Here is a 144179-nt window from a genome sequence, read left to right as displayed (position 1 = left end):
GCTGTGCTGAAAAATAATGTGTCATCTACGTGTGTGTATGTGGTAAAAGTTCTGGCCTTTAATTTACCAAGACGACTTGGAAAAGTTTGTGCACGGGGTATTTATAGAAAATGAAAACATGGAAACCGATCTGCTTCCTGGAAATTGTCCTCGGAGGTGTTTTCTCCATCTGTTAAACCACACCCTTGGCCTCTTCCCACGCGTTCCAAGAGACCCCATTGGGACACGGGCACTGCCGTCCCACACTTCAGGATCTTTCGGGATCTGGAGCCTTTGGGATCTGCGGGCTCAAAGGGACGGGAGCCGTTCTCCAGAGAGCCCCATCTCAGTGTGTCCGCAGCGGCGCCCAGGCCAGCCTGCTGTCACCGGCAGCACTCGGCTCCTACGGGGAGCGCCGGGCTGGCTCCCACCGGGCTGGCTCCCACCGGGCTGGTTCCCACCGGCCCAGGCAGTGCGGCCTGGGGGCTGCCAGGCCCCGGGGACCCTGCCAGGACACGGGAATCCCTACCAGGCCCCGGACCCCTGCCAGGGTGCGAGTGGATCCCTGCCAGGACACAGGGACCCCTGCCAGGCGCCGGGACAATCCATGCCAGGCCCCGGGACAATCCGTGCCAGTCCCCGGCGGGTCCCGGGCAGGCCCCGGGACAATCCGTGCCAGTCCCCGGCGGGTCCCGGGACAATCCGTGCCCGGCCCCGGCGGGTCCCAGGACAATCCGTGCCAGGTCCCGGGCAGGCCCCGGGCCGGTCCCGATTTCGGGAACCTCCCAGGCAAAAGGGCGGGGCCCCGGGCGGAGCTCGGCGCGGGAAGGTGACGTCACCCGCCCCGCCAGAAGCCGGCGGAGCGTTCCGCGGCACACGTGTTCCTGGTGGGCGCTTTAACTCCGAGCGAGGCACTCTATTGGCCACCGAGGTGATTGACAGATCGGCAGCCAACCAGATACCGCCATTCTCCCCGCTTAGCCAATGAGAGGCAGGGGGCGGGCGGTGGCGCCAAGCGTGGGGCTCAGTTGAATGTGCGGGGCCGGCGGCTGCGGGAGGTGCGTGTGGGACGGGCGGGGGGCGCAGCCCTGGCTCCCCCCGGGGCGGCGGCGGCTCCTCCGCGGGTCCCCCTGCCCGCACGGAGCTGCGGGAGGGGCGGGGAGGCTCGGCCCGGCCCGGCCCAGCCCGGCCACATGCGCGGGGGTGGCTGAGGGGGCTGCGGCGAACCCGGGAGTGTGCTGGGATGTGAACCGGGGTGTGCTGGGATGTGAACACGGGGTGTGCTGGGATGTGAACACGGAGTGTGCTGGGATGTGAACCGGGGTGTGTTGGATGTGAACCGGGGTGTGCTGGGATGTGAACACGGGGTGTGCTGGGATGTGAACACGGGATGTGCTGGGATGTGAACACGGGGTGTGCTGGGATGTGAACACGGAGTGTGCTGGGATGTGAACACGGGGTGTGCTGGGATGTGAACACGGGGTGTGCTGGGATGTGAACACGGGATGTGCTGGGATGTGAACACGGGGTGTGTTGGATGTGAACCGGGGTGTGCTGGGATGTGAACACGGAGTGTGCTGGGATGTGAACACGGGGTGTGCTGGGGAGCGAATCCAGGTTGGGAAGCGCAGCCGGGGTCCTGTGCAGGGGAGCCGGGAGCGGGGGCTGGCCGTGGGCTGGTGCCCTCCTGGCTGTGCCTCACACGTGCCGGGCCTGGCTCCGCTGTCACGGCCGTGCCAAACCCTTCCTTTGGCGGCTTCTGGTCTATTGGGAACATCCCGACGTGGGCTTGTGGGTTGTTTTATATTTCAGCGTGTGTTTCAAGGTAAATGTTTGTGACTGAGCCCACGTTTGCCTGTACAGTGAAAGTAACGCTGAAAGTGACAGTGTTGGGGCAGCTGGGTAAAGCCACTTAAATCAGCTGTTCTGGCAAAGAAGCAGTACAGAGTTACAACCAGACCTGCTTTCAGAACCAGGTGCAGTGTTGTCTGCAACTCCTGTTCATGTTCACCCTTATTTCAGTCTAAAATTAAAGATAAAGCTAGTGAGACAATTCTTTAAGCATAGTTTTACCCCATTAACCTAAGTGAAAACAGAAAAGCTTGCAGTTTAACCAGAACTAGTGGTTTAAAACTATTTAGTAATCAAATAGCCTTACTTTTTGCTTGTGAGTGCACACATGTGCATTTTAATGAGATGCCTAACACGTGAATGTAGTCATGTGAATGTATTTGAGATGATGGGGTGTTACCTGAGGTAGACAGCTGATCAAACAGTTCAGTGTGGTGTGTTCTAACCTGCAGAAAGCACAGCCTACGTTATGGGGAATTCCTACCAGGAACAGCACTGAGGCATTTTCCACAACAGGGCCTCAGAGGACAAAAGGTGTGGGGATTCCTGCAGGGGATTGGCATTTGAGTTTTACACTACCTTAACTACAATGTATTCCTAAAAGAAACACGAAAATTCTCCAAAATGAATCAAATTTCAGTGCAGACATACATTTCATAGTTAGGTAGTCACAAATAATTACCATACCAGTGTAGTTATAGTATAACTGTCTGTATACGAGACTGATATTTAATATTAAAAAAAAAGTTCTAACTGCAGTTTGGTGGTCTCTGTTACAGAACAGCATTTTAGAATGCCAAAAATGATTGTGGAAAAAAAAGAAAAGAAGGCAGAAAAAAGAAAAAAGATGAAGCAACATGTGGCCCAAAAGGACGAGCTGGAATTGAAAACCAAACCGAAGAAGAAGAAGCAAAAGCTGCAGGTTTGGCTCTTTAATTCAACACAAAATGGATTTGTTGTTGCTGTAGATTCTGTTCTCAACATGAGTTGGATTCAGTTGCAGTGATTCCTTGCATGCAGTATACCTAGAGTGAAAGCTAAAAGGAAAAGATAAATTGAGCAGGATCTGGGTGCATTCATAGCAGGCAGAGAAGTGAGAAGTGATCTCTGTTTGTTTTGGGTGTTTCTGAAAAACAGAGAATGGGTGTGGGTGAAAGGTGAACCAAGTGAGGAGCTGTCATATGGCAATCTCAGTGGAGCTTCAGTCTTCATGTGATCCTGAGTGCCTGGGAAAACATGAAAGATGTTTTCTTGGAAGTTCTCCTGGTTATTGGACAGAATGTCAAGTGGCCAGAAGGTGTCAGCAGTCTCTTTGTATTCCTGAATGTTTTATGAATTATTTTATGAGAATAAAATTAGCAATCTCAATATGTTACTTAAGTAGGAACTTGGAGTTGGAAGATTTCTGGAAGTTGGAAGATTTTTTTTTTTTTGTGGTGGAAATTACTCATAATTCAAAGACAATTCAGTTCTGATATTTTTAATGGTTACTGTGGAATGAGGATCAAAGAACTGTAAAGCAATTTAAGCAGAAGAGAGGGAAAGCAGGTTTTTTCCCTCAGGAATCCTTGAGGATCACGTCAAGAAGCCATGGTCTTAATTCCCTTATGTTTCCTGGCCTAACATAAAATATAAGTGAAAGCTGCTTGTTACTTCCTTTATCATGACATGTATAGTTCAATGGAGCTCATACAACTAAAAATTAGTACTAATTTTGTTATTAGACTTTATTTCAGCTCATTGGCAAGAACATATTTGAAGAACTTTTGCATTCATAAGTGTCTCTAGGTATTGCATTTAGAGTTTGGGAAGCTTAATATAAAAAAGCCAACCTATTGGCAGAAGCTATTCAGAGGTCTGTACAATTTTGCAGTTTTGAACTCAGCAGAAATGTTCCTAAGTAAGAAAAGACTGCATCTTTGTCAAAGCAAAAATAGGAAATTTTGTCCTTAATGCTTCATAAGGGGGGATGTTTCTCTTTTCCTTTATATTACAGACTGTGGATTTGCTGTGCTATAATTAAATTCGAGTGAAAATAATTTTCCAGGACAAAACAGGACAAAATTGAAATGTCAAAATGAAAATCTTATTGTCTGTGATGAATTTAATGTCTACAATGTAATGTAAAACTGCCAAACAATCAAGGTGGGCTTCACGCTCCTGACTAGTGGGGCCTTTCTGGACCATCTGATGTCCAATGTTCAGTTCCTAGAACACCCAGATGAGTTTTGAGGGCTGTGCAGACTGTAGGACTGTGAAAGAAAGAGCAAAGAGTAATAGAAAGAAGAATCCTTAATGCTGTTAGGGAACACCACTAAGCACAACGGTTCTTGGAATCATAAAAGTTGATGCCAGTGGGTGGCTTGAACATGCATCTAGTGAGTTTTAGGGAATGCCATAAAAGGTCTGTGACAAGCCATTTCTTGGCATCAGCTTTATAAACTGTAACTGTTGATAGAGGAAAGTCTTAAGTTAATAGACTTCTTTTTTTAAAATTTATTTTTGAAATAACTGTTAAGAATGAAAAACATGAGGCAGATCTTAAACAATTTCACTTCAGAAGTGGTTAAAGAAAGTTAATTGCTTGGCAGTTTGATTGTTGCTCAGTGTAAGTACTCTCAGTTTTGTGTGAAATGCTTTGTTAAGGCACACTGGCATTTATGCCTTAAAGTGCTTTTGGTCATCAAGTCTTGTCAGCAAGGAAAGTGTAACAGAGAACAAGGAAAAACTGCTCTGTGGGAACAGGAAGGTCAGGAGGAACTCTGGGGCTGTGCTCAGTCAGAGCACAGTAAGAAATTTCCATGTAAGAAATTTGGAACAAAAGTTGGGCAATTGCTGAGAAGGTTTTTTATGCACCTTTACTTTATCAATTTGATTTCTGTTATTTTAAAATAAGCTGGAATTCTGCTGGATCTACAGCAATTCCTGAATCATGGAGCCTTAGCTTCTGATGAGCTGTGATTGGCTTTTAATGCAGTAACTGAATTAAAGGAAACTTTTCCTGGCATTCTGAAAGTAAGGATGGGTAGGCTCCAGTTTTTCCTAAGGTGTTTCCTGTGTGGTAGAAAGAGTTTTTGGTGGGACAGAGGTTTCACTGGTTCATTGAGTCACATTCTTGTGATTTAGGTTGTGGGTTTTTTTAGTGGTGGTTTTTTTTTTTTTTTTTTTTTTTTTTTTTCCCTCTCTCTTTTTTTCTCAATTCTAGTACAGCAAATTTAATTTCCAAAGTGGAAAATACAAATGTCTAATTGATTTTGTTATAGAGCTGGAGGCAGGTTGAGATGTGTTTTCAAGGACTGGATTTAGTGTACACTGATTGTTCCTTCAAGAAATTTATTTCAAAAATTCTTGCCAGCCTTGGACTAAGGCATTTTTCCTTGGAACAGCTTGACCTTTCAGAGTAATCTTGATGTTTTATTGATTTTCATCTACTCAATTTCTTCTGTTTACACTAAATAGTAATAAGCAATTCAAGACCAATATGAATGTTTTTGTGAGTGATCTTAGAACCACAGAGCTCTAAATAAGACATCTCCAGCGGAGCTGAGTTTTAAAGTTTTAAATAAGTTTAAAAACTTAATTCAGCCTTTCAGGGTTTTCTGACTGATTCTCCTAATGTTACTGTTCTGTTTACCTACTTGAAATAATCACACATATTAAACATATTTTTTTAATCACTAGACATTAGTTTTACATTTTTTATAATGACTTTAATAGTTTGCTAACATATTTATATGTTGAATGTTTAAGTTTTTCCTTTCAAACTCTAACATGGGTACGAAGAAAAGAGATTTAAAATGTGCCATCTAGACTGGTGGTTTGAAGCTGACTATTGGCTTCTTAGGTAACAACTGCCTGCTGAATCTTTCCTGACAAGTTAGTTTTGTTTCAGTTCTCTAAAAAAAAAAAAAAAAAAATTTGCAGTATTGTTAACGTGTCATCTTGAAATAACAGAACCCTTAGAAGTGTTTCTTTGCAATTACCCCTGGTTTGCTTCTGACTGTGGATTTCTCCAGCTTTCAAACCTTCAGCTGCCTCAAAGCTTTCTGGAACAGCAGTGCTGCCAGCTGCAGCTCTGTAGGTAGGGGACAACATGTGGTTGCTTTGTTTCCCAGGGCTGTTTGAGTTCTGCTCAGAACGACCTTATTGTGTCAAAGGATCTTGTCATTTACGGGCAGAACTCGTTGCTGCAGTGCTGTTTGCAGAGCTGCTGGCTTTCTGCAGAACAGTAGGAAATTCTTTCAGAACAGAACATCTATTAGGCAAGATGCAAAATTCATAATCCATAGAAAACAATATTAATTTCCTGTTCCTTCCCAATTTAGTCTAGTGAGCATCGTAACTTCAAGGAAAATTACAATGACTAAGGGAAGATCAATCTTTATAAATCAAATCTCCTTGTTCATGGTTGAAGGGTACTTTAGGTAATGCTCACACAGCCAGTGGGTGTTTCCTTGTACTTCCTTGTTATCTCCAGCATTGCAACTGGTTGGAGGAGGAGGAATCAACATTTTCCTCAGCTAAAGGCAGGATCAGTGGGAAAGGAATTTAATTTCTGAGATTCCATACAGATACTACAAACAATGGCAAATAAACAAGTAGCTCATTATGTTTCTTTCATCAAAGTGTGCAGGTGCCCAAACAGTAAGATCTGTTTACTAAATGGAAAAAGGCAAAATTTGTACAGAAAGGGTTTTTCTGTTTGGCTTTTTGGAGGTTATCATAAAGAGCAATATAGAATTCTTAAGCTGCAAAGCAAACCACACACACACACAAAAAAAAAGATTTTTTAAAATCACTGTTTGGTTGTAGCAGTGGAAAACCCCATTAAAATTATGTTTAAGCTGTGGAGATAAACATTTTGGGCATGAGCTCAGTGGAATAACTGGGAATGCTACTTTGATATGATCTCTAATACTGCTTGTAATCAGGTAACTGGGGTAGTAATTGGAATGTTTAATGAATGCAAACCAGACATTGGTGCAAACTGATCCAGCAGATACTGTAAAGCTATCATCAGACAGTGTATTTATTTGTTTGACAACCCACTAATTCATCCCAAAGCCTGTTCTTGAAATAATGAGTTGTGGATGATTTGCAAACAAACTCAGTAATCCTTTATTGTTCCCTTAATTTATTTTTATAATTAATGGGAAGCTAATCTTGTAACCATCAAAATAACTTGGTTTATATTTTCCCATCCATGAATGTTAACAACTTAGTGTGATGTTGCAGGATTTGCTTCTGATTACCAGGCTACCAATGTTAACTGAATTTTATATACATTAAAAGTATATTTTGGAATCTGTTTGCATTGCAATTCCACTGTCCATTTTTCCTGCACTTGTTTGGTTTTGCTTAATCCTCTGTTGTAAGCATTAGTGTTATCTGAGGTTATTGATTTTTGTTCAAGGAATATATAAAAATCTTAAATATTAAAAGAAAAAGAAGGATATAAATTCCAAAAAGTTAATTTTATTTAGCATAACATCCTAAAATAAGAAACTTGTCTCCTACTGGGTTTTTTGGACCAATTTTAAAGTACCTTTAATATGCAAATAGAGTTTTGCCCATGTTATGAAGAGAAGATGACATAATCTTTCATCTTCCCCCATCCCTCCATCTCCCCCTGTGCCTTGATGGAAAGATACATCAGCAGAAAGCAGTTTCCCAGAGATAAAGGGAGAATGGGAGCTGTTCCTCAAAATGGCCAAGTTAAATGTCAGGATGGATATTATTGTGCTGGGTTTTGTCAGTCTATAATTAAAATGTTGGGCCTGTTTCTCTTTGCTTTGGGCTACCTTTCAGTTGAATGTTTATTTTTGGGCTCTTTGTTTGGGGTTTTTTTACTTGCACAAAGAGAGAAGTTTGCTGGCCCACTGGCTCTCAGTGCCTCTCTGTCTGGTGGCCTTCTGATAGTTACAGGAAATAATTACAAAGCTCTAAATCCATGTGGCAGTTATGGCTTACTGTGTGACATCTTGCTTGGTTTATCTGCTTTCTTATCTATGCAATATTTCTCAAATTAGGAAAATTAAAAAAAAACAACCAACCACAAAACAACAAACTTTGAGGGCAGCTGGTTATGGGACTGAAACATTTGTTTCCTGCTAACACTTCTTCATCAGAATATTGATAGAGTTGCTTCAGATTATTTTATTAAATTAACCATACATTTATTTATTTAAAAAAGGGGGTAAATTTAATTGTGACACCCATGTAGTGTTTATAGAGAATAGTAGGCCTTTTGTAAACAGACATGTCTAAGAAGGTACAGAATCGTGTCTAAAATATGGATATGCATGGATTAGGCTGAATAATTTTACATTCCTTTGAAAATTATTTTTGTAATGGTACGAATAGATTTCCCAGGAAAGAGTATTCACAGCTGGGAAAACAGTTGCTACTTTGAAGATGGTTTTCCCAGGCGAAAGGCTCACGTCTCCAACTGTGTTTGGTATAAACAATATGTGGTGTATTTCTTATTTGTGTTTAAAGGAATTGTGCATTCTTCATTACGTATTAGCCAACAAGAGTTTCATGCTAATTCTTGGTATTTGCCTTAATCTGTATCCATTCAAAGTTAATTCCCTACTTTTATTAATAAAGCCAGGGTATTAAATTGATGGGGAGTTTGGTGGTGAAACAGAACTGTCCCTTCTTTGCTGTGAAGAGGGGAAATTCTTCCTTCTCTGCTCAAAGCACGTACTTGTTGTTTTCTCTCAGCCCTCATTCTCTGCTTGCTGGTGAGACCTTCCTTGATGGCTCCTGTTGGATTTCCAGTATAAATCCTTGCTTTCCTGCCTTAACTGCAAATACCTTAACAAAATTGAAATTCAGGACAGGATTCCCACTTGTGGGTTGAATTTCTTGAGTGTTCAGTTGTTGAAGGAGCAAAGGCAAGGTGTGCTTGACTGTGTCACCCAGCTCCAGTCCAGTGAGAACAGTTTTTTACCCTTTTTCAACGATAATTTTATTCTGGTTCTGGACTTCTCACAGAGAGAAGCATCATCAATGAGAATTGCTGGAAAAGGCCCAAATTGTTGAATATAGAAAACTTGGCACAAAACCTCAAAATACGTGTAACTTAAGTTAAAAAGAAGTCCCGTTAACGTGTTTGAATTTGCAAAATGCATTCACTTGGCAAGAAATTAACTTGTAAGCTTGACAGGATGTTTGCTGCATTCTGATACAGGATAAAGAACAGAGAAATGGGCATTCAAAGGCAATTACTCTTCACAGGGCTTGAAACTTGCAAGTGTGTATAGCATAATGTATTAATGCAGGCCTGATTCTTGTGGGTTTGTTACTTTCTCTTTATTGCTCCTGCTACTGTTTTGTTAATGTTAATTGGCTCAAAAAAACCTAAAATGGCACAGATTTGGATATTTAAATTATGCTTATTCTAAAAAGCAGCTCTGTCCTTGATGAAATGCTGCTGCTTGTTTAAACAATGTGGGAGTCTGATATAATGATTTTTATAAAATATGACTTTTTGTGTTTTGATGAAATAGATTCAAAAATTAAAAAAAACCCCAATGTGTTGGTGCAGATAAAAGGGGGATGATGGCTGCTTCTGTAGTATGAATGAGAAATTAGAAGTTTTCTCATTCAAAATGCCTTCTGTGTTTAGATGCAATATTGTGAACTACATGGAAGATCAGTGTATATTTATGTACGTTAATAAATTACAGCATAGATAAAATGGCTCTTGGGTATTAGATCAAAGCCACACAGATTAATAAATACTTGGAAAATGCTTGTCTGTTACATCCAACAAGTAATTAGAACAGAAAATTAATCTTTTGACTTTTAGAACCTGCCTGAAATATCGAGGGTACAAGCATGAAGGTATTTGACAGGGGAACCAGACTCTGTCTTTGAATGCATTTACCTATTTCTAATTGAATCCCACAGGAGTTCTGTAGGACATCAAACGGAAGATCATCAACCAGTGTTTTATTAAATTTCTCAGCATTATCTTAATAATTTGCATCTGTAAACCAGGCTATTGCAAATAGCATATGCATAAGGGCAGACAGCTCTTCCTACCATCTCGGAGTTTGAAAGATGTCAAAGCTGTTCAGAGAATGTACTGAGGGCTTAGAGCTGCATTGCTTAAAAAGGAGCAGAGTGGTTAGGTAAGGAGAAGAGAAAATCTAAAGTATCTGTGGAAAATACATGGTTTTAGTTACTGTCATTCCATCCTACCTTTATGCTGTGGACTGAATCCTAAAGGGGAGTTATTAATCCTTACCCACTCATAAAATCATGAATTGGTTACAGAACTGTTGTACTGAACTTTAATACAGAGGTCATTAAAATTGGTCATGGGCTTTTTGTGAGCTTAGGAGCCTTCATGCACCTCACTGGCTAATTTTTTTTTTCAAATTATCTTTGTAATAGATAAGCTTTTCTATTTTATTATAGAAGTCCCATCTTTCATGACTTTCAAGCCTGTACTCCAAAGACATCTTTTAATAAACTTGTGAACTTGGGTTTTTTAAATGGTAAAATTTACCATCCTTTGCTTAAACTATGGTTGTCTTCTTTACATTTGTCTAGATTAAGTCATGATTGAGTTTGAGTTTGGAATAGGAGCTGCCAACTGTCCTGATCCAGTAGGTTTTGGAATAAAATCTCTGGCCAAGATCCAAAAAGTCTCGTTCAGTAAGAGTCAAGAAGAGCAGAAATCAGCAGGGTCAGGGGCAGTTTTCCATGGGTCCTCATGGACCCCTTGTTTTGGGCTGAGGATACTCAATGGATGTTTGGGTTCTGTGTCAGCTCCAGCAGCACCTCTGCCAGCAAGGCTGGGCTTCTGATCCCACAACACTCTGACAGTGTCACCCATCAGCAGGCAGCTTTCATTAGCATAAGAAAATAACATGTCATGTTTCTCACTCTCCTAGAGAATGAGCTTGTAGTATCAGAAGTAATTATTCTGACTTAATATCTTTGGAAGCCAAGCAAGTTTATAAGTGAAGTTCCCCCATACATCACTGTGTCTTCTTCCCACCTTGACACTCAAGGTGTTGTCAGGTGGATATTTGGAATACTATCAGTTGTTTAAGTGAGCTGTTTGCTTGGTTTCTTTCTCAGTTTGCTGTGTGCACTTCACTCTGGAGCACAACAGTTAAACGGTTTCTGTAGTCAGGTACAGGCTATTTCTCTTTTGTAGTTCTGAATGGAGAGAGAATGAAAGGAAGAAAATCTTATTTGCCATTATATTACTGTTTCTATTGAGGGAATGCCTGGGAAAGGAAATATTTCTGCTGCTGAGGCAGAAAACAAATCTATCTCCAGCACTATTAGGCAATTCTGCCACTGAGCTCTTTCTGTAAAAATCGCCTTAACTCCAATTCCAAGGATAATTTAACAATATCCTAGTAATTTTTCTATTTCTCTACTATGTCTTTTTTTTCTCCCCACAGTTTTTTAAACCTTTTCAGTGATTTTGCTTGCAAGTCAAGTGAACTGGGACTTTTAAGCAAAGCTGCTACTTTGGAAAGTCTTACCCTGCTGCATTAAATATTTATTTTGAGAAGGTAGGGTTTTACTTTTGGGTAATGAACAGCTCAGTAGTTTAATTTAGAACTTTGAAACGTCTGTATATGCCTGTAGCAGACTGTTTGAACACTGTGAGAAAACAGGTTGGAAACTTGAAAATGGTTTTTATCATGGGGGTTGAACAGTTTCAAAAGCCATTCTAAACACGCTGGTGATTGTGTGAGACTCGGACAATCATCTTTATATTTTGTACTGGCATTTAGTGGACTTATGTCAAATAAATGAAGTAGCATGTAAGAAAGGGAATTGAAAGTAGAGCTGATCCTGCACAGTCTGCAGTCCTGAGAGGGCATTGCTCCTGTGTTGGCACCTTGGATCAATATGCAGCTGTTTATTCTTAGCTCCTGCCTGTGTCCATGCTGCTGTGTGATGGAATGGAAGCCTAAAAGAAAGCCCAAACCCAAGGGTTAAAAGTTTATTGTAATAAAAGTCACTGTGGAATAAATAGTTTGGACAATACTGTTGAAGAAAGGACACCTAAATTATAAATATGAATGGAAGGCGTTCAGGTTTTCATATCTGGTGTCTTTCTTTGAAACACAACACAGGGCATGTACCACAACCTCCCTGACAGCAGAGCTAAGGGTATAGGGGAAAGGTGTTCTGTGTGCTTGTCTTAGGAGTGTCTTGTTCCCCATCCCATGTTGTTCCAGTTTTACCATAAAAAAAGAACAAATAAACAATTAATTTGGCCCTGTGCTCTTCTGTGATGAAAACTGTAAAGTGTTTGTCTGATGATCTCAATGGGTAAGGTAAGACTTAGGGTCTTAGGGAAGGATAGAGACTGTCCCTTAAATTCAAATCAAGCCCTTATCTTCGTTGTTTTCAATCAAAATCAAATTAATTCATTGGTTCACCTTCATAAGTAGCTATTAAAATTCAAACCTACTTCTTCATACACTCACTTGTTTTTAGTTATGCAGAAACAAGTTCCAATGGAATTAATGATAATCAGGGTTGAACTTGACATGCTTTTACTTACGGTAAACCATCAGTTTAACACATTTTTTATGTGACAATCCTAACCATTTAAAATTGTCCAGACAACCTTTTCCCTTTTGCAATCTTAATAAACAGCTGAGAGAATACAGCAAAATCCTTACACGGGAAAAAAATCAGTTATACTCTAACACAACTTGATGGCTGGAAAAAAGATTAGAGCCTGCACTGTAACAGGCAGTGATTTTTGTTTGAAACACAGATACTTAGTCTGAAATTTTACAGGCATTTTCTTGTAAAACTTTGTGCTCAATTTTTTTTCAAGTTTTTGAAGGGAGGGGTGACTTTTCTTGCATCTTGCCCATAATATGTCAGAGCCTCGCACAGAATCTGGGATCGCCTGACTCATTGATTCAAATTCCCTGTCACATGCCCTCCCATCCTGTAATGCTCTTCATAAATGAATCAAGCTTTATCTTTAGACTGACCAACTTTGCATTTTTGAGAGGTGGATGTTGTGTCTGCACAGTTGGTATTTAGTGTATCTCCCAAAACTGTCAAAAGAATGCAAAGTTACAGCATCTCTTTAACATGTTAAAGAGGTCTCACATAATTCTTTTTCTCATATCTTTTTACACAGCTAAGGGAAGCTTTCAGTTGCATCAGGTCCAGATTGGTGCTAGTTTGTGCTGTTTGCATTTACTTTGTTTCTAGATATTCAGTTATACCCTGTGCATTCAAGGCAGTCTTGCGCTAAAGTATTATTTTCAAAAGCAGTTAACGGTTTCAGGGATTTTTTGATTATTTCCTCTCTCCTCTTTTCTGTGAGCTTTTCCTAATACTAGACTTTTCATGTCTGGAAACTTTATATAGACTATTACAGCAAAGATTGTAAGCAACTGTGATAAACAGGTTTTTAAATCTCATAGTTGTCATCAGTCCAGTGTTTTAGAAAGGCATATGGAATCTTTTCTTTCAACTCAGCAACGAAACAATTTGTGAGAGACCAGAGATAAAAAGTGAAGGAGTTGTATAAAAATTCTTGCTCTCATTCCCTTTTCCCTCTACACTCTAGAAAAGATTTCATTTACTGGTGATTATGTTCTTTGAAATAAAAACAAAATTATATGTTGAGCTGAGATCCTTTTGGTCCATGGATAAGCCACAGTCGTGAGTTATTGCGAGATGATGGCTTGCAGAAAGCATGTTGTGTACATAAACATGTGGAAGTTGTATGACATTTCTGTAAATATTACTTTGTACAGAGTTACTGTTTAAAAAAAAAAGCTTTGGGAATAAATGTGCAGTTTTTTCAGCTGGGACAGTGCTTTGCATTTAAAGTAAGAAGTATGTTTAAATTTAGTAATTTCAGGCACAGTTCATAAGCCTGTCCCAAAATATCAGCAGTAGGGAACTCATCAGGTATTTTAGGTTTGTAATTTGGTTTTAAACATATAATAGGTTGTTTCAGGTTGAATAAATATTGTTTTCTTAATGCTATAGTAATCTGGTCTTTCCTAGATTTCACTGTATAGTACTCAATATGATCACTTAGAAACAAACTACTTTGGAGGATGCATGGAGCAGGCATTTGCTATTGCTGTTTGTTTATTATTATAAGCTTCTGCACAAAGACTTTCTTGATTTGTGTTCTGCAGGGGTAGCAGAAAGGCTTCTACCATAGACTTGATCAAAAATGTGGTCCCTGTATTGGAAGGAGGGAGGAGGGGAAAGGATCTCATTCCTAAAAAAACAGAATAAGCAACAACTATGATTGGGAAAGTGTATTCCTGTAACCCCAAATAAGTTCTTTATTCATGGCAAGTGTCAGGATTGCACAAACCTAATAAATCTGTAAGCTCAAGATGTGTCTGTCTTCTCAGAATTGCATTGCCAAAACAATTATCCCTTCCTTAAGCTGGGAGTTGTCTGAAATAGCCACCTTTAATGGTGTGATTAATGTCTATTGGCAGTCCATAGGACCTGAGTAATTGTGGCTAAAAATACTGAGGAAAAAGGGCTGTGTGTGATGCAGCACAGTGGTGGGAGATAACTTGCTGAGTGTTTTTTAGCAACTCATGCTATGCTTGCATGTTTCTTGAGAGGAGATCTCTTTGGTGTTCTGCAGGGAGGATGCGACTAAACACATTTTTCCTTAGACTGTGATTAGCAATCACTTTTGCAAATAATCTGCAGTTGTCTCAGACTCCACAGTGCTGTTCCTGTTGGAGCTGCAGGAATATCCTGCTATCTATTTCAAATTCAGCCATCATCGTCTTGTGGCCTTTCTGTTTATAGGTCAAGTCTTTTGTGGCCAAAACTTCCACTAAGAAACTCAAGATATTTCATGAGAAATATGAGTGGAATCATCATTTTCACTGTTTTCTTTATTGCTTTAGTAGCTTTAGTCATTGTTTTAAAGGTCTACATTTAAAAATCCTTTAAAATCTGTTATTGTGCTAATTAATTAATATATGACATTTGAAAACAGGACAGAACATCTTATTCTGCTGAGTTCTGGTGCTTCAGTCAATAAGCACAGAAGTGAAATGAGTTTGTTCACTTGAGAGAGGCAGCAAGTGATGTTGTAATGATCTTGCACACTAATTTCTACGAACTTTGTATCTTCCTCTGAACAAGCCCAGGAGTAACCTGTGCTAAGCATCAATCAGATTTACAACCCAATTATTTGCTAGAAGAAAAGAAACACTGTTGTTTTCCAGTAAGTGGTGCTATCATTTGTTTGCTTAGTATAATTAATCTTCAAATGATCAAAGCATCTAAAATACATCTTACAGTCTTGAAAGGCTGGGGGTTTCTGGAGGTGGGATGGGTGTGCATGAAGTTCAGATCTGATAATCATTAATCATACTCTCCAATACATATGGTCTTCCTTCCTAAAACTGGAAGTTTCTGTCACTTTCCTAAGCAATATCTACAATATTTTTTGCAGAAAGTGACACTTCCTTAAAAATCACAGCATTTTGTTCTGGAATGTGAAGAGATTTTGTGCAATGTGCACTCAAATCTGAAAGCAGGTGTGAATGCACACGATGTTGGTGCACTGGCATTTTTGACAAAAAGGCCAATTATGTTTTTTCTGAGAGAGATCATCAGGGTCAATTCTTAAAAGACAGAATGAAGCACTACATTTTGCTTCTGTGAAGTTCTTTGAGATGAGCACTATAGTTACAGATGATTTTGGTTTTGATCAAGTACTGATGTAAACAGTAGATTACATTTAGGAGACAAAAACTCATCACTGTGCTTGATTATATTAAGATTAAAAACTTAATCATGGAAGACATGCTAGAATACAGTGACGATAGTACCATGTAGTTCTTGTAAGCAAAGTCATTCATCTTAACATGTTTGGGTGAAAAAAAATCAATGTTTTCTGCATCTCCACATCAATATGTTATAATGATTTTTCCTCACTGTTATGGCAGCTTCATTATTTCAGTGGAAGTACCTTATATACACCAGCAAAGTATCATCTCTGATAATCAGATTACATCTAGAGTCTTCCTAAGTTGATAAAATTTTCTCTTATATTGTCATTCATATATGTATAATACAAAATAAAGCTTCTTCAGTGCTCAGCTTTTAATAATCTTGTTCATAATTAAATATAAATCTAACTAAAACATATTCTTCTACATTAAAGTCTTGTCATAAAACCATTTCGAATATAAACCTTCAATACTCAATAGAGTGATACAATATATATACACACACACAAATGCACTTTTTTGCTGTTAGTAGCAAGCATTTTGTTCACTATTTGCACAACTTCACAGTCATACGTTTCATACAATGACACTAAATCAGACTTCTGATTGCTCATTACTGTCAGGAATGACAGACGTTAAGGCAGCCTGACAGAAGCGATGCAATGTTGACATTTTTGTTTTCTGTTCAATGTACAGCCGCAGTTTGTCTCTGAAGGTTTCCCCCAGAAAGCTGTAAATTAAGGGGTTCAAGCAGCTATTAGAAAAAGCTGCTAGGTTCACAATATGTCCTGTTAAAGGATAATCATGCCTGAAGGATGGGCTGTTTGAAGAGACGGGCTCGCTTTTCCTCTGGAGAAGTTGGACGCTAATGAAGACGTTTTCAGGGAGCCAGCAGATAAAGAAAACCAGGACAACAACAAAAATCATGCGCAGAGCCTTCTGTCGCCGCAGACGGAGACTCCTGTGCTTGTGTGCTTTTATAAGGACTCGAACAATTAATGAGTAACAAAGCCCGATGATCACAAAGGGGATAATAAACCCCAGGGTTATCTCTAGCCACTGGATTTCTTTTACATCTGCAAAACAAAAATAGACCTCTCCGGTGTGTTGTAAGTGCACGGCTGTAAATGGGACTAGAGCTGCCGAAATGGATGCCATCCATATGAGCCCACAGCTCAGTCTAGCGTGCTGCATAGTGCGAAATAGGTTGGACCTCATTACTTTGGCCAGGGCTAGGTATCTGTCAAAACTCATCCATGTCAGAAAGAAAATGCTGCTATACATGTTGATCTGAAGGAACAAAGACATAAAGGTACAAATGATGGTGATATCGTAATATTTCTCGTCAAGATTAAACACCTCAATGAGAGAATCAGCCACTAGAATGAGATCAGCCACTGCCAGGTTTATGAAGTAAAGGTCTGGGATTGTCATTTTTTCCCGAAAGCTAATGTTGACAACCAGTATCAGAATGTTTCCCACAAAACCGATAGGAAAAAGGAATATTGTGTAAAGACATGATAAGAAAAGGCCAATAACATATTGTTGGTGTTCTGATTTATCAGCTAATCTAGAGGATATGCTGTCGTTACACAAATGGGATCCATTCAGGTTAAAAGTTGTGCTGTTACATATAACAGGTGATACTGAGGCGGAATAAGTTTCCATGGTTAAAATGTCTGCAAAAAAAGATATTAGTGCTCACAGTTTGGTGGCAATACCAAAAAAATCAGATTTTTGGCTGGTTTCAACTGAATTCCTAGTAAGCATTTTTGATTGGAATTGAAAAAGATACAGACTTTTGTATAGGCAATTAAAGTGCTTTAAAAGTCAGATTACTTAGACTTAAAACTGACTGAAATATAATACTACAAATAGTGACTGTCTTAATTTGTTTTACAGGATACTATATACATTTTAAATGAGAGAATTTGCAGTTCCTGTATGCCTTAAGATCATGGAGGAATCTCTTTACCATGGTGGTACTTTGGTCTCTTTAATGAAAGCTTTTCAGCAGCAGAGTTCCTTCATGCAAGTTGGAAGGCAGTGGAATTTTAGCTCCATTTGTTTTCTTTTAATAATCAATGAACATCCTTGGACCTGCAATTTGCAAATGGAAAACGATTAATCTCATATTCCAGCACTGTTCCATGTGCCATTAGCTTCTGCTAACTTAAATCACAGCCGAGGTTGTAGGAAACATCATGTTCTAATATAAATGCAAAGGTTCACTTAAAAGAATTAAAATTTGTTCTAGATCAAAATACATGATGAGGGCAGGTCTGTTAAAATTGTGGGTGCCCGTCAGGGGTTCAGTATTAAAAAATGAAGAAATACAGAGAAATCAAATGAGTGACTTTAACCTAATAAAGAAAAACTCTATTTTTAATATATAGATATATATATTTATTTTGTCAGCTTGTAAGGCTAATAAATTGCAGAGTCCATGGCTGAGAAGGCAACACAGATGAAAAGCAGTTGGTTCCTGCTGCTTTCAGTGGGAGGGAAAGGCAAATTTTAGAAATTAAGGTAATACAAGCAGCATATTGATTTACACCAACATTATTATACTCAATTTGTTTTCTGTTGTGATTTATTATGTTTCACTGACTTCCGGGTAGTAATGGAAAATAACCAGTTATCGGATTTGTTTACTCCTAATTGTTGAATGTTATGCACTTGAAGCATTGCTAGAAGTTTATTTAAAAAAAAGAAAGAGCCAAACAAAAGACACCCCAAACAAATCAAACAGCAAGAAAATTGTAAACCAGGCTATTTTGTGCTAAGTTTTAAGTATTTTTAACTGCTTTAACCTGCATCTTACTATCAAGCCATTAATTTTTATTTGCATGAAAATATATTTTAAAAATTGTTTGCTAATAAAATTCATGCGTATTTCCACATTTTAATGACTTCAATCCTGCCACTATGCAGTCTGGGGGAGGAAAGAGCAGATCACTAGTGGAGTAGGAGTGTTAGAGTAGTTTTAGTCAGAAATACAGCTCTGAGTTTGCTTAAATGTATTCAAGTCATCAGAAATAGGTACAGATACTTAAATAAAGATAGGGGTTCCAGAGCCTTGATTTCTTACTGAAACAGGCATAAGTTCCCAGTACCTGTTGCTGTGTTTTGAGTAATTTAAATCTTCATGCTAAAATATCCATATGAAATGATGCTCATTAGAAGGTTCAGTGTTTGTTTCAAGCAGCTATGAAGTCAGACATAAACTGTTGTCTTTATGTAACAGCCTTTTATTTGTGAACAAGGCAGTAAAACAGATTTAAATACAATGAAAGATAAGTTAACAACCTGAGCAATTGATTTTAAAAGGTCCATCTGTGGTCAGATTTTAATTAGATCCGAAAGGCTGCCAAAAGCCAAGCAATTAAAAGCATTACAAGTAACTATGTACTGTGAAACACTTTATTTTACCTGAATCCCATTTCTCCCGAGCTGGTTTTCCTGCAGACAGCAGCAGGCTGCTCCTTGCTGGGCGCACACGTAATGGATGTGCCAACTTCCACTGTCCTCTCGGTAAAAACTTGCTTTTAGGTGTGCAGAGCTGCAGTGGGTGCCACCTGTTGATGATTCAGCAGTAAAAACAAAAATCATATAAAAGTCTTATTCTGCTTTAAAACTTATTAAATAAAGGAGAGTTTACAAGAGCAAAATGCAGATCTTGCTGCACGTCCTTGGCAATAAAACAAGCTTTATAGATTCCCAGGGTTGTTCTAATTTGTGTGCAGTTGAAGTGCTGCTGAACAGCCTTATAAGGCTAGAATTAACCCTGTTTCTGCTGGTTTCTTTTTTACTAGAACTACTCAAATGTCTTTCTCTTGTATTTGTCAGTTTTATTCTGCCTAATGTTCATTGCACCCTCGTTTCTGCCTCTGGTGTTTTTTTAAGTTTTATAGTCCGTTCAAATCTAGAGCTCAGCTGAACAATAATTAAGAGATTTATTTGCAAATCATAAGGAAGCATATTTTACTATATATATAGATAGATATAAAGCAATTATTACTGTTATTTGTGCTATTTTTTAAAAGCCTCTGAGCAGTCTAAAGGGAAATATTTGATTGAAGACATCAAGCATCTTAGAATGGTCATTTGCTAAACAGAGAAGAGAAATTTCAGTTTTCCTACCTTCAAGTCGATCCCATTTTGCCTGTTTGTATTTAAATTTTCAGGTATATGTTGTCATTCTCTTACTCCTTAGAATTGCTCAGCTCAAAATCACATGGAGGAAATAAACTTACCCTACAGAGAATGAAGAGCCTCAGTTTTGCATTAACCACCAGTGTTGCAGGTGGAGTTTTGCATTTCATCTGCAGGGGGTAAAAAAGCCTACTTGACGTTTCCAGTAACACCACCTACTGGTGGCCTGTGTTCTTAGAAAGGGAAAGAAGTCAAAGCTTCCTCATAAAAGAGCAATATTTTATTTGTGGCAGTTGCTTTCTGTGATTATGTTGATCTGACACCTGAGCGTTAAATGCCGCGAGTGGCTTTGCTGTGCACGGACGCAGCATTCTGCTGCTGCTGGGATGAGATGAATGGGATCTCAGCATTTAGGACTTCAGGAAGACAGTGTGACAGTTTCAGAAGTGTGGAGTAAGCAATTAACATGTGGTTATAATGGATATATGACACCAATTGCATTGGTCACATATCTTTAGATTACAAAGCACCTCTCTGTAGGAAAGTGAAGCAGAGGTTCTTTACGTGAGTGGTTTTGGGAGCAGAAGCCCTTTGCCTTCATTGAGGCAAATACATTATTTGCTGGTTTTTGTTTTGCAACACACTGTGTTTTTCTGCACACTGTGCATAGGAATAGTGGATTTTGGCAGAGTTATTAAAGAAGATTTTAAAGATGTTCTTGCATGATGACTCTTTGTAAATAGTTTTGGAATCAGTTATTATTTAGATCAAAAGAATGTTTGTGCAGATTGGTGCTGGTAAAATGTTTTTGAACAGAAGATTTCCACTGTGTGTGGAACGGAGTGTTTTAATACAGGGTGATGAGGACAGAGCCTAGTGTTCTGCTTTGAGACATGTACAAATATGATTGCATTGTAGGACTGGAATATTGTAAATGTTAGAAAAATCTTGTGATACCAGCTTTGAAGGTCTTAATTTTTTGCTGTCATAAAAGAACAGGATTAAAAAGAGTCTTTATTGTTGTTTGTTGGTCATGTGGTTTTGCTGTATTTAATTCTGTCCTTCAGAGCTTCCACTGATCTTGCAAGGGCCTGAAGGATTTTTTACATTTCTTCATGTGTAACGTTCACTTCTGGGTGTCAGTTGTTTATTATTATGGGGGCCTGGATTTGATAATCAGCTGGTCTGTCTGTCCTTGCTTGTCTAGGTGTGAATATCAGCTAATTTACTGTTAAAATGTATAATTCTGAATGATAATTTTGTTGTTGAAATTCACGGTAAGAAATACGTCACTTTGCCGTACTTCCAGAGTTGTAAGGAAATTCTCTTTCAAACAACCCACGACGTAGCTGTTTTCTGTGCTAGAAGAACTGTGAAGCGTAAGAGGTCATATTTAGTATCATAGTAATTTTGTATATTATTGTGTTGTAGTTAATGAGTTGTGTATTTCTCTAAATATTTTATGAGATGATCGTGCAAATCCTCTGAATCCTGTTTCCTAAAACAGATCACAGCACTTTCAGGCCCTTGTTTATGCAGTCAAATTATTATTACTGATTAATCTATCTTAATCTCACTGTTTGACATTTCCATATTCCATAAAATACTTCAAAGTAATTTTAGCAGCTGCTGAACGTTGTACTTTTGTTCTTTCCCTGTCACTATTCCACAGGACTTTACTGTGACTGCCTTAATGATCCATGGTCACAGTTGTGAGAGTGTTGAGTCTTCAAGCTCCATCTGTCTTACCTTACTGTGATTGTTGCTGACAAAATTTGTGAGAGCAACTGGTGCAGTAGCATTTGTATAATGTCAGACCTCAGTAATGCAGCATTTGGAATTTTCCTGGTTTATTTTTATGTAGCAGTCAATGTGTAAAGCTCTGTAAATATCTCAGTAAACATGTCTAACACCAGAGAGTCTTTCAGAAGCACTGCTGCAGTTGTGATGTACTTCAGTGCACCAAGAGGCTGAATCTGGGGTATAATAGAAGATATTCTGTGTAATTTAGCAGACTTCAACATATGTGCCTGTTATTGTGCTGCTAAAAGGTGGCAGCTGAGGGGAAGGAAAGTGGGAGGTGTGAGTATGGGAGAGAGCAGCATTGAGGGGTCTGATGAATCACAGCTCTTGTGGCAGCACTCTGTGGCAGCCTCTCCAGCTGGATAAGCCCTCTAAGATGCAAGAGACTCTTGGATTCTGTCACAGGTGTGGAAGTGTTTTGGGTATGAAGCTGTTGAGTCCTGAAGAAATTAGATCAGGGCAAGGGCACAGAAAGCTGAAAAGAGTAAGGTATAGCATGGAAGGGGAAAGAAGCATAAATTAAAATGGTATTGGATTGCTGGCACTGTAATATAACCATTTGCAAAAGAAATAAGATTTGTGTAAGAATCTCTACTAGAACTATCTCTAGAGGAAATACAGGTGCTGTGGTGCTGTTCACAAGGTTTTCTAGGTAGACTGATGTCCAAACTCTCACCTTTTTCAACCACTGAATGAAATCAGATTCCATTACCCTGCTCTAGAGCACCCTCATACTTTATCTTGTCAAGCCTCAGTAGCAAATAGTCTTTCTTATAAATAATCAAACTTAGTTTGAGCTGGAATTAATTGTTTCTGTGCCTTCAGAAAATGTTGGATGGAGTGTATTTTGTGTATTTAGGCTTTGCAGTTGCCAATAATTCTGAGAATGCATTTTTCTTACTAAAAATAATTTTTTAAAGTTCAGCCTTTTCCTTTTGCAGGGACAACACCCATTCAAACCAATTCAAACTATTCTGGTAAAATATTTTTATTTTTCTTAAAGCATATATTGCAAACCTCCTAAGGGATAATCTAAAAATTCCACTAAATGGGTCCACAAAATGTTGTCTAGTGAAAGATCACAGAATCCTAGAATGGCTTGGGTTGGAAGGGATCTTAAAGACCATCTAGATCCAAGTTCTTTGCCATGACACCTTCCACTAAACCAGGGTGCTCAAAGCCCCATCATAGGACTTCAGGCTCTGTTCAAATGCTATTTAAAAAGATTTTTGCAAAACATCAATGATTTTTATTTTAGTGGCTGAGTCTGGCAGTCCTTTGCTGGGCACTTTGTACCATGGAAGTGAAATGCATTCTTTCATTCTCTCTAGTGAATGAAACTAGTGAATTTATTTGTTGTGCAACATATATAGTGGACACTATAGAGTACTTACTTTGGCTGGATTGCTTGAGTTTTCACCCTGCCCCAAATCTTCTTCACCTACCTCAAAATCAAAATAAATAATACTAGTGCCCTTTCAGCATCTGTAAGTTTAATATTAGAATGTAAGTAAGGGCAGGCTTAGAAATATGTGTAGGGATGTAGCAGCTCGTGTGCACATCCAGTCTCCAGCTCAAATGTTGTTTGCAGTGGGATCAGATCAAGTTTGAGCCAGCTGGTTCAGTAATGATGAGTTCTGAGTTTTTTTCAAAAACATGTTACCAACTCAGAAATTCAAGCTTTAATTTCAGCAGCCTGATCATTTCTCTTCTACTGAACAAAGTGGTTTTTACAAATGAAGACCAAAGTCGTGGAAAGATACAAATATTACCAAGACAGAAGTAAAATATTCTCCTTTGAACTTTCCAGTATATCTCTTCAGTTAATTTTGACAGCCTGCCTATAAAAATATATGCTGTATTTCTTCTGGAACATACTGTTCACAACTGGGTAAAGCCTGGGAGAAATGAGGGTTCAACCAAGCTGCTGCTTACACAAGAGGAAAAAATCTCAGAGCATGGAGATTTTATTTTGTTCTTAAAAATATTCTTTGAATTATTAATTATTTAAAAAATATTACTTTTAATCTTAGCTAAAGCTGTTCTTTTCTCCCTTATATCAGACTATATTAGAAGGATTTTGGGAAACTGCTTGTGTTCCTTCCCTGTTGCACATAAGGGTGTTTGCTCTCATATTCTAGCTGGATGAAAGTAGATTTTCTCTAGGACCACATATTCGTTGCCCTAAACTTTAATGTAAGCTCTTACTTTATCAAGAATAATTGTATGAAAACATTTCTGTATTGCTAAAATTTATACTCATAACTATTTGAGTTACTGTTTTGCATTTTTCAACCTCTTCCCTCCTGTTTACCTTTGCTTTCTCATATTCAGTTGCAAAGTCTTTCCATTGTACAGAGAGATTTCTTCATGGCAATGTAACTAGCCATCCAGAAAACACTCAGGTTTTTTTCCACATGGCCAGGGAGGAGATCAGAGTACAAGTACTCACATCTCACAGATGGCAGCCAGGAGCTTTCCCCAGGAGTGCTCACAGACTCACACACAGTTGTTCATTCTGCCAAGGTGTGCTCACTCTCAGATCCTACATCTCACAGTAGGTCCCTACAGGTTTTTTTGTCTGTGACACTTGGGCATGGCTCTGCTCTAGCTGTGTACCCTGCTGAGGGCATCATGAAGCACCTTCGTGCCCTGCTCAACCCTGTGGCTCCTCCCAGGTGTGTTACTGGCATTCACTCACCATCAGACCACTTTCTAGGCCCCAGCCAACTTTTACTGACTTGATTTTCTTTTAGGCACCTTTCAAAGTAACTCAGAAACAACACAGTATTTATTCTTTCATCCTTAAATATAAAATATATGGAAGCTGTAAATTAAGTAGAATCATTCACGCATAATTCCCATACTACAAAATATCTTCCTTATCCACAGTGCAGCTGAAACTCTGACTTTCTGAGCTGGGATAAACAGCTTGCATCCTCTGACATATTCTTTCACTCAGTCTGTCAGCTTTTTCACTGATGTACAGCTCTTACAACTCATCTCTTCAGACTTCTTTCTACATGGCTGATCTTTGGTCTGTGTTGTTTAATCTCCCTCTTCTCAGGTGCAAAACAAAATCTCTGATGCCATCTGAGAATTCCTTTCACAAGTATGAAATTGGCTCTTGTGTTCAAAGAGATGATTCTTATCTGCCTACTTCCTTTCTGACCACGTTCTATAATGATCTGTTTATATGTAGAGTTTTTTAATTATCCATCTGTTCATGCTGGCAGCAGAACAAAACTGAACAGGAGAACAGGCTGACACAATGTAATGCAGATATCTTACCAGCTGATTTTTACATCTTGTGGAAATGTTGGTCCTTACAGTCATATTGGGATTACATATTGCCCTTTATTTGCATGTGATACAGTCATGGTCCATACCTGTCAGGATTTGGATGTCCAAGACTAGATCCATATCTCTAGATACTTGATGAGTATATATTCTGCATGATTATTGTTCTTCCATTTCTTGGCTGTTGTCTTGTGGAAGATGTTCATCTTGATCAATCAGTTCCTGCTGTTCTCTCTTAGGCAGCCCATGCTGATTTACATCAGCTCCCCACACATATCTGGAAGACCCCATCAGGAAGATCTTTCAAAGGATATAACTGCAAAAAGCCCCTCTCAGTTCCCTTAGCACCTGGGTTTCATACAAAGGCACAGATTTAAGCACCAAAATAGCTTTTCTCAGAACTCTTCAAGCACAGCGCTGTGTTTTTGTAACTTTGCCATCTGAGTCTACGTCATTATCCAAGTTTTAGTACAATTCTGTCTTTTCCTGTTTCCGTTCTCTCCACCTTTGTCAGAGGAGAAGATGAAGCTGAAGCCAAATGCCTAAGGTGGGTCCTGGCCAGATTTGGTGGCAGTAATAGTGTGCTCAAAGCAAGCATTTACGGCTTTGCACCTACATCTCAGCCTGCATCAGCTACTGATCCTGCATGGCTTCATCCAAACTCCTGCACCACAGCTGTTTTATTCCAATTCAGATTTTTTCCTCTTTTTGCACCATTTACTCATTAACTCTCATCTAAATGTACAATGCTTGTCTCTAGCAGAGCCTTGATTCCAGTTAGGAACTGGGGCTTGGGTTTTGTTTGCCTTCATAAAAATACACCCCAGTTCTGCTGTTCTGGGCTGACTTTTCTCTGTTTTTCAGTTAGTGTATTACTGAAAATGTGGCTCTTCCAATGACTTCATACTCTGAATGAACTCATCAGGAATGGCTTAAGTTAATCATTGCTCTAAGTCTAAATGCAAAGTGGAAGCTGAGAGTACATTAACAAAAAGCTTTCATTCTTGCACAAAGTTTTAATTAGCCATCCTATTGATCTTTCCAGTTCAGTGCCTCACAAAGGACCCAAAGCTTTCTTTTATGGACCCGTGTTTCCATTAATTTGATTTCTTTCTTTTTTTTTTTTTTTTTTTTTTTTTTTTGGCATAGGAGTTCAGACAAAAACTTCACTTCTGCTGCCACTGGAATTTATATACCAGTTATATACCAATGATATAGAAATAAGTAGTTTGAAGGGTAAGAAGTCAAAGGAGGAAGCACACCTGAGAAAATGACTGTAGATTTTGACCTTTGTTCAAAGTTGCTTTCTGCCATAGTTTTGTTTGCAGCTCAGCTAGGGCATTGATATTATTGCAGAAGCACAGTGCTATAGCAACAGTACTCATCTTTCTACTTGACTTTGAAGCAATGCTTGCAGAAAAATAGATGATTTAAATATATATCTATATATGAAAAAAAACCCAAACAGCCCCAGACCCTGGAAGTTTTCTTACAGATTTCACTGTAAGTACTAGAACTGGTCATCTTTTTTCTTCTAGTACTGCTAGCTGTACGATAAGCCAAGTTTGGGTTCTAAAGAAGGAACAATTGCCCTTTTTTTGAAGAAGTAAAAAACCAAACCAAAACCCACAAGCTAAAAAGTGCAGTGGATTGACAGTTGTTAAGAAGAGCAAGTATTACTGAGACCCACTTTGGTGGGTCATGGCTGTTTCTGGTATTTCAAGGTGGTTGTTGGCACGGGTTTCCCTTCGGCACTCCTGTGTGACTTGAAGTAATTCATCCCTGAACGGTTTATAAAAACAAAGTATAACTACCAAACTAGCACAGCTCTCACAGAACAACACTATTTCTGCAATGTTCATCACAAGCTCGTTCTTTGTAGTTCCAACGCTCCTCTGTAGTTTCAGTGCTGTCCTGAAGAGAATCATGACGTTGTAAAACAGGCGGCAGATAAACATTGTCACGCTGATCGCGTACACGGCGGGGTAAGCGCGGACGTGCTGCTGCGCGGCTGGACCTCCAGCAGGTGCTTCCTTAGCCCACAGAACAGTAAAACAGAGGATCTGGAGTAAGGATGGGATTGCAAACCCAAAGGTGAATTTAACAATCTCGTATTCAGGCCATGCAAATAGCGGATCCAGCTGGCAGTGTGCTTCCAGGTGATAATTATCAGTGCCAACCAGCACTGCCTCCGTCAGGGACAAACAGAAGGTGTATGTGAATACAAGCCCAACACACAAAATGGGTCTTTGGGTGGCTCTGCAGAGAGCAGTCTGTGGTGTGAGAAGTGTCAAAATTAAAACATACTGAGAATTGAAATAACCAAAGTTGAAAAAAAATGACAGTACGCTACAGGCAAGATGGGTTGCTGTTAAATAGTCAGGTCTAGTGATGACAGTAAAGGATAAAAAAATCATTATGATATTGCTGATGGTGAAGTGTAGAAGAAGTAAGTCCAAGCTTGCTCTTTTGTTCTGCACATGATTCTTTATGAAAATGATCAAAATACATATGCCAGCTATTAATCCTGTGGGTACAAAAAAGGCAATGTAACAGTGCATAAGTCTGGATATGATGTTTTGAGAAGCTATGATGGCTTCAATTTCTTCTGGGGAGGTGAAAGGCTGGCTCTTGCTTGGGTAGCTGATCCATGTCATGTTGTGAGAAGTCATCCTTCTTTCCACACCGTGCTTATTTCCTGTTCAATGGTGTTTGAAACTGAACTGGAAAAGGAATGTGAAACAAGTTTTAAAGTACAGTTTTAATGCCTGTTTTTGCATTGAATGTATTATGTGCAGTCAGGCATACGAACCATTTGTTCAGAATAAATGCAGTAATTTCTTGGTGGATTTTACACTCCTGTGTTATTACCCGAGTTAGCTTGAAATTATTTTTAGCCAGAGAAATCTGCCTTTTTATTTTTGATGTGGTTTCTGCTCTTACCACTCCTCCCTTTCCCTCACTTGCTGCAGCTCAGCTTTGTGGACAGCCAGGATCCAGCACACTCATGTTGCCTGTGGAATATTGGCTGTCCAGCGGGTGAGGAAGGAGCTGGCTCTGTTTAGGTGGAGCTGCTTTTCCTCCCCATCTTGCCAAAGAAGGCCGAGGCGGTTTGCAGGGCAATCCAGTGGGTGGGCAGCAGCTCCAGCCACAAAAAAGCTCCACTGTCCTGTCACAAGGGTGGGAATTTTATATCATTTGAGCCCAGCTGCAGTCTCACACCACATACTGAGGAAAATGCAAAGATAATCACAATATGAGGCATGAGCTGCATTCCTTTCTTTGTTTTAGTTTTGCTTCCTTTCTGTTCTGAAAAAAAGCCTTTCATAGCTGCAGTCTGTACTGAGGAGCTCGTATAAAATTAATGAGAGTGTTTAAGAATTGGTATGAACAAACTGCTTTTATACCAAAACATCTTTATACATTAATAATGCTGTGATTTCTTAGATGTAGCTGTTGCATAAAACAGCAAAAAATAATGCATTTCTGTATGCTCAACCTTGAGAAAATGATTACTGGTGCATTATATACCTGTTGATAAAGTTTTAGCAAGGACCATTTATTACAGCTGCATTATAAATTCCTGGAAATAGGGAATTTTGAGAGTAATATGGTTAGGCTGTTAGCTGTAATGACTCTGTGATATGTTGATACAATGATTTTGTTACTGTATAACAGTACAGTAAAGGAGGCTCCTTTTCTTTTAAGCCAAAAAGCTTTTATGAGAACATAATATGTACTCGTGAAAAACTGTAATGGGTATGGATATATGCATTTTCCAGACCACCTAAAATCACAATTAGCTCAACTTCTAGGATGAAATTTCTGTGCACCTTGTACTGATTGATACAGAAAATAGCATACCTTTTTTGGTTGCAAAGATTAAATATATTTAAACATGAGATAATGAACCCACTATTCCTAATTAATTTGGAACGTCTGATTAAAGATGTTCCTCAGCACTGGAAAAAGATAAACAACTAGGCATTTTTATTGTGTAGAGTATTTTCTGGGAAAAAACATCTTTTTTTATTCACAAAGATTACAATTTTGTGTTAGACTTTGGTGTTTTTACTTTGTTCTGTTTTACCTAAAGCTGGTCTGAGCAAGCAGGCAAAAACAGGACCATGGAGTTCTCCCTGCAGAAGTTTCTATAAGTCACAGTGGCAAGAAACTGCATACTTAGTTGTACATAATGCCTTTTCCATAAGGGGATTTAGTGATGTTAACTCTTAAAATGAAAGTAATGTTAAATTGGTAAAAATTCAGAGAGATGCATTAATGTTTTTAAGCAGTGCTCATTATAGATAAATCAGTGTCTTAATACTGTTTGACAGTTAATTTATGGTTGTTACCTCTGACACTACTTCACATTTCTGATGTTTCTAATCTCTCCTCAAAATTGGAATTCTAATACTGGTTTTAATTAGAAAAGTTGACTTATCAAAGTGGCTTTGATTAAATGTGTATGTAATCTTATATAATTATAATTTCATTTATAGAAAAGCATGGAGTTATGTTTTGATTCAGCAGTGTTCTTTGTCCCTTTTTAAAGACAGACTTTCTTGCTTTGTAGAAAAGGTTATTTTCTGAGAGATTCCACTACAGGAAGGACTGATGCACCCAGGGAAGATGTTTTTTGTTACAGGTGGTCTTGCAGGAGGGAAGGGTTGGCTGGTCAGACTCTGTTCCAGCTTCTGAGCTGGGGTGCACCACGTAACAAAGAACTGATGGGCAAAACAGGCACAAGTCTCTGAGGCAAGCTAAGAGTCAATATAGTTTTGAAGCTTAAAAATAGTTTATTAGATATGAGCAATTCTTGTGTGTGAAACTTTAACTTCTACAATTCATTTCTTCTTAAATACTTGGGAGGAGTCTCAAGAATGAAGGAAACTCTAAGTCAAATTTTGATCTTTTGCTAGGAGGGACATTTGAAGCTTAATCTGGTAAAGGATTGTGAGCACTTGAGCATCTGAGAAAGTCTGTTATCATCCCACAATGTAGAATCAAGGTTAGGAAATATTTACATTTACAGCTGTTCCACCAGAGCCTCCAGTGTTAACCTGCAAATTCCACCAGGCCTTTTGCAGGGCTGAATGGAAAAATTCGGATCTGGTACTGTGAGCATCTCCATTATCTTCTCAACAACTTCTATGGGCCAACTAACTGTGCTCACTGTCCTTGCAGAGAACCTCAGAATAATTTAGCAACATTCAACTTTTCTGGTAACATCATTGCAAAGGAAACAAAGGATGTAGTTTGGGGTTTTACAGGAAATCATATGGCCTTATATCAAATTACAGGAAAAAAAGGATGCCAAAACTTGAATGAATTTGCTCAGGACCTGGCCTTGGTACTGATACTGAGCTCAATTATGACCACAGCAATGTATTTTTAATTTTATTTAAATACTGTTCGGGCATTTAAAACAAAGTAAGGGTTAATGCAGCATATTCCAGTAACTGCAGCTTACTGTGCAGGCAAGTGCAGCATCTTGGTTTCTCTTCCTGTACCCACCTGCTTGCACGTTGTGGTGTCTTACTGACAGCCCAGCACAGTGTTAAGCAGAGGCCAAGGATGTGTTTTGCTCTCATTTGATGTCAGAACGGATGCCTGAAACAGTTTCAGTTGCAACCACATGAACATTATTGTTAAATAACTAACACTGATGCTTCCTCTCCATCTAAATATTATTATCCTCACCTAAGTGTATGTCTTTTAAATTGCTTCATCTGAGGAAGGATTTAAACTGAACAAAAGGAATGCATTCAGCCTAGAATTAACATGCTCACTTTGGGGAAAAAATAGTGCAACTATATATTTATCATTATAATCAGTGTAAGTATTAGAATTCTGAGCTAAGGAAAAATTTTTAGGTGTGCTGTTTTAAAGGGAATCACCTTAGGATTCCCACACAAACAAAATTTTACCAAAAGAGCAAGCTGTTTGCAGCTTTGCTGTGGCTAGTTAGTGTGAGTATAATTCTTGTTTGAATTCAATAAAGTGTTTACTACAGAAGAAGAAATATCTCCTAGCAGTTTGTAGCCAATTATGAAATATTTTTAGTTTGGCAAATAAGATTAAAGTCAATGCTGTAGTTATTAACTTTTCCCCTTAAATTATTCCTAGAAGCTTAAAATAATGATAATGTCGGGGACTCATTTCATATTTGGTTCTGGTGTCTCACTATTAAAAAGAGCAAATGGCAGTTTGGAGCTCAGATTGTGGCAGGAAAGGCTCGTGTGCAGGGGGTACAAGCAGCCATGGCCAGTTCTTCCTTCAAGCTGAAACACACCTGCATTCTCTCTGAAAGGGTCACCCCCACCTGTACATTTCTGACTTCTGACAATCTGATTTTTTTTTTTCTTTTTAATATTTTGTCTCTTCATAATGATTTCAGTGAAATTTGAGGATACATAGCACTTTCCAAGATGTGTTGTTCACCCCCTCATGAAGTGGCTGCATTAGGGTTTTCAAGCTGGGCTCCACCAGAACAGCCTGGCTCCATTGCAGCTCCTGCAGCTGATGGATTGGGAACAGCCCCAGATGCCACAGCCTCTCTTGCTTTTGGGGTTTGTTTGTTTGTTTACATCACTATGATTAGCTTTAGAGATTCCTGTGACTGTAAGGTGCTCATCTGTCATGTAAAGCAGCTCTTAGAAATTATCTTTCCACTTTTAAAACATTCCCAAAGCATTATGTTCATGCTTAGAATAAGAATGGGATGAAGGAGCTCACTGCTTCTGCTGCAGTAGTATTAATGTTTGTAAAGTTTTTCAGACTACTGGTAGTACTAATGTAATTTAATTTAAAATAAAAACATATGTTCCATGGGAGCAGCAGAGGGTGGCTTATTTCTCACATGATGTTTTATTATTTCAGAATATTCATTCAGCTGGCCACATTTTTTTTTTTTTTTTTTTTTTTTTTTTTTTTTTTCTTCAAAATACTTAGGGTTTCCATCATAAAGAAAAATAGGGAATTTATTATGTCATTTTCCTCTGCTGTGAGAAGATCTCGTATTCCCTCAGTTCTTGTCTGGTTGTTGGATTTACTGCAGGGACATTCTCTTTTTTTTTTTTTTTTTCTTTTTTTTTTTTTTCAAAATGCACGTAATGTTTATGCTCTGCTGTGGTGTGGGTGGAGGGGGTGACAACAGCAGCAAACAAGTCCTCTACTCTTTTAGTGGAATCTGTCAGCTTACAGTGCAAACACCTCAAGACCTGAATTATTTTCTTTTCTCTTACAACATGCTATGACATAAACTGACTTTTTTATTTCCATTTAGTCACGGTAACTATGGCAGAAGCCAGGTCTATTCCTGTTTGTTTTATGATTAGTTACTGAGGGACATTCGCAATATGCTGCTTGGTTTATCTTTGTGTTGTCATGCTCCAGTATTTTGTCCCTTTATCTCAGGTCCCCCTTACTTTAATTTGCCATCAGTCACATCACAAATCCCTCCTAAACTTCATGTGGCCTTACTTTTTTCCCTCTTTTTTTTTTTCCCTCTTTCTATCCCTGTTTCTTCCCTATAATTCAGCAGTTAAAGCAAATATGTTTGATTTTCACTTTCTGAAGCACATTCCCCTTCACTTCCAACACAGTGAGCGCAGTGTTCAAAAAGCAGTTTAAAAATAGCAAGTCGTGAAAGGACTTTCAGTGCTGAGTCCCTAAGATTCCACTGGGTTTGGATTCCCCATCCTCATTTTAATGTTTAACTTCTGCAGAAGGGTAGGTTTCAAGGAGACTTGTGTTTATTTAAAGTCTAGAAGGAAGAGCTCCTAAACCAGGGGAGTTTCTCCCTGGCAGCCAGAACTCTTCCTCTATAAAAGGTTTGGTAGGGCAGTCTTTCTGCATTCTGTCACCAGCTTTTAGAAGGAAAATACTCTTACATCCAGTCATAAAGCAATACACATAACATTGCTTGTGAAGCCCTGCTCTTGGGAGGGATGTCGTGCAGTGACCTCAGATAACACGTGATCTGGGGGGCGAAGATGTCCTTTCTGTTCACACCGTGTCTGACAAGTTCAAAGATGGGGGCAGCTTGCGGTATATGAGACTAAAATGTGAACTACTATATTCATCTTTCTTGTAAGATCTCAATTCCTACTCTTAGGCAAGTATTTGAAGTCGTAAAGACTTCAGAAATCCTACCCTTAACTTGTGAGAAAGTAGCAGTTCCTGAGAAACCGAAAGCTTTTGTTTTTACTTTTCTAGAATATAAAGGAATTAACAGTGACTTAAACATAATCCCCGAACTGTTTCCTGTCCTATACAATGCCTGTGCTGGGTTAAGATTATCTGACAATGTCCATCCTTTAAAGGACTGGTTTTAGGCAATGGTTGGAGTCGTTTGTCCACACCACTGAACAGTATTTCATCATCCACCTCCCATTGGTTCAACAAGACTGAAGTACTTACTGGAAAACAGTCTTCACATTTTCTCTACTTAATGCTCAGTTTTATCACAAATTTCAGCTTCATTTATACATTTCTGCTTTCTGAGGACCTTTCCCAGATACAGTATTTTACTTCGTGTAGTTCAAATGTTGCTGAAAAAGGGAAAACTAAAAACTTTCAATTACAACCTTAGCTTCACTATTTGAGCCTCTTGAATAAAACATTGCATATTCAAAGTAATATAAAGCACTTACCTTTTTAAGGAATTGTTCCACAGAAACAACAGGCTGAGCCTTTCACTGAGAAATGGCAGATGAAATACAATTATTGTTTGGAGCTTATAGTCCTTTCTATTTCTGTAGAAAGCAGAGTGTGTATATTACAATAACTTCTTCAGCTGCTGTGCACTGCGATGGAGAATCGAGGCGCTTGCTGACTAAAAAACATGCAGTTCTGTAAGGGAAACAGGAACTTGGCTGAAGTCATTCAAACTATACACGTTGCATGTTTAGCAAACCTATGGTTTCATCATGTGACTTTAAAGTTCAGATTCTCCTCTGCAATGAGATATTTTAGAACAGAAAAGTAGTGTTTGTCCTTGCCATTTCTAAGTATGTGAGGCCATCCAGTGGATTTTTTTTTCCCTGTTCATGAAGTAATCCTATGCTCACTGGCCAGCCTTTGCAATTGCATTTTTTCCCAGTGTGCTGTGTGAAGTGCTAGAGGTCTAGAAAAGGAAAAGCCTGTGGAACAAATACCACACCACGCCCTTTGCTTAATACAACAAAAGCTCCACACAAAGCAGGGCATGTCAAACCATTAAGATCCTTGCTTAAAAATAGGTGCTTTTCTATTTTTCCAAGGGTCCTGGCTCTTGGAATACTCCTGTTACTGTACACATGCAATAAATTATTTTTCCAGACCATGAGGTGCTAAAAAACAAGACTTGGAGTATGAAGGATGTTTTGGGTCTGGCTCAGCATCAGTCAGTGACTATGTTGAATAGTGTTCTTAAAACCTCAGATATAAATAAGCAAGAAAGGGTTGGCTCATGATTTTTTTTTTTAGTGCAGCTCATCTGGCTGGGATGTGTCAGTAGCATCATGTTTTCTTATACCAGCTCATGGGGAAGGGCATTTCTGTTGTAATCTTTCAGTAACCTGTAGTGGTTTTTGTGGGTTGACAGGGTAGTTTGGGACCAATGTATCAGCACTCTGTTTTCATGGCTTCCACTTGTTGCACTTTAACAAGGCCCACTGAAAAACACATGTAAACTGCCAAAACACTTCAAAGAAGTGAAATGAGACAAATGTGCATGAGTCTAAATTTCAAAATCCGAGTTGTGGATTACCTGGAGAAGATACTTTAGCACTTGGTCTACATTTTCATCTGAAGGTTAGCACTACTGCTCCAAATACTTCCTTGAGATTCGAGGTAGACTGGATGGAGGGTCTTGGCTTGCAGCAGTAGCTCAGAAACATTTCAGTTTTCAGGTTGAGGGTTCACATTCTTTGTGAGGTAACTGTCCTCTCGAGCAGTTCTTCAGTAGTTCAGGGGCTCTGTGAAATGTGATTTCCAATGAGCTTTAGTTAGAATACTGTAATTCACACAGAGCCTTTGGTTTTGATCATCATATGTAGCAGTTTGTTGGACCGGGTAGGTTGTTTATTGTTTCCCTTTTATTTACAGTAGTTCCTCCCAAATTGTAACAGAAAACCTTGGGCAAAGTGGCAATGCAGTGCAGGTGTTTTGTATGTAGCATTTCCCTGTGAGCTGTACCCTAATGCAGGCTCATTCTGTTGACATTAAATTCTTAATAGTTAAGAATGGTAAAGAAAAATTACACATTGTTGTTACATGCAAATCAGGTGATTCTTTTTTTTTTGTTGTTGGTTTTTCAGTAAAGATGCAAATTTCAAGTGTCACCTTATTCTTTCTAGGACTGAGGGCTGTGCAGAGAGCACACCAAACTATGGAGGTACAGTGAAGTGAATGTTTTGGAAATTACAGAAAAATTTCAGGAAGGTTTTGGTCATCAACTTAACTTTTTAGCTTCCAGAATGGATCACTTGTTCACTCAAGGCAATGCTGAACAGTTGCAACATGGTTTTGTTGCTGTATTTTCCACTGAAGTGCTTCGAATAGACCCATTATTGATAACCCTGGGCCCTGCTGGGGCTGGGCTGGGGGGGAACTAAAATTATTTCTTGGCTGAGGGCCAGGAGCAAACTGCTGGAGGTTTATATCTTTTTGAATTTGCCTTGGGTGGGTGTGCATAAGGATATCTGGCTGTGCCCTTGGTGTGTTTGTTAGTAAAAGAGAGGCAAATCAATGACTGCACCAATTTAAGGAATATTCAAAGCACTCTTGACAAAGGTTTCAGTGACTGTGAGTTAATGAGCAGTCGGTGAGCAAGGAGTAACTCCGGTGCAGATAGATAAACCCTGACACAGCAGTGCTGAGGCCACATTTCCTGTTACTCAGTAACCTCGGCTCTGACAATGCATGGGCTGGGTGAGCAGAGCTCCGAGGGAACTTCGCCACTAATGACAAAATTGTATAAATAGAACCAGGAAAGTAAAAAGAGAGAAGCTATTTCTTACACCACCCATCTTGAAAAAGTAATCAAAGAGAAAGCTCCCATCTTTAAAATGCATTCACCTTTACAGACATTAGTTCATGCTTTGTCTGAAACCTGTATTAAACTTCATTATTCAGTGGTATTTAGGGAGCAAGAACGTGTTTCCTACTTGGAACCAGGTGCATGTAGCACAACACAATTTCAGAACTGTATACAGCTTGAGAGACTCACACGTCAGAAAGCATCACATTTTACAGGTGGAGAAACTTGGCTACTGAGAAATTTATTCTTCCAAGATGATGGAATAAATTGAAAGCCAGAGGAGAAATAGGGGTTAGAAAATAAAAGTTTCCTGATGATATTCTTTATTCTGTTTAGACTTTGCTGATTCCCATCTCGATAGCTGCAATTCTGTCTCATCTACAGAAACAAAAGAATCTTTGAGGTATGTTAAGAGCTCCCAGTGGAGTTTCAGCAGCAGCTTGCTGTGCTGTTACTGTCACAGTTAATGTGTTAGTAAAAGAAAAGCAAAATATTGCTGTTTTGTGACCAGCTGCATCTTTCCTTAGAAAAAAAACCAGTAAACCAGTTTGTTTAATTTGCTTAAATGGTCACAGGGTACAAGTCATATGAGAATAGTGGCAAGCAGACTAGTCACTTGTATAGCTCAGACTAGCTCAGTTGTATAAAGGTTTCATAAAGCTCCAGAAAATGGTTAAGTGATTGTGTTTGAGATGATGTCATAATTATTTTTATTAGTGATTTCTGGATTCATTATTTTTTTGGTGAAATTTCTTAGCATGTATTACTTTACTTGCTGTCAGTGGAAAAGGTTGATGTGTGATAATGATATTCTGGATAGGATGGAGGCAAGAAAGGTGAAATTACAGAAGTGAAATAGTTGTGAGATGCTGTGGCAATATTTAGGGATTGCCTGATAGCATGTACAGCCACTAACCACCTATAGTGTGCTGTGGTGGGCAAAACTCAGGTCTATTTTTGAACAGAACTTCTGTTCATATGGCAAAATAAGTATCTCCAGTACTGAGTGACAGATGTTGCTATAAAGAAAGCAGATGTGAATGCCTTTTTTTTTTTTTTTACCAACACCAATAATTTCTCTTAATTGACCCATACTGCTGATGTGTTTAGCAGAGCACACATCCCTTACAGTAGGCATTATTTGAAATAAAGGCTCTTTCTCTCATATCTCTGTGTGCCAGATGAGAGAAACTTCTCCATCTTGTCTAACAAATACAGTTCAGTGCTTCTGGCTTGTGGGATGCTGCAGCCCTGGAGATTTCAGTCTTTTTATTCTCTGGCTTCAGGCAGATCCATCCTGGGAAGTATTGTGGAGATGGTTGATCCTGTCTTGCTCATCTTCCTTCTGACCAATCCTGATCAGCTGTTCAGCAAAGAGCTGCAACGCTCAGCTGAGCATTAGAGCTCGTGTTTGCTGGGTGCTGCATCAAACAGCCACAGAGTGATTGCAGATCCTGGGGACCAGAGGCTGCAGCAGCCTGCAGTTAGTCCAAGGACTGGACTGGATTCTCTGGGGCAGTGATTATTGTTTGGGAGCTAATCCTGCATGAGGAGCCCAAAGTTTATTGTCAGACCGCACTGTTGCCTTCTTCTCTTGGTTAACGTATCTTTTCTTGCCTTTTGGATGTAACGTTATTAAGAAAACCATCCCTTTGTAGAATGATAGGATTGTTTTGGAATATTAAATGACTGTTACTGCCTATACCCCAGTGTATTCTGATGAAAAGCAGTTGCTTTGTTACTGGCATTTTGAATCGTGCAATACACTGCAGTTTTGTTTGAAGATGTTTTTCATCAACTGCCATGTATTTCCACTGTAATTTTTGCTCTATTGTTGTTGTGTAAGAAAAAAAATATCTTGAGTGTGGGATATAAGACACTGTGTTAGTCAAAGATTGCTTTGACTCTATTCATCTTAGCATAAATATTGGAAGCTTTTCTTTGTGGCATTTTAAGACATTAAAATCACTTATATTAATGCAATGCCTCAAAATTCCTGGGGGGAAAAAACCTCTAACAGAGGAATATCTGTTCTAAGGCTTTTGCTACATTGATGCACACTTACCAGTCACACTATAAAACTGTTCTTGTGAAAGGCCTTGCTGTTAATTTTATATATGTTTAGTCTTACTTGACTGCAAGCAAATTTGTGTCCTTGATTAAAACATTGTAGAACATTAGGCCTTTGACATTAAAAAGACACCCCTCCTCCAAAAATCCCAAACCCACCAAACCCCAAAATATGAGGCAAGTTCTACAGAGAACCAAGAATTGCTAGTTAGAAGAAAGTTAAAGGAATTTTGTTTATGGGTTCATTTTAGAACAAAAAGACCTCACATGGCTTTATTGTATTATATTCCCTGCATGTTTGGTTTAGGAAGGGATTTTTTAAATGTGGGTTTTAAAATGGAATTCAGATGCTTATGCTTATTTATAAGGTACATGGAGTTATGTGAATTTGTAAAATTTGGTGGGTTTTACTCTCTCTGCTTGGATGAGGTTAAAAAGCTCAGGCTGGTGCTGTTTATCCATAAGCACTGGTTATTAATGATTATCTGCATCTCAGAGGCTGGTTGTAAATCAACATTTCTGCCTTTTTTCCTAGAACAGCCATGCTCAGTGCTGTGTGATTGCTGCCTTCACATCTCAGGGTTCCTTGCCTGTGGTTCACTATTAGTGGTTTTATTACTGGCTTATTTGAGCACTGTTTGTAATGTAAGTTGTTTTATAAACAGTATTTTTTTATTATTGCTATACAGTAATGTTTCTATCAATCACAAAATAAATTCCTCAATACAGGTAAATCATTTTGTAACTCAGCTACAAGAGCTCAAAAATTGCCTGTATTTCACAATAATATTCTACTAAAGAGTGGAAAAAAACTTTTCCTAATAGTAAGTTTCAATAAGAGAGATGGTCTCTGCTTAGCACTGCAGGTGCTAAAATGGTTATTTAATTGCACATAGGCTGGACCTGAAAAATATCAGACTTCTCTCTAAATTAAGTAAGAAGTCTATTTCATTGTGAACTAGTGAAACCAAACTTAATTAGAAAGAATTACAATACTCTGGAGCTGAATGGGAATGGCACTTCCTTTGGTCTTTGAGCATCTTGTCAACCACAATGACTAACAACAGATGTTTCATGAAACAGTACAAGGAACATGTGCTCTTTAATAAATACTACTTCTTTGAGAATAGTCAGACCTAGTAGCCTGGTTAAATATCCTTCCGTTAGGTTCAAAACCAAAATTAACCATAGTTGAGATTTGTTTCTTGCAAAAGAATTCTCTCTTACCTGCCTTTCCCTCACAGCAGCAGTTGGTTGTCCAAGTTGAGGTTAATTTTGTTTCCTCTAAATACTTGTAGCAGTGCCCTCACTGCCTGCAGGCAGGACCAGCTGTACAAATCTGTGTTTAACCAGAAACTGCGACTGATTTTTCTTCTCTCTTAAGATTAATTTAAATCTAACTAATTTTACTGATCTTACTGCTTTTGGGAACTACTGCAAGAACATTCTGCCAGTGACCACCAGATGGAGTTTCTAAAACAGCTTTGATAAACCAATACCAGAATTCATTTCAAAATGACATTTTAAAGGTTTTGGAGATAAGAAACAGTACAGAAATTCTACTGATTTCAAGATAAATTTTACCTTAGATTTGCAAATTTGGGGGGACTAAAATTAGGCTTTTCAATTCAGTTTGTAATCAGTAATTGTTCTGGGTTTGCATGGCAAGGTTTGGATGGCAGAGCCAGGGAGGGGCTACAGGGGTGGCCTCTGGGAGAAGCTGCCAGAAACTTCTCCATGTCCAACAGATCCAATTCCAGCAGACCCCAAGGTGGACCTGCCACTGGCCAAGCCTGTCAGTACCAGTGGCAGCACCTCTGGGATAATGAATTTAAGAAAAGGGGGAAAATTGTGCAAGTACTTTTTAAACTGGATAAAATGGATTCACTTCTGGTTATAAATCATGCTTTAAAGAACTGTTGATAGAGAGGGTTTTTATATGTTTTTATACTTAATTCATAAATACTCTGATGAGAATCCTGTGTTTTAAAATCTTTTACTGCCATGATTTGTAATAATACAGAAAACCTGTCTGCTGCAGACTGTGAATATTTTTGACAATTCTTGCGGATGTAATTAAAAGTGCCCATTCCTTTGAAGGAAGGAATATAAGGAAATCACATGGAATTTCAAGGTAAGGGAAGGACTTGGTGGGAAGAAAGTGGGATGACAAAGGAGATAATAGATCTCTGCTCTCCTGATGGAAAAAGAATGTAGTCAGCATATGTCAAAGTGTTTTGATATATAACGGAAAACTTAAGGAATTTAACAGAGGAAACATTTCACACTTCAGATTTGTTGCCATGGCAGTCTGCACAGCTGGGTTTGTACCATTTGATTGCTTTCACTTGGAAAACGTATTGCAGAAGATACTCAAGAAATACACAAGTTTTTGCTTATTAAGAGACTACAGAAATTAATTTAGGAGCAGATGTTTGGGATTCATCAGTGCGTTGAGCACTTCACAGCTGCAGAAACTTAGGCAAGAATCAATTCCTCTCTGAGTCCTCAGCAAACGGTGGAACTGAGAGTGGCACTTGGGCGGGTTCTGCTTTTCTTGGGTTTTACCAGTCCTGTGCTGCTGCAGTGAAGCTCACGAGGTCTCCAGCCTAGACACTGGGCTGCTTTCATTTTTATTAAGCAGTGATGCACATACCCACAGCTCAAAAACCATTTGATTGAATCTTAGTTTTAAACAAGCTAAAAAAAAATTGTGTAGATGTAATTAAACTTCCTTCTGAGGTTTGTGGTAGCAGTGTCATATTTTCTTCATGATCTTGGGGCATATTCTTCTATTATATAGTAGTTGAGTGAGTATTTTCTGTGAGTGCTCCAAAATGTGGTTGACTTCTGTGACATCTCTGTATTGACAGATAATGGCAGATTCAGGTGCCATGTCAGCCTGGTTTGTACTGGTGTAAACATCTTGACTTTGCTGTACCTGATCAACCCTTTTTATTTGCATTTATGTAGTTGTTCACTCTTCAAAAACCTGTGAGCTTGTGAACTTGCTGCTTATTAACTAACTCTGTTCTCACTGAAGATCCTTCAGTCTGTGTTGTGTGTGAGGAGTTTTACTAATCCAGCTGAGAAACAGCCTTTTTTGTTGGTTGTATCCAAAAGCTCTGTGGAATGAAGGATCAGAAAATCACTGCTCTGTACTTGTTCAGAGATGCTGGCTCTCCTGTTTAAGAAAAGACCCTTTAAAGCACTGTGTGGAAGTAAGGGCATCCTGTCAGATACTAGGCTTTGATTAAATGGTGGACTATTGCAACTTCCACTCTGACAGTTGCCATTTTCATTTATTTCTGACTAAGACTTAAAGCATACAAGTGCCTTGGACTGAAGTTTTTTTAAAAGAGTTTACCAATAATAATTTTAAATAGAGTTTGCTGTTACTACTGTCTTCCTGTGCTTCACAGAACACTAAAAGGGAACAAGTGAATAATTTTGAAAGCACAGCCAAGAAAATATCTTCATATATGTAGGGTAAACAAACTGATCAATGGGGAGTAATCTTTTGGCTTTGTGCAGTGGTTACTGCAATGAATGTGTTACAAGGTACCTTAGATTCTTAAAAGCTGTGTTTTCTTTGGAATGCCAGAGGTGTGGGTTATTTTATTATGTTGTTCTGAGAACCAAGAGAATTTCTGCAGGAAGCTGATTGTGGCAGCACAAAGGAAAGGAAGTTGTCAGGATGTGGCCAATGTTTGCATTGATCTCCAGGTGCACTGTTACTCTGCCTCATTAATTGCAGGATTCTTTATTCTGAAAAAAGTCAGGCAGGGTATGTGCCTTTTAGCTTTCATTCCCAGCCAACTTCATGCTGATGAAAAATGAGATTTTAATAATGTCAAATTAAGGCCTGGAAATTTGACATCAGAGTCGTGCAATTTGTTATGTTTTCATTCAGTGAAGCCACATAGGTTTAACTTTGTCTACCAACATGTTTTTATCAAGAAAGCAAATAAAAAATCACACATTTTATTGATCATGTACACTTGAACACTTTTTATTGAGAATGTATTATGAGTCAATACTTCCTTTATGAAACTTTCCAGAAAGTCCATTTCTGTAGTATTTTGACATGCTATTGGAGTCCACATCTCTTCATTGTAATAGAACCAGGAATTTTCTAGTGGCTGATCACCTTCTTTCATTAACTGAAATTAAATCTTCAGAGACCAACAAGATTTGATTCTGAGATGTAAAGTTTTGAAACTGGGACCTCTACTAAGTTGGTCAACAAGGACCTGTCTTGAGCTAGCTGTGTTAATAACTCAGAAGCAGAGCATGACATTTTTTGTTAGTTCATTGATTTGACTTAATTAGCAGTTCAGCAAGAGGGCTGTAAGCCATAAATCAATTCAAATATTAAGTTTAATTTTGTGAGAAAATAACACTGTTAATAATGGCACTTAACTAGTGCTTACTTTCTAGTACACATTATATACATACAGAAGCATACAGTACACTTTCCTGTTCAGAGGTTTACATTTAAATGATACACTTTTAGAAATAATTTAATAAACTCTTTGCAGATTCTTTTTACATCAGTAGGCTGATTTTTATCTTGCATATATACAGTATTTTTATTCATATCTATTTAAATGTGTAATAGATAAGCCCCTATTTACAGTCACCAGAAACCTTCAGTTATTTGAAATGGAAAGGCCCCATTCTTGAGAACTTTGTGTTTTAAGAGTTTGTCCATAAAAGTTCTTCCTAATTTATGATACCTTGTATTTCCTTAAGTATTTTACTGCAGTTGCTCCTCTACTGCTCTTTCTATAAATACTGCAAAGCTCTCTCTTTTTGGGATGCTGCTTTTTAAGAGATACCAGGCGAGGGTGCTGCAATTAAGTTCAGAATTCCCTTAGGAGAACAGCAGCCAGGCAGATCCACGGCACAGTTTCTTTGAGACAACTAATAAATCAAATTACCTTTTCTAAGAGGTTGAGTGGATAGCAGTCTTGTTCATTAAATTATCCAAGTTGTTGTATCTATGATTGCCATCACATTTAGTGTTTATCAAGGATACTGACAAACATCCGTAGCTCTGTTGCAGTAAAAAAGATTAGGAAAAAAACAGATTGGATACCCCATGGGTAAGTTCCATAAAAACCTGTCTTTCTACATCTCTTTAATAGCAGCTTCCATTTGACTACATAAATTTGTAATGTTGAATCACTGAGTAAGATTTGGATCATCATAAAGGAGTCAGTGTGATGAAGTAAACATGAGTATTGAATGGTACCAGGTGTGCAAGACAAGCAGGGATGGGAGAGAAATTAAAGTTAAATAAATTGTGCAGAGAAGTGAAAAATGATAAAGAGAAATGATACAAGGGCCATGATCTGAAACTGAGAAACATGGAGAGAAAGGAACAGAAATAAAGGCAACAGTTCTTTTAGAGACAGAAAATAAGATGTCTTGAGAGAAGGAGGAAATAGAAGTAAGGATGCAACACAGAAGTTGAAATTGCACTTAAAGTTGCCTGCTCAGCCACACTGTTCTGGCAGCGTCCCAGTTCTGAAAGCCTCTATTCACACCAGATAAGCCAGTTCCTCCCTGCTGGAACTCCTCCTGCATAATGGCACGGAATTTCTTTAACAGATTTTACGTGAGAGATTTCGTGTGGTGCATTAAGAAACCTAATGTTCCTCAGGTGGGAAGGAGTCTGTTTGCTTGACATCTGTAAGGAAAGATTTTGTTCTTAAACACTTCTGTGTGGAAGTGAGCTTGAGTGCTCAAGATGTGTAGAAATTCATGGAAAATCTCTCAAGGTGGGCAAAACCAAGAAAGCAGCCACTATCACATATGTCAGCACAGGGACACTGAATGAGTGAGCTGCACACAGTGATAAGGAACAGCTTCAGTTCTTAACATGGTTTTCGTCAACAGGCTAAAACTGAAAACACCACAGAAATAGATTATTTACTCTGTAGGCTTTAAGGGTTAAAAATATTCAGTAAAATATGAAAAGCTCTTTAAAAAGTAAAGATTAATGGAAAGTCTTCCACCAGGACGTTGCTAACTTAGAGATGCTTGTATATAAAGAAGATAAGTGAAGATGACTATGGGAAGAAATTCCTTGATGGGAAAAGATCTGAAAGGTCTGTCCCTCACCTGCTTTTCACATGTAACTTCAGTATGTGTCTCTGCTGACAGACTAGGGCCAGTTATCAGACAAGATTGTGCTCTAAGCAATGGGAAAGGTTCAGTTCTGATCTTGCTCCATGTTTTTTTCTACACCAGAAGCTTGAAAAGTCACATTTTTTAAATGATGTCATGTGGAATTTGAGTTGTGCTGTAACAGATTAAGCAATAAAATGATGCTGTAGCATGTATTAAGTGACAAAAATGTCTCGTGGCCGCACACCAGTGGGAGAGTATCAGCTTCACTTGCACCCCCCTTCTGTCCCCTCCTATCATTAATGCAACAGCAGCACAAGAACAGGTATTTTTTGGGTCAGTGCTTTGTAGCTTGTTTTTATAATTGTTTATGTGCTTCCTGCAGCATGTCTGTGTTTCTCACGTATTTCATATAATCAGTAAAATCTGGCGATCTCGATTGGATTTCTTCCAATCTACTGTGAAACTAAACTTTACTGTGTATCCAGGAATCTCAGTGGAAAGCTTTTTTGAGAGGTCAGCAAAGAGCTGATGCTGACTGGGATTCCTATATTGAAGAATTTTATATGGCTTCCAAACCTCCAGTGATGTCCTAGATCAACGAGAGTTTAATTTATTTGTTGCAAACATATCCCTTGAAAATACAAAATGTTAATCATAAACATATTTATTTTTTAAGATAATTACTCTTGTTACATGAACATATGTGGACCGTAACACTTAGCCAGACAATCTTTACTAGTTAAATTCTGATTTAACTTTGTAAACCACTGTGTCCTTCATTTTAGTATGTGGAACAAACATCTCTTGAGTTCCGTCAGAATTAGTTAATAAATATTTCTGAATTCCTGAAATGTTTTAGGATACAAACAAAGCACTGGAAAATTAAAACATATTTTTGTTATTTGTTGTAGCTAAAAGAAAAATCAGTTTACCACAAACATTAAAACAGGTTAGTTTGTGTGAGAAAATAATTTCTGAAAAAGGTAAATTAGGCTTCTTTTAGAGGGGAATCAGTGATGGAGAAAGAAATTAAATAATTTAATTTATAATTAACATTTACTATTTGGACATGTATAATTGGGTAATATGATCTTCAGTAAAGATCAACTATATAATCTTCATTGAAAAAATGCTATTTACTTCATCAAGGATAGCACTATCACTTCTTTGTACAGAAAACAAGGTAATACCTTTTCCTATACAAGATACAAGGTGCTGTGTCTTCAGTCAAGACTTCAATTAACTGCTTAGTGATTTCTTCAGACAGGAAGATCAGAGCCATGAAACCAGAGTTCATCCTTTGTCAGCAGTTCAGTGCACTGAAGGTATCAGATGTCACAGGTAATGCAGCACGCAGGCCAGAGCCTCACACCACTTCAGCCAACAACTACTGGAAAATTAAAACTGTTGCATTCAGCTGCAATGGAAGGCCCTTCCAGCCTCTTGGCTGGGACTCTCCAATGTCTCTGAGTGCCAGCACAGCAGTGTCACAGTCCCAGCACTGAGCACCCAGTGCTGCAGTCACAGAGCACCAGGGGTTGTGTCACACCTATGTCATGACCTGCTGTACCACTGTGCGCTCGTGAGAACACCGCTGGTTCCCACAGTGTATCTTTTTAAGCAAACGCCGTAATTTGTTGGGAAAGTTTTTGTTAATGTATCTGTAGAGCAGAGGCATGACAAAGCTGCTGGAGAAAGCCAGGAATTTTGACAAAATCGTGGCAAAGTGTAATATCTGAATGGAATTTACATCTGGAATTCTTCCTCGTAGGTTAATAAACGTGCTTACCAAGAGAATAACGTAATAGGGTGTCCACAGGGTGAACTGTGTGCAGACTGTGGCAATCAGAAGCCTGTGCACTGATGGATCCAAGCGCCCAGTGTCCTGATCCAGTGGCGTGGCCTCCTTGCGTATCCGCAGGATCAGCGTCAGCGCGTAGAGAACAGCGATGGCGGGAACGACGTACCCGATAAACACCATGATGGCATCTGCTGCTTCCTGGTTCTGCATCTTGGAACACTCGATTATTTTGGTGGACACGTGGTTGCAGACGTAGAACAGGAGAGATGAAAAGCTTGTGAGCATGGCCCCACCCCAGATGAAGCCGCAGACGTGTTTGGTGTTGTACACACTGGACATGTAAGTCCTGGGCAGGGCACGTTCGATGTAGTAGTCCAGACTGAGCAGTGTGGTAGAGTACATGGTAACTAACGATGAGACGTTGAATAAAATAAGGAAGGTGATATAAACTTCATTGTTGGAATTCCAGATGGCCCATTTTGTATTGGCAAGACCCAGCAGGTACATTGGTGCCAGAGTGTTGATGATGAGGCCGGCAATGGCAATGTTGACAAAGTAAACATCTGGCATAGTCATAGTAGCTTTGTTGTAGAGGTTAACTAGGACCAGCAGGCCATTGTAGCAAAGGCCAATTGGGAAACATACAATGAGGTAGAGAAGGGAAAAGATGGAAAGCACAAGGTCGAAGTCATGGCAGAGATGCTGGTCCTCACTGTTCTCGGTACTGTTGATTAAGGCTTCACAGCTCCACATAGTGATTTTAGCTTTTGTGTCTTCTTTGCTGGTTACCAGCTTTTCTGTAGAGAGAGAAATAGTGAAAGCATTGTTAAAACATTACGTCAGAAATGAAATGGAAAGTACTGTGAAGAAAACACTTTGAATTTAAGATTATATGCATCACATAACCGATGTTGTTAGTCTAGAAGAAAGTAAACTTATTAAAATTTCATTAGACTTGATACATGTTCTGCAGTTTTGATTTAAATGAAACTAATGGCAGATTAGTTGATACAGGACACTCAACAGAAGTAAACTGTAAACCATCATTAAGCACTGATGTATATATGAATACTAATGCAGTTTTTGGAAAATTGTCAAACAGTACCTTGTATATAGCTAAAAATGCATAAGGGCAACTATTGAAGAGTGGAAGGATATAAACTGAATATGATGGAAAACAGAGATCTCCTAACATCTTAAATAAGCTTTACCTTAAAAAAAAAGTTTCTTAGGAGGCACATCCAAGGCACTATGGTGGATATGTACCGGATCACTGATAAATTTGACAAAGACTAGAGGATACTGGGAGATGAGGTGTAAGGGGGGTGTTGGTTTAGTTGTGGTTTTTTGGTGTTTTTTTTTTTTTTTTTTTAATAGGTCAGTTTGTATTCAGACTTCCAACCTTATAACCATTTAGTTTCAAAAAAAAACAATGGACCTCTGTAGTCCAGGGAACCTAATATCAGGGCAGCCTGACTTTCCAAAAAGGCAAGAATCAGCTATCATTTCCTCTCAAAATAGCTCGAATTCTTTAAAAAGTATGCTACTATCAGCAGTTGTGGCCCAGCCATCTTCGCTTTATCGTCAGTAGAGATAGCATTTTAACTGAAACCAAGTGAACTTCAAAGCAGTCATGCAAAGCCACTATCCAAAATGCAGGAACGAGAAATAATCTCTGAAGTACAACTCAAAACAGGCACAGCCTTAAAATCATGGCTGTTATTCATGGCAGCCCATTTCAGGGGCAGTGTAGAGCTGGGGCAGCGGGTGATTTCCCATGTCACGTACTCTGCCTGTCACACACTCCCGTGGTTTTGTGTGCTCCTCTGTCAGCACCTATAGCAAAGTATAAGTACAAGTACCTGGATTCTTTCCAGAGGGGAGAGCAAGATTTAATCAATCCACAATAAACATTGTGCAATGAAAATGAATGCTACTAGACAACATGCTGTACTCCATGAACCAGATGGCTAAATTATACTGTGTGGGGTCTGTGAGCATACAGGTACGTGACTGCATCTCCCTGGTGCTAATCCTTTGACTCTTCAGCCACAGTACAGAATTTGTCCCAAAACGGTGTGAACTTCCATGTTTTATTTCCCACTGTAGTTGTTTTATGTGCATTTTTCTTCTAAATAACATAAGGCTAAAACTCAGGCTAAAAATACAGTAATTTTAGCTGGGCAAGCAAGTTTTTATTCCACTTTCCCATGTTGGATTTCCTCAGAGAAGTGCCTTCTGTGGCAGCATCAGAAGTTCTATTGTTTTCAAAGGTGGTTTTCACCTTTGTGGGAAAACTTGACTTTTTTTTTTTTTGATTTATTTTCTCACATCAATTCTTCAGCTAGACTGTTGTGTTGAGTGGACCATATCATATCTTTATATTGTCTCTCTATCTTCATTCTATTTTTGAGCACTGAGAACAACCCCATTTATTTTCAGGAAGCATCTGCTGGTTTAGGTTTTTCAGAAAGAAAAAGAAAAGCTGTTTTTTTCGCAGTTGAAGGGAACCAAAACTACATCTCATTGAACTGTTATGACTCGATTCAAGCCAAGCAGCAGACTGGAACTAGATATTGCAAATATATGCATTCTGGTGAGTGCAAAGGTGACTAAGCACAGGCATGGGTACAATCACGTAATTCCATTATGTAGGTTTATCCTTAAGCATGTAGCTTTGATTACTCCAGACTGAATTACATCAGCCACTGAATAACTTGCCTGTATATTGTCTCAGAAGATCAACAGTCTTTGCTACCAGGCTTTGTATTTTACAGAGCAGGGGGATGTCTGGTTTCACAAGTGGTTTTAGTCATTACCCTTATTCTTTCTTTATGCCCTCCTCTAAGCGTGGTTAAACACGACAATTCTGTTTTAATGATAGAAATGGCAGGCGATTCATTCTGTTAAATACTAATTTTAGGAAAGTGACAATATTTACCTCTGAAACGAGCAAAAACAAACGCCAAAATTAAAACACTTTCTCGGAAAACCTTCTTGATGACTTTCAAGTTCCCAGGTGAGGTATTTCTGCGGCTGAAGGCGAAATCCCCCGTGCTGAAGGCTCGCTTAGCAGCGAACCTGCACTGAACCTGCTGGCTGTGCAGGCCCCGCTCAGCACTTCTGCCCGGCCGTGCCTTCTGTCGCTGCCGGGGCGGCTCTGCCGTGCCCGGGTCACTCCTCGCAGTGCCCGCGCAGCAGCGCGGCTCGCTGGCTCCCCGCTCACCCACCTCTGCAGCCCCAGGTCGCCTCCGCTGCGTAAGTGCAGGCTGCAGCAGCCTCTTGTTTACGGTGCCCCGGATCCTCCGCTCTCAGCCCGGGATCGCGCCGGACGCGCAGCCCCCGCGGGGCAGCGGCACCGCGCGTCCCGCCCGCCGCGCTCCGCAGCCGCTCACCTTCAATCGCCGTGTGCCGCTGCCCCGAGCCGCCCTCCCGAGGCACCGAGCCGGCCTCCCGAGGCACCGAGCCGCCCTCCCGAGGCACCGAGCCGGCCTCCAGGCCCCGGCGCGGCTCTGCCGGGGATCATGGTGCCGGCCCGGCACGGCGCTGGGAGCCGCTGCCTGCGCTGCACTTGTTTTGCCTCTCTAAGTTACTCACAAGTTTCTGCTTGGCTTGGCAGGCGCCTGGCCCCTCCCTTCCCCTGTTTACAGCCAGTTTCAAGAAGTGAGAGGTTGTGCTCGGAGCTGTTGGATCCAGCTCGCTTTGTATATAGCTATATAGTGCCTGGGTTTTGGATTTACTGCTTAAAATCCACGGGCGTGCAGGTTTGTTACGGTTTTGTCATCGGTGCTGGGGTTCTGCAGAGCCCGTGCCATTCCCTGCAAGTGTAGTCAACAGCTTTCACTCAAGAGCATGGATTTTATTTCTAACTCGGGATGAGAATATGTAGCTTTGAGGTTTCATTTTCATAGGCCATATATCCTGAATAATCAGTATTTAAAAATTCCCGTACTACAAAGTGCACAGGTGCTTGTGGTGCTGGCAAACATAAACCAGCTTGTAAAACAAGGTAGGAAGGAAAGTTTCTAAGTGTTTACTTTGAATTTGGAGATTGTTTTGGTGTTGTGAAAAGGTGTTACAACATAACACTCATTTTGTAATGGAGTTATGAGTTCCATTCTGCTTCCTTTTAGAAAAAGTTGATTAATCTCAAGGATATTTGCATATTACTTACAGTTAAAGGATGTGAATGTTTGTGTTTTCCACAACTTTAAAATGGATCACTTCTTGAAAGAGCTTTTGAACTGCAGATTGATCATTTATCCCATAATGAATTTTTTCCTGTGGTTGGTCTGTTGTTTATATGGAAACTCCTCAGACTAATGAAAAGAGACTACCTTTGAAGTATGTTTCCAACTGATATCACCAACCAAAACAGCTGCCTTTTTCAAAATAATTTGTCTTATATTTAGAAATTCTGAAGCTTTATTCCATAGCAAATAAACACCAATGTAGCATCCCTTATTGGAAAAATAAGCAGCTGTTAGTGAAATAAATACTGGAAAAACACTAAACCCGCGATCAGCACAGTTGTTTAGAGCATGATGCCCAGCGCTGTGGGGTTGATCTCCACATGGGCCATTTGCTGAACACTTGGACTAGATCCTTGTGGGTCCCTTCCAGCTCTGAGTATTCTGTGATATCTAAAAATGGTCATCCTGTTTGTCTTGAGTTTCTCTGTCTGACCACAGTTTGTATTTAAAGGTTCATTACGAATATTGTAAAACCGCTGCAGCTCCCAAAAGCAGAAAATTCCCCCGTTCCTGTTTGATTGATAGTCCACAGACAGAATTGTGTATGTGCTGTGGATAACTCCATGTTACAAACTGTGGCATCACATTTTTGTGCTTCAGAACTTTAGAAGGACTTTGATCATCCTAAGTTCACCAAGGAAACAACAAAATAGGGAAGGTATTCATGTAGAAGCACTTTTAGAGTGCTCATACTTGGCCAAAAGCCAATTTCCTTACACTCCATTAAAGCTGAAGGTGGTTTTATTTAGATAACAATGTCCATTAAGTACTTAAGAAAAAACTTCTTGCAATGCAGCACAAAAAGTTGAGAGCACTTGGTGGCAAATATTATTTTAGAAAAGATCCATAAAACAAACTTAAAATAATGAGGAAAAAAAATGAAGTTCTGCTCAGTTGTATTACAGAGGCCATAGCTGCAGTCAGGCTTTTTCAGACATTTTCATTTATAATGCAGCACTAAGTTGCAGAGCAGGTTGGGTAAGAGTTTGAAGCATGACCATTCCATGGTCGGATTATTTTATTTGACTTAAAAAACCTACCCTTCATCCAGCTGCAGCACTGTCTCTTTTCTCTGCAGATTTTTCTCTTTATACAACACATGGTTTGTCTACTTGCTCTATTATCGTGTATCTGTGACGTAGCTCTTACCTGGCTTATCTGACTTCTGAGTGTGTTTTCACAAGCTGTGGTATCATTATAAACTAACAGCTAGTAAAGTACGTAGCTAATAAAGCTGTTGCCAACAAGGTAAGTCTCTAAACATGCCAAACACATGTACCTTTGTCACGTCCTCTTGAGTTCCCACAGGATCTCAATCCTACAGACTGAAACCCGGTGCTGCCTAGGGGAAGGCTGGGTCCTACACAGAGCTTTGCTGGGCAGCACAGATTTGCTTCAGATCTAGACTGAGCAAACTAAAAATCATGGCCAGAAGTGCTGTATGAATGTATGAACCATGACTTTGTAGATTGTCAGCCCCTCATCAGGGTTTGAAAGATGCTTTTTGAAAGGGACATGCTGAATATTACTTATGGATTAATTCTTAAAACTTTAAATAATGGATGATCAATATTTTTGGAAAATTAGAAACCTACAATTAGTTCTACATCAAGGGGAACACGCTGAATTCTCAAGTGCTGGAGAGTGAAGTGTCACATTGCTGTTCCCTCTCACTCTGGGTAACATGACATTTCTTTAGGCTTACTAGCTTATATACATACCGTAGGGATTAGCAAATGATTTCTAGGCTGGATATAGAGAAAAGTAAAACTAGCTCAGGTTAGATGTGAGGGGGGGAAATGCAGCAGTGCAAGCAAGTAGGAATATACTTTCTCATGCAGTTGCTGACTTGCTGCTGTTTATAATGTAATGATACAGCTCAGATAAAATGCTTTTCACATGAGTGGAGAAGAAAATCCTGCTTGATACTGGGGGCTGGGCTGAAAAACAAGCCCCTTCCAACCTATCATTTATGTCTTTGTGGTGCAACCATTGACCAGTTTGGCAGCCAGCGGAAGTTCATAATTGATACTGGTTCTATTTATAATGTGGTTAATTCAGTGCAATGTAAGGTGAAAGAAGGCACGAGCAAACAGGGATAATTGATTCAAAGTAGCATTGAATATAATAAGCCTGTGTTGGATATTTTAAAGAGTACAAATCAAAAAGCAAAAGTGGGTCAGTTGAAAGAGAGGGGAACAAGGGGTTTGCCACTCATGGCAAGTCAGCTCATGGAAGAGCAGTCACCCAACTTTCTGGTCCTGCTGATTTCACCCCTCATTAGGCTCAGGTTTTGGTTTTCTAAACCCTTTCCTTTTGCTGCATAACTTGCTTTAATAGCAGCATAGCAATAATTAATAATTAAAATAAACCCAAGATTTTTCACTTATATAACCCAACTCTTGCCTACTCCCACTTGATTCTGCACAATTTGATTGCTGTGAACCCATTTCCAGCTCTATAGGTAATTAATTGCCTTCCCTTAGACCAATGCCTTTCCTTTAACATTCCTTCTGTTCATGCATAAATTCTTATGTACATTTCCTGATTCTTAAAATACCCCTTGAGTTTCCTATCTGCATGGCCAAAATTTTCCTCTTTACCTCTCCCTGATGACTCCCTTACAATTAACACTGCACCTCCCATCATTATTTGCTCATATGACACACACAGTATCATATCCAACTTATGACAGGGCTTCCAAGCAGGACACACTTTCACTTCTACTTTGTGACTTTCCTGTGGGGTATCTCAGGCTGTTCTTTTGGTATTTTGAATCAGCAATAAAGATTGCATTCTCAAGAACTGTAAGGGTGCATTTCCGTTTCATGTGGCACGAGTACAGAGATACCCGCGTTCCTGAGATTGGTCTTTGCATTTTGCTTTGGTTGCCTTTTGAGGTTGCTCACTCTGTTTTTCCAGAAATTCTGAATATATGTTGTCTTCAGAGCTCCTTCCTGTGGGTGGGTGACCTTTGTTATTGTTCCACAGATGTTGGCAATCTCTGTCTCATTTTTTTATCCTCTCATTCTGTAAGTACCATCTTCGTGGTAAATCGTTTGCATAGCAGCTACCTGGTGATTCAGATCCCACTTGTGCCATGATAATCTGCTTGCTGCCCTGGCCTCTTGGCAACCTGCTAAATAGATGATTTTTTCCCCTCCTGTTTTGACCTTTTGTTGTTGTTATTTATAATTGTTATTATTAAATGTATAAATATGTAAAATTATTAATGTAATATAATTATTAACAGTGTCAGGTGCACATTTTGTTTCTGTTTAGATTGTTCAGCTTTTTGGGAATCTGAGTTCATATAAGGCCATGTCAAATGTAAGTCTATAAATTGCTGCCACGGGTCACTAAGCATCAAGAAATGAGTTCAGATGGGCTTTTTGTTTGGTACAAGGGGCAAGAATGGATTTTAGGGTATGGAAACTTTTTTTTTTTAAGGATGTGCATATTCTCTAATAGGTTAGAACTGCAGAACATTCTTCTGTTTTTAGAGTTCATAGAAGGTTGCTCAGAACAATGTGTGTATCCATCAGAAAAGAGCGAATGAATAATTGTATTTGCTTTAGTTTCTCATTTTCCCTCTCAATTTCTAAGCAGCTTAAAGCTTATGAGAACAGATAATATACTCCAATAAAGGAAGACAAAATAGATCAGCTACTCTGGAAACCACAATCAAAACTGCTAAATGGTGTGTTTAGGAGCCCTTTAGATCTATCTGTTGGAGAGTGGCAGTGTTCTGGAAGGTTGTAATAACCAACTACCATGGGGTAGAAGTTCTGAGGAGAGGAGATCGCCCAGCACTGCAGCCCCTAAAGATATGAGTGGAAGGAGTGCCTTGCTCAGATACAGATGCTATCTGCCAGGCACATCTGCCACTCCAGAGAAATCCTGCCTTTTTGTGCTGTTCATTTCTTTGCAGTGGAGCCTCTGTGGGAGCTGGGTTGCCAGTGGCTGTGCCCTCCTGGCAGCTGCTGGGGAACGGCATGGGTTAACTGCATAAACTCAGCCTTGTTTTGTTAAGTTCTCCCTGCCCCAGCATTGGATGAGTGGCACTGATGTGCTGCTCCACCCCTTCCTGACTTAGCTTTATCACTGAATTCTCTAAGAGCTTCTATATGGAAAACATGACATACTGTTTCTTTTTAAATGTTTCTGTGCAGCGAGAAAGAATTTGCTATAGAGTGAACAGTGCAGCTTTTAATACTTAAAGATTTCATCACTGCAAAAAGTGAAATACCATACTTTTGGGCAGTTCTAAAGGTGAGATTCCATCAGGCAGAATGAATATACACAGTGATTACCTGTATTCATCTATCTACAGGCCTTAGCTGCCAGGGATCCTGACATGAGATACAATTTGGAGATGCTCAAATATCCACTAGATAATACTTTTTAAAAAGATGAAGCTATATGCAAAACAAAACCTGAGTAATTTTCCTAGTATTCCTATTCACTTCCAGGAACTTGTGGCGTATTAAATAACAGGAATAATTAGAATGAATGCAGTATTAGAAAATCAGCTTACGTAAGGTGCTTCCAGTTCTGGATTTTATTAAGTTGACCAGTTGGAATACAAGAAGTGACAGCTTTTAAGCATCAGCAGAGTAGATGGCGCCATTCAGAGTGCTGAACAGCCAGTTAGCACTGCTGCAGCCCTGCTCCATGTTTTCAGAGCACTGATTTTGATGTAGCTATCCCACTTTAAAACAAAGTAGCAGCAACCTTAAATAACATTCAGCATCAAGATGACTGAAAGTTGTTATGTATATGTATTAATTCTTTTAACTGCTTCACTGAAAACAAACTTTTAAAAAAATTAAACCTTCATGCGAATTTTCAGTGTGCTTGTAACTGGTGAGCCACAGAAACCAGCAGAATTAATTAAAAAATACAGAAAATTTCAGTTTCTGGGAAAGCACACAAGCAAATAATTTCCTTCAGTTTAAAACTGAATCTAAGTTGCAGATTCTTTTCGTATGAAGTACTACAACTCAGTGTATTTAACAAGGGTTACAGACACCTGCAGAAGGCATCTTTACTGTTGTGATGATGTTCAGAGCAGCTGGGACTTAGTAGACACTTTATCCCAGTGTTTTTAAGGAAAATATTTCATTCATTTATTCTGACTTCAGGAACTTAATAGACTAAGTGGGTGATTTCTTTAATAAATTTTTCATAACTTGCAGTCATCAATGTTTAAATATAAGGAGTTTTGCCCCAGTACCTACAGCCACTTAAACTGTAGAGCAACAGGTCAGTTAAGACTGGGTTTGGGGAAAAAATTTATGAAACTTACTGGTTCCTGTTTTTTATGTAAAGATCATCATATCGTAGAAACTTCTGCCGAGGCCTTTTTAATATTTGAGATAATATCAAAGACAGTTTTATGGTAAAATTCTTTGTTTAGGTAATGTCTTTAATAAGTGCAAACAGGTCATTTGTACCTTACAAGATAGCAGGTGCCTGAATCTCTGCATTTCCAGCATTTTGGAATTGCCCAGGTTCCAGGTTTGTACTTCTGGTTCATGTAAAGCAGCATCACTCCAGTAAAGAGACAGATTCCCGCCAATCAAAATTAATGCATATTATGGCAATTCTGGGCTTTGCTGAGTGAATTTATTCCAGGAAGAGAGTGTCGAAGGTGCACGGACTGTGCTGGAATTACTCTGTAAATGAGCTGGCCAGGTGAGCTGGCAGGGTGGCAACAGCAGCTCTTATCTTCCCCCGCTGTTTGTCAGCTTCACCCATGCTCAGGGCTTGTGGCAGGGGACTCTGCTGAAATTTGGCAGTACAGAAACATTCCCCAGAGATCTTTTGGTGCCAGTTGCAGAGACTGGCAGGAGGCACAGATGGTACTTTTCCTGGAAACTATAAAATAATGCTGTTTCCTATTAGAAACACTGGTGGAAGGTGACTCGGTGACTTAATCAAGCAGACCATCATGTTGGCTGGGGAGGAAACTCTTGTGGAACAGACCCTGACCGCAGGGACCAGGTTTCCAGTAAAAGCAGAAATACTGCCATACTTCTTTATCAGATAGCATATAGAAGAATTACAAAAACTGGTTTGAGTTTGAAGGGAAAAATCAGCCCTCAGCAGAGTTGTACTAAGGCTGAAATGACTTCAAAATTTGTCACATCCGCTGGAGATAAACTTATCTTTCTGTTAATTGCTGGCAAGTCTGAGACATCTTGTTCCTGACACTCCTGTGGCTTTTAATTTTCACTGCTTGGTGAAGGAAATAGCATTTTCTAGCTGCCTCCTGGATGAACTTGCATAATTACTGATTACATCTTATTCCATTTATAATGTCTGAATAAATTATTTTAAATTTACATTCTAGGGGATCTAGTATAATATTAATGCTGATCTAAGGTTGGTTATTATTAGATGGTAAGATTTAGAATTAGAATTTTCATTTACCAGGGGCTTGAGGCATCTTTCTGGCGTGATTAAGTTCTGATTTGTCCATCTATTGCTTGCCATGTGCCACTCCCCACTCCACTTTATCAGCGACAGGGAGTTCTTATCCCTTAGTCATCAAAATATTCTACCAATAAACTTAATTTCTTCTAAGACTCCCCACTACAGCTATATGTGTATATCAAACTTAAAAACTTAGCACGTTCTGTTCTGGGATGCTGACAAAGAGTTTGACAGGTTTAAGTATTTGATGATTTCATCTGAGTCCTTGGCCATCCTTCCACAGACCTGTGGGTGGGGATACTTTCTTAGGTACTCTTAATGGGTATTGTTCCTCTTTGAGACTGGACAATGTTTCCAAGAGGAAAAAAAAAACAACAAAAAACAACCAAAAACAAAACAAAACAAAACCAAAAAAAACCCCAAAGTAATTTTGTGGGAAGAAATGTGTAAAGGAGTATGAGACCTCTTTAAACCTAAAGCCTCCCATTACAAAAACATCTGTGAAGTCACACCTGGAGTCTACTACCAGTAGCCACCTGCTGCCCACACTGCATCCATTCCATGGTATTTTGGAAAGCCATGGTTAGGATTTGTACAAATTCCTGGAACTACAGCCACGTTAATGACATGGAAATAAGTACTAGTGCTCACTAACTGTAGCGTATCCTTTCACATGCCATACAACAATTAACTAAAAATTTGAACAGACTTTTTGTAGAGAATTCTTACTATCCTTCAGAGGTAAGATCCTGGTTTTAGTAAGTCCTGCCTGCTTCAGGAAGCAAAAACGGCTTCTGTAGCACCTTTGTTACTGCAGGAGCCCTGATACGCTGGGTTTGCATGGCAAGTTTTTGGGAAGGTGTTCAGTTTTGTTTCTCATTACCCTACTCTAATTTGATGGTTAATGAATTAATTTTTCTGTAAGTTGAGTCTGTTTTGTTCAGGATGGTAATGGGTGAGTGATCTCTCCCTCTCCTTCTCTCAACCCACAAGCCTTGAGTTCTATTTTCTGTCCCTGTCCAGCCATGGAGGGGAGTGAGAGAGTGGCTTTGGTGGGTACCTGGTGCCCAGCTGAGGTCAGCCCACCACAAAAATAAATGTATAATCTGCTTCCTCCTGTGCTAATGGGTGGAAGCCTGAGGAGTAATTAGTTTGTCAGAGAGCCAGTTTCTTACTAATGATTGATAAATGGTTGTTTTGACAAGGGCCCACACAGGCACTGGGTGCTGAGAACAGTAAAGCAGAGTTTGTAGGGAGGGCACTGGAGCCTGCTGGTCTGTCTTCACCTAAATGAGCTGTACTTGTTGTGGCTGTTGTGGAAAATATGCAGAATATTCTGATAACCTCTTATCTGATGTTCAGATCCTGCATGGAGGAGTTCAGACTAATCAGTCTGATGTGCAAATCACAAACATTGATGTTTACATGAATCACTTTGACCAGACATTTGATTAACTTTGTTGCATCACTTCAGAATCAGTCTGACTTGTGTACAGATCCATGGAATTCTGAGCAAATCAAACCTGTGCCAGATGTGATGCTGGCATGACAAATAGGGTGCTGCCTTTTATGCTGCTTTAGCATTTCTATGAGAACAAAGTTAAATTCAGCTGACAGAGCCCTAAGGGAAAGTAGGTGTTCTGCTACATACAGTAGAAAACAGATTTGCAAAAATCACAGTGATTAGTGTAGTTAAAAACGCTTATGGAGGCTAAAAGGACAGCAGTCATTCTGCTTATTCAAAGCTTCTGCTGAAAGCAGTTAGGAAATTTTTGGTGCTTTGAAGTTTGCCTTTGGCTTACCTTCTCTTATAAATGAAAATGCAACTTAATTGTGATTAATTAGTTACCACTATGTCTATCTGCTTTGCAGTAATATTTCACAGTATGGTTTGCTGCATGTTTTTATTCATACGATATTACTATTGTATGAATAAAAGATTCATAAGGATCTTACTTTCACTGAGAACTTTTTTTCTCTCTTAAAGACTAACTGGATTAACTTTTGATCAATTCCTCTGCTATACTTCACTAATACTTCTAGATTTAATATACAGAAACATATAGATCTTGTATATTCGGAGCAATAAATAAAAAAAAAAAAAGAAAGCACATAATTATTGCCTAAAGAAACAGTGAGAAATCCAGCTTAATGTGCATGAAAATTGATATGCACAAGAAAAGCTACTAAAACTTTGTTTTGGCCAACCAGATAAAAGTGGGAGCGTGACAACTTCCAACAGTGATGTTTTCCCTAAAGAACTGTTATCTAAAACCCAAACATTGTTTTCTGATGACGGCACTATTCATTTCTACTGATGCAAGGCTTAGATGCATTTATGTAAATTCTTTCTAGGCTCTTAAAAACCAAAAGCAATCTAAAAGGAGAACTGCTTAAAATCTCACCTGGGAGGCACTGCCTTGCTGTCCCTTGCTGGCTGGCAGAAACATTTTGCCCCTCAAGGCAGGCCCTTTTGTGAGTGAGCTCAGCAGAGAGCGCAGTGTCTCATTTCTGTGGCAGAGTGAGCCCTGGAGAGCTGCTGTGGCACTGGACACTGTGGGCACATGTGACTGCCCTGCACATACGTGCTCATAATCCCCTAAGCTGCAGCCACACGCTCTCATTGGAGCTCTGGCAAAGCCAGGGCCTGATCCTGCCCTGCTGTGTACCCTGCCCCTGGTTGTGAAAGGGTTTGGAGAGGTCTTTTTTTGGAAAGGACAGAGGGAAAGGACACGCTGCGGTTCGGGGAACAGTTCAGCCTTTGGTGTCGTTACGTAACGGGAGACAAACAGCGGCTGCATCAAACCCAGAGAGCTTTGGTACAGGAAAAATTTGACCATCAGAGCAGCTACTCTGTGCACATTAAGAGTCATGGCCAGAACGAGCCAAGCTGACAGAAATACTGTGTTAGTGAGATGTGATTTTCTTTAGAGCTGCTCATCGCAGCTGTGTATGCTGGGAGTCATATCCCCCACCTCAGAAACACAATGCTGTTTACCAAAACCCTGCAACATCCACTTGGCCTCTGGAGATTTAGACAGTAACCAACATTAGACCTGAAAAAGAGCCAATGTGAGCTTTAAAAAATACTGTAAACCTCAGAATTCTTTTATGCGTTCAGAAGAAACATTTTAATTATGGGGGGGGGAATCATGTAAGGAAAATGGTGCTGCTCTATCATCTGACTTTAATGAGGTGGTAGGTAAATGCAAATTCTTTGCATTTGAATAAAAAGCCTATAACATCATGATTTTATCTGTTTAGCTTGAATACAAATAGTCCTTAAATAATTTGCCTTTTTAAACTGTGATGAAGAAATAATTTATGTGTTTTCCTTCCTCCCCAAAGCAGTAAAGTTTAATACATGATTTTACTTACCAGCCATAAAGGAGTTGACCCATAAAATGAATGAAGAACTTGTCTTTCATGTTAGCATGTGAATCTTCTTTGGTGTACGTAATATAAATGTGTTTTGTTATTTTATAACATTAGTTGCTTATTTTAATTTTGTAGTTTCTTAGAAGCTAAAACTTCACAACAGGACTCTGAGATAGGCACTAAGGTTAACACCTGAGAACTTTTTGAGTGTTGGTATTCATGATCTAAGTATTTGCTTAGTTCAGTTACTTTTTGTTCCCTTTGGCTAAGCTTCTATTGTTTATATTAAAGTTAACCCCCCCCCCAAGTCTCTATTTACAATGTCTATTACACAGCAGCTCTGCTTGTAGGTCCCTTGTAAGTATTTTCCATTAGATTTTCTATTGTTGGAGATTGGTCAAATTGTTAAATAAACAAGCACTTCTTTAATCTCTGAAGTAATATTTCTTTGAGGAGACAGTGTGGGCCAGCCCAGGATTATGACTTTTCCTTTTTTATGGTTTGTAATATTTCATACTTATCACTTATTTGGTTAAGCCATTATGTATGGTTTGTATTTTGAAACATGGAGAAGAAAACCCAAACTGTATTTTGATTTATATTTCATAATACCAGTGACAGTTGGGCATAGAACTGAAAGGGAAGTGTGCTTTCCTTTTGAAATTCAGACCTCATAAACTTTAGTGTATCAGCTTTTTGCAGGAAAAAAATGCAGAGATTGGGAGATGGAATAGCACTGCTTTGGTCTCCAGGGAGAGCAGGAGGTAATAACATGGCTCCTTCGAGTCTGCTGCTCTCCTGGTTTTATAGAGGCAACTGCTTGCTCTCACAGGCCCCGCCAGTCCATCACTTTTCTCAGGCTGCAGTGCCCACAACCTAATACTTTTTCCATTTTCCTGGATGGATTTGTCCAGCAGACTTTTTGCAAGGTTTGTTTGAGTGTAGAGATATGGAATCCCTGACACAATTATGCTGTGTAACTACAGCTTGTAGTAACAAGTGGCAGTTATCACCTGGAGTTACCTGGGAAACTTGTGGGGCAGAGGAGACTGTTGTGCTTTGACCATAAAGCACATTTCAACAATATCCATACTTATAGAACTTTCCCAGATATTTCTTGTGTTTTCTGGCCTCCCCAGAGCAGTGAAGTTTTAAGATACGCTTCTACTTATCAGCCATAAAGGAGATCAAGCCTAAAATGAATGTAAATCTGTAGGCAGATCTATGGATGGGGTTTTGTGCTGAGACTTGGTCCTGGCCACACAGCTGCAAGGGGACGGAGGGAAATGTTGAGGTTTATTTCAGTGGCTTATTTTTTAACTCTGCCTCATTGCGAAATCAGCAAGCACAAACCTCAGTGAAGGCTGAGCCTCTTCTGTGACCTGCCAGGTAAATTAGCCCAGACCTAAAAAACACCTTTAAGCACAAGCCAGATATTTCTGCTGTGCACATGAGAGAGGTTCAGCTGAACAGGTGTCTGGTGTGAGCATGAAACACACAGAGAGAACATAATGCAGGTTTTTTTTTTTGTTACCACTAAGCAGCAGGGATCACAGAAGCCTTGGAGGCCTCCTCGCGAGATTTCAGATGCAGTGTACTGTTCAATGCTTTTGGGTTGATTCATACACTGAATTAAATGTGGCAGTTCCCTGTCCATCTTACCCCAATTATGTCTCTCATAGCTGATGGTTCTATAAAGTTAATGCACAGCCCTGAAGTTCATAATTACAGGTAACTTTGTTAATATGCAAATGGGATATGAACAGTGCAGGTTTTTGTTTACAGAATAATCTGTAGTGATTCAGATGTTTAAGTCATTATATGCTTAAGGTGCTGATGTCCCTAACATGCTCCTACATCTAACTGATAGACAATTCTAGTAGTAGTTTTTACTTACACAAGCTAAATAAGACCAAAACAAAGTTCTGTTCAATTTTGTTTGACATTATAATGACTTTTCGAAGTTCACCTTCCAGGAGTGCTCTGTGCAGTAACTTAGGCAGAGTCAGTGATTCAGGTGAATTAAACAAATCACAAGGTTAAAGTAAAAGTAGTTATTGAGGACTGTGGTTGCCAGAGTATTATTTTTATGAGCTGAAGTGGTTTCATTGAAGCATTACTACAATATTAGTGAATTAGTGGGTGTGTTTCAGCCCTTCATACCCATGTGCAGAGTGTCTATAAAGAGTGGTTATTCCTATAAAGGATTATCACATCTATTCCTCAGTATACTTTTATCTTAAGCTGGTACCTTCAAAGGAATGCAAGCAGTTGGTGGTTCATGATAGAGAGACTCTGGGCAAAGATCTCCTGGTTCACTGCACAGAATGAAGCCAATCCCCACTGACATTCCTTCTCTATTCAGTATTACTGTTTTAAGTGTAAAGCAAGGTGTAGTATTAATGGGATTCATTCAAGACTGTTTATTTCTGTTTCATCTTAGTGTGAATATTCAGCAAGTTCATATTTGGTCATAACAAGTCTGAAAATGCTTTGGTAATTACATAAAAAAATGAAAGTGAATGTGCAAATCAGCTGAGGTAAGCAAGACATATTTGCACATTTTAGATTAGCTGCTTTAGCACTGCCTTTTATATGGGCACAGCTTTGAGTCCCTTTCATTTTTCATCTGCTACAGTATTTCAGGTTGCATAAACTTTGATGGAAAACTTTAAAAAGGCGACCACAACTGTACCAGTGCTGCAACCCCATTAATCATACATTCATTCCTCAGAACCAGCGTCTCTGGTTTGAGGAATTCACCCAGCTCTCCCTGAGGGCCGTTCCAGATGAGCTCTGGTGAAACCGGCTGTGGAAGCTGGATGTGTCACAGCCCTGGCACAGCCTCTTTTCTGCTGAGGGCCACCAGAAAGTGAGTGGCACCTGCTTGGTGTCCAGGTGGGACAAGAGAGGAGCTCATTCTGAGGGGCACTCAGTGCACTGAGCAGCTGAGGCAGCTCAGGGTTGCTCTCCTTGTGCCAGCTCCATCATTACAGGAGTGGGAACCTCCTCCTTCACAGATTCTTCCTCTGCTGACGTGACCCGGGATCCTCATGTGAAAATCCCTCAGACCTGTTAACTCTTCTAATTCATAGAAGCTCCACTAAGTATTCCAAGCTTGTGGTTCATGTCAGTAGCATGCCTTTTACTTTATTTTGAAAAGACCATAATTCTGTTTCAAAAACATGGGTCTGTGTACAAAACCTAATAATTGCATATCAGTAAGAGTGGGCAAGGCAGGAATATTTGTCTTTTCTAGTCAGCAGGTTTTTTAACTTGAGTTCCTTTATATTTGACCCTGATTGGTGTGGCCAAACTGCTGAAACTCCGCTAGGTCACTGCTTGGGAAGATATATTAGAGATGTTCTTTGGTGTGCCTGTATGCATCTTTTGTCTCTGCATACTTTGGCTAATTTTATTAGCTACTGTTTGAAAATGTCATTAGACATCAGATCAGTTTATTTAGCTATTGTGGGCTAATCCAAACATACAGGATATAACACACAGCTCCTGACCTTTTCCTGTTACCACGCTTGCAGCAGCTCTTTCCTTTGCAGACCTCAGGTGGGAGGGAGGGAGGAAAGGGCTTTAACCCTCTGGGTGTGTTTTGTGAAGCTTACAGGACAGGCTGAAGGCACTACAGCTCACTTTGCAGCACAGGAGAAACCGGAGAAAGCACAAGGAAAGGAAAAAGTCCAAGGTATTACTCTCTTCCTTAATAAATTCTTGGCTGCAGTCTCCCCACCCTTCAACCCTTTAAAGAAGTTGTAAAGCACCAAGTTTGCAAGCTCCAGACTGTGGTAGTGAGTAGGATTTCACAGTCAGCTGACCATGAAGTGCTACCAGCTTCTAAAATCTGCTTGACTGCACATTACTTCTCGAAGCCTTCCAGATTTTGGAAAAAATTGCTGCACAAAAATCTTTGAAGATGAGGTTGAAGATTGAGGAGTTAAAACATCATTTCCTCTAGCTGTTCATTTTACTATTGCCACTTTTGATCTATGCTCATGTGAAAAAACAATTTATGAATAAATCTCTACCACAAGAGTTATTTTGATAACATAACTCTCTTGTTCATGGCAAATTTTAAAGGGAAGAAAAAAATAGAGGAAGAATACAATGAAAACGTTGACCTTAATGAATGAAAATTGGACTCTTTGTACTAGGAGAAAATTAGATAATTATGGCTATAAAATCCCATGCTCAAAGAATGAAAATAAACAACATACACAGTGTGTGGAAATGGGAGTGAGCCATTATGGTAAGACAGATTCACTGAGATCTTTTCTCTGTAGTAATTCTTAAAAATGTGGGATTTTTTTTTTTTAAATTAAGGACTAAAACCATCCTGGAGAATGTTCCTGGAGTTCAGCAGCAGTGCAAGAGATTGGTTTACAAACATTTCACACCAGGAAAATATTTGGAAATCAGTAATGTGGTGTTTGGCCACTACAATTATAAGCAGCAATAGATGCAATTTTTGTTGCATTAGAGCCATCTGGCAGGTTAGTGGTTCATTTATCTGTTACCAAAAATTTCCTAGCCAGGAAATCTACTTTGCAAAAATTCCATATTTTAGGCTGAGTCTTCTTTTGATGGGAAAAAAATGATTAAAAAATAGCACGTCAAAACAAAGGGTTGAATCATCAGTTAAATACAGCACAGTAACACTGCAAAATGTGACTCTGTTTCTGGATTTTAGAATGAATTTTCCTTTAAGCAGTAGCTAAATGGTTTCCTTAGATTGTTTGTGTGTTGCACAAACCAGATCAGATCAGTCTTAAAGTTCATAATTTTCCCCAGAGTGTCTGAAATCCTACTACAAAGAGTCCTTTCGTCTTAAGAGTCTGACACCAAGTAGAAATAAAAGGCTGAAATAATAACACCACTAACTTGGTTTAATTAATTGTCTGTTTCTGTACTTAAGCTTGAAGAGTGGAAAGTGTTGCTTTAAAGGCTACCTACAAAACTGGTGAATGAGCAGCCACTCAGGGTGCCACTTCAAAAGGAAACACCCAAAAGAGCAACAGAAGGGAAGCTGCTTTTGAATTCTCTCAGTTCCTCCTGGCAGCCCAGGGCTTGCAAAGGAAAACAACCCTGAAATGGTTATTTTCTTTTGTGTTAGTTACATAACCAGCTCCCAGCAAATAAAGCTGGAGGTGGAGCAGCCATACAAAGCCCCACTTGTAACCTGTGCCTGCCATAGCTGCACAAAAGAATCTCACCTGAATTTAGGCATTTTTCCTTCCTGGCTAAGGGAGATTCCTTACACTGTCTGCAGCTAACTTGATAAAATTCAGGAGCCCTGTGTAACTCTTGGTTGCACTAGTGGATATTTTGTAATTTGAGGCTTCATGGTTAGTCTAGATTTGTACCTTATTGCTGAAGCAGTCAAACAAATCTTGGTTTCTACCATTTTTTATTTTTCAGATTTCTCTGTATGCAATATTGTAATAAAGTAAAGAAGCAGGGGAAGGTGACTGCAAAAGGGAAAACTGGTTTATACAAGAGTGCTCAGTCTTCCCTTTGGGATCTAAAAATCCTGCTTTCATGTTAACCATCCTGTACCACCTTTAAACTTTGCCTTTGCAGCCATGCTGTGGCTTCCATAAAGCAGCATTTGGGATGTAGGCTGGTCCTTCCCTGCTGCAGATGACAGCCCTGGCTGGTCAGCAGCCTTTGTTCTGGTCTTTGTGCCCTCTGCTTGTCCTGTACCCCCCTGACTGTCATCTGGTGGATCCTGGCTCTGCCTCCCTCGCTGTTTCCTTCCCACAGCTCTGTAATGGCCTGCTCTTGAGTTTGGGACTTCAGTTTGTGATTTACTAATTATAAAATCCCAGGATTACAGGTGTGCTGCTTTACTGTCCTCAGGTGTCAGCTATAACACTGCTGCTAAGATGCCCTAGTGCCCTCATTCTTAAAGGGTGATTAGGAGACCAGTCTGAGAATAGCTGTAACTGATGAAAGGATCGAGAGAATTTATACATTTGGCAGTTCTAACCATTTTTTACACTTGCTTTATAGACCTGGAAAGGAGGGACTTGCAATAAATATGAAATTCCAAAAATGTCAACTGTGCCCAACTTCTACAAACTTTATTATCATTACCTCTGTAAGAATTAAAAGTCAGTTCATGTACTCCAGAGCAGCAAATATTGTCAGACAATGTGTAATGGAAATTTCTGAGAGCCAATATTTAACATCTTGAAATGAGAAACATCCAGGATAACTTTTGAAATCGCTTGAATTCACTATATATTACAACAAAATATGAAGGTAAATATTAAGGTATTTTCATCAGATGGCTTTAAATTAATCTTTGGATTTCCTTTAAAAAAAAGAAATGAAGAATCCTTGAGTAATGGAGAAACAGGGTGCCCCTCATATTGCTCTCACTCTGAAGTATGATGTAGAGAAAAATTACTTGGAAGTAGTTCCATTTCCGTGTTTAAACTCTTGTTCTTTGAGTCCAGAATTATCTGGTGTAGGCCTTGATACTCTGGGTAGTTAGATGCATAAACAGAGGCACAGCAAAACCCCACTGAAATTAATACATCTTGTGTGGCCCGGGGCTCTGTCTCAGGGGGCTGTTTGCTGGGGGTTTGTTTATTTTTTAACTGGTCTAAAATGTTTCCCAAGTATGTGACATTCCATAAATGACAGATCAGTAGCAGCAAACTTCAAACCCTCTTACAAAGTAGCTTTTCTTGGCTTTGTTTAGGAAAGTCTCTTTGATTCTGCTTGTACTTAATGTGCTGCTGGGTAACTGTGGAACATGCATCTTCTTAAACCAAATTCAGAGAGTACCATGAACTGACACCTGCTTAAGTCTTTAATTAAAAGTGGTTTAATCTCCAACAATCTCTATGTACATAAGCAGAAAATATCTGTGTTTCATGTGTACTTTGAACTGCCATTCATTTAGAAATCAAAGATTTGTAAATGAAACACAGTATGCCAGACATGATGATGTTTGACTGGAATCTCTCCTTGTTGGCATAGCCTGGATTTCCTGGTGCTGTCAGCCCCCGGGAATACATTCTTATTAAAAATTACGGAGAGAGGGAAAAATATAGAAGGAAGTCTTAAAAAAGTGTGTGTATCAACTATATAAAAAATAAATTTAGAGTAGGCAAACACATAGTGGGACCTGTAGTGGAGAGTTGCCAGTGGGATCAGACTTTTGTAGCTGGGTATCTTGCAGGTAAGTATGTTGGAGGAGCCATTTCTACACCAACTCTAGGTTTTGGGGTGACAGATTTTTTTTTTAACAATAGCCTCTAAAAGAGTGGTTGCCCACGGAGCTGCATGCATGTAATGGGTTTATGACTGGCCTTCAGTGAAGAATTTAAACTTGTCTTGCTGTAGCTGATATCTTATTCAATATATCTGTTTTTATACACAGTCTCTAAGATTAGTGTGGTTGAGTATATTGAAAGTAATAAAAAACAGACACAGAAAAATTGTTGCATGTTTAAAGAAAAAAATCATAAAATGAAAGAGGAAGTGCATCATTTATTATAACACCATGTAGACTAATGAAAAACATACTGCAGGCTGGAAATTTGTTAAGAGCTGAACTCAAAAAGTTTCCACTCCCAAAAAATGCCTTGGGGCCTCCAGCTGTAAGCCTGTGGCTAAAGAGGCCCTATGGTAAACTGACATAAAAAATAATACTCCATAAACAGTCAGCTCCTGTTTCACAATAGCTGGAAAGATATTTTTAAGAAGTATTACTATTGATGCTGACTGTACTTTATCAAAGTAAAGAGAGGCAGTGCATTTAACTAGAACGTTAAATTGGGAGTTGAACACTGGGCACCAAAATGTTTATTGTACATAGGAGAATATGAAAATATGAGGTGACCTGCTGAGAGTAACAGAACAGCAGCTGGTACTGGCAGAGCTGGAATTAACATTAAATAATTCCTGGCTTCTCATCCTTTGCTCATTAGACTGGGCTGTACAAGTCCCCTGTTCCTCTCCACGCTGAGCAGGTGCCTCCCCTCGTATCCAAGCACGTTCTTTTGTTGTGTGCAAATCCCCCTTCAGAGTACTGGTGTTTGCACCAGCAGTGCTCACATGAATGGAATCAACTGTCCTCTTAAAGAAGCCAAGGTGAAGTTTTTGGTCTGTCCTTTAAATCTAAACAGATTAAGTTTAGATTAGAAGTCTTTCCTAAAGGTGCATCTTCCCTGCTGAGCCAACCGGGGCTTGGCTTTGCCTTTGCCTTTCCCCTTCTCCCTGCTGAGCCCTTGTTAATGACACTCATTCCCATGGGCCGTGGGCTTCCAAGGCGAGCTGAACTGTCAGGATGCTCTCCCAGGAAGGCATTGCAGCCTCCATTCCTTCTTCACATGGCTTGGGAAGCAGTTTGCAGAAGCAATGCCAATTAAACCTTCTGATGTGTCTCCAGAGGTTTCCCTGCCTGGCAAAGAGCCCTGGAGTGTGTGAGAGATGATGGGACACTTCCACACAGTCCAGATTTCACAGACTTAGAAAGATGTAGTAAATTGAATGTAACTTTATGAGACTGTTTAGGTGATCTTTGAGAAGGACAATCTGAGAGTTGATATCATTTATCTTAGCTACATCTTCAGTCACGACTTGGAAATCCAGTACCTTTTTACAGAAGTAAATAGCAGGTCTAGAAATCCCAGTTTTGGTAAATATTTTCAAGTTTTATATTGATGAAATAAGCATGCACAATGATAAACACACTGCATTGCTACAGCTCTACTTACCCGAGGTGCAGCCCAGGAGAATGTCAGTCTGAGATGGAGCCACTGGGAGGAGAAAAGGAAAAAAAAAAAAAAAAAAAAAAAGAAAAGGTGAAACCGTTACTTCTAGGAAATGAAAACAAAATTTAATCAAATCTGGTAAATACAGATAACTTCCAATTTTTTGTCTTGCATCTCCCTATACCATCTCTGTGTAGCATCTATAATACCCAGTGTTTTCATCCAGTGATTAGAAAATCTGTACCATAATTGTTCATGGTGTTTGATGCTGTAATGCCTCACAGTGGGGCTGATGGTTTTATTTACACTTGTGAGGTGAATTGAAGATTTTTAATAAAAGCTGTAGATTGATCTAAAAATAGAACCATAACTTTGTTCTCCTCATTAAAAATGCCATGCTTGGTGGATTAAAACTGACATGTAACAGTCCTGATATGAAATATTTGTTCTGTAATATGAAACCACGATAAATGTCACATTGGTTTGTTACTGTTACAAGTGGTGGGTTTGGCACACAGTGTCACCTTAATTTTACTGAGTATATATTTGCTCCTTTGCATGCTATGGGGAAAAAATATAGAGAATTACATTTTATTTCATTATAAGAAGTGTAATATATTTGTCCAGTCAAAATTTGTAACCACAATTTGAGTATCGCTTTAGGTAAGATGCAACTTATCTAAAGGAGATGAAAAAGTAAGTAAAGCACTAATTTCCATATGTGTTGCAGTGGGAAAAAATATAAACAGGCACACGTAAGGAATTGAAGAGATTTGAGCTGAGATTAATGATTGAACAGTAATACTTGTAGAGAAAGGCAAACTTTAATGAGAGTAGATGAGTTTTCCCCTAAAAAGAAAGATTAACTTGTTCAAGGGTACTTAATTATGACTGAATTTTGAGGTAAGTAGAATACTTAATCTGGGAAAAATGTTTTAAGATAGCTGCCTGTACCACTTCAGCCACTTCATTCTTTTTTGTATTGAAGTTGTATTGAGAGATGCAGAGCTGGTCTGTAAAAGATCTGATCTCATTCTTATGCACTTTTTGTCTACTATTAGCACCAGTTATGGTTTTTACTACCACATTTTGCAGTCAGGGCTCCCTAGCTCCCCTGCTCTCCTTGGCCTCTCTCTGCCCTCTGTTTGACATCTTGTGGTTGGCATTTAAGGGCCCAAAAAAAACAAACAGTGCAACCAGTATTTTGCTTGCAATTTTAGTTTCATAGTTTGATGGAGAATAGTAAATAGAAGGACAAACTGTTACTATTTTTATGTGGTCTTGCTCTTAAGAGAAAGAGATTTCCCATGTGCCACACAGGTGGAAATGCCCAGCACCAACTCTGGTGGCTGTAAAACCCTGCAGTAGTAGCTGGCTCATCACAGTCTCTGGCTGGCCTCATTTCTCAAGAACAAAAATAAATCAGCCACAAATCCATGCAAAGAAGGAGCAGCTGTTCCGTTCATACTTCCATGCAAATTCAAGTCACATTCAGGGAAGTAGTGGGACAGCTGCCCCGTGCTTCGGAGCAGAAACATTGTGGAGAGCTTCTCCTGGTGCCTGTCACTGCTGAAGTCCCACCTGGACACAGCTGTGACACATCTGGAGCTCTGGGAGCTCCAGCTGTGTAAGGACAGGCTGCAGGAGGTGGCTCTCCCTGAGTAATGCAGTCCTCCAGTGCTTCAGTTGTGTCCTGTGGCCGCATCTCCAGGTGGGTACGGGGATCACTGGGATTAGACACGTGAACTGTTGAGTTCAGCTGGCAAAGCTGCACGAGTTTCTTTATATGCATAGCAAGGTGCAGTGCTGAGATCTGCATTCCAAGGACCACTGCTGTGTGCTCATGGAGCTCTTCGGGCTGGGTTGGAGAAAGGTTCTGTGGTCACCCAGCAGTCTCCAAAGAGCAGCTTTGCTACTGCTGACCTGCTGCAGCTTCCCAAGGATAACGTGGGACTGACTCACTGCTTTCCTCCCTCATTACTCAGTAGCCCTCCTGCATTGATTCTTTTGCTTTCTGATCCTTGCTGTTGAAGTACAATTTCTTTTATGTAGTAAACAATGTTTCAGGATTGATTAAATCACAACATGAATCATAATGGAAATCCTCAGCTATACACAGGGCTCTTCACATCTATAAGTCTGTGGAGATGAATAACAAGTTCTGTAGGGACAGCCTTAAAGTGGGTTTGCAGTTTTGCTGGGAGCTGAACTCACTGGTTTTTGTTTTAATGTAGTCAAGTTGAGTGGACTAAAATGCTGGTTAATCAGTTTGAAATGAAATTGTGGCATGGGCAGAATGAGCATAGTTATTTCTAGATAGCTTAAAGAATGGAGTATGATTTCAAAGGTCGTGTGTAATTATACTTTTATTCATGAGGCCTGTGATTTATATTCTAATGAATATAATTCATGTATTGTATTAATCATACAGAATTCTGAATCAGAACATAAAATTTTGCAGCGCTATAATTAAGAAAAATGAAAGTGATAAGGAGTAGCAGCTATGTAGCTAATGAGGGAGTTAATTTCAACGTGTGTTTTAGGCCATTAAGTACTACAAAGCAAGAAGTGCTGCTTTGCCAGCACAAACCAAAGGAAGGCAGTTCAGTACCACTCCCTTCCCCAGCCGGCATCGCTGGGAATACCGGAGAGCTCCGGCTGGAGTTCCGGCAGTAGCTTGCACAAGAAATGTGCAAGAAAATGTAAATCACTGGTGCAGAATATTGTTTAGTAAAGAAAACATTTTGTATTCTGCATTTGGACATGAATTTTTCTCTATGCAAATGTTTTTATCCTTTCAGGTTGAACTAAGTTTTACAAAGTTATAAAGCCAAGAGCTCAGGTGTTTTTTTCTGTGTATCAGGACTCTCCAGAGGCTGGGATCTGCAGGCCATCCAGGACATCCTTGTTCATGCTGTGCTTTGCTTTTTGGTTTTTTTTAAGAAGTCTGAAGCATTTTCCTTGTGTGGTTTTGCAACCCCTTTTTTTTTTTTTTTTTCCCCAAACAGCAGGAGTCCTATCACTAGATCAAATTTGGAATTCACTGCTTCCAACAATTGTCTAATGGATCCACATGTTTACACAGCATGACACTGGCATCCAGATAGTGTCAATCAGTACTACTGTTTCATGCTTCCTCCCTGCTTAAAAAAAAAAAAAAAAAAAAAAAAAGAAAAAAGGGAAAAGTACAGACACTTTTTTTCCCGGTACTCAGGGGAGCAGTGAATGTTTCAGTCACCAGTATTCTCTCACAAAATTTTGGAAAATACTTTTTCCATCTGCTCTAACTGAAAATGCCAACTCTCAGGTATTTTATCAGTACATATTGTATCAATAATAGATCTTAAAATCACAGAATCCCAGAACTGCCTGGGTTTTAAGAGACCTTAAAGATCATTTACTTCAGCCCCACTGCTGTGGACACACCAGAGCAGGTTGCTCAGAGCTCCATCACACCTGGCCTTACTTCCAGGGATGAATGCTACGAAACAGGAGACTGGAAAATAACATTTCCAGAACCCAATCCTTTCTTCCTTCCTGAGACTCCCTGCTGAATGAAAACTTGATTATCTTGTTGTGCTGTGCCCCTAACTTGCAGCACCCACACCACTGCCTCGATGAAGCTCCAGCTGCTTCTCCCTGCCACTGATGTGTCCCTGTGCTGATGTGGGCATTTGTGTGGCCTTATGGTGAATCAAAGGATCTTTCTGAAAACCAGAGTAGCCAGGGGCAGCCTCAGGCACTTGGCATTTGTGTAGCACAGGAGGACCTTTTGTAATTTACTTGCTCGTGTGTTTTGCCAAGTGTTTGATTCCTGTTCCCCGTTATTGGATGTAAATAAATCAGTAGCAATTACTTGGCAACAACCTTCCACGGTCATTTGCTCTGAAGAAACAGTCCCTGGTAGCATTAAGTGAAGGAAGGGGGGTTTGGCTGGGACACCAGAACCTTTCTTTTTTTTAATGTTCTCATGGGATCTTTCACTTCCACACAAGCAACTGCCTGAACTGGCCAAGTGGTCTTGATTTAATGTTCTTTATGAACATGACTTGTCGCAGCTGCAGGATGTCATAACCTCTATTTCCTTAGCTTAGATTTGAAATCTGGAGCCATATGATTCAGATGAACCACAACTGCCCTTGCTTAATTTAACTTGATGTATTTGTTTTGAAAATACCGTTGTTCACTCCAAGTTTTAGCTGCTAAACGAATTAAGCTGATCTGCACTGGTAAATGGGGAATACTGACCAGCTTCATTGAAAGCTCCAGTAATCTTTTAACTTACCAGTGCTAATGAAAATAATTCATTAGTGTAAACTTAAAAAATCAAAACTTGTTTTAAATACAATAATTAGAGATTGTCCCTGAGATGAATGTAGCTCTGATGCAAAAAAAACCCCAAATTCTTACAGAAATAATTGTATGTTGTACAGTATTTCAGGGAAGTACAGTGAGCTCACCAAAATCTATTGCTGCAGACAGGATTCAGAGTACAAGATGATGAGCAGACTGGGTTGGCTTTGCCTCCAAAATTTGATTTTACAGAGCTCCTGTTCTTGTGCAGCTTAGAAACTTTTGCATTTGAAGTAAAGCCAACTGGAATTGTAAAGATACTTATCTTATTCTCTGGCCCCATTCAAATCACCAGAAAATATTAAGGCTGACAAGCCTAACTTCATATGCTTCTCAATTAATATTTTTATGTTAGATTATAGTACACACAGATTTGCACAAGTGCCAGGTTTGAAGTCACTCAGCTGGTTTCCAAGTGGCAGATGCTGCCTTCACTACTGTATGTCTGCTCTCCACAATAGTAAATATTAGTGTCCAGAGTTTAGTGTCTTTCTTTGTAACTTGTTGCGTTAGAGAAATCTTAATTTAGTCCATTTTAATATGAGACTAAACTTTTCAGTTCTAGGTTCACACGTACAGTGTGTGTCGGCTCCCTGTAACTCTTTGTTATTTTTGGCATTTTGTCTTCTGTTGAAATTTATGTCCTTTTTGGTTTTTTTGTTGTTTTGTAAAGTATGTTTTTAAAGTCACTCATCTAGAGTAAGCAGGCAGAATAAAAGCAGTGCCACGTCCTTTCTAAAGATACTTGACTGTGTGCTTTAGATGTGTAAAATGAAAAAAAAAAAAGAGAAACAGTCTTTGCCATGGCTGTAGTCTGTTAAACAGGAAAAAAACACCAAATATTCCCCATCATTTGCAAACCTACCCTTTTATTGAAGAGACTGAGACACAGCAAAAGTGGAAAATCACCCAAGAGGGTTTGCTTGTGCACACAGTCACTGAAGGTCAGTCTCAATTGCTAATATGTCCTATGAGATTTTTCTTACTGCTTCTTATATAAATGAAGATTAATTTACAGGCTCTAATTAGTAGAAAATCTTTTTACGATGAAGTTTATAAATGCCATAATCTAATTATATTCTTAACTTCCACTTTCTACAACTGCTTGTTTGTAGTGGTATTTTGTAAATTTTCTTATTTAATTATTCATAGATGCTCAGAGAGACTAAACAAAGTTTGAGAGCTGGGATGCTTTCCCAAATGTAGTTTAGAGCTGTTGGCCAGTCAGTGAACTGCTTGTGCAGTCTGAAATAGAAGTAGCCCCAGCAGCACCTGCTGGAACAGCATCTGCAGGATGCTAAGTTTGGCAAATCAACACCTGTGTGTTGGTAACGTGCAGGTGGATCAGTGTGAGGGCACCCGCAGAGTTGCTTCTAATTGTCAGGTGTGTCTTGTGGAGTGGAAAAGCGCAGAGGAAATTGTATTCAAATACTGAAAATTACCTTACAATTAATATGCAGTTTTACTTGATGGATTTTGGGCAATTCTGCTTCCTGCCAACCTGTGTGGACTGAGTGAGGTTTCTTTTCCTCCTCCTATTTCCTCTCCCTCCCAGGGTATTGCAACAAACTGGTTCTGAGTTTAGTGTAAGGCAGTGGAGCCATTCTGGATTTAAAAGCTGGTGTTGGTGTCTGGAGGCAGTGCTATGGCTCGGGACTTGGCTGAATTCCTTAGCACTGGTTCCATGACCAGCTGGAGCAGTTTCTTGCACTTCACCATCCTTTCTTTTTTTGACATGGTCATTGAAAGTTATTTATGCACGCTAAGATTTAACCCATCCCATATCAGACTATGCAATGTCACAGCCTTATAGGCTGACCTGACTTTATTTATATTCACACACACATAGAGCTGACATTTCACACGTATCTCTGTCAGAGCTGCAGAGCTGATGGCTAAAGAGCACTTTCTGTAACCTGCTGACAGCTGGATGGCACCGTGTGTGGCCAGGCAGCTCCCAGGGGGGGATGTGTTTGCCCCTGGCTCGCTCGGCGAGTTGAGCACGGGCTCTTTCCTGCCAGCAGCCGTGTGAATGTGACCACCTCCAGACACTGGGATGCCTGCACTGCCTCTGGTGCTGGTACCTGCCTGATGGCACGTGGGTATCTCTCAGCTAACCTGCTGCTGGGACACAGAGCTGCCTTCCAGTCTGTTGTCAGTAACAGAGGTTACTGATTTGAAGGTGTGCACCTTCCACCAGAGGGGAAGGATTGCGGAAGGGAGTTTGAGGACAGGATGGTGAGTGGTGTGGTACTCAAGCAGGGAGAAGCTGGGGGTGGGCTGAGAATGTTGTTGAGACAGAAAAGAAGAATGGGATTTTGCAAGAAGGAGGAAGTGGTTTGGTTGATTTGCCACATCACAGTTCTCAGTGGCCCACCCATTTGTTTTGACATAAATACCTACTCTGGAGCTATGTCGAGGCATGAAGACGACACGTACCCTCACACTTGTGATCTTCAGGGTTTTTTACTGCTCTTTGAAGAGTGAGCTTGATGTTTTAATGTTTTGTTTGGAGACTCAAGCATTTAGATTTGTAATTCTGCCCTTCAAGCCATTTCCCTGATCTACCTTGCAGAGTAAACATTCTTTTGTTCTGTTTCCCAGACTTCCTTTTCCTTGTCTTTGCTGTTGGCTTAATTTTGAGATATGATATTCAAGTCAGAGGTGTCTCCTTAGGAGCAAAAAAAAACCCCAACAGCTAAGGGTTTTAGCGAGCTAACTATTTTCTCTGTTTAGAAGCAGCAGCTTACTTTCCAGTATTCTGGAAGTCCTCAAACACAGATCCTGCCAAAGGCACTGACTTGAACAGCAGCAGTGCTTAGAAGAACATGCTCAGGTTTTCTGGCAGCTCTTACAAGCCACTTAGAATAAACAGGCACATTGCTTGCAGCGAGTGCCCCATAGTTTGGAAAGCACTGCTGAAGGCAAATTTGTGAAGAATTTCTTCTTGTGGTTATAGTTCTCCATTTTCATGTCTTCTACAGTGGGTCCAGTTTCCTCAGGGTTTGATATCTAGGATCTTAATATCAAATCTGGAATTAATACAGCTGTATTTGGAGACTAATACATTTGCAGGGTTCATAGCAATAATTCAGTGTGTGGCACAGTGGGGAACTCAGTGTATTTTAAACATTCTCCCCCTGTGCTTGTACAGATTTTTATAGTTGAATTGAGAATTTATAACATGCTGGGTCTCATATTCCAGGTCTGTTTGTTTCTAAATCTATACACAGAACATGGACTAGGTCATAAATTTTTGCAGATGAAATGAAGGCTGATTAGAATTTTAATATTAAGGAAGGAAATGGCCTTGGGTAGTGCACTACAGAGCAGAACAGGCCTTCTGTTAATACACAAGAGTATTACTGTTTTCTTGAACTTTGCCTTCCAATCCAATTACAACTTGTGCCTAGAAATCATAACTCTGGTGCCTTCCAGTTGATAATGTTGAATGTTATCCTTGTCCAAGCTTATATAATTTCCAGTAGTAAAAACAATCTTGATTATAAAACTGCTAGATAATATACTCTTAAAACTGAGTTATGGGCAATAGTACATGGTCTTTGTTGATAAACAAAGCAGTCATGATGGTATATCAAATTGACCCAGTTCTGTCTCATTTTAAATTAAATGAAATCAAGAGTTTTTTCTTGGGACATGCAATTCCTGTGATGACATATTGTGTAACTTATACTTCGTGATAAGAATGGAGACAGAGCTTTCAGTGTAAATGATTTTTTTTTTTTCTGAATCAAGCAAAATAACGGGAATCTCTGTGTTGGCTTTCATTTTAAGCACTTCTGTGATAGCATCATGCTCACAGTATGAAATGAGCTCATCCAAGGAGTACTTCCAGCCAGTTCCCTTATCAGCGTAAGCCATCGTAGCTCAGAACGTGTCCTCCTGTATCCTCCTCCCCTGCCCTCACTGGTAACTGGCTTGGACCAGATGCTGCACAATTCCCTGGATCTGTATTTACCATCCCTTGGCTGCACAATTCCCTGGATCTGTATTTACCATCCCTTGGCTGCACACATCTTTGTTGCACATTTACAGCACAAAATATTATTACTGAAGTGTGGAATCACATTCTGGTATTACTTCATGAAAATCGATTCTGATTCCTCGCTACTTGAGAGCATGTTATTAGCATAGTACAACTAATCATTTTCTTACAAAAGAATGACAGTTGTATCCTTGTTTAGATGCTGCCTGTGTATTTATAGGATATAAATATATGTAGCCAAATGTGGTGGCTAAACTTGGCTGCTTCTCCTGCTGCTTTCTGTGGTTTTGCTTCATTGTCCAGAACAAGCGACAACATTTTCAACTCTCTTGCACCCATCACCAGGTTTTGTGAGACGTCCACTCTTGGCAGAAAAAGATCAATGCAGATTTGTTTATTTGGGCCTTTAAATTATATAGCAGACTTTTATCATTTATTATCTATCTCTAAGAAGTTTTGTTTATCGTTCTCACACCATTAAAACATCACATTAGTGGAACAGTCTGAAACATATTTATCCCACTCTAAAATCTCAAGGGGCTGTGCACAGGCTGTTATGCAAGTAGGTTTATTTTAGATTTCTTCCCTTTTTTCTTTAATCACTTGTGTAATGTGTTTGAAATGTATGTCTGATGTTGATTCCTTTTTGTGTTCCACTGGGGGCATTTGATTTTAGAGCTAAAAGGATTGAATACTAAATGTTCTTTTTGCATGGGTACATAAAGAGGGTAGTTTCTTCTTTCAGTCAGAGAAAGGCATTCCTAGGATTTAAAGCCTGATAAAGTAATAAAAAATACAGCAAATCCAAAAAGGCTAAAATACTAATGTATTTTTATAATTTGGGGGTTTTTATATAGAGGTAAATCAGAGCAGAAAGAACAAACTATATGAGAGATACCGTTCCAAATGAAGAAATTAGAATTATTACATTGTGCCATCCACATTGTAAGAACAGTATGGATGAAGTCTGACTTCTTTAGTGATTTTTTCCCCCTGTATTAGCCCACAAGTCTTTCAGTAAACAGAAATATACAGGTTTGTGATGACTTGGTATAATGAATCTGATGCTTAGAAAGAGAGTTGTATTCAAAGATTTTTGTTTCCCCCTTGTTTCTTAAAGTAGAAAAATGCTAATGCTTCCTTTCTTTTCTGAACTTCCAGACTGGAACCGAATTTGATAATACTGTTCCCAGGGTAAAGTACCCTTCACAGATCTTTGTAGAGTTATGAATACTTTTGTTTGATTTCTTGCAGTTTTTGGGCACAGCACAGTAAGTTTAGTGTTGGTATCTGCATTAGACTTGGCATTTCAGAAACATTCCAGTTTAAAGGTTCTGTTGTGATTCACTGCTGAAGGTGCAGTGAGTTGGCAGCTCTGGAGAGACTAGTTTCTTTCTGGTACCATGTTATCTTTGATCAGGAAACCATTTGAACTGAGATGCCTTCAGAAAATAACATGAGAAAATATGGAAGTCCAGACCTTACCAGACAGTTTTGCTGCAAGGGAGGATCCAGTTGTGGTTTTGCCTACAAACACTTTTTATTTGTTGAGTTACAGTTCTTAATTACTCAAAATTTTGAGGGATTTTGTGTCAGCCATGTGAGCCGTGTGAGCATTCCAAACTGAATTAGCATTATGAGCTTTCCATGTATTCTCAGTTCTTCCCCCTCCTCAATTCACCTCACTCAAAAGCTGAGGAGAAGGGAATGTGACTGAAGGTCACTTTCTTCAGTAGGCCAAAATGCAAAGCTTAAGCCAGTGATCCAGCAGGCATCTTACACTAGAAGCTCCTCAAATGATCCAGGCATCATACAAAATTCTGGCATCAAACCAGGCAGTTGGTGACACCCAGTGCTCCAAAACCGACCACTACTGCTTGTAGTGACAGACACGGGCAAGCAAAGTGCTCCATCATGTGCCACGAGCAGTGTTTCTGTCCCTAACCCTGGAGATCTTCCCACCCAAAGTGGTACCTGCCCTGCTCAATGTGGTCTTTAAATAACCAACCAACTGCAGAAGAAAGTGGTCACACGTGTGTGTAGCCCAGAGTGTCCCCATGAGCACTGAGAGAATTTTGCAGCTTTGTTAGACATGTCTCCACCTAAGAGTTTCCAGAAGAACTGGTGGGAGTGCAGCTACCACCTTCACCCATCATTCTTCCTGAAGGATGATGCTATTATATCTAAAGCTTGTTCAGGCAAAGACATCTTAATCTTATTGTAATAGGTTCTAATTATTCACTTCTGCAAGATCCCTGCCTGGGAGTCACCACAAGCCAGATACTCTGTGAACGATTAGCCCAAGAAGTTCTTAATTACTCTGGAGTCACTCCAGCTCTTTAAAATGTATTGCCTGTACTGATACCATAAATCCATTTTCCTCTCCGCTTGCTGTGGAGCCCTTTGTACCCTGGGTTCTGTGTTAATGATGGCCCAGAAGTGCTGCTGTGGCTTATCCCTCATGCTGCTGGTTGTCATCTACAGCTGAGCACGTGCCATGGGGACACGGCTACAAAAGACACTGATAACCCAGCAGGTCAGGTATTATATGGCCTAGTTTTTAAAATTCTGATTATCACTCTGGAGAAAGAGCCACAAAAATGCTATGGAATTGTCTGTCTTTGTAGTGGATTTTGTGGCTTCCTATTTGCAACATTTGTTGCGAATAAATTTTTGCACTTTGGCCAAAACAAGACTGTTTTTATGACTTTACTTCAAAATGTGCTGAAAGCTTGTGTTGCTGTGTTATTTATTGTATAGCACTTAAATAACTTTATATACTGAACACATGCTAAAGCAGAATTCACAAATGGCATCTCCCTCAGTGTAACTTCAGAAGAATTTCAGAAAACCTGCAGTTGGTGTCCTGCTGCAACCACGTAACTTTGCAAGGAAGACAGACATTCTAAAAGCTTTGGGACAGAATTAGGAAAATTATAAACACTTGAAATTGTGACAGTACCAGGAGCATTAAACCTAATTTGACTGAAATCCAAATACAAACCTTAATCTAAGAAGCTAAAAAAGTAATGAAAGATACAAGGCTTTTCCTAGGGATGAAGGATTTCAGAAGCCTTTAGAGGTCTGTGTGCTCTGTTATATGGGTTATGTTTCTAACACCTCCCAATGTGGATCTAAAGTAGTTTTTTATTTAAAAAGGAAAGATATACAGGCAGTTTGGCAGTAGATCTACTCTTCGAATAGATAAAAATGCCTAAAAACCTCTTGACAGTTGCTTGTAAGAGGAGCTGTATTAGATACTTTTCTCCTTTTATTTCTAGTAAATTTATTGACTGAACAGCTGAGGAGGTGTTTCAGGCTAATTACCCATTTCCAAGCAACAACTGTGTCTCAAGTCTTTTGATCATGTGCCAGTTTTAAACTGAAAACAAGCCTTGATATGACTGCACTTTTCACTTCTTTAGACTTTTGTAGTCTTTTTAGTCTTTCACTTCTTCAGTCTTTTGTAGTTAGTCAGAACTTCTGCATGTATTTTCATATGTGTGCTCCTGCTGTCAAATGTGTGTTCCTTTTATTTGAATGGCATAGACATCCTAAACCAGCTCTGCTTACTTAAGTGGTAGAGTCTTTTGCCATATCAGTTCTTACAGCATGTATGTCTTTTCCTGTTAAAGCACTCCTATTCCTAAAGCATTTCCCATTATCACTGGTGTCCTGACAGCAGTAATCTCTTAGGAGGTCTAATCTGAGACCAGGTTAAAAAAAAAATTTAAAAATCCTAAAATTCTGTGAGCTCAATCTAACTTTTTTTCTATGGCAACCAAAGGGTTAAAGAAATCCTTTTAAATAAATTTGTTCTTTTTCTAAATAGATAACTAGCCAAATGCATTTCAAGTATTTGTTCAACTGATCAAATATTGCTTTAGGTTTAGAAAACAAATTAACCAAATGTTTGAAGAATTAGACATTTTGTACCTGAACAATTCTCTGTGTCATTGCTTCTGCACTGATGACCCTGAGTGCTGTGGTCAACACAAAAGACCCTTTCCATGAAAATAAGTCAGACAAATGTTTAGTTTTATTTTTTTAGTTCTTCATGAAACAACTAAACTGTGGAAGTTCACACTCTTTTAATTTTATCCTTTTACTTGAGAGAAAGTCACACCTGTGTGTCAAATTTAAGTCCTTACTTCTTCTGTAGATACACTAATTGGCTGAAATACACACATATACATATATATATATTTGTACACATGTATTTGGCAGAAACATAACTTGATAGTTGAACATTAGTTTGAATTTGGGATAAACATTAGTTTGAATTTGAGATAAACATGTTTCTATGTATGTGGGCTCAGAAAGCAGAACAGTCTGTCTTGACACTAAATAAACACAGTTCCCAGGTGGAAATTCTCAATTAAGATGTCTGATTAACTTCTAATTCAATGGTTCTGCTTTAAGATCCTGGCAGTGTTTGAATCACTGTTATTAGCTACCATTCTTCTTTCTGCTCTGGAACTTGAAGCTGTGAACTCCTTTTTCCCACTGTTAGGGTAAGATTTTCTACCAATTAGCTAATAACAGGAGTGGACTCAGAGACACATGGGCACGTCAAAGACATTTTTGCATGCTACCTATGATGAAGAGTTTTAAATAGATCAAATTAAAGTTTTGGCAGTAAGATTTCAAAATCTCAGTTGATTCTTACAACTGCTCTGTTCTGTTCTGCTGGTAGTGTCTCCTATCACAGAGTGTGCTTGCTCTGAGCTTACAGACTTGGGTGATTATTGGATATTCTGTTTACAGAATTGTGAGGCTTTTTTAGAGGTTGCTAGAGCTTAATTCCTAACAGGCCACTTGCTTTGAGTCATTGCTGAACTGGATGTTGTGATGCAAGTCCAAAAGGAAAAGCAAAGGGAAGGACAGAGGATGACAACACTTGCTGTTCTTGAACTGCCCTGACCACATCTTGCAATATGTTTTTATTTGTACAGTATATGAAGATAACCTGTTTTCTTTATTATATTAGGTATCTTAATGAAGTTCTGGGTATGAGTTATTATTAGATGGCAGCATCTATTTGTTTAATTAGCTAAATGATACAAGTGAAATTTCATTTTGAATTCAGTCATCATCTGTTAAACTGCTGGAGCAGTTCAATAATTGACTGCTACCATTACCCACTCCAAAATGAGCAAGGAAACCCATGAATTTTTGCCACAGAAGACTTCTTTCTGATATGTTTATTGAGCATTGGTGTGTGGGCAATGAGTGAAGGGGATTTTCTTGCTCATTTGACACTGCAGGAAGCAAACCAGCATCCTCTCACTTGAGTTGTACCTTGAAATGGCTGCAAAACCCTGACAGCTCCAGTGAGAGCTGCCTGTTTGTTCCCTGGCTGTGCCTCAGAGTTTCTGATGGGCAGGTAACCAGCACCTGTGCTGGACAGTGAAACACTGCAGGTCAGGGAGTCACAGCTCCAGCAGCCAGAGGAGAAACCAACTGAACCAGCAGCTCACCTGAGAGGATGGAGAACAGAGGGGAACTTCCCTTTTATACAAATACTCTCAGCATTGTGGAAATGTGAGTCCTGTACACTGTAAGACATTTATTAATTGCTACACTGGTTGTCTGTTGCCATTTTAAAAATTTACTTGCTTGTATCTGCAATAAATCAAAATTATATTTTTCTGATAATATGAAACACCTGAGTTCAGGCCATTGGAAGCAAAAATTATGCTTTCTGCCTTTACTAGACCTCTGCTATTGTTTTGAAATTAGAGGGAAATAATTGAAAGCCCAGAACAGCAATGCAAGATGCTACTAAAGAGCAACAAATACCAAAAGATCTGTGGTAATTTGAGAGTTGACAAGCTGCAGTTCATCACCCCAGTATGTAAAAGGTAGGATACACATAGAAACATTATGTGTTTTACACTTCTATGTGTATTTTAAGGAATAGTGTCTTCAGCCAGAGGGTGCAAAAAATGGGATCCCACAAGCTGCACCTCCACTTGCTTTCACCTTTCTATCACCTCCTCCTTTTGCTAGCAGAAATGTTCACAGTGAATCAAATTAACAAAGTGATTTGGTAATAAAGTAACCTTTGTGAGGGGACAGAGAGGTAATTTTCACCCAAATGGGTGTACAGAACTGTGCAAACACTTGTGCCAAGGAAGAGGTGGGAGATGGAGACTGTGTCTTTTGGCAGTGGTACTGACTTATGTAGGTTTAAATTGGTGCTAAAACTATTACCTGAGATTTTTATTCATAAGTGTAAAGCTTTCTTTAGAGCCTAAAGAGCAGCATTTGGTTGTGTAATCTTTCACTGTAAGCAGAATATGCTCCATCTAATTTATAAGCACATTGTTTGTTCCACTGCAGTCACTATGTGGCTGTATTTCTTCCATTAAGTTAATAATCTCTATTCCATATAATGTGAGTATTCTAGTGTAAGGCAGGCAAGGAAGAAATCAGAGCTCTGTGTAATGACATTAAGCTTTTAGGTTACAGACAGAGTAAAGGACTCACAGCTGCTTAACATATGCCCTCTGCCTGAACTCGCTTTATCACTTGGTATCTGACTGCTCTCAACATATAAAAAGTTGCTGTGATTGATAGTTGGTTATACAGTATTTGTCAGGGTGAACTGAATCATTATGTGTACAGATTCGGGAATATAAAAAAATAAAGCTGAAAAAAGAACAACAAAAACTCTGACATCTTTCCCATTCATTAAGCTTTCCTAAGGCAACTGTTTTTGTTTGCAGGAGTTAGTGGTTGCTGGTTTTTCTAACTAGCAATTGCTGAGTGATTTAGAGTACATCTCTGCTCTTTTGTTTGGATTTCATTTGCGAAACCATTTAGAGTTATAAAACTGTCAACTTAAGAACATTCTATATATTTTGCCAGTGAGGGCCTCCTGTATGCAGAGTTTATGCATTTCTCTCCATTTTGTGTGCTGTTTGAATTCTCAGTATATATCACTGTTGTTCTTTTTCTGGTTGTTCAAATAATTCCCACTGCCTTTTATGAGCAGCAGAAATCCTTGAAGTAATTATGAAATTGCATCTCAGATCAGTCATCAGATATTGCTAACCACAACATCTCACCCTTGGCCAAACCTAGCCCAGCAATGCAGTAATAGAATGTTCTGCTGATGCTTAAAAACACTTGAAATTTAGAAACCCTGACTGCAACTAGAATTGAATCATGCACCTAAACATTAGAAAGCATAAACCAGATCTGTTGATTATATTGATTGCAGTAGTTAAACCACAGGATGGTACCTTCCTAAACTCTCAGATGCCCTAAAATAACTGCAAGCTAGGAGTTGAAAAATGTTATGCAAACTTTTATTACCTACTACTCGGAGCTTTGGTCACTGTTTGTCTCCTGCAGAATTCCTTTGGTGGCTAAGCTCAGCTTTACATTGTGTGGAAACTGTGGGGCCACGGTCTGTGATCATTCTGCACAACCTCAATCTCTCCTGGCCTTGCTGCTGGCCCTGTTTCATGCATTTCATGTATTTATTCCAGATTTTCTATTCCTATTGTTCATAAAGTATAGCAGACTTAAGTCATCAAGTACTTAAATTATATAAATGTGGCTGTGACAACTTTCTGTAACTTGAAAGTTGGAAATCTGTCATGAATTTGCACCACTTATTGTTCCTGGATGCTTGGTTGGTCAGGTACAGTGGGAGATAAGCCAGTACTTCAAACCTGCTTGGGAACTTCTGGAGTCAAAAGTTTTTAAGGTTCAATGACAGATTTTAGGAAAGCCTTAAATAACTGAAGAGTTCACTCAGTGAATTTGCAAGAATCTGTGCAGGAAGTACAATGTTTTGTCTTTGCTATCTTAATAGAAAAACAGGTTCTGATTTTCCTGGCTTCCCTAAGTTTTCCAGAGTTCCCTGTTGTCCTTGACTTCACATTTCAGTAACCATGCTTCCTGCATCCCTGGCAGGAGATCTTATCTCCATTTTCCACCTTATGACCTTCCAGTACAATTTTAGCTCCCAGTATTGCAAGGGAAATTATTATTTTTTAAAGAAGGTTTTAAAAAAGAAAAGAAAAATGAGGAAAATTCTTTGTGAAACTTGTTCACAAAGAGACTGCAATTTTACTTAACGTGTTTTAGGAAACATATTGACTTTGACTTCAGTCTTCAACAGAGAAGTATCATATCTGCTTGCTCATTTCACATTCACAATAATGGAATGTTTCTCATTAAGAGAATAATTTTGATTGTAGTTTAATTTTTCTGTTTCAAAGTATATTTTATTGTTTGCAATTACAAAAAGAAATACAAAGCTTTTCTCTTGCCTTTCAACAATGAATTCTGACATCTTGGCTTTTTTCCAGACTACTTAATTTTTTTTTAAATTTTGTTTTGGAGACTGGGATTTCCCTTGAGATGGACCTTCCATTTGCTGTTACTCTCTCTCTTCCTTTGCTCTCCTTTTTTTCTGCCAGGCATTAACTACTTCACTTTCAAAGCTCTGCAGTCTAATCCCACTGTAGCCATTATCCCTATGCACTATGGAAATGTTGACTCTTGGTTCAGTAATAACTCAAACATTTACCTTTGACCATCTGTGTGTCTCCAGTCCTGTGCTGCCCTGTGTGCCATGAAGAAGTTCCTTGTTGTTCCTATCTTAAAACTTTCTTTTGATCCCTGCAAAATTACGTGATAACAGAACAGGTATGTGATAAACTTAATCCTCCCGTTGCTGAGTCCAAGCTTTCTTGTATTTCACATATTATTCCATCTGTAGTTTTCCACTCTGTTTTGTACTTAAGTTTAAAATTACGTGGGCAGCTGTTGTTTCCTGTTGTATTTATATTTGGTTTATCAAAGATGTAAAATGTAAATTCAGGAGGTAAAGCCTGGCTTTAAAACTATCCTAGCTGTAAATTCTGTCCATGTAAATTCTAGTACTTATTTTATAAATATGCTTAACCTACTTATTATTGAAATGCAAATTAATACAATTTGATTTTAGGATAATTTTCTTGATGGCTTAATTCCAAAATAAGCAAACACTACGAACACCTTGTTTTGTGCTGCTTTTACAATGATACTTTTCAGTGTGGTCTGCTGGAATACAAACAGGTTTTATGGAGCATTTTTGTTAAACAGTCAACAGGTTTTAATTTAGCTTCTTAAATCATAATTGTTTTTCAATTTTCTGCTCTGCCTCACAAACGCATAATGAAGGCACACCTGATGCTATAAAAACCAGATGTCATTTCAGTATTTCCAGCTGTGTGATAAATTTGGAGAGCTTAAAAGTTGTTATCATAGATCTATAGTTACCAGAGAGCTCACAAGAACAGAAAGCACGTAGAGCATCGCTAAATAAATAGGATTTTGGAATGAGTTGCACTTTATTTCCAAAGACTTTGAAAATTATGGATGGAATTTTCTTAAGGAACTTTCAGGAGACCATTTTAAACTTACAAACAAATTCAAATTCTTTCTCCCTACCAGTCATGTTAAGTACCACTTGCACTTGCTCATGGGGATTTGAAGAGCAGCACGCAGACCTGAAGGAAAGTTAGATTGTGTAATCCATGCCAGCTCTTAAAAACATTCCTCCTTTACCTTTCTCTTGAGGAAGAACTTCTTAAAACAGCATGTTCAGTGGCAACTGAACTGTGCCTGAAATATATAGTACAGATTTATAGTACTTGTTTCTTTAAACATTTTCAAATTCTGCATACAGGTGTTCAGAGGTCTCTTAGTGGAAATTATATATATTTAGAAAAAGGATCATTTCACACAAATTAATTGTCACAATCTCAATCATCCGCCTCTGGTTATCACTAGGCAGGAAGTCAAATGCAAAAATCAATTTGTTTAAAGGTGTCTCTCTTTTCACAGCCAAACTGAGGGTCCAGTTCTCTGTCTCCCAAAACATTTATCAGATTTTAAAGCAAACCAAGAGGCAAGAGATAAGCTGAGGTTGTTGATACCCTTGTGCTCGGGATGAAGGTGCAGGACAGTTGAGAGGCTGCTCGTGTTCCAAGTGCTGCTGTGGGTGTCTATTTTAGGGTGACTGAATCATGAAATGATCCCATTCTGCTAAAGAAATGAATCCTGCCCACTCCATTTTCTTGAGTGTCTTCTCTTGGGTCTTGTTCCTCACAAATTGCAAGTTGCATGTTCCTGCCTGCGTGTGTATAAATGTAGGTATGGATGAAACACATTCTGGAATATTTAGCTTGGTTTTGAAGAAGATCTTGGTGTAACTGACTAAAAATGGTGCTGGTTTTTAATAAGAAATTAAGGAAAAAAAGTTCTGTTAGGTCTAGGAGAATATGGAGGGTTTGAGATTAGTGGATATGTCCCAGGACATTCATTCCCTGTAGCTATACATCCTGTTAACTCTGCAGCTGAAAACAGTGACAATTTGTTGGTAAGGAGGTATGAAGTTTTTTATGGGTTTTGTTAACCTTGTTGTTTTAACAAAAATGTCTTCCTGAGTGAAATACAAGGATTCCCATTTGAATTGTAGGGAAAACCACCTTTCCTATGGGTCAATAACCATTCATTTTCTGCTTAATATTTAATCTTCAGCTTCACTAATCTTTCCCATAAATGGCAAAAAGGTACCTTCTCCAGCTGTATGTTAATTATGTTCCATTTTTAAGTCAGAATGGGTACATTACAGAGAAGCTGTCAATTTGACACTGAGCAAACTAAATATACTCAGCTGAGTGAATCCAGCACTGTGAACATGAACCACTGGTATAAATAGGAAAGGAGACACCTTGAAGCTTTACCATATTCAAGAAGTGTCAGATCATGTTCATTTGAAAGGGATGGCAACACTCTTTTTCCCCCAGTGCAGGCATGAATATTGTTTCACTGAACACAGGCTATCCAGGTGTTCAAGAGACTCTCATGTTTGCACCTTTAATGCTGAATTTCAGCATTTTTTGAATGGTCATCCAACTTGTTTCTTATAATCCCAGATCTTTTCCTTCATAAAGACTTAAATGGGAGATATTAAAACAGAGTGTTTGTCTTTCCATTTTTAAAATACTTCCATCTACTTTTCTGACTGTTCCTAAACCTTGTGGACTGTTTTCAAACAGCTCTTTTACCAACAAGCATTGCTGTAAGGACAGCTGGCATGAACTATTATGAACTCTTGATTATGATGATGTGTTTCATTGTTGAGGACGAAGTACTCCCGATGATATGGGACCTCCAAGACTGTCAGAAACATGAGAAATTGTTTCCTATTAGTTCTTTTCTTTTGTACCCAACTCAGCAAAGCAACATGGGATTCTTCAGATCTTCCAGAGGAAGAGTCTGAACGATAGGTCACTGTTCAGTGCACAGAATCAACTTTAATAACATTGACATGACTGAAAACATTCTATTGTAACACTAATAACACTGACATGACTGAAAAACCCTGGTATGACTGCTAGAATATCTGTATTTGATCACAACTTCTGATAAAGAAAATACATTTCTTTCTATGTTGTGTGCTTAAAAAGAACACATTCCAGTAACAGTGGTCACTCGTGCCACTTGGCTTCTGAAAAATGCATCACTATGAGCAAAAATATCCCACACTTTAAAGGTAATATTTCTATTTTTGCTGAGGGAGTAATGGGGAGGAATATCACTTGAGCTTGAGAATGTCAGTACAAGCGGTATGTGTTGTGTAAGTCCCACCTAAGCTTTCCTTGTCTGAAATGTTAAATAAAGACTTTAATGAGTTCCTCTGCATAAGGATAAATTTAGCTCCAAGAGCAGTGCAAAGCAGACTTGTTGATTGGTGTGGGAATGATTGCTGTGATTCCTGAGCTATGAAGGTGCTGTCATTTCTGCAAAGGATCTATGCAGGGGAGGCAAAACAGAGAACTGACTCTGCAAAATGAATTGTGGGTCTGTGGGTCTGCCCAGAACTTCATGTAGGATCCTATTCTATTATGAATCATAACTTTGTTTTTTTTGTTGTAAGTGATTGTTCTTTAATTACACCTTCAGCTGTAATTTTGTGATCATTTTGTGTGAAAAGTTCCAAACTAGATTAATAAATTAGTCTAGAAACTTCTTACTATTTAAATACTGCCTCAGCTATTTTCGTAGCTTTATTAGAACAGTTCATGCTTCAACTTATGGCGTTTACTTTTGGTCATGGGGGTGTTCTCCAGGTCATTCTTTAAGTGGGTGAGTCATCCATTTCTGTGTGACATGCAAATAACAAAATGACCCTTTAAAAGTGTGTGTTTTCCAAGGAAAGAGCAACACTGCACCTGCAGATGCACATCTGCACTTGCTGTACTAAATTCCTGCTTTCTGTCTGCTGGTACTGAGCTGGAGATGCTGGGAAGTCTCTTCTCTCTACCTTCAGACTTTGCACCTTACAGGCTGGGGATAAAGAGACTCTGAAACATTTAAGTGGAAGTGAAGGCATCCAGTCCCTCTCCAGCAGTGAGAATGTGTGTTGCTGTCAACATCTCAGGATGACCAGTGTGAGGAGGACAAGCATTGTTGCTCTTGCTCCACAGGCACCTATTTATTATCTGTCCCAGTGAATTCCTGCCTCTGCTGGAGAAGATATGGAGCTATCATTATTTTTGCTTGCCTTGCAGAAGGCAGGCTTTGATTTCACTCTCTGTATCTCACTGTCTACGTAAATCATCTGAAGTTGGCCAAAAACTTGAGAAGACTGTTGTAATCTACAGCTGTTATCTGTGCCTTCCCCGTTTTTATTGGGGATAAAGCCTGCTTGCATTAGGGTAAGGGCAAATACACGCGTGCTGCATAAACCTGTGTTGGTCGTTCCTAAACAACGTGCCAGAAATCCCCCTTGGCTGTGTTAACAACTAATTGCCAAGTTCTTTTTGACAAAACAATCAGCCTAGCCCCCGTGCATGCACGCTGCTGTGAGTCGTGGTGCAGAGCAGCACATGGAACTCGGTGCAAGTATGTTCTGTATGTGGCTGCTATGGTGATTAAAATACATAAATAAAATAGATAAATATGGACCATATTAGAAATCCATTACTGGCTCTCTCTCAGATCGCAGGCAGCTCCAGCGTGCGGTGTCAGCCGTGTTCCCCTGCCCCGAGCGGGAGCTCCTGGGGGGGGCTGCACTTACGCAATGGCCCGGTCCTACCTTGTCAGCTCGCAAATTCAACACAAAACGGGTAAACAAAGGGCTTTTGTGCACGGTTTATAGTTCAGTGAGGATTAGTGGCCTGACACGGTTCTCAGACGGGACAAGCTTAGCGTTAAGTCGCCCGAGGTTAACGAGGGCGGACGTGGGGCAGACTGTGCAGGCTGCAGCAGAAGGGTCTCTCGGCTTTCGGACGTGGGACAGAGGATTGTCAAAAGCAGGTTCTGCTTACCTGGGTTGGCGTGTCCGTCACGTGTTCCCAGCGTTCCAGGTGCCTCAGGATGTGGGTGACCTCAGGCACTTGCTCGCAGTCCTTCCCGCAGCTCCAGGGGTCCCCTCCGCCGGCTCGGACATCCTATCCCGCTCGTGGGCTCCGGCTGGATCAGATTCCTGCTTTTCTTCCCCCTCTCACCTTTTAGCATTCTCTGACCGTAAAATCCATCCCTTTCCTGAAATGCAGAACGATGCACTTGTCCAATGAAGTTTTTCCAGGCGAGATTCAAATTCCAAACAAGCCTTTCATTTCCTTCGCGCTGGGGGGAGAGCGAAGGCAGGGAGGCGAAGGAAAGCGCTCGCTTCCTTTAAATCCCCACCAGCGTCTTCCCAGCGCTGGAAGAGAAGTAGCTTGTCATGGTGATCTTCGGAGTTTAACTTTAGAGGGGGAGGGAGAAAGTGGAAAGCAAACTGAATGCTGTAGTGGAGATTTCTCTCTTCCCCCACTGGGCCCCTTGCCGACTGTTTTTATTGATTTCAATCACTGGAGGCTCGCTGGCTCTCAGAAGAAACACTGTGTAATGTGTTCTTTCCTGGCTTTCATTAAAGAAACTCAATGCAGTGCGGTCACGCTGCCGAGCTCGCCTGGCAACCTGCCTACACCCTGTGGTACCTCTTTCATTGGAGGAGATCGAGCTCGTGGTTTGGGGTTGGTTTATTTATTTTTTTTCTAATTCTCCAGCAAGGATTTCAAAACAGCCTCTGCTCTGCTTCTACCTCCTCTCACAGCCCAAAGCCTTTTTAAGCCTCAGAAGAAATTGTCAGCACCACTAAAGGGGGCGACTTTGGTGGCAAAGAAAGCGCCGAGTGCTGCGACAGTCTCGTGCTCCTTCTATTAAAATTCCTCTGCGTTTCTGGGGAGGGGTTAAAAGGGCTGTGTGTAAGCCACAGGGATGTGGATAGAAATTATTTCCAAGGGGGGGGGGGGGGTTCCTTTTTTTTTTTTTTTTCCTTCAGTTCCGTGTTCTCCTGATTGCTTAACGCGGTTTAATTAAGAGTAGGGGAGTAAGCAAAATCCTTCAGCAAATATGTGAAAATTCCTGGCCGCGCTGTAGTTGCAAATGAAGCAAAACTGCATTCCCCGAGTCTGCAGTTGTGGTGGTGTCTCAAGTATTTCTGTTGTACTCAGGGCTGTGATACTGGTGGAGAAAAATGAGAAATACAATACGATCCTAATTTATGCCTTAGAACTTAATCTGCCACAGTGCAGGAGTATGTACTTTATAGGAGTAACAGTCTATAAAGTGGAATTCAACAAGCTGCATTCCTTAAGTTGTGTATTCTGTGTGCCTGTAAATGCTTTCATGTAATTTAGTAAATTGTTCAATTTCTTCTTATTCAGCAGTTGCTAATGATAACACTTTATGTGTTCTTCACAATTGGCTGTAAATCTGAGACATGCAAAGATCACACAGTTGTAAATTAAACCAGGTTTCAAGCTCATCAAGGTGCATCTATTCTAAATTACAGCTGCAAGTTTAGGGTGCTACCTGATCACTTGTATTCCTGAGATACTATAGCTGTATACACAAGGAGGCTTTAAAAAAAAAAACAAAAAAACCCCACCAAAATCCCAACATTTACCACAAAAAGAATCCTTTCCTGGTACAGAAAGATAAAAAGGCTATTCTTACTTAAATCTGGTTTCCTGCAGAACTTTTTTGAGGCTTCTCTGCCTGGGTTGATCTACAGAAAGCTTTCCTAATCAACTTAATATAAATTATTGCCAGTGTTTTTGTTGTGAGGAGTTGAGATTCTACAAACACCTAGCTTTTATGAAAAATTTTGTATTTTTCTTTGAGCAGTATATAACATGTAAAAGGTCTTCCTCTGTAAGTGCTACAGACATTGTACAAAGAGTACTTCTACATGTTGCTTTTCATTTAAAATTTGCTTGCTGCATGATAATGAAATTTCATACACCCTCTCTGGTCATACTTCTTTTCATGGGATGCTAAATGATAGAAAATAATTATTTAAATTCAGTATGGCCTTGAACTGTTTTATGCAAATTCTCTAGCTGTAGTTGCAGCACAACTCTTTGGCCAGCCTTGGATAGTAAATAATTTGTCAATCTTTCTTTTATGAACCTTTTGTCTAAGGGTCTGGCAGCCTTTCTTCTCTGTGGGTTTTGATCTGTGTTTATGGATTCCGCGTTTTGTTTTTAGGCTGGCAGATGGCCAGTTATTTATCTGGCTTCATGTGTATTGTGTGAGGCAGAAACAGGACATTTTGCATGCTGATATCATCCACAGGGCATTTGGGGGGCAAAAGGCTGCTCCTAAGCAGAAGCCATGACGTGATGTGTCAGTAGCTCTTGGTCAGTGAACAAAGCCCCTTTTGACACTTCTCTATGTTAAAAGTTATGAAATAACATGAGCTTCATGAACAAACAAGGTGATACAATGCTCCTACTATGAAAAAAGCCATATAATCCATTTCCCCTCCATTTTGAACTCTCCGGAGTTCAAAAATTTGATGCCCTTTTTATACATTTGTCACTGTTCTTTATTCCTTTGAATTTCTGCTGCTGCTTGCTTTGCTGTAGTACAGATTTCTGGTGCTGTGCTGGGAGAAAAGGATAAAAGGATATTGGTTTGGGAGGAGCTGGATTCACTAGTTCTAATAAATAGCGAATTTGGTGTTGTGGCTTGGTTTGTGGTTCCTTCTATAGGTTTGGCAGCAAAGCCAAAACCCTGATCAGGCAGGAAGTTCAGACCTACAGAGACGAATCCCAAAGGCAAAATTTCATAGATGAGTATTCTGTTCACTGTGGCAATTCCTCAGAGTTTCTGACTCTGTCAACATTATTCTGTGCTGGCAATGGACAAACAGGAATGCACATGTGGGAATTTTGGAGGAGTGAGGAGGAGGAACAGAAGTCTTTAGGAGATGTCTTCAGTTCTACTTAAGTGTGAGGCCATCAAGGACTGGAAGCAAATTTTAAAATGCTCTTAGTGCTCTATGGAAGCACAACACAATTACTTTGCAGTTATTAGTGCTGTTATTCCCTTCTTGGTGCTGCTTGCTCAGCTACTGGAGTTCATAATCCCCAGGCAGTATGAGCTTTTATGCAGATACAAAAACTGCCCTCAAAAATGACACCTGTTTGGTTCTGCTGCTCTCATTGCAACAAAAAAAAAAAAAAAAAAAAAAAAAAAAAAAAAAAAAAAAAAAATCATGTATCTTCAAGAGAACCTGTACATCTTTTTGCTGGTTTCTCTTGCAGTTCTAGTTCTAGTTCTCTGTTCTGTATTGCTTAGCAGGGCTGCTTTTTAGTATTAAACACTTCCTGTCTGTGTGAGCTGGCTCCCCATTTATGATTGTAGGCTCACTTCTAAGGATCATTTATAAAATGTTTCAAATTTGTGCAGTATTTCCAGATTACAAAGAATGGTGGAAAGCTTTAACTGGTATCTAAAAGTGCTACAGCTGAAGCCTCCAGCTATTTTGAGTCAGATGTCTTGGACTATTTAGAGCATATTGCTATATTTACACACAGTTCAGAAAGTTGGAGACTGGCATTGATGAAAGGCAGTGTGTATTGACACCCACAGACTTTGCCTGCAGATGGACATGGTATGATACAAACTTTGGGAATTTGCTTGCTCATATCTCCGTGCCTGTGCAAAGTTGACATGGGCTTTTATGAGCATAAGTGTGAAAGATTTGGGGGTCTGCCTTTCACTCAAAAAATGGCATCCAGTGGCAATATCCCTTTTAGCACCTTTTCAGGCCTTCTGGAAAGTTTACAAGTGGAAGACTCCCACCTCCTTAATCATGAGAAAACACTGGCTCTCCTCTGAATGTCATTCATTCAAGTGTGCTGACCTGGCCTGACCTTGTTTAGGTTGAGATCTAATGAGCCCACAGCCCAAGGTGGTGTGGTAGCTCTCAGCAGGCTTTGCAAATAAGCAAGTGCTGTTTTCCTGTGTGCATGTGGTTTAAATTTATCATGTCAATAAACAAGTGTCTCACATGCTCAAATAGGGACTTTACAATGTTGTAGTTAAAGCTAAATTGTAGCGCTACAAATTGTGATGTCACTTTATAAATATAGAAGGAGACAACCTGGAATATTTATGACCTCAAAACAATGAAGTCCTGTTGGTTGGGTTTTTTTTTAGTTTAAATAATGACATAACACTAAAACTCTTAATCCAAATGGGTCACAAACATCTTCCAGACAAACAGTCACACTAATGGTTTGGGGAAAACAAAAACTCAGGCTGTTGATTTAAGGAAAGGAGAGGTGCATCAATACATTAATAAATAATAAATACAGCTAGGATTTAAATTCCAATGGAAGGTTTGGTTTTGTTTTCTTTCAAGTCCCCAAGTTTGGGGGAAGGGATTTTTTTAATATAAATTGTGATAAAATTACCCTCACTGATAAAATCACCCTCAGCTTCAGTAGGGACTATACCACCAAATGTAGGTATTTTCTGAAGCAGATAAAACCTGAGGTTTTCAAATCAAAAGCCAGTGTAGGACAGACTGTGGCACATCCTACTAAATTAAGCAAGTGGACATGGATGGATAAAAGTATATTTGGAACTAGAGAAGTTGTTTGAGCTGTTGTGAGGCCTCTGTCTGTACCTGTGCTGGGAGTCCCAGGCAGAAGCTGATGTCTCCAGTTTTCCCTGGATGATGCTGTGGGCCAGCAGAAGGTACCTCCAGCTGTAAATCCTGACTCTTTCCTGCCAGGACAGCCCTGCAGGAGAACAATGCTCTTGTGTCAGACAGCCCACGGCCCATCCATGCTGGAAACAAACGTTGTTAGGGCTTGGTATTTACGTTGGGACCTACAGAGAGGGAGCAACTTGTTTTGTTTTTAATGGAGCGGTCAGGGAGAAGGATAAAAAGCTTTTTGATAATGTGAGGAATGTGGTGGGGGGGAAAGGGAAGTAACCAAGATATACATTTACTGTAAGTATGAAGAAGCAGAGGCTTCTTTATCAGACTGGCTCTAATGATGTGCCACAGTCACTTTATTTGAAAGCTTCATGGCTCACAGAAAAGTAAACAAATTCATTACATTATTTTTAAAAGAAGATTAACTGTAGTGTGTTGTCTGTTGGACAGCTGCTGTAGTAATCTTTTACAAACACTTTATAAATGACCACCCTCAGTGTTTTCTAGGGCTTTGTGTGGCTGGATTGTTATTTTAGTGAGTACCAGGGTGGCTTTTCAAATGAAAACGTTGTTTCCTGTGTAACAATTCAATTCTACCTTCACCCTAAATATTATTTTGTTCTCAGCATGAACTATAAAATGTCTTCTATACTAATGCAACATATGTTGCTTTTTTGCATGTGTTTGCAATGAATGCTGGCTTTTCCATAAAAGTACTTAAAAAGCATTTTAAACAAGAAAAAGCAACTCCACTTTAGTGTCCTACTTCCATTAGTTCTGATTTCTGCTTTCTTAACCTTTCTTTGGTCTGTGAAAACACCAAGTTGAAAAGATGAGTCAGAGTCAGCTTAGATGATAGGTGAATTGACACTGAACAAATGTTTAAACCCCAACAGGTGTCTTTGGCAAATAAGATTGTGTTCAGGTATTGCCTTGTTTAACATTCTTTGGTTGAATGTCAGCAAGAATAACCTTATTTAGCTCTGTGTCTGGATTTGTGTTTGAAAGCCCTTGACTGACACAAATTAATGCAACACCAAGGATTTGTGAACTTATAAAGTGGTTTTAACCAATCTTGCCATAAAGCAGTTATCTTGTGCATTCAGGTTCTAGTTACAGATTGCTTGAACAGGTGAGGGGGGAGCAGGGAGAGGAGGAAGAGCATTTCTTTCTCACCCAGTTGACCTCCATGAGTGTCCCAGGCTCTAGCATACCTGGCGAGTACCTCCCTAAGACATCTGGGAATGCCTGGAATGAATCCCATCTTGCTATGGAGCAGCATTTTATTTATACACAACATAATCTCACACTGGATTTTTCAGGATAAACACAGTGTTTATAGTCAGATAAACTATTTAAAGCTCTTCATCTGTATGTGAAAAACTTATTTTCATTTGGGATCTACTGATGCATGTATTTATGGTAATATGGTTTTAGATGTAAATAATTAACTGTTCTGTCTGCAAACCTAGAGGAATGTCAACGTTTGTGAGATACATATCTGTGTATACTGAAGATTGTGCAAATGTTTCCTCAAGATTGCTAAATGATCTCCAAGAGGTCTTGGATGAAGGAGGAAGTTGTCACATCTTTGCCCTTGGCAAAATCGAGATGAAGCCTCTGCATGGCAGACAGAGGTTTTCTCAGTCCAGGGAAGTGTGTGGTTACACAACAAACACAGACTGAGGACCTTCAGGAAACCCTGCTGCTCCCACTGAAATGTGTGTGTGCTGAAAAATCATCCCAAAAAACCCCTCCATCCGCTGTGAAACAGCCTCTGCTGTTCACATGCCCCCCTCAGGTTTGAGTGTGGCAGAGCAAACAGCGCAGGAAGTGTTGGAAATGATTTTTAATACATAAGTGGAAGGTGCTCAGGTTCCCGTAGTTCTCAGAGCAGTATCAACATCTATCAGTATCAACATCTATAAAGGGCAGTTTGACAGATCTCCCTGAGTGCAGCATTTGCAGTTCTGGGAGTTGGGCACAGAGGTGATGGAAGTACAGTGAACAGTAAAAATACGAAACCTGAATCTTCTGGTTTTAAATATTACCTTTGCCCTTTAATTACATTTATGCATATTTTGTTCACTTTCCTATAGAATGATAAACACTTCATTTAAATGTTAATTATTTCAGGCTACAAAAGAAGAGGAAGAGCTTATTGCAGAGGAAGAGGAAGAACTTACTCCAGAGGAAAAGAGGAAACTGGAAAGAAAATTAAAAAAAGAGCGCAAGAAGAAGGAGAGACAGCTGATGAGGGAAGCTGGAATCCCCATTAAAAAGGTGGAGCCCAAAAAGCCATCGGGATCTGAGCGGGCTCTGGCCTATTTAACCAGGTAAGAACAGTAAAACCACTGCAGGTGCTGCCTGCAGAAGTAAGCTGTAAAGCAGTAACCCAGAGCAAGCTGTACCAAGCAATAACACATTAAAGGAAATGGCTGCAGTTAAGTACTAAGTTAATGTTTCATCTCAGTTGACACCCTGGAGGACAGTTGATCACCCCATTGTGTTTCTCTTACAGCAACAGCAGAGAGAAGTTAAGTATGGTACAAAACATTTTATAGAAAGGCCAGCTTCTGTCCTGAAGATCTTTTGGTTGTTATATAAATATCACAGGCTTAGCTGCACTTACAGAGATGAAAGGCACATTGCAAAAAAGACTGCATTGAGAAAATGAGGTTTGTTTCTTGAGTGTGCTGTTCTAGGCGAAGGACTTCCAGTTGTTCCTTTATATAAGCAAATTCCATGGAGTGGTTAAGCACTGCAGAGTCTGAATTTAACCACCTGCAGAATGTTTGGCTGTAAGATGGGATTTTGCCACTGTTTTAAAGTTAATAGTGTACAGTGACTGATTTTTGCATACCAAAGTGTACAGCAAGTGTAGTGGCTGATTTCAGATTATTAGCACTCCCTTCATCCAGTTAGCACACTTATTAGAAGACTTAAAATTCCAGCATAAAACAAAGTTAAACTAAAGAACTGCAGCAAAGCGCTCAGGGTACCCCACAGACAGTAAAGAGGTCATGTGCAAACAGGAAGATAATGTTTATTTTGTTCCAAACTGCAAAATATACCCTGGCTGTACGACCTCCAGAAGACTGGCATGTTACAAATAGTGGGTTACCACGTGGAATTAATCCAGGGTTGCATCCCTGCCTGTGCTCAAAACTGAAGCATCCAGACTGTCTGAATTGTTACTCACCACTCACAGTGGGAAGGGAGGAAATTAATTGCATTCCAGGCAGAGGGACATGTGCATTTTTGTTACATAACCCTCAGCATGCAGCGATAGCAAAATGACAATAATATTTTTGATCTGGAAAACAGCTGGAGCAGTTCACCACTGTTTTGAACTGCAAATAGATTGACAGTTAGCTTTGAACCATCCCCTCAGCCTGCTCTCTGGGATGTGTGCTCTGATAAATGGTGGATTTCCAGATAATACATTTCAGGTTTGGAAAGTAAAGGAACAAGCTGTAGGGTTTTGCTTGTTATTCCACTCTTATCTGTATGGATTTTTGCCTTGTTATATGGGAGAATATGAAATTGTATTTGAACTAATATTTGAACAAATTTGATTCTAGAGTTTCACTTAACCTGTACCAAATTACCCTGAAATAGAAAACCAGCTCTGTCATTTGGTCTTGTCATACAGAGTCTATGGGTTATATGTGCAGCAATAACATATTGTGAGGGATTATTTCAGCAACAGACAATTTGAATTTTGTGGACTTAACAGAGGTAGTCATAAGATGCTGATCTGCCAAGCAAACATAGCCATAGTCACCATTCTAGCCCCAAATGTTCCTGGACCATCTTGAACCATTATTACTTATAGAAAAACAGCTTCATCCTCTTAAACCTCAGACCTTTTTGCAGTAAGACTGCAAAAGAAATAACTGGATTTAAATGAATCCAAGGAGTAATATACTAGCTGGGGAAGGGAGACAAAAATTCAGAAAACCCATTGCAAGCTTTCCAGCATATTGAGTGGGTGAAGTATTTCAGTCTACATGCTTTTGCAGGGCTACAGGTGTGAATAATCTGTGGGAGGATAAGGAAATCTTATAGATACAAGAGATTAATATAATTGGAAGGAAACAAAAGAGTGCTGTGGATTTGTGTTTTGCCCCACCCACAATAAAAGCCTTACATGACAGAAGTGTGGGTAAATGAAGTGACATCTGAACTGCCTGATGGCATGTGAATCTCCTGTAGGACAGGTGGAACTCGATGTGATAACTGGAACTGTCATTTTTATTTACTGAGGGGTGTTTGCAGCAGGAGAGCACAGCTGTACAAAGCTGTGCCTCGTGCTGCCAGTCGAGGGGAGTTAATGAAGAGAGCATTGATGGCAGGAATCAGGCACACAGTGTGCAGGGCAGGGCTGCTCACTGCATCCTGCTCTTCCTGGTGCTTGCAGAGCAGCCCTGCAGCAGAGCAGCCCTGCAGCAGTGCAGCCCTGCAGCAGAGCAGCCCTGCAGCCCTGCAGCAGAGCAGCCCTGCAGCAGTGCAGCCCTGCAGCAGAGCAGCCCTGCAGCAGAGCAGCCCTGCAGCAGTGCAGCCCTGCAGCAGTGCAGCAGGATTCCAAGGGCTGAACCGAGGCCCAGGGTCCCCTTGGCAGCACTGCCAACCTGTGCCCCCTCTGCTGGGGTCCCCTCTGCTGGCACAGTGTGCCACAAGCTGAGCAGGTCTTCCAGTTTTCCAGCTTTGTTATTTGATTCTAAAAACAAATGCTCCTTGATGCTTTCCAGTCTCCAGAGGGATCAAATTATCATTTTATTGGAAGGCCGTCCTAGCTGGGAGAGGCTTTTTTCACCATGCAGATGGCATGGCCACATGCAACAGCAGCTGATGCCAGCTCAAACTGCAGCCCCCAGCTGCTGCACCTGAGGAGCTGAAGGGTTTCCCCTGTGAGCTGGGTGACTTTGATAGCCCAGATCAGCTCCTTGCTCGTTTGAACAAAACCAGGCTGAGCATGACCAGGTTTATGCTCCTGATGGAGGAAAAGCAGCCAAATGACTCCTGGTTTTTTCCCCTTCTCTCACTTTCTCTTGGCCTGTGGGAAAAGGAAAGAGGGAAAGAAAAAAAAATCTTTGCTTTACCAATTTTTCTCTCATCTTTTGCTTGGTGAGATGAATTCAGGTGATTCCCAGCACAGTTCTCTTCCAAGGCAGCAGTTGGCAGAGAAATGTTACTGCTGTCAGATCCCCAGCTTGCCCAGGGAGCAGACAGGAAGATCTGAAGATAGAGAGAGGATTAAAAGTGGGGAGCTGAAGCAGAAAGATTATAAAACTCTGAAAAGGGAAAAAAAAAAAAAAAAAAAGTGAAATAATGGAAAAACCCCAGAGTGGTACTGAACAGAAGAGAAAAAAACCCTGTACTGTTACTTCAGAGGAATAGGGAAAAGCAGGAGTGATGAAGTATTAGTGGCTAAATAAAGTACTCAAATGACTTCCTTTTAATGATGACGTGCCTTGTCTCTTTATGATGGTAAGTGATGATTCAGATTTAAAGGGAATACTAGATTGTCTGATTAATGTGATTCTTGGAAAATCTGGAATAAAAATACATCCTTTCCTGAGCATTAGGTGACTTCAAGTGAAAAGATGTTGCAATTCTGGAGAATGGTAATTAGGTTTAATTATAACCTAACTGACCTTCTGTGGTGTTAAAATGTTGGCAGAACTTGTTTGTCTTGGCAAGCCACCCTCTCCTAGAAGCTGCTGTTCTTGTGTTTGGCTTGGAAAGTTCATTGCCATATGGATCTGCACATATGGATTTCTCCATCACCCATCAGAGGAATAGACAGAGATCTGCAAAGACCTCACTAAAGAAATGTGAAACTACAAGATTCATATCATCTGAAGTAGAAATAATAGATACTATCATCTAGATATGTGCTGTGAATTACCTAAGCCTTGCAGTACTATTTATCATGTACTAAAATTTGAAAAATAAGGTGCTGAAGTACAATTATTTTTGAAATTATTTATGCCATATTGTTAGTATATGCCACTTTACTTTATATAGGTCTTATTTTTCTCATTGCCTAATTTAAATTCAGGAAGGATTCAAAGATTGTCAGAGATTTCTTTAGTAAAAAGATGCTTCTAGAATAATTCAAACCAAGGGCATGTTACAGAAAGGGAAAAGTGAGAGACAGGCAGAGTTTCCCATGGCGTGAGGAAATTGTCTGACTCTGCAGATCCCAAGGTGGTTTTTGCTGAGTGTGGTGGCAGCACTGCTGACAGCCCTGGACAACCCAGGGCAGTTGTTTATCTGCAGGGTTTGCACAATGGAAACAGATCCTGGTCCTCAGTCAAACTTTATTACAAACAGTGCCAAGCCTGTGAGATTTTAAAGCTGAAATGTTGTTCTTCCTTTCAACAAATTCAGAAATTCAAGGGCTGTTGCTGGAAGCATTTTATTTTTTTTAATAGTTTGATATTTTTTAAATGTATGTCATATCTTATATAGATGTAGAAATAGAAATAACATGTAGAAAGTATATCAAGTTTTTACTCCTTCTGGAGTAGAGGCCATGTGGAGAAGGGAATCAAGAGGTAGGTTGGTGTTCACTCCGAAGTTTCTGATTTTTGAAGGAACCAGGAGAGGCTGGTGCTGGGCTGTAAAGTGGGCAGCAACATCTGAGATTTGTGGCCAAACAGCTCAGATGATGGTGGTCCTTCAGGAAATCACAAACCCATTCATCCAACCCCTCCTGGGGCAGGTGACTCCATTGGAGGAGCTTCTGCACAAACACGGCCGTGCTCAGTAATGTTGAAAACCAGTTTCTAATTTTAAAGTACCTGGAGTGGGCTTGTGTCACATTTAGTTTCCTTTGTTGATTCATGATGTTTCACAGTCGTTTTACTTGTCACAGCTTACTTTTTTAGCCAGGGTCAGTGATGGCTTTTGATACTTGATTCTGAATTTAAGTAATTTTCATTGCTCCTGGCATATATAGTTATTAATTTCAAACTTGGCACTGATGTTGATGTTTCACCATCAACAGCTTGAGCTTTTAGATATAGTAACTGATAAAATAGAAATCTAAACATACACAGATCTTTTTTATTTCCTTCCAGAGACTGACTCCTTGGGTTGGATAGCAACTAACTTTAGCATTTAATGGCATTTCTCCTTCCCCCACTGTCCAAAACTGAGATCAAGTTTCCTTCCTGATGGGAAGGTGCAGCATATATCTAAGCTCATCAGTTATCTTGAATTTCATAAAATATTGGAGAACTGCTCAAGTAATGAATCTCAATTAGGTAGTAACAAAAATAGTGTGTGAACTTGAAAGAAACTGTTGTAATTAGACACAGCAGTGTTCCTGAATTCCCTTCAACAATTGGGGCTTTAAGGTGTCTTGAAAGAGCAGCAATTCCTCAAAGATTAGGGGAATAGTGGAGGGGAATAGTTTTGCTTTAATAATCCCAGGGTTATTTTTTAAAGGTTCTGGGGCAAGCATTAACTATGGATATAATTAATCTATTCCTGCATGCTTTTAGTCATTTTGTCATATTCATTAGTTCTGTAAGAAGCCTCATGAATCCAGAGTCAGATACAGGATAAATTTGCATTTGAGGTTGTTCTGTTTTATATGAACTTGGGCAGGCATTTGCTGCTATCTGATTTCAAAGGCTTGCACTTTTCCTAATACTCTAGAGATCAGTGAATTTGTTTTAGCACTTCTCCAAGTTTCTGTAATGCTTGACTTCTAATTTTTACCAGGGCCTGACCTGCCTCTAACTGGGATTCCTCTCCTTGACCTAAAGCAGCATGTCTGTAAAGCTGCAAGTTTTCCATTTGATGTTAAGAAAATGAGATCTTCCTCATTTTACAGGCAGCCACTGTCTGTGTTAGTGGCAAAGGAGTCTCAGCTTGCTGAGAGTGAGTTACCTTGTCATTATCCTACACTCCCTTGTGTAACTTCATCTGATGAAGCCACCTCAGTTTGTTTGCAGTTCCCTAGCAGCCCTGACATTACTCACAAGCTCTACAAAGCTCCCTGTTGCAATGCCCACACCTTTCCTATTTTTAGGGTGTGGGTATGCCAGCAGTTATTCTGGTGGGGGTAGGTGGAGGGGGCATATTCACTCCACAGATTTTGTGCTGCTTAGAGCTATTCTGTTATCGTGCTCAAGCACATTATCTTCTGCAGAAGGCAAAGCTTGCTGGTAGGGAATATGAAGCAGAAAAATTGTTTTGCTGTGTTGGACCTGTTATTAAGCAAGGTTTTTTAAATCATGGTGTTGCCCCACAGGTCATAAATAATTTCTCCCATCCTGGTGTTTACATCCAGCTTGTGGCTGAGTGGGTTTGTCAGTCTCACTGCCCCTCCAGTGAAGCAGCACATCCCTGATCTTTCCTCTCCTACTGCTCCTTCCAGTCCTTGATGTGCTCTGTTGCTCCTCTTTGAACTCCTGTGCCTGTGATCCTTCTGGAATTGTGGCACCTGGAAACAAATGTGGTTTTACTGGAGCTGCCTTCCAGCACCACACAGAAGGATAGCTGTAATACATTTTTCAGAGTTTCTCATCCTTCTTCAGCCTCTCTGCAGCAAGTCAGATTCACTCCTGTTTCAGAGTTGACTTTATGATACCCATTTCCAGGTATCAGTGTTCTCATTATCCTCTGATTATTCAAACTGTGCATTTAGGATTCTGTGACTGTCACATTACACTCTCAGCAACAACACTATTCAGCTTCTGCCTGATTAATCAAGATGTCTGGTGGCAGCCTGAGTCGATGATTTTCATTCCCTGTGATAGAGTCATTGACTTCTGGATTCACTTTTCTGTGTCTTGATGGCAAGTGATATGTAGATATGTGTTGGAGACATGCCAGTGTTTTTCTAACCCCCACATGACATCCACAGGATGTCAGATTGTGCAGAAATTGCTTTTAAACTGTTATTAACCTCTTGCTGGGTTAGCTGCTTTTTATGGTTCAAATACAACAATTTCACTGCTTTGCAAGAAGCCCATGAATATTTTACTCTTAATTTAGTAAGATCATGCAGATTACAGTTCCTTATCTATATCTCTGGTCTTTTTCCACTTATAAATAATACAGCTCTCCAGAGTGAGTGAGCCAGACTTTGTGTGAAGAGTGGTCACCAAAAGATAGTCTTCCATTCAAATCCAATTTTGCAATGCAGATGGTTGAAGAGATGCCTGCACTGGCACAGAACAGAAGACAGCGCTTGTGCAGGAATACTTGGGTCTGGAAACTGAATAACCAGGTTAACACTCAGATGAGCCTGAATTAAGAAATTGTGGCTCTCTGCAGATGAGCTCAGGCACTGCATGTTGCTGATTTATAAGTGACAACACTTCTAAGCCAGAGCAGGCACCGAGGCTTCTTGAGCTGCTGCTGAAGATAAACTTGTCAGTTCAAGGTAATGCTGACAAATAATAATAATATCATTTACTACACAAGTCTAAAAACAGCAACCAAAAGAAAGAACAAAAAAACCCTTTTAAGTGGCTCAGAGCCAATCTTAGCTATTTTTACCAAGAATTGCTGGGAAGAAAACAAACCTTAGCAAATATATTCTGGGTATCTGTAATACTATCCTGGAAATGCTCCAGATGGACAGAACTACTGTGTAAAATAGTTTCATTCTAATAATCTCTAGCAAGTCCTCTCCGCAGTCGTGGATTGAATGATGAAGATCCTAGGTACTCCCAAATATTTTCAGATGTATTTTGCCATATCCAGCTTGTTGGATAAGCAGCTCTGATTTTAGAGACAAAATAGGTGTTTGGGAGGTTCTGAGATGTCAAGTTCTAAGACTTCTAAGCTTAGTTATACCTGGAAGTTCTGAGATGTTGCAAGTATTTCTGTGGTATTTTCAACTCATTCAGAAGTAAGTTTTAGAAACATCAATGATTGCGTGATTTTCCAGCCAAATTAGTAAATGCTTATGATGCAACTCATTCAGCTGAGCTTTGGAAGAGCAGCTGGACTAACACAACCTTCCCTCAACCAAACCTTTTATGGTTTAGCTATTATCCTGGATAAAGTACTTCCTATAGGGAATGGGTTTGGAGTAGCTTTCTTACCCCTTTGTTAAGCACTAATGTATGGCTTGAGTGGAGAAGGAAAAGGAAGCTCAGGTCCATGGTAAATTTTCCTCAGTTGGAGCCAGTAGCTCTTCCATCTTTCAGAATCTGCTCATTGTCCTATTTAGTTTATGCAGAGGAAAGAGGTTTCTTTCCTAATTTCCATAACCATAAATGGTCACTAAATTTAACAAAAGAAGAAAAATGGAATAGGGAACTCTAATCCTGCTTTATGGCTCTAAATCAAATTATTTGTATTTCTAAATCTTCAAATTAATTTTATGGAAGGTCACAAGTACACCTCTCAAAGCATATTTCAGTAAAAGCTGTAGAGTGATTTACTTTGGAACCTTCTGTCTCTTTGCACTTCTACCATTTTTTCAGTGTGAAACAAAGCTGTCAAAATATTTACTTGGGCATTTTGTTCAAACATTCTCATATGGAAATAGTGTATTTAATAACATCATTAACATGAATTCACAAATCCTTTCATCTAACATCTATCATTTACCAACTGGATCAACTGAAAAATACCTGACTGCTCAGCCCTGTCTTTAAAGAGCTTTTTATATGTTTTTTTAAAACATACTGTCTCTATCTTCTCCCCATCATAGTTATGATAATTTGCTTTTCCACCATACCTCTCCTGATAGCATATCACAACTGTGTTTCGATAAATAAATGAGAAGTATTTTGACACTGATTTATTTACCCTCCTTATGACAGCTTTTGAGAAAGTGTTATGTTACCCCATTTTTCAGGTGATAAATTAAACAGTGATGAAGTTTGTGACTCACCAAAGTCCCTGTACTCTCCAAAGATCTCCTCTCAGAGAAGTGAGATGAGGGAAAGTAGGCTTAACTTTCTTCTCATCTGAGCACTGCCTCTGTTTTCTTTGGCCCTGTACCAATGTCTGCTCCCAACAGACCTGCAGGACTTGTCTCAATTCCTTCTTTTGAAAGTGAAGTTTGCATGGATTTTGTTCTGTGGTGGCATCTCAAGGCAGTCCTGAAGGTCTCTGGTGGACGTGCAGGGTTAATGGATGAATATTCCAAACCTTTCCATGTTTTCCATGGTTGGGGTGTCCCTCCTGGTATTGCTGCAGGTGACCAGAGCAGCTTTATTCCACTTCATAGCTGCTGATAGAACTAGGAACAAAAATTCCCAAGTTTGCCATGTATGTATGGTGGCCCTTAAGATTATTTATATGCCTGAGGAGGCTTCCAGGGCATTCTTGGTAATTTTTTTTTTTTTTTTTTTTTTTTTTTTTTTTTCCCAAAATTTAGTTTGCTTTTATTTACTGATAATTTTATCAATAGGATGGTTAAAACTTCTGAAATTTTTCACATATATGTTTTCACAAATATAAGTTGTACTAGCAGTAGTTAACTGCTGGACTGCAAAGTGCTTCCTCAGATGGGGAAGACTAGATTACATGTATTAAATCCATGAATACTCGGATAAAAATAGTTAAGGTCTCTTTGTCTGATTCTCTTTCCTGTAAAATAGCATCTTGATTTCCAAACCTGGTTAAGAAAAATTAATGTCTCCTTTTTTAATAACTCATTTTCAGTAAAATAAAATGTAGTATAAATGAATTTTCTTAACAGTTTATTAAATGTAGCCATTAGATATTTATCGCTAACATGTGGCTTTCATCTTTCCATAGTGTTATACAAAAGAGATTGCATCTAATTGAATAATTAAGCAGCTTTAATATATTATTTCGTCTGATATTACTTTCAGAAACCTTGTGAGATGTATTAGGGAGATCCAGAAGTCTTTAATAACAGACCAGTCTGCTTCAGGACTGTATCCTGACAGTAAGGAGACATCATCACTCCTCACTGAAGTGCTCAAAACCTCACACAAGCACTTTGATCTTTTCCATTTGTCTTTGGGGAGAATTTGGCAGTGTTCAGGTCAAATAAAACCAGAATAATTAAAAGAATCCATTTCACATACAAGTATTGCAACTACCTCTTGATATTTTTTAACTAAAAGCAGATGGCAGGGGTTATTTGCTTTATTTTGGGAATATTTCATTTGTAGGGAGGTTGCATTGAAGGAGTGTGAAGCACAGCTTTTTCTCCCAGCTTCTGAAGTCTGCTCTCCCCTGGCTCTCCAAAGTCCCTGCCTCACTCCTGGCTCCAAGCCCAGGCATCCCATCCTCAACCCTCCTTCTGGCTTTGAGAAAAGGCATTTTGTGCTCACCCATCTTCCTCCATTCAGACTAGGTTCTTGACATGGCAGAAGCTCTAAAGGGAGTTTCTGTGTTTTCTCTGTGTCATAAAATTCAGATTTGGGAGAATTAACACCGCTACTCACTTCCTCAGATACATTCAAACTATTCATCCAATGCCCAAATACTCTTCATCGTGGTGAGGAGTTTCGTAGCTCTAGGGAATCATTTAGACCAGTCAGCCAAAGCCAAAATTAAAATTTAAAATGCAATTGGCAATGATTATTAATCAATTAGCTCCAGGGAGCTGTCAAGGCTTCCTAACCAGAGTTAGAATAACAAGAAGTATTTTTGAAATAATAAAACTAGATCCTTAATAAAATTTATCTCCTCCACATTTATTAATACAATGATGCCTAAAAAGGTATCAGTAATTGCTTTTCTATGAATGAAATTGAATTGGAATGAGAGCCATCTGCAGGAAGCAGTAACTGGCAGATCAATTTCTTTAAACATACATGACTTAAAATCTTAGTAGGGCAACACATGTCACAGGGTATTGGAAGAGGGGAATCTTACACTGCCCTAAACACCTTGGTGTGACAGCAGATTTTATTATGCAGTGAGAGATAGCTGAATATCTCAGCTAAATCTAAAAAATGTGAGTGGGCTGTGAAGTGCTGAACACTTTTAGATTGATATTGATATTGTCCCTTTGTAGAGCTCTTCTGCAAAAAGAAGAGTAAATCATTCTGTAAGGTTACAGCTTGGGAGATTCAGATGCCATGGAGTCTGCAGCATTCCATCCACCTCTGCCATACTTCCTGATGAATGCAACTGTGGGATGTCCAGGCTGGGATGTAAAAAATGACAAGGATGGCTGACATGTCTTTTTGTTTAGTTATTTTTTTAAGTTTCTGTATATATTCTTGTTGGTCTAGAATAACTCCGAATGTGGAACTTCTCAGATGCACTGTAAGAGCCACTTGTGGGATGGGTTATTTGAAGAGGGCTACATTTTCCTGTAGCAAAAATGAACTTTGCCTAACTAGCCAGCAATAAAAATATTTAGAACAAAAAAGCCCTGCAAGTGTAATTTCTGCAACAGTGCATCAAGGGCTGGTATCCAAATTAATAAATAGCAGTTCTTCAATACTGTCTGAGAGAACTCACTTAAGTAAAGGGGCTCAGTAGGAATTTGACAATCCAGTATTTGGCAGTTTGACAGTTCTATACCTACAGGACATTGCCATCAGAACAAGCCAGCTCTGTAGAAGAGTTACAGGGCCAGTCCTGCAGCACAGGCTCAAGGTTCAACTTCCATTTGAAGGGAGAATTTCCCCTTTCCTGGAGGATGCATGAGGGGGTTCCTGGGTACCACAAGGGATGGGATTGATTTGAGGCCAGTTCTTTGTCAGGGTTGTCAGGCAAGGAGAGGACCCTGGTGGTGTTTGTTCACAGATGCTGCTGGCACCCATCCTGCCTGGCCATCCTCCAGACTGCTGGGCTGGGTTTCACCCCTCAGGTTCACTGAGAGCATGGTCCACCCTCTAAACAGCTCCTGTTCCTCAAAGACCTGGAGAAACCCCACTGGGAAAGGTGCAGGAAGAGGATTTGAATCTTGTGGGGAGGAGAGGCCAGCTGGGACTGCTGGATGCTGAGGCAGAAAGGAAAGATATGCCTGGTTCTGGGATTTGGTGCAGGTCAGCATTTGGCATCTCCTCAGCAGAATGAGAGCATTGCTTTTCCTTGTTACAGTGAAATGCTGCTCTGGACTCTGGAACTGCAGAAATCCCTTGGCTGTGGAAATCCCTTAGGCTTTTGCAAAGAGAAAAAACACACAGAAACACCCAACGTGACAAATTGAAGACATCTGGGTAGAGAAGGGCAGCCCATTTGCAGCAGTGCTGCTGATCAGTGGCCCAGCTGGATTAGGCACCTTCCCAGGGTGCCAGCATCACTCTGCAGCCTCAGGGCTTCCTGAAACAGCCCGTGCAGAACTGGGAACACAAACCTTCAGCTCAGTGTAATGAGCACTAAATTGGTTCTTGGGTGTCCTGGCTGGTTCAAAGCAAAACCAATCAGCCAACAGTCTTCAGTATCCAAATCCTCCTCCAAGTGGCCATTTCTTCATCCCTCCATAAAAACTTTCACAGATAAAGTTTCACATCAAGTTTGTTTCTCTCCCAGCATTATTTTTTAGCATCCCTATATGGAAAACCATGACACTTTCCTACATTTTTTTGTGTTTTATTAATAAAACCCTCCCCTTCCCCCTTTGGGTCCTGTGTTTTTTTGGTGTGGTTTAGTAATTTTTTTTTTCCCCACTGTATTTCTTCCTTTGCTTCTTCTCTTAGTTTTCTTTCTGTCACGTAATTTCTGTCCGTCCCTAACTTTGTTTCTGTTTCTCACTGTTTCTAACTCTCTCTCTCTCTGCTTCTCTATTTCCCTGTATGTCTTTTCTTCTGTTTCTCTGTTTCACTATTTCTAACTATTTATTTGTCTCTCTAGTTGATGCTTTTACTCTTTATTTCTTTTTCTCTCCAGCTTCTCTTCTTTTTTTTCTCTATTCTTTTGTCCTCTTTTTCACTCTCACCCTCTTTCTTTTTCACTGTAACCCTTCTCATTTTTTTACTCTTTGCCATTCTTTTCCTATTTCTTTTCGTCTCTTAAGTCCTCTCTTAAGTCCTCTCTTAAGTGCTCTCTTAAGTCCTCTCTTAAGTCCTCTCTTAAGTGCTCTCTTAAGTCCTCTCTTAAGTGCTCTCTTAAGTCCTCTCTTAAGTCCTCTCTTAAGTCTGTCTTTTTCTTTCTTTCCATCTTTATGGAAACATAAACCCAGTTTGGGTGTTTTTTTGTGTTGTTTTGTTTTGTTTGTTTGGGTTTTTTTGTGATGGCATACTTTTTTGTTTTGTTGTTTGTTTGAACCTTTAAAGTTTTAGAAGCTGATTTAAAATTTTAAAAGCAATGAAAATGAGCTCCTCAGCTTGAATCTGTGCCTTTGCAGGAGTGTTCTGTACCACAGTTGGACATTTTTTGGTGTATCAGTAAGGGAGAAGAGAATTGACCATATTTGTTTTTTCTGGGTCTGGTAGCATATCGCTCATCTGATCTTCAGAAAGCATTTATATAAATGGACTTGTGCCAACTTTTGGAAAGGATTTAATGTGCAGCTGGCTCCTTACATGATTTTCATACAGAGTGTGGGGCCCTCTTTATCTCCTCGTACCCCCCAGGATGTTCTTCATGGGAGGGAGCCATAACAGTTGTTTTCATTTTCCCTTTCCCTTATTTCTGGTTCAGGCATCAGTGTGACCAGAATTAAGTGCAAGAAAAGATGGACATCTGGAGAGGAGATGGGACTTTGGGATCGCACTTGGTTGTATATTCCTTGCAGGAGCAGAACAGATTGGCTGTGAAGGGCTCGAATTCTATTTTTTATTCTTCTTCTGTGATAATTCAACTCCTGCATTGTGTTCTTTTTATGAATGTATGTAAAATAAAAAGCACATTTAGCTTAGAAATACAGTAATAGTAGCTGTGGGCTTTCAAGCCTGACCTTTTTGTTATTACTGAAAACAACAGCAAGTTCTCAGCACATTATTACTGCTATATATATTTTTTTTTTCAAATCAAAATACAGTTTTGCTGCAGGTGGGCTAATGCAGATACCAGCAACTAAATAACTGTATCAGGGAAATAATTTTTAAAGAAATTGTAAAGGTTGAGTGCTCTTGGCATTTGCAGGTGGGTTGGTGCCTGTGAGAAGCTGAATCACAGCGAGGCACCCCATGCGTATGGTACCAGATGTAAGAGACAGGAGCTCTCCTCACGACCTGCTGCATGGTTTTGAGGCATTGTTACAATTTTCTGGGTCAGTTTTTCTTCCCACCAATCATTTGTCTCATCTGTTTATACTTGAAGCTCTTCAAGGGAATGTCTCATGTTTGAACAGAGCCTGTGGTGGGGGAGGAAGAGGATTTCTAGCTTGGCTGAAGCTGCAGGATGCAAACATAATATAAAACCTTACAAATAATGGTAGGTGATAAAAGTACATACAATAAAAGATAAGCTGTGATAAACATTTTATGTAGATCTCATCAAACTTGGCTTATGGCACAAAGGCCCCTTCCTTTCACTTCATAAATACTTTCTAAGAAAATCCTGTCACCTGTTTGGTGTACGAATACAATCAGATGCAATCTGTCCTAATACTGGACATCAGGACAAAAATGGGACACTTAAAAACACATTTATTTTTTCCTGCATGTGTGATTCCTAAATTTAAAAAAAACTTCCTCCTCTTGCCTTTTCACAAGTCTATAGTCATTATGCTGTGTCTAAACCAGATGGAAGAATATATTAAAAAATGTTTTTAAACCACAGATTGAAAACTGGTGCCAGGATTTTCAACCAAAAATGTGGCACTGATTCTAAAATCTGTTGACAATTTTATAAAGTTTTCTTTTGGCAAACGAGCTCCATTAGTGTCTTTTCTTTCTTCCAGGAAAATAAGAAAAAACCTTTATCTGAGTCATAATTTAGTTAGATTCCAAACTGGATTTGAGAATATCAGCATAAATATATTAACTTTTTTCAGGGATTGGAGTTGGGACATAAACAGACTCATCCATAACATGAGAAAAACACAGGCTATAGTTGTCTCTTATGCCTAATACTGGGTCTTACCACAGGTCTGTGCTTCCAGGATTTTAACTACAGCTGTTCCAGTCCAGTCTCAGAAAATCTATTTAGAATTTAAATTTTGGCTGTTCTTTCCAAATGAGGACAGTCAGCATCACACTCACTTGAACTGAGATTTCTTCTTACATTGCATTGAGCAATGAAGTTCACCATGAGGCAGCTTTCTGGGCATGCAGTTTTGTGTGGAACACCAGACATTCAAAAAACATCTTTGTAAAAGTAAATCCATTTTAAATACCCCTGAGAGAAACAGAAGAAACTCTGAATACCCCCAATAAAAATAAACACTTTTACATTTCCCTTTAAATAATTGTACATGTTGTAACTGGAGAAAAAATTATTATTCCTATTTCACTATATGCTCTATAAGGGCATATGTTAAACTTCCATCCACATCCATATATTTTTTATATATCCATATAAAACCTCCATCCATAAAATGGCTCTTCTCCCACAAGAGTGAGCTTATGCCAAATTTTTGCTCCCTCCATGCTGCTTCCAGGGGTTCCAGGGAGCCTCTTTGAGGTGCAGCATTCCCTGCTCACCTGTTGGCCATATGTGCATTGGGCTCACCTCTGGACTGACCTGATAACAGCGTTCAGAGTTTCCAAATTCGGGCCTTATAAGGGCAGTGAGTTGCCTCAAACCCCAGTGCATGGGGTTTTAAAGAGGCTGCTGTGTATGCATTGCACTGTGAAATATTCCAGCACATCCCTTGAGTGCCAAGCATTTCAGCAAGGCTTTAAATATCTTTAAGGGAATTTTTTGGAGTATGGTTGTTCCTTATTGAGGAAACACCTGTTATCCACATTTTATGGGTAGGGTGGTGAGCTCAGGAATGATGCTGTTTGCAGAGAGTTTGGGGAATAAAGGGTCTAACTTGATTCCTGCAAGCCTTAATTGTGTGCCATAACTCCTGTTCAGCCTTCCTTGGGGTGGAAGGACACAGGTGATCCTTAAGGACAGGTTGCAGAGTGGTGGATAACTGTGTATCAAAACAGAAAAGTAGGCAGATGGATGAGGTGGGAAGGATGTGACCATTTCTGTGTAGTGTTGTAGAATGCTGCTTTTAATGTTTTCCATAGATCTTTTCAGTGGAGCCCTGACTTTGGTGCAATGGGCCAGACCCACGGCTCTGTCCCTTCTTTGAGGGAAGCTTGGGAATGTCAGACATGGGATAAATCACAGGAGGGCTGCAGGAGGCTGTGCTCTGAGCTGCTCCTCAGGGCTGGAGAAAACTTTCAAGTTAATTCCCTGATGCTAAACCTGCGCTGTATGCTGGAGAAATCCAAATTTGGTGGCAATCTGCTTTTCCTTGGATAGATATGAGGTATCCAGGGTGGGCTGCACTGCCAAGGGCACTCATCTGGAGCAGTGATGTAGATGAGGTGTCCTTGCATCTGGCACACAGCAGTGCTCTCATGTGCTCTGGAAGGTGTCAGCAGTCACATCCCTGTCTATCTTTCTGGTTTCTTGAGACTTGTCTCCCACCCAATAATTTTTTCAAGTTGAATCAGTAAAATGCTTGATTCTCAGCACTGAGCTTTTCTGCACCCAGTGATTATTTGCCAGTTGTGACAGCTCTGTAGAGTTTTGTCCTGGCCAGTAGTCTCAGCAGATGCATTGTGTTGACTTCCTCAATCCAATTTGTAACAGTAATGTTTTTCTCATACTGTGTTTCTGGAACCAGTTTGCCTGCTTTCCCTTCCCCATCTCCTTCTCCCAGGGCACCCCAGCGAGGGCTCTGCCCTGCACGCTCCCAGTTGCCTTCTGTTTGCCTCCTTCCACTGCCTGAATTCCCATGTTTTGGGAGTAGATTTATGGAAGACGACTGTAGACACTAAAAGTCATTTATGAGATAGACCAGTGAGAATCTTGGACAGCTTTTCCACGTAAGACTCTCCTGCTAAAAAACAAAAGCCCAAATGTAAAATTTCCTAAGCTGCTTGATTTATTTAATTTCCTCTGTCTATTCAATTTCAAGGCCATTTAGGAAGACCATTTAACATTTAAGTTCTCTTTAACTAAAGTCAACCAATGTGTTTTTTCAATGAGCTGGAGCTCATGAGAAAGATTCAAACATTAGCTGTGTAAAGAAGGTAATTAGTGTTTGTACAATATATTGAAAATTAGCCTGAGGCACACTGGAAAAATACATGTTTTACACATGTATATTTTTCTTCCAATTCCATAGTTTGTACCAGGTCCTGACACAGATCATTCCAGAAGCTACCAAATGAATTCAAACTGTGAAAGAGGTTGCAATCGTCTATAAAAAGAGGGGGTTTAACTGTAATGTGGTTGGTTTTGCTCTGTATATTTGATCACTTGAAGGAAAAGCCTTTTCTCCTGCTGCAGTATGTCAAGGAAGCTTATCTGCATGTAAACAGCAAAATGAAACCTCTCTTGTGTTGTAAGGGTTGAAGTTGTCATTTTAGAAGTCGAGCATTTCTAAGAATGTACTAATGATGTCATCCTGATAACAGGAGATACTCCTCTCTCTTTGTCGTGGAGTGATTCTTTTCCATAGATTTTAAAGCTGTCACAGGAGTAGGAAAAAGCTGTCATAATCATAGGAATCAGTGGAGAAGTTTTATTTTAATAACTGTTGGGGGAGCAGCTGTCATGTTGTCTGCATTAAAGATTGTGCACCCATTATCAGGAGTGTTTTGCCCACAGTTTGATAGGAATTCAGGTCAAGAGAAAAACCATTTTCCTGAAGGGGAAGAAACAGGTATTGTTGATACAACCATGGAGGGAGTACCAGTTAAAAACGTTGGACAAATAGGATACACCTATAGCTATTAAGGAAAATACTATTTTTTCTTGTTGTAATAATGTAGTGTTTAATTCTACTAGGACAGATCACAAAACAAAAGAAGTGGCTTGTGAGGCTCTGGTGCTATAATGGACGTAAATGTACTTTCTGCAGTTGATTATGTTGAAGTAGTTGTTGTTTATATGAATTATTGTGTGTATATAGAGTAGAAACTTTCAGGAAGACAAACTAAAACTTTTGTTTGTTTCTGCAAGAGAATTCACAGGAGTGAAAGTCCATATGGAGTCTTGGATGCAGGAGTACAATGAGTCACCTTAACATGTAGAAGAGAGCATATGGTTTTGGTAATAGGTTAATAAAAGCAATTAACCTTATAGTGCACTCATTTGTTGGTCTCAGTTGTTTATAAACTAGGTAATAAAGATATTTAAACATCCTATAGTTTTATAGGAGATTAAGTGAAATCAGGCTGTATTTTTTAAGTTGCAATGCCAACAGCACTCAGGTGATATTGTAATAGAACATAAAATTAGCAGAGTAGACGATTCAGAGTACTCCATGGTGTGTCCAACCAATGGGTATCATCACAAATGTTGAAATACATAGAAGAGTTTAGAGAAATACAAACATATGTTAAAGGTTTTCATTAGCAGAAGAACTGTTTTCCTGGGATGCAGTCACAGATCTGTCACTCAGCTTGTTCTTGTCACCTTGCAAAGGCTGTAATGTGAACTGTTGCCAGGCTTTATTTACGTAGGAAAGAATTCTAAACTTGCCTTCTTCTTGAGGATGAGCCTCATAAAAGAATAGGCTAAAAAAGCACTGTCATTGCTTTATTTTGTTTGTTTTGAAGGACTTCCTGCAGAAGTTGCAGTTTCTGTGTTCTCTGCCTGGCAAACAGAATCAGTGGGTACAGATGAGCAGGTTGCTGATGGCCCCACAGACTGCACCCACAAGAAAAGCCATTTTTACTTCATTCTCTGTTGGCTCCTCACACTTCAGGTGGTGTCACTTGTTGTCCAGCTGGGCACCTTGATGCAAAGACAAGTGACACCAAGAGTTGTGTGATTTTGTTTTACGAGTTTGTTTTGGGTTCTAGGCTGGTGGTGATGGGAGAAGGGATGGTTTCACCATAATAATAGTTTCTTATTTAATTCTATAACTTGTATCAGTCAGCCTTTTAGCCTCCTGCTTTTGTGCAATATCTGTTTTGCAAACTTCTGCCTACTTATTTGGCTACTATATTATTATTCCAAAAGAAGCCTCAAAATCAGCTCATCTGTAGATTTAACTCGAGCATGTAAAAGATGATATATTTTGGTTATTGGTTTTGTCTGTCCTTCCTGATTTACTGTTAATTGTCTAATTTTTACCTTATATTTTGGTTATAAGCTATTTTAATAACTAAGCTGATGATAACCCAAATGAGCTGTGATTCTTTTCCTTTATTCTGAATTTGAACATCAAGACAATAATTTCTTTCTTTAGGTTTTCTTCAGAGGTTTCCATGAAACCTTTCTATACAAATTTGTGGTCTCATTTTTTTCTCTTTCATTGGATTGACTGAACAATATATTTGCTGGTGCAGCATTCACCAAAGATGAGGACTCTTTTGCTTTATTAGACTTGACAGTGTTTAAACAATACTAATTCTCATACCCAGCTGGCTTTTCAACTGATTTCTGTGCTCTCTATTGCTGGGTACAACAAGCTGGAACATTAATGGCATCTTGCATGCTACCCTCTGGAGACCTACTTTTCTTTAGAGAAAAATCAAATAAATGTGAAAGTTTCTGGGTTTTCTCCTTATATTTTTTTCTTTCTTTTCAAATGATACTTTAGTGTATTGTCAGATTTTGTACGTGTTACAATACTAATTTTCAAGCACTTACTTTTAAAAAGTAATCTTCATTTTATAGATAGATTCACTGGTTTGCTCATTTTTTAAGAGAAATAAATGCCTTTTCTAACCAGAATATACCAGTTTTAAAAACATGCTCAAGATGTACATGAATGTGCTATTTTAACCCAGCTAAAATTTTGTATATTGAAAATGTGTTTGCCAAACAGCCAGCGAACATTTGCAGATGTTAATCATTTGTTCAGCCTCTCACTTTTAACTGTATTGAATATTCTTCATGAGAGAGAGACATAAACCCCCCATTTTTCTAGCCTATAAATATAAATATTTAAGTCACGCATTTAGACAAGCCCAAGCCTTAAAACATTTGCTCCTGAAGGAAGAATTTTGTCTGTTTAGAACAGCCATCTGTGATGGGCTGCAGCCATTGCTGAGGTGACCATTGTAGCACAAATCTCTCCTTCCAGTCCTTCAGAGGCTGCTTAATTTCATATAAATTTCAGTTAATTGTGAAACAGCAACTTTCTGAAACCCAAGCTTGATTCTTGTCCCCTGCACCTCCCCAAATTCCCAGTTAGCCCTGCAGCAGGGGTAAGGATTTGGGTTGTCCTGGTCAAATGAGGGCAATGACCTGTCATAAAGGACTGGCCAAAGCTGGGGGGTGGGATTTGATATTTAACTTCAAGGAATCAGTGCTTTCTAAAGAAAAATTATAACTTTCTTGGCTATAATATCTCCTATAATTTTTTTGCAGAGAATCCAGGTGGCCCTGTACAAAATATGTGCCAGTATCTGTCCCACAGTGCCATGACACTCCGTGTCATGCATACAAAGTCACTTGGAAGCCTTGTAGGGAATATTTTCTAAATTAAGAATGTTTTGATATCACAGTATTCCATTTAAGCAATTTTTTCCCCCCTAATTTTCTGCAGCTGGTCTAAAAACCCAGAAGAATGGAAGTTCCAAAAGACAAGACAGACGTGGCTTCTCCTGCACATGTATGATAAAGAGAAGGTTTGTATTCATGCTGCTTTTTCTCAGAACAAATATGATACAGTATTATACATTAGTTATAGCTATTCTTTATTAACCAAAACTTCCGAGTACTAGCCATGCACTTGTCTCATAATTTTTAATAACTTACAAATTACTTTGTTTTTAACTAAGATGCTGAAGCGTTTTAATTGCTTGTCATTGATCTTTTTATTTTGTTGGTGATCATTATCCTGTGCATGCTGGATTTTTATACTTGATGTATAACAAACATAAGGAGAGCAGATTCATGATTTATTTAAATCTGGAGTTTGCTGAGAATTTGAGTCATATCCTTAATTTGAATTTCCTAATGTGGAACCCAATACTGCAAACCACAGTTCTCATTTTGTTTCAGATATCTCTGGGCTCCATGGAAGATGTACAACCATATTGCCAAGATGTTAAAATAGCTCTTTCATTTAAATATAAGTGAAACCTGATGTTGATTGTGAAAAGCATAAAGTATAACCAGAAGCCAGGCTTGAATCCATACTGAAATCTGTTCATTTCATAACTTAAAAAACAACATAAATTGAATTACCAATAAGTATCTGACCATCATGGTATCAAATGAGGGTATCAGGTCATTCATTTTGTTGTGCAATAGAACAAACCTCTGCCCATTTGCACAGTGCCTCACTTATTGGTTCATTTTGTTGACATTCAGTTAAGTTTTGCTGATTTTTTTGTGTGCACTTGAACATTTGCTCATACCAATTGTCCTGACCCAAATTAGTCAGCAGCTCTTAAGCCAATCACCTGACATTGGGTGTTACCTTTTTAGACAGCCAGATAATTAACAACAGAGTTTCATGAAGGCAAAAATGTTCACATGGTGTAAATACTTTAAAAAGATGTGTTGCAGAATACAAATTTGATTTTGGGTTCTGGGTTGTTTGCTGTGTCTTCTGTTTTTTACGTTTCTCTCTTTAAAGTCTTTATCAACCCTTCAAAATCAGTGTATGCTCTTCAAAGCTACCTAGAAATTGTTTAGCAGGCAGAAGGATGTTTTTACTTTTTTTACCTGTTTACTTTGGTTTTGTGTTGATATATGCAGGGATGCAGGGACACAATGAACTGTAATTTAGCATTTGTTTTATGTATCAAAACACAGTTTAACTCCTTATTTCTCAACAACACTGAAACAAAACTTCCTCTTAAAATTTTGATGGAAGTGCTCTGATTTATTTAAATTCACATATTTTGTAGTTTAATAATCAGAGGAGCATTGAATATGAGCTTCAGAGAATGATTAACATCTGCATCCAGATTCAGTGAAGTTAGTAGAACTGCTCAAGTGCTTACAATTAAACATATGATGAAGTCTCTTCATCAGGACCATAGGGAGGGCACACCCAGCATCTTTTGAATATTTTATTCAACTTCCTGTCCATTACAGGATGAAATCTGTTGGTAATCCAAGCATGACTAACATACAAAAGGAGACATAAGTTTCTTTCCTTCCTAAGCCACATCTTTGATCTCATGGTGTCACTTGGATGCCTACTGAAGAGCCATGCAAAGGCCTGAATCGAGTTTCCTGTACTGATAGGCCTCTTTCTGTAAGAAATAAGTTGAGGTTTTAAAATTGTTTGCTAGATAAATGGTTTTTTTAGGCTCCTTTAAAATCCATCTGGTGGCTGGCTGACAGCTTCCAAGCCAGGCCTGTGTACCTATGGTGTGTGTAACTTGTCCAGCACCCAGGATTAAATAAACACTAGGTTATTTGTTGGTCTTTATCATCTGGCACAGCATTTTTAGGAAGTTACTAGATCAGTCCTCAGCTTCTGGACTTCAGGGCATGGTGGGGTGACTGAAGCTTCCTTGGAAGGTGACCCAAAATGCAGCCTGGCATCAATGAGCTGAGCTTCTCTCTGCTGGTATCTGTCTTTGCTTTGCAAAATATGTGAGTGTCTGCAGGTCTCCAGGTCTGAAAATACAGAGTTGAAGAGGATAATTTAAAAGTGAGAACTGTTCTTTTCCTGGTACTCTTTCCTAGTGTTTCCCTCCTTTTCCCAAAGACAGGAATTATTTCACTTGGGATTATTTCCATATTAATCAGCTCCAGTGTATATTAGGACATTAGGACAGAGGCAAGATTGGTGTGTGAGAGAGAAAAAGAAACAAGAACAAGGTCAAAACAGTTTAACAAAAGAATAATAACAAAATCCCATAAGCCTGGCTTTGACTTCCAGAGCCGTGCTGGGAGATCTTGATCTCCAATTTCAACCCAGCCTTGAACTAACCTTGGAAGAAGGATCGTGTTCTTCCTTGGAAAACCTCACCAAGACCCCTGAAATTACTGCTTTTGTACTACTGTGTTTGAAGAATTAAAATTTGGATTTCATTAACTTTCTTTGTGGGTTCCAGTCCTTGCTATGGCTCTACTGTCTGTGTAAGTCAGGAGGAAATATGATCTTACCTTGCCCACGGGGTGCTGTGTTGTGAGCTCCTGATGAAATAAACCTCAGAGCTGTGTTATGTTAAAGGAAAAAAGCCAGACTTTTTGAACACTTGAACACCCTTAGGGCCAAATGCTAAATGTTTTCTAGGCTTCAGGCAGCCTCATGTTAAGTCTGCACACCTAGGATTTCTAAATTTAGAGCAGGCTTTCATTTGCCCCCTCAAGCAGTTTGCTTAAGTGATATAATAATAACTGTACTTCCACAGGTATGTCTATGCCATGAGCTCTGAGAACAAGAGTTGTAAATTACAGAGATAATTTGGCCAAGGTTTGAAACATGGAAATGTTGCTGACTTTAAAAGATCAGTACTGAGTATCTACATTAAAAGAACACGGTCACACTGGAATTGTTTGTGTCTAAATGGGTTCGTCTCTTACTAGTGCCAGCTTACTGTGAGTGAAAACTTTCAAAAATACAGATATTTTTCACTGTGTTTGATTTGTATAGTATAGCAACGCTTCATATATCATCCATTTCAGTGTTAGTCACTGTAAAATTAATATTTCTTTTGTAACTGCATTGTTTCTTTAATGCAAGAGTGTTTGTGTGAAGAATTAGAAGGTTTTCTATAGTGTACAAGTTACAAGGCTGAACACAGACTTAAGTTTTGATTTATTACTTTGTAATACCCCTGGTTGATGAAGGCAGTGTTGGAATATTCTTTCTTCCTCTTCTTTTGGAGTGATAGAAGTTTTAGTGATCAAAGTTCAGCTGCCAAATGTCCATGGAGAAATAAGTTGTAAATTAAGTGTCTGTTGAAGCTCTGTCTTCTCTGAAATGTTGATACTTTGCAGAATCGAAACCGCCCTCGAATAATTAGTCTCGAATCCTTTAAATACTTACGTATGTGTTTAACTTAACTCATGTCAAGTTATATGTGTAAAGTTAAACATGGAGAAACATATTTGCAGGGTGAGATCATTTTAACATCTCATGATTCACAGCAAAAAATATCCTGTTATTGGCTGAAACCTGTTCCACAGACACACAACATGAAGTTAAGATCAGCGTAGGTCTGTTCACATATTCCTTTTGAAAGTACTTCAGTATGAAATGCTGCATAAATCATTCCAAAGTCCTTGCTAAATTATTGTCAAGATTAATATGATCATTTAAATTGTATGTTGTACCAGATAAGCTAAAACTTAATCTCTGACTAGTTAATTAGGAAGGGAGTGAAATGTGGATAATGCAACTGTAGATGACTGAAGTGCTTTTAATGTTAGACATGTTGGTAGAGCCTATCAGTTTTACTCAGCATGATTTAAAAATTATTTCCATATGTCTGAATTTGAGTTTGTCTTTCAAATTAAATTCTAGTCCTTTGTATAAGCATTCTGTCAAAGTGTGCAGTGGTGGGTGATATCTCAGCAAACAATTTTTTGGGTAAGGGTGCGGGGAATTCCAGCAAAATCCTTCCCTCAGACATATGCATGCTCTTCTCACTGAATTTAGTAAGATTTACATGTGTGCTTCCAAAAGGAAGGTTTGGCTAATGTGTTTTGTTTTTTTCTTCCACCAACCCTCAGAGCTTTGGGCTCCCTGTCAGGCAGTGTTTGCATTTGCTGATCAGCGTTTCCACATCTGCTGAGCATTTCCTCTCAGATGCTTTGCCCATCTGAGCACATGACAGTCCTCTCACCAGGGTCCACCCATCCCTCCTGGCAGCTTGAACTTTGGCAGGAAACATTTCCACTTGGATTTCCACTTGAAGCTGGACCTTGGCAAACACCAAAGCCCGTGCCATTCTCCTAATTGTCTTTCAGGTGATGCTGTGACGTGATTGTGAATATATATTGAGAGGGGAGAAAATAAACCTGGTTTTCCTTCCTTTTGTTTTTTCTTCCAAGGTTCCAGACAAGTATTTCACCATTTTACTGGATTATCTGCAAGGGCTTCAGGGCAATGCACGAGACAAAACTATACAGAAAGCTGAAGCTTTTATGAAGGAATTTGATGGTTCTGATGGAGAAGACCCAAACCTGCTGGGGAAGTGCGAGCGCATCAGACAAGTTCTACAACTGCTGTCCTGAGATTATTTCTGTGTCGTAATTGTCTGGTGGAGGGAAGGAGAGGATGTCACACACAGAGCCTGTAAAGGATTTGTAAAGATAATAGTAAATTTTATACTTGTAATTTTTTCCAGTTGAAAATATTTCTTGTGTTTTGAGGTGATGAAATAAAAATAGCATGTATAGCCCATAGTCTTGCTATTAACCTTATTGTACCTCTTTAGAAGAATAAACCTCTCTTTAGAAGAATAAACCTCTCTCCCTCTCATTAATTTTTTTCCATCTCTCCCTCTAATTACTGTTAAATATGAGGAACTTTGCAGCTCTTAATAAGGAGAGCAAAGGAACCAACATAAAGCCTGGAGGGTCTTTTACAATGGCAGCTTTTAAAATGAGTGTACAGTACAGTGAGTGCTCAGCCAGCTGTAATCTCTCACTTTCAGCTTCAGAAAGATGTCACTTGGATTTGGGAAAGATCATTTTCAGTCTGTTGAACACAGGTTGTATAACACAGTTTCTTATTAGTACCATCGGCTTTGTTGGTTTTCCTTTTATATTTTAAAGTTTTCAAATGCATTAGGGCAATTGTTTAGATACTCTGATAATGCACAGATGGGAACAGATCAAATCCTTGACTATATGTGGTGAAATCATCACATTGTAGCTAAACTTAGCCTACAATCAGAAGTGCTGTGCTGTGTCCAGCCTGCCAATATTGCATTTTCCTCTTCCTCCTGCAACTGGCATCCAAAAGAGTTAATTCATGCTCATTCCTTTTGGCATGGGGCATTTGTCTCTTATGAATGTGCTGAAAATGAGGCTTTCAAGTCAAAACCAAGGACATTAATTACTCAAAGTTGGATGATTGGCTTATTTGATAACACTGGTATTCAGAGTGAGTTCTTGACCTGATTCTTTAATGTTTCTGCAAACATTGTTCATACTTTATTAATAACAACTATATTAAATGTGTGGTGGTGTAGAGGAGCAGCTGTCTTTAGGAATTACAGCTTTAATTTGGGTGGGTGAAGGAGGGGAGGATCTATGGATATGCAGGCCTGATTTTCCAATAAGAAGCATTTGAGTGGATTTGACAACCTTCATCGTCATGGCTTAGTACAAATCTTTGAAAGTATGAAATGTATTAGTAATAACAAATAACTTATGCTTTCTGACTTGTTGAGGAGGATGTTTGCAGCCAAAAAAGACTAGAAACCAGCATGCCCTCCTCTAAAAGAATAACTGGGATGGAGTTTGGCACAAGAATGGGCAGAACTGAGCAGCAGTGTCCAGGTTCTTCACTGAGCTGCTGACAGTGCCTTGGAGCACAGCTGGGTGAGGGCTGCAGAGGAGACAGAACCAAAGCCTTTCTGAGCTGTATAGCACTGATCTTCCAGTGAGAAACCTGGTGAAAAGGATCTGTAATAAAAAGAAGTGATCCTGACATTTAGTGAACTCATAAAGATCATTGGCTAATATATTTTACATGTGAGAATATGCAGCTGGGAAAAGCTGCTGTCACTCCAAGCAAAAGCTGATATTTGTTTCTTTCCATGAGGGAAAATAGGAATTTCTCAGAGGTGAAGTTTTCAAAGTATCTTTTTGTGAGTTTATCATTGCATGTTAGATGTCAGAGAAGAATTCTCCCTCAAGACATTTGAATATCACCACTTTTGATTTCTCTGTCACACAAAAATGTGAGTCCTCATTGTGCACTTAACATACCTCCTAGCTTAAAAGCAGAAGCACATTGCAACTTCACTTTGGAAAAGAATTGTACACAAGATGATGAAGGTAAAATCTGGGCAAAAATATGTCAGCCTTTTATGGTTTTGACATATTTTGCAAGATTTGCCTTTCTTGGACCTTAGTTCTGACCATGTGACAAATCTGTAAGAAGAGCTTTGTAGATCAAGAATGTCATGTTTCATTTTATATCAATTAATAGTAAAAGCTCACAAGGCCTGTCAATCTGGAGGCATTTGCAAAAGAACAGTTAGAGCCTCTCACCAGCACAGTAATGGACCCCTGGGAGTAGGTCCTGCTCTGCTCTCCTCTTCCTCAGCTGCAGTTCCAGCTTTCCCTTCAGTCCCACTGATTGCTGGGGGAAGGTCATGGTCCTGGGGCTCTGCTTCTTGCAGTTATGGAAAATTCAGAAGCTACAGTTGAAGGAAACGGTTGCTGTGGTTGTGTTTGGCAGAGAAAGCAAAACATGGTGCTTCCTGCCACATGACTTTTGCTGTAGGTACTGTCCAATGGTCAGAGGGGTCTTGAAATTGGGTAAAAGATGTGTAAAACTGCTGCTTGGTGGTGCTGTCTTGCATATCAGAGCTCAATATGAAATATTCTAAGAGTTGTCTAATACTTGATGTTGTAGTGCAAATAGAAAAGGACAGTTTAATTGCATTTCATGTTTTACTTCGTACCTTTTCTTCAAGAATCTTCAGCAGTTTGTTTTGGCAAACAAGTCATCCTCACAATAGCCAGGAAATGCAAGAGCACTCATTTTTGGGAGATCTGTATTGCTAGGCCTGTTAAAAAGACAAGACTGTAAGGACCCAGAGAGCTTATCCCACAAACTGCAAATGCTGTAGTGGCTCTGGCAAGCAAATCTTGCCTTGTCCAAGTGCTATCCACCACACCAGCCTCTGCTTCCTGCTCAGCCTGGCATTTTCATCCCTAGATTTACATTATGTGATGAGTAAGTCTAGAAAAATCTCCTCCATCATGCATCTTAAATTATTTATCTTGAATTATTAAGTGTGCAGCCAGTTACTGAATTCCTGCAGCTGGTTGGAGCTGTGTGGGAAGATGTCATCTGGCACTTTATTCACTTTTTGTCACTTGGTCACATACAGTTTTCAAATCTCAACGTTGCTTGTATCTTAGGCAATCACATGGGCACAGATAGGACAAAATCATGTCTTTGCCTCTGTTGGAATCAGTCTGCTGTGCTAATAAAAATTGCATCCCAGGCTAGAAGTAGCAGTGTGTACAGAATGACAAATTACATCTTCATCTGCCTACGCTAATCACCTTCTAGTCGAGTTAATCTGCGTTGTGGAGCTCTGGCTAGCAGAATGCATGTCCTAAGAGAATGCTGAAGTCAGGACTTCCAGGCAAAATAAAGGAACACTAATTACTTAGAATTGCTGAAAGCTGGAACTGTGCCTCGAATGGAAGTACTAATTACTCAAAATTTGACAGTGGAAGAATTTCTCTTTAATTTGGCTGATCCTTGCTATGGGTTGTGTATCTCTTTGGTTCTTCACTGTCTGCCCACAATTTTAATTTGTTATCACCATTGTAAAATTACTGTGTAAATGAATTGTGTTTGTATTTGGAAAGGGCATCTTGGACTTGTTGAATGTGTAGTTTATTTGCTTATTTCTCTATCACTGGAAAACTGCTCTGCTGTGTTTCTCTTCATTTTAAAGCAAGGTGACTATTGACTCATCTCCCATTATTTCAAATAGCTTAGAAATGCACATCTTTGCTTTGAGCTTGGCAGTTTTGGTTTTGTTTTGTGGGATTTTCTAAATTTTTCCATTGAGTAAGGCAAAGTAAAAAACATTAAAATCTACTCCCATTTCTGCAAATCAGTGTCAAAAACAACAATCGTAAAAGAGATTTAAGTTGCAAAATCAAGCACTCAGAAAATTAGAAAACATAAGAATGGAAATTGTGTAATTTAAATTTTACTCCTTCATGCATATGTGGTCAGATGGAACTTCTTAATTATGTCATCAGGGCTGTGTTTTCCTTTATGTGCAACTGGTAAATTATTTATTCAGTGTTTTCCTTGCAGCTTTGCTGCTCTTCTCATTTTCAAAGGTAGGTCTACAAAGCAGTCCCAAAGCCAGAGAAGTAACTTTGCAGTTGGGCTTTGATCCTGAAATAAGTAGGAACTTTCCTATTCCTTTGGTGTAGGAACTAGTCATAGATGTTTCATCACAAATGTTCCCTTTAAAATATGGTTTAATGTTCTGATTCATTTACAGTCAAAATACTGAATTGATGTTACTTAATTTAAATCCAGTTTTGTTGACATAAAACTTTTCCAGTGGCTTATTCTGGTTTAGCCTTTGGTTTCCTTTTATGTCTTCCTTTACAGCTGAATGAGCTTGTTATTTCTGTCCCTGCAAATAGGAATATTAGTTGTTTACAGTGATTCCAGTCATACAAGGACACAATTAAATGTCCTTGCCTGTGCCGGACAAGCTCATTTTCACAGTGATTTATAATTATGTTCTATTTTAAATTCTTCATAAGAACCTACATAGTCAACAACTTAAAGCGGTTTTAAATAATTATTATTTTAAAATAAGGGTTTTTTTTTTCCGCTTCAAGGAGCATGGAATAGCAAACTAAATAAAACTAATTACTAAATGGTGGGGGAAGGGCAAAGCAAAACAGTGGTTTATCTTTCTTTGTCAAAACAAAGCTGAATAAGAAGCTTGTGCTACTAAGAAACTGGTGTTGCAGACATAGAGGGAGGGCCCTCTGGGTACAAACAGAAGAACACTCATACAGTTGCTCTTACTGATTTTTTTTCTCCTTACATGCAGAAAATTTTTGGCATTCCCCAACAAAACCCACAAAAACACCTACGTCAAAAAGTTAAATAGGTTTTAAAATCAAATCCTTAAAGGTCAAGAAATGCCACATGTATATGAATGGCCAGAAGAATTAAAATTCTACCTCTCTCTGCCTCCAGCCTGGAGACTGAATGAAGGGGGATTTTGTTAGAGGCAAACAAGCAAAAATGTCTAAATTATGTGAGCACGTAGTTAAAATTGCCAGATGCCCTTGTGTACATAGGAAGGTGGTGTTACATTCCCTATTAGCTTTATTTATTCAGATTTTTAAATGAATATTTTCTAATTGAAATATCGCATCTGTGACAACTTACATCTATTCTCCTCAAGGTCCCGTGTGTACTTTATAAAATGGTGAGCCATGGGACGCAGGGTCTGTCACTCTCACTTGCGTACAAATAGCCAGACCAGCCACAGCACTGTGAAAATCATCATTTGCTGTTGAGCTCCTTTGGACCTAAAGGGTGTTTAGCACTGTGTTTCCCTGCATTGTAAAATGCAGGTGAACCCAGTGGGAAGAAATGATGATGTCCAACCCTAGTTCAGAAGGCTGAATGGTTTCTTAATTATAACTATGCTATAATACATTAATATACTGTATAAAGGAAGATACTAAAACTACAAACCTACTTGTTCTAATTACTAAATCTGACTAACTTACAACTCGTGATCCTGTTCTTGACAGTCCAGACATAGGTGGATTGGATTGGCCATCAGGCTCAAACAATCCTCACTAGAATCTAATCAAGCAATCAGCCCAGATAAACAATTCTCTAAAATACATTCCACATGAGAAAAACAAGGAGTAGAAATAGAAATCGTTTTCTCTTTCTTCTCTCTGTACACTTCTATGAAAAGTCCTGAGAGAGAGAGAAATGTGCTTGCCACACTCCTTTGGACCCAAAGGATGTCTGGCGCTGTGTTTCCCTGCATTGGTCTGGAGGTACAACAGGCTTTGGCAGCATCCTCTGTAGCAACCAGGCTTGCTTAAGCTCCATGAAATTGCCTAAATCTGGCCCAGGGATGCTGCTGATGGAATTTGCCAGGCTAGCAGTGACGTGAGCCTGCCGGGAGGCTGCGGGGTCCCAGCTGCTCGCGATGCTCAGCCCATGGCTTAGTGCCCTCTCTGCTGCCTGTTCTCACTCCTGAGCTGCTGGGAGTTGCCACCATTTTATTTGTCTGTTTTCCATGGGCTTCATTGGACTAAACAAACTGTTTTAAAGCTATGTGGAGAAATTGAAAACTTCAGCTACAGCGATGGTGTTTCTCTGGTAGCATAGATACGTGTAAACAGACTTCATGGATTTCACACAGACAGGACCCTTTATTAGAAGCAGAAGCTCTTGCAGGATCCTGGAAAGGACTGATCAGCATCCTGATTTACCTTGTTAAACAGGACTGGTATTTCCGTGAGCTGTCACAAATAAATGCTCACAGATTGGCACAAGGACAGGCAGCCAGGAAACCATGTATGGGCATCAGCTGTGCCAGAGGGCAGGGATGACAGCGAGGAATGTAACCTCCTGAAGTTCCCTGGTTAAGGCAGAACGCCACCTGGCACAAATCCTGGCTGCCATAAGGTTAAAAATAACAAATAGCATCCCTATTACATAAGGAAATCTTTTGTCCCTGTTTAATGGGGCACTGTGATATGCTGGAAAGAATAAATATGGAGTTTCTCTGAAGTCTTGTGGTTAGTGCTTAGGGCCAAGACAGCTGAAAATACCAGGGCTGATTGCAAGCAGGACCCTGTGTACAAGCTGCTGGCATTAAACAGGCAAAATCTGGGTGAAATTCCAGTGTCTAAACGTGCTCAGAAGCAGCCGCAGCCCAGTTACTGCACTGGTGGCATCTCAGTGCCAGGAAGGACTTTGGGTCCTGTTTTGTGGTGATGGTGTTACTACAATATAAATACAGAGGATTTGTGTGTCCAGAGCAGCCTCAGAAGCCTCTGGAGGGCTGCAGTCCATGAACCACTTCTGAGTTCTTGCAGTAAATGGATAATGGAGCAGCTGTGGAAGTTATTGTGGGCATTCTTCAAACTCACCCCAGCAGTGCCATCGACCTCACCTGCCTGCAGGTCACTCCCAGCCCCATGAAGGAAGTGCCTGCTTTGGTTTCAGTTAAACAACTAACCTGAAGTGGTGGTAATGCTCAGGTTTCCTTTGCATCCCAGGAGACTCTGTGATGAACCTGAAGCCTGTGTCCAAGCCACAATCTCCTGTTTCAGTGGCAGCTTGCAGGACTGTCAAAGGCAACGCTGATTTCCAGTTTGACTGCTCAGCTCTGCCTGCACCATCCTCTCCTTGGCTGTGATCCCTCTCAGGTCAGTACAGCTGTTTCTTGTAACCCTTACCAAAGATTCTTGGCAGCTTTCAGTGCCTGCTGTAAGCAGGAGCATTTGTCAGCAGATGGTCCTCACACTTCCCTTCTAGGTCCCCAGCTGTACCCACACCTCCATGCACCCAACTGTGCTTCCACTTTCTGTCTTTGTGTGAAAATGTGTCTGCAGGTGCTTGGCACTTCAGCTTGGATAGCAGGAAGCATTGAGAATTGAAAGATCTTGATATTGTAGTTTTAAGAATGGAGCTATCCTTAAAATTTCCCCCACATTCCTTCAAGATGGCTCTGGATTTCCATCCCACCAGCTGTTCCCTGCGGCATGTCCCACCAGATAAATGCAGACCTTGCATCTGGATGTGCTTTTGTTTGGAAGAGGTGAGGCCAGTCTGAACCTCATCCCAGACTGCTCGTCTTGTAAAAATTGAGAGAGGTGGTAGAAACTACTTAAGCACTTGTAGAAGTGCCTGAGATGACTGAAAAGGAACCTTCAAACAGAAGGTTGTCAGTGCCCTGATAAGGCCTGGGAGGCTCTGCCTCTTGTTTGGGCAGTGACACGTGTGTTGGTGCTTTCCAGCATCCAGTCCATGCATGCTCCTCCTCTGGCTCCTGGATCATGATCCAGGCAGGATCATGGACTGTCACTCTCTAGGCTGTCCCTTCGTGGAAACAAACACTCACTGGCCAAATTACAGGATTGTTCCTGAGCCCCTCAGCAATAGGAAGGGTGAACATGGTGAGGGAACAGTGGCAGGGAGATGCTGCTCTTAGAAATGATTCATTCCTTGTAGAAGACACACACCTCAGAACCCAGACCACTGTCAGATATTTTTATGATCAAAAAGAAGAAAACACTTTATATAATTTGAATTTCCAGTGCTTTTAACATGGTGTTTAATCTCAGAAATGGACATTCCACAGTGGGCAGATGGTTGCATTATGAATATTGTACAAACATCTTTCTTGCCTCCCTGTGCAAGCTCCTGAGTAGATTACAACTTAATTTAACTGATGGAAAAGTTCAGCTGGCTGAATTAGCAAAGAAGATGAGGAGGAAGACAGCTCATCAAAGTTTGGAAATGCATAAGTTAAAAATAGGCCTGGTATTGCTGTCTGGATTCTAGGTCTGATAAAACTCATTCAAAAATTACCACCTGTGCAGCAATATGGCATGAAACAGCTCTCTGCACTTCATTGTGCTACTCTTCTGTTGAGCAGCCAGGTCTGCCAGCTACAGAGCACAGAATGTGGAAGGAAAACTACAGTGAACTTGACAATTATTTCCAGAGATTGGTTCAGTCCTAGAAAATATTCATTGGCTTGCTAAAAAAAACAGGGGTTCCCCCGTTGTTTTCTAAATCCTTTTTTTATTATTGCAGCTGTCTTTGGACAATGGGAGGGGAAAAAAATGACCGCAGAGAGCTCAGGAGTACATCTTTGACATTGTTTAATGAGAAAACAGTGACTGTTGTTAAATCACCCTGCTAACACAGAGCAGACAGAGCGCCTCAGTTCATTTTTGTTTGGCTTTTGTTTTGAGGGGTCCCAGCAGAAGCTGAAAGGGTGGCAGGTGAGCCTGGCTTTGTGCTGTTCCCCACACAGGTGCTGCAGGTGGTTACTGCTCCAAGAGAATGAGGGGAATGTGACCAGGGCTGTCTTTCTGCAGACAGCACGTCCTCACTTTTCTGCTCTGCTTGTGACAGTGTCCCCCTCCTTGCTAATGGGACGGGATTGCAGCCAGCACAATGGATCAATCAGCTTTTATTTGCATCATTGCTGTGGGTCCTGTCTCCCTCATAAAGTTGCTTTAATGGTCAAATTAAACTTTTGACCTGCTCTACAGCTGAAGGCACTGGTGGGTTGGATTGTCCAGAGGAACACTCCAGGGGGTGCTGGGTGGGCTCCTCACTGGTCCTGAAAAAGGCACCTGAGTGAGGGTAATGGGGAACAGAATGTCCCTGTTTTACACAGAAAACCAATTTCACTGTAATGTGGAACTGTGTGCTGACTGAAACTGGCAACAACAGCACACGTGCCACAGAAGTTGCTGATGCTTGTAATTTTTTTCTTTTTCTTTTTCTTTTTTTTTTTTTTTTTTTTTTAGGACTGAAAGGTATTTCCAGTTCAACCAGTTACAGGAAGGTCATTATCGATCCCATAAAACTTTTTGTCACTGAGATTTGAAAATTACAAAATACCACACACTGGTGCCACATCCCCATGGATTAAAATGTGCTGTAGCATTTCAGAGTGATTTTTTAATATGTGGAAATGATAAAATTGTCTCAGAGGAAAACAGACAGATGTCTCAGCTGGCTTATCTAGAAAATCCTGCCATTTGTCTCAGACATGACCTTTACCTAGGTCATCCTGCCTTTTTTGCAACTCAGCTGGATCATTCTGATGGGCACCAGCTTGACATAACCTTGAAATGGGTTAAAAATCTGGCCCAAGCTGTTTTGTGGATAGAAGAAAGTAAAATGCTGGTAGTCCCTTTCTGATTGTCAGGATGCTAAGGCTGTAATTCAAGTCATTAGGCTTAGTATATAAAGCCCTTCGTAATCCAAGTCTTAAGAACCTGAAAGGTCGCTTGTGGTCCAATAATCCTGAATAGTAAATGTGATGAGCTGGTGGTGACTGTCCTGATCCTAAAGCATCTCTCAAAATAAACGCTGCTCTCTGCCCCAAAAGCATATGCTGAGATGAGCCAAGAGGCTGTGCAAAGAATAAGCAGCTTGCCTGCTGAACAGCTTTGTGCAACACTGATTTGTTTGAAATTATTTCATTAACTGGACTGAAGGAGTAGACAAGAGGATGCTGGAGGTTTTAAAGACACACCCTGCTCTGGCTGCAGTGCTCCACTGGAGAGATCTTTGCTCGTCACCAAGATCCCCCAAATCCTCCCCAAAATCTGCCAGTGCAGCTGCTCACGTGAATGAAATGAGCAGAGGCTGCTCATCCCTGGTCTGGGAATGGTGTCAGAGGTGATTCATGTTCACACAAGTGATGGGGACAGTGAATTTGAAACATCTGGCCAGAGGTGCAGCAGCTGGCATTAAGCAAGCAGGCAGCTGAGAAGATCTGGCAGATCCTGGGCAGAGCCATTTCCCAGCTGTGACCCCTTTGCAGGGATCCAAAAGGCAGTGGCTTTGTGGAACAGCACAGAGAGGGGGTTTGGTGCCTGGCAGGGCAGGATGGCAGCGTGCCAGGAGCCCCAGGGTAGTTCTGTGGGAGGAAAGGACAAGTGGACAGATGTGGAGGATGGACTGATGGGATAATCTACAGGGTCAATTAAACATGAGCATCTAAGGAGCTCAGTCCTTTACTCATGTCCTTGATACCTCCTCAGGAAGGTGCCAGAGGGGTAAAGAAATGGAGGACTGGGAACATTGAACCACTTTTGGGACCACTTGGTGCCCGACCCTCCTTTCCATGCCTGTTTTTGTGCTGAGGGCAGTTAGATGTCAGCTGGGACTAGGGCTGCATGACTTTGTTTTTCCTCTTAAATGTCTCCTTGCCTTTCAATTTGTTCAGTATTTGAACTGATTTTCATCTTTATATTGTATTTATTTAGTGGTGCTCTGGATATGGTTATTTTTGTGCCCTAAAGGGCCTCCTTTTCTATTCCATTTTAATATATAACTTCTATTAACTTCAAGGCTTGCTGCATGCACAAAGGGGCACTGAATAGCTAAACTGTACTTAAATACCTGTGACCTCTTGGCTCTTCTTTATGGAATGATTATTAATGCTTTGTCCTTGCCGTGTTTCATCAGAAGATGCTGCCACACCAGGCAGAGCTGGGGAGGTCTGATCATCCCTTTATTACAGATGGGTAAAACAGAGGAAAAGAGATTAAAAGATTTGCCAGGAACACAGAGCAATCAGTGGCTGTGCTGAAAATAGAAACCAGGCTCCTGGTTTCCATTCCCCAAATCTGGCCTCTAGACAACACTATATTAAAAATGTAAATGCAAACATAGACAATCTTTCCTTTTCCAAACCTTTCCTGTGAACATTTTGTGTCCTTTTGACTCTGTTTCACAGAATAACCTGGTAGCATTTGGATCAAAGAACTGGAACTGGCTGGGCTGAGCTCACTGGATACTGCAAAGGGAACGGGACTGGACCACCAAAACCTCAGAGTGACCAAAGAGCTCATGGCAGAAGGTGGGAGGAGACTTGTGTCTATTTTGAGGCAGAAAAGTATTCAGTAGCTGTAGGCTACTGCTCAAAATACTTTGATTACTGTATTTAAGGAAGCCAAAAGTGATACTGTTGTGACAGCCAGTCCCTCAGCCTTTGTATTCTAGAAAATATTCTCTCTTGTAATGCACCACGGATCCAAAGCTGGCAGCAGAAGGACATGCAGGCATTTTAACTGTTTGCTATTAAGTCTGCAGATGATGGGTAAATCAAACACAACTGAGGTTTGAAATGCGCAACCAGAAGGGAAGAGTGAATTGGGTCTCACTGAGGAATGGCACAGCTGCAGAGCCTCCTGCTCTTCACGCCAGAGATGCTGGCAGTGCCATTACTGGGCTCATTCCTTTGGGCTTGGCCCAGCTTTATTTCTGTTCCCATATTGTTCCTCCATGCTGTAAACAGGCTTGATGATCACAAAAAAAATAAAAATAGCATATGGATGCAACCCAATCAAACAGCCAGAGTAAACTTCATGAGAGAAACTGGATTTAGAAATGCACCCCTGAGTCATGTCAAAGAGTCCACGTTAAGGGCTTTTTAAAGAAGCAATTGGAAAGCAGTCTCCTTTTAAAGATACTTCCCAGAGCTTATTACAGGGACAGGACATGCAAATTAGGGCTAAATTCTGCCTGTGTCCCTCATGTGCATGTCTTTGTGTGAGCAGGGTTTGAGATGGGGCTCGTCAGATCCCTGGGGGGCAGTGACAGCAGCGTGTGGCTCACTGCTGTGTCCAGAGAAACTGTAAATCCAGAGGGAACGTGGACACCTGAAAGGGAAAGTGAGTGTTGTTGGAGCCTGTTAGGGACTGACCCCCCTGCATCAAGTCCTGAATTCCTGCTGTTGTTACTGGCAAGCTTAAAATAAACATTGGGAAAACTCAGCGGAAGTCAAAGGGGCGAGAGTTGGCCTTGCTGGAGTTGATGCATCTTCCCTGAGGCATCTCATCCCAGAGCTCAGGACCTTCCGAATCCCTTTCCACTCCACAGAAACCCAGAATAAGTGAGATGAGATGAAACACAAATCAAGATGGCAAGCTGAGGACATCCCCTCTCTCTGGAGCTGGAAAGCACCTGGATCTGAGGAGCTGTGGGACCAAGGGTTGCTCATGTGCCCAGAGAGTGGGGACATGGTGGGGAGGTGGGAGTGTCTCCTCGAGGCTCACAGGCCGGGGGTAAGGGCTCAGCTCACCTGTACAGGTGGGCTTAACATTGAATATTTTAATGTCTGGGAAAAGCCTCTTTAGAAAAGATCTTTTGCATCATCTTCATGCTCACTGTTGAAATTGTAGCAAGAAAAGAGCAGTTTTCATTAGCAAAACTGTTGCCTTTTGCCATTTCTGCTGGCTTAGGAGAGCAAAGTTTCACTGCTGAAGACTGAAAATGATGCAGTTTTCAATGTTCAGCCCAGCAGCTTCTGAAATACACCCACATTTTGTGAGGTTAATAACACTGTAGTCACTAATGCTGGATTTTTTACTGGTTCAGGCCATATGTCTCTGACCTAATTAGACTTTTACTGACTAATGGTTTATGGAGCAAACCTCTGAGGATTTTGTGTCTGGTTCCTGAGGAATCAGTCAAGAGGGAAATGCAGCTGCCTGGTGCTGTGCTCCTGCTTTGAAATGGGCAAGTGCCTCGTTCACTCACTGCAGGCTGATGCCTGTCCCTGCTGTTAACCAGGGCAGATAACACTGATACATTTTAACTATTTTAAAATTAATTTTAAAATTAATGATTGGATTAAATATTAATCTGTAACCTCCAAAAGAGCACTGTGCCCCTTTGGCTGGTGATGCTGTGCATGATCCATTAGCATTTTGGAAGCTCACAATTTGGAAATCCCTGAAACACTTCCAGGGCAGTCAGGGTTTGTTTAAAACAGCTCTTAGGTGGAGATGAGCTCATTTCTCAGTACTGCCACTGCTGAGACCACAGGTAAAAAATTACAGGCTGGATTTTGCAACTGCAAGTCATGTTTCAAGTGCTTCATGGGTGATAAAATACTTGAATTTTGATAGATTTTGTTACTTTATCATCTGCTGGGGGCACATTTACTGTGCTGCCCCTTTTGGTGCACCTGTCAGTGGTGACTGGTTCTGATCATGTTTCTATCACTGTCTCATGTGGCCTTTGAATCAATCTTTTCCATTTGGATTCTTCTTCTCTAAGCCAGGGATAATGGCACTTCTTTAGCTGGAGTGCACTTCACATTCAAGTGAATGCTGCTGCTGAAATGTGTCACAGGTCCATGCAGTGAGAAAGAGGATGGGGCTTTTTAAAGACAATCTACACAGGGCTGTAGAAGCTGCTATCATACTTAACACCATTCAAACACTTTAACTTTCCTTTGACAATTGCCTGACCTTCAGCTCTGGACAGAAAACCCAAAACCTCCCAAACCCAGTAGGAGCTGGTTCCCCCAAGCTCCGTTCAGAGACCTGAGTTCACGATAGGCAGCTCCAGCCTGGAAGGCAAAGCTTGCACATGGATTAATGGCTTAAAGGAGCCTGCTGAGTTCAGGGTCAGCAGCATTTTGGCTGTGGAAGGCCCAGAGGAGTTGGAGGGTGGGTTTGGGGGGATGGATTTGGGCCAGAGCTTGCTCAGGGCTGTCCGTGCTCAGCTGCGCCAGGCGGTCCCGGCTGTCAGCACGTGTTAATTGGCTGAGGAGAAGGGTCCAGGGCAGCTTGTGCTGCTTCAAAGGGCCCTTCAGGGGAACATCTAAAACACAGCTTGCAAGAAAAATAAATGAAGGAGGGCTCCGTTTTTTCCTGTGGCCACCTGCAAGCTGTGGCCATGAGCAGAGAGTGCTGCCGAGGCCACCCACGCCGGAGCTGCGGCTCCCTCCCGGCTGGCCTGTCCAGCAGCCCCCAGGCTCCCAGCATGTCCCAGGGCACAGCCCCAGCACCCCTGTGCTGGCTCAGAGGCCAGTGCAGGGACAGCAGTGGGGAGGGCAAGGCCACTTTGCAGGATGTAACCTGTCAAACCCACGCTGGGAGCTGCCTCGTCCTCTTGGCCAGGCTGGCTCCAGTTTAGGGTGCAGCACACGGGGCTGTGCAGCTGGGAGGCTCTGCCTGCTCCTGATTTTGGGTTTCCTGTGGAAGAACTGCCAGTCTCGGGCTCTGTCTGTGTCCCCAACCCCACCTGCTCTTGGCTGGCTCCAAGGTGCAGGGAGGGAGACTTCAGTTTCTGCTCTCTGATCCTCTTTGTCCAAGAGCATCTGATTTGGATGGGCTCAACCTCCAAATAGTTCTACACAGCCCAAGGAATAACTTTCTTTCCCAGCTGCAGCCCTGGGGTTGGTTCAGTCCCAGAGCTCTCTGTCTTTTCTTCTGGGCTTCCCTTTCTGTGATTTCTCTTGTGACATGACCCTGCCCTGACAGGGGAAGTTTTGATTTTTTTTGAGAGATCATTTGCTCCTAGATAAACATTAATTTTCACTTTAATTTTTAACCTGTGTCTCTGAGGTGACAATGCTTTTGTAGGCCATCTAAGAAGCTGTTATCTTTGCCCAGCCTTGCCTCTTTCATTTGCTTCACCCAGCAGGTAATGAGTAACCTGTGCTCCTGCTGGCCAGGCTGAGGGCTGGCAGAGGTGGTCTCCCTGCTTCCTTCTCCATTCCCTTTGGGAAGCATAAACACATTTTTAGTGTCAGAGTGACATCTCTCTGCCCCTTGCTTTTGGTAATTCTCACGTGCTGTGACAATGCCATTGCTGCAGTGTGTCCTGCTTTACCTCTTCTCTGCATGGACCTCCCAGAAATGCTGATGGGGAAGGGTAGGAGCTGAGCCAGCCCCAGAGTGGGGCTCCAGGCACAAGGGCTCATTCACACCGGCCTGACACACCCTGGGGCCGACTGGGGCCACAGCCCTGTGTCCTCAAAGCCACACAGGCAAGTCCTTGTCCAGGCAGGGACGTGGATGTGCATATCCAGACTCCCAGGCTCCTGCTCTCACCACAGATGCTGTTGTTTGTGACACACGTGGGTTTGGGGTGTTCCTGGGTGGTGCAGAGGGCTGGGGCAAGCTGAGGTCACATCCTTTCCAGTCAGCCCAGGTCACTCCTGAGATGGGCAGAGAGAACAGCTTTAAATGGGTGCTGTGTCCAGTGCAGGTGTGACCCTTCCTGCCCCTTGGAACAATCCCAAAGCGTCCTGAAGGCTGATACCATCTCAGAGCACAGCATGGAGCACTGCAACATCCTTGGGGTCTGAAAGGACTCAAACAAAACAGAAGTCAAACGCTTTTTTCCTGCTTACGGGACATTGTGAGATCAGGGTAATTTTCCTGAAGTGCTGTGTCTTTCCACTGTCAGGTGCTGCCAGAAGGCCACTCTTCACCCACCCAGCAGGACTTGTCACTCCCCCTGGTGCCCTCCATGCTCTGATTTTTCTCTCCTCTAGGTTGCAGAGAGGCACAGCCCGGTGTTCACGGTCCATTTGGGGTTTCCAGAGGTGGTGCTGGCTGGCAGGAAGGGCAGACAGAGCAGCTGTCTCCATGTTCTGTCACATCCAGCATGGACATGGTACAGATTGAACAGATAAGGATGTGTTGGCTGTGGTGCTTCTCAAAAGTGTTACAATTGCAAGGGTCTGTGAGAGTCTTGAGCTGAACCTTGAGCTCTGTCCTTATTGTCAGGGCTATTCTTGTAGGGCTGGGGAACTTCTTTTTCTTAAGAAAAATATGTCTGGGTGTCTTCTTGTTTCTCTTGTTTTTTTTTTTTTTTTTTCTTTTTTTAAGTTTTTTTTTTTAGTTTGGTTTTTTTGTGTGTGTGTTTTTTTGCTTTTAGTGGCTCTTGGGTCACATTTCGAGGGTTTTCTTTCTTTTTTTTTTTTTTTTTTTCAGTGTAGAGGGAAGAAAATTATTTTTGACAACACAAAGGCTGAGGTCCTTGTGCAATCCCCTCTGCAGTTACTGGGAGTTCAGACAGAGCATGGATCACGATGACTCATGATAAAGGCTGCAAGAACTGGCAGGGGTGCAGTAGCACGGGCTGTTTGTACCTCAGACAATTAGTTCTGTAAACAGATTTTTGTCATGTTTCTGAATCGCATGTTAAAAATGAATTGCCCAAGACTAGACACTGGAAAACAATGAAGGGAATAATCCAAGGCTGAATGAGAAAGATTTGATGACCTAATATGTATATAATGCATACAGCATGTGTGTGAGCGGGTTCATCTTGTTCTAAAGAGGGAGGCCCAGTGTGAGGAAGGGTCCCTGTGCTATGTCCCAGGGTCTGGGTGAGGATCCTGTGCTCAGCCCTCCTGGGAAGGGAGATTTCTGCACTGTACCCAAACCCCTCCATGCCCTCCTGACTGAGCATCCTTTTGGCTGCAGGTTCAGCCAGCTGGGGAGGGAGTTCCCCAGCTGTCAGCAGAGGTGCCTCCCTGCCACCCCTCCTGTCCCCCTGCAGTTTATCCTCTAAAGCACGAGTTGTTCCATGAAATCCCTTGTCCCGTTCACAACAGGGATGGAGCAGTGTCATCTGCTCCCAGCCTTGCTCTCTGAAACAGCTGGGTCATTTTCCTAAGGAAAAACAAGTCAGCCTGAGACAAATCCCATGCATTGAGCTTCTCACTGTGTCAGGCTGCAGGGACAGAGCTATAAACAAGCCAAACCCAGAGCTTTGGTGTGAACAGCACACAACTGCTGAAAATAATGCCTCCTGCCCAGAAAGTTTCTGCATACGTGGGGTTTCTGGGGGGAATTTGCTTGTTTCTTTGCTTTTGTCAGTATTTTTTGCCAGAATAAACCACAAAGTACCAGCCTGCCCTATTTCCTAGGATTTTCAGTCCAAGCAAGGCTAAGGTGGAAGAGAGCAGGAATCAGGTCTCTTCAGGGAAGGCATAGCCAGAGTTCCTTTCTTTAAAATCAGACCAGTGATAAAACTACTGAAAAACTGACTTTATTTGTGGATGTAGAAAGAAAAGTTCATTCCAGTTATTTTCTGCTGGATGCTGTGTGAACGTCCAGAATTAACCTCTCGTCTTAGGGACAATTGCAGATGTATTTGAGGGTTTCTAGGTTAAGATTTAGCAGAAACCAGCAAAAATTCTAGCCAGTTAGCAAGAGCAAGAGATTTGTGAGTCTTATTCTGCAGCCAGTTTATCTGTAACATTGAGAAATGGTGTAAGTAACTTCCCTGCACATAAAATGCAGCTGCTTATTGTGCTGTGAAATTTAACAATGCTGAGTGTAATTGATTTATAATTAATGTGAAAGATAAAATCAATGATCTAAATTCAAAACAGAAGTATTTTGGCTTACTAAACATTTGGAGTTTTCTTTGTGAAATGCTTTATCTTTTTGCTTTATTACCTCTTTAAAAATGTAATTTCATTGTTTCATGAGTTTACTATTACTTTATTGTAATTGTATTTTTTAAATTCATGTTTATAGGCTCAATCTAGACAAGTCTGATAGGTCCCATTCATTTCTGTAGAGAATTTTAACTAAGAGGAGGCCCTTTTATACATTAAAATTTTTTAGTTACCCAAAAAGAGACTCCAACCCATCATGTGGTTGCTCACGTAAATGATTCCTCCATTAAGACACTTGAGTGTTACAAGGTAATGGGTGAGTTTAATTTTTTTGTGATTTTTTTTCCTGTTTTCTTTTTAGCTGTTTAATTTTTACCCATTCTTTGGATTTCTCCTCAACCCTCCCAAGATGATACTGAAAAAGGGAGAAGAGGTGGGTGTGATCATAAAGAAATGCCTCGAGGAAAGGAAAGGGAGTATTAATGAGAACAACCTGATGAGCTACACTGATGCTTTGGTATTCAAACAAGAGGTATTTTAACCATATGATGGTTCCTAGTGCTTTATTCAGAGATGCTGATGAGATTATTGTCTAATGAACACGCTCTGTGACTGTTTCTATGGAAATATTTAAACTTTGGGTAATCATCCTCCTATTTTAGTATGTTCAATGCTTCATACTGAAGGAAAGGCAAGACAAATTTTGTCATCAGCTGTCAGCTACAGTCCATTCCTTGCTGGAGAGCGAGAGAGAGGCAATGTCACTTTTCCAGCTCTCTCCAGGCAGACACGTCCCTCCCTACGGGCATGGCAAGAGGCAGCAGAGTTACAGAGATGGGAAATTCCTATGGCATTTGTGCAAACCCCTCAGCAGCTCCCACGTGGTGGATTTCACAACAGGAGCAGTTGTGTGGGAGTCTGGATCAGCCTGTGTTTGCCCTTTTCCTCCAAGTGTTTGCATCCTCATTCTTGGGCCGGGCAGTGTGATTGGGGAAAGTGTTTCCCACCAGCAGCAGGGAGCAGGACAGTGGAGCTGATGTGTCAGTGGTGTCCTGAGTCTTCATGGCTCTCCTGTGGCTACTAGAAGGGCCTGTCACACACACACACACACACACAAACACACAAACACACACACACAGACAAATTCCAGCTCCTCCACTTAGGTATTCTGCACCTCTCATCAAATTTCTGCCTTCTTAGGATCCACAGGTATCCTATCTTAGGATTCCATGGTTGGAAATCCTGAGCTGGTCATACAACCACTGCCTAGAGCAGATAAATGCCATGTGGTGTTGAAAAAAATGGGTGAATTTGTGCAATTAGTTCACTTTGGGGCAGCAAAATCTCAAGTGTGCAAATATTTCCTCTGAAAACTGAAGAAATTCTGTACTGAAATGTCAATTTGATGCAACTTGTCACTTGCCTGTATCCCACTGTAATGTCTCTGGAGCCTGGGTTTCCTGTCCTAGTTCTCTCTTTTTATGCTAGAAGAGCTTTTTTTCTTCATATATGCCTAATAAAAGCAATACATGAGCAGATCATGATGCTCCTGCACTCGCCCTGTTCGTGGCTGGCACTCAGCATCCACAGCACAGCAATGGGGCATCCTGCTGCTGCTGGAGGACCCCCAGATTCAAAGTAAGGTTTTGCTTTGCTGACACAGTGTGCTGAAGTATCCTGCAGCGACTTTGTAAGTGATGCTCCCCTGTAAAAGCCTCATAGGCTCTCACGTGTGCTAGGGCATCCAAAATCTGGGGGCTGTCCACCTCCATCCAAGCACTGAATGCTGCCATTCAAGATCAAAGCATCTGAGAGGTTGTTCTCTACCCCAGGGGCTGCAGATCTCCTGTCCTGGGGTATTCCAACCAATATTCAGCAGGAGCTGGGATTCACAGGCATTTCACCACTGTGCCTTTCCTTTGCCCTGCAGAAGAGGGTGACACAGAGACTGAGTTCTTGGCCCTGGCTGCTTCCCTGCCTTTGAGATGGCATTTCCCAGTGCAGTGATCCATGAAGTGTGGAGATTCATCCCTCTCCTGCCACAAGTTCCCTGGTGCACCTCAGCTGACACCCCCTTGAAAGGCTGCTTTGCCCCAGGAGGATTGCTGCTCTCCAGGTGAAGGAGTGCAGCACACCAGTGATCCACAGGGTAAAAAGCACCAGGGTGAGCAAGCCTCAAGCACAGGGCTTTTGGAGGGGAAGAGCCAGTTCCCCAGTCCCTCATCTCCTCTGAGTCCAGTCCAGTGCCAGCGTGACTTCAGGGTTGGGCACGCTTCCCTTTTCCCACAGCTCAGTCTTCATAACCTGGAGTGTGTTCCTTGCTTCCTCCACTCCCTGCTGTCCATGGCCTGCAGAGCAGCGCTGCCTCTGGGCTACCAGGACATTGCCTCTGGGCTAGCATTGCACCTCTGGGCTACCAGGACATTGCCTCTGGGCTAGCATTGTACCTCTGGGCTACCAGGACATTGCCTCTGGGCTAGCATTGCACCCCTGGGCTACCAGGACATTGCCTCTGGGCTACCATTGCACCTCTGGGCTACCAGGACATTGCCTCTGGGCTAGCATTGCACCCCTGGGCTACCAGGACATTGCCTCTGCCGTGCTGGAGGCAGGTGGAGGCAGCTGGGCAGCAAGGGACCCTGCCCCACGTCTTTCCTCTGCTGCATCACCCAGGAACAGCCAACAGCTGTTGTAGCTTAATCACAGAATTGCTGAGGTTGGAAAAGACCTTCAAGATAATGAGGTTTAACCATCAGCCCAGCACCACCACCATGTTCTCCACTAAGCCATGTCCTCACGTGCTGTGTCCTTGTGGTTTTTGAGCTCTCCTTTGCACCTCTGGGTTTCCACCACCCTGCTGGGCTAGGGCCAGATCACATATTAGTCAGTAATTCCAAGGAACTGAGTATCTTCACTAATGAAGGGTCTTACTGGCAGGTGCAAGCCCAGGAATTGGCTCCTCAGAGGAAGGAGTTGGCTGCCAGACACAGCCCAAAGGGAGGAATGCTGGGTGGGCAGGCCAGAAGCTTGCAACACCCACACATGCTACAGCAGAGCATGGTTGTGCTGTGGTAGAGGGCAGGGATCCCCCTGCTCACCCCTGTACTGCTGGATAAAACGGGGAGAACGGGAGCTGCCAGATGAATTTAACCCCAGCCATTCCCTGCACACCCCCTGATTCTTGCAGGTTAATGGGAAATGAGTGTCCTTGCACCCAGCCTTGCAGCACGTGAGTGCAGTTGGACTGAGGGGGGGATAAACCTTAAAGACTTAATTCTGACTCTTTCCCCAGCCCGAATTTGTGCTGGCAGGGCGTTCCAGCCCAGTAAGGACCACAGGGCTGGGCTGGCTGTGGCTCAGAGGGATCGTGGTGCCATCTCGTGGCAAAAAATAAAGTAAAAATTAGATTGTGTGCAACACTCATTGCTCTGGCCAGTGCAGAGGGGTGCGGGTGGAGTTGCTGCAATCCCTGCCCTTGATCCCTGCCCCTCTCAGGGCAGGAACCCCTGGTTCCAGCATCACGCAGCCCTGGGGGTGGCAAGCTGGGCCATGGGACAGCTGCCAGTGCCGTGAGCCACAAAGTGAGTTGGTGTTGTTCAGATCTGGCTCTAAACATCAAGGCACCTGTCCTGCCCCAAGGTGTTTGCCTTCAGTCCAGGTGAGAGTTGCAAGGCACAAACATGTTTTGCAGCTACAGGGAAGACCCTCAGGGCCACTGAGGAATGTGGAAATGGTATTTCCACCTCTGAGAGCCAATGTTTTCTGCCAGATAAATAGATAGCTGAGTTATAATCAATGTTCTGAGCCAATAAACGGGAGACAGGCACTTTATTTTGTGGAGATATATTCAGCTGTGTAATTCAGTGTGCTGGGGAGGGATCACTCCTATCCATCTGCTGACACAGGCACAAGTAGGATGCATTTTTCAAAGGAATCAAAGGAACCTGTTTTCCTTGGATGTTTGCAGCTCTGGAGGCTGCTGTGCCGTGGAGGAAGGGATCCATCTCTCTGCTTCAAAGCCAAGAACCCCAGAGCCCATGGCAAGAGGGCAGGCCTGGGGTTCCACCAGTGAATTCGTGCAGAGTTGAGCCCGGCTCAGTGTTGTTTCCTAGAGCACTACACTGCTGCTTTAGCTATCTTTTCTGTTCATGTCATTTCGGAGGGGTTAAAACATGAACAGTCCTGGCCTTTCTGAAGCCAAAGGTATTATTTTATTCCAGCAAGACCAAGACTTCCTCCACAGAGCTGATATGTGGTTTGCTCCCCAGTTGCTTTACCTGCCTCTCCTCTCTCCCCAGTTGCTTTACCTGTCTCTCCTCACTTTCCCATCCAAAGCACTAAGCAGAGGGCCAGCACCAGCATCAGGGAGGCTGTGGTGGCAACCTTTAATTCAGCCTGTGCAAGCAAGAGGCACTGAAGTGAAGAATGGAGGCTGTCCCCAGGGCTGACTCATAGCCCATAGCTGAGGAATTTGCCCTGGTGGAACCACCCTGCAGGTATGGAGGGTCTGCTGTTGAGCTGGTGTTTTCTAGGATGAGCATATGCAGAACTTCTCACCCATGAGATACATCTGACATTTTATCTGTTGTCACTCCGGGCTCAGGACCAACCTTTCAGGG

At 40.3% G+C, this 144179-nt stretch overlaps 4 protein-coding genes across 10 annotated transcripts; 1 reads left to right on the top strand and 3 right to left on the bottom strand.

Annotated features, from left to right (window-relative positions):
- Positions 1–14724: 14724 nt before the first annotated feature.
- Positions 14725–19275, bottom strand: LOC128815356 (G-protein coupled estrogen receptor 1-like). The gene is made up of 2 exons (XM_053992045.1): positions 19002–19275; positions 14725–17669 (listed from the first exon to the last, which is right to left on the bottom strand). Exon 2 carries the CDS (start codon positions 17235–17237, stop codon positions 16164–16166), a length of 1074 nt encoding a protein of 357 aa, XP_053848020.1. The 5' UTR covers positions 17238–17669; positions 19002–19275; the 3' UTR covers positions 14725–16163.
- Positions 19276–24300: 5025 nt separating this feature from the next.
- LOC128815359 (G-protein coupled estrogen receptor 1-like) lies at positions 24301–33653 on the bottom strand. The gene is made up of 2 exons (XM_053992051.1): positions 33485–33653; positions 24301–27550 (listed from the first exon to the last, which is right to left on the bottom strand). The coding sequence occupies exon 2, from the start codon at positions 27497–27499 to the stop codon at positions 26504–26506; it is 996 nt and encodes a 331-aa protein (XP_053848026.1). The 5' UTR covers positions 27500–27550; positions 33485–33653; the 3' UTR covers positions 24301–26503.
- A 7377-nt stretch (positions 33654–41030) lies between these two features.
- Positions 41031–90889, bottom strand: GPR146 (G protein-coupled receptor 146). 7 transcript variants are annotated; one of them, XR_008439622.1, is made up of 5 exons: positions 90372–90889; positions 68676–68717; positions 45252–46659; positions 44638–44692; positions 44217–44233 (listed from the first exon to the last, which is right to left on the bottom strand). XR_008439622.1 is itself a non-coding variant. In XM_053992046.1 (3 exons), the coding sequence occupies exon 3, from the start codon at positions 46613–46615 to the stop codon at positions 45611–45613; it is 1005 nt and encodes a 334-aa protein (XP_053848021.1). In that variant the 5' UTR covers positions 46616–46659; positions 68676–68717; positions 90372–90889; the 3' UTR covers positions 44710–45610. The 7 variants fall into 7 exon arrangements, 4 of the variants coding, with proteins under 4 accessions (XP_053848021.1, XP_053848022.1, XP_053848023.1 ...); XR_008439624.1 differs by lacking the exons at positions 44217–44233; positions 44638–44692 and adding an exon at positions 41031–41048; XR_008439623.1 differs by lacking the exons at positions 44217–44233; positions 44638–44692 and adding an exon at positions 41920–42982.
- A 79-nt stretch (positions 90890–90968) lies between these two features.
- C16H7orf50 (chromosome 16 C7orf50 homolog) lies at positions 90969–122411 on the top strand. The gene is made up of 4 exons (XM_053992052.1): positions 90969–91061; positions 97184–97383; positions 117579–117660; positions 121997–122411. Exons 1-4 carry the CDS (start codon positions 90969–90971, stop codon positions 122177–122179), a joined length of 558 nt encoding a protein of 185 aa, XP_053848027.1. The 3' UTR covers positions 122180–122411.
- Positions 122412–144179: the final 21768 nt, after the last annotated feature.

Source organism: Vidua macroura, chromosome 16 (genome assembly GCF_024509145.1).
Source record: "Vidua macroura isolate BioBank_ID:100142 chromosome 16, ASM2450914v1, whole genome shotgun sequence".
In the NCBI taxonomy this organism is placed as follows: domain Eukaryota; kingdom Metazoa; phylum Chordata; class Aves; order Passeriformes; family Viduidae; genus Vidua; species Vidua macroura.
Note: the sequence above shows the minus strand (reverse complement) of the source record. Positions and strands in the feature narration are given on the sequence as shown.

Coding starts and splice junctions, on each gene's coding strand:
- LOC128815356 (XM_053992045.1), bottom strand. CDS start 17,237: ATGGAAACTTATTCCGCCTCAGTATCACCTGTTATATGTAACAGCACA.
- LOC128815359 (XM_053992051.1), bottom strand. CDS start 27,499: ATGACTTCTCACAACATGACATGGATCAGCTACCCAAGCAAGAGCCAG.
- GPR146 (XM_053992046.1), bottom strand. CDS start 46,615: ATGTGGAGCTGTGAAGCCTTAATCAACAGTACCGAGAACAGTGAGGAC.
- C16H7orf50 (XM_053992052.1), top strand. CDS start 90,969: ATGCAGTGCGGTCACGCTGCCGAGCTCGCCTGGCAACCTGCCTACACC. Junction 91,062..97,183: donor GATCGAGCTCGTGGTTTGGG/GTTGGTTTATTT, acceptor TAATTATTTCAG/GCTACAAAAGAAGAGGAAGA. Junction 97,384..117,578: donor GCTCTGGCCTATTTAACCAG/GTAAGAACAGTA, acceptor AATTTTCTGCAG/CTGGTCTAAAAACCCAGAAG.